Raw genomic sequence first — 144,179 nt, 5'->3', positions numbered from 1 at the left:
TGCGTTCCTGCCATGCCAGACTTGGAACCATTTAATGTTTTCATTGATGACGAACAATAATATTGTCAGGGTTTGCTAATGGCACAAGGGTAGAAAAGTCATAGAACCACAGAATCAACCAGGCTGGAAAAGACCTTTGAGATGGTCAAATCCAACCATTCCCCAGCACTGCCAAGGCCACCCCTAACCCACGGCACTGAGGCCTCGTCTCCACGCTGTGTGAACTCTTGCAGGGACGGTGACTGCAGCCCTGCCCTGGGCAGCCTGTTCCAATGCCTGACATGTTTTAAAACAGCTGAATGGGATGTGTCAACTCTGTGACCAAAGAGCACTGCAGGATGGGGCCATCACCTCCCCTCCCCAGTACTGCATTGGGAGTGATGTTAGTGTCTGCCTAAGCACATGATAATACTCCCTTCCAGCCTTCTAAAACTGTGACATCAGGCTTCTGTGTTTCCCTATTCAAAACGCCCTGTAGGAATGACATTGTGATGATGGTGCTGGTGCTGAAAGAGATGGAGACATTGTTTTAAATATAGCCCAGGAGGATCCTTGCAGGGGCCACTCAGGTGTTACAAATTTACTGCTAAAATAACCCTTGCTCAGCATTTTATCAGGAATATCAATCCTGCCCTGTCTTAACTGGGCTAGGTGCTCATATCCCAACTGAGATACTTAGAGCTGCCTGCCTCTGTAGTCCTGCAGTGCCATGACACAGGTCACTTGTACCTTGCTAAGCCGTATTAGTCATTGTTTTCTTTCCTAGATTCCATTTTCTGTGGGTTTTGCATACCGTTTTAAAAGCATTAATTTCAGTTTTCATACGTTTGCTACTAAAATTGAAAATAGTTTTTTGTGTTGCTTTGAATAAGGACTGAAGACACCATGAACTCTCAACAGTAAGGTGATATTTGCCTCCGTAAGTGCAGTTCTTCTGTATTTCTAAAGCAAATGCAGATAACCTCAAGCAATCTCAGTCTTCCACTGAAATTCAGTTGCAGAGTACTTTTGAATGGTAATATATAGGAAAGCTGTCATCTCATCATTCAAGAGCTGTGGTCCATCACTTTAAACACCACTATGACACTGGCTGAGAAGAAATGTCAATGTTATTATTTTTGTATTTTTAGACTAGATGAGCTCTCTGGCCTCTTCAACCAGCACAAATGTTGTTTCCAGCCTGAATTCCTACAAACACTAATTTGATGGATTGTCCATAAGGACAAAAAAAAGGAAACCCCTAAAATTCTGACACTGCCACGTTGCCTCCACATGCTGGCATTTCCATTGAGCCCATTCTTGGTCTGGGTCAGTGAGGGACTCCAAGGGTCACCATACCTTGTTCATACTTCTGGACAAAGCTTTAGACCACCTTACTTCAGAGAGGGACCAGTGCTGAGGCATTAAATGCCTGAGTCAATGGTCTGGCTCTTGCAGGCATAGGCCTGACACTAGCTCTTATTATATTTTGGACTTACCTACCTAAAACTTGTCCAAATCTAGTCTCTGGCTGAAGTTTCTCCTCCAGGTGAAAACTAGTCTTAATTTTCTCAGAAATTCTTCACTAAAGTATTGTTCCAATGTTAGAATATGGAAAACAGATTTTTTTTACATCCGGTTTTCATGTGAGAATCATTATTTTCTTACAAATTTTATTCTCTTTAGGGGAGGTTTTGGGGTCAGCCAAGGTGAAACATGAGCAACTTGCTCCAATACCAAGTAAGTTGTCCTGATTCCAAAGAAATGCCATTCACTTTGTGGGACCTACTTCATCTCTGGCCATGTCTGTCCCAACCCATGGTGCGGAGATGACATTTGTATAACAAAGCCGGCACACAGGCAACTACTGAGTCCCTAGGTCAAACAAGTTCTGCATATTTTGTGCTGTGTAACTCAGATGAGGATTGAACCTGTGCAATACCAGTGTCTGCTTTGGAAGCTTGCACATGATGCGGATTGGATTTGCTTTATCCTGTCAAAAAAGCAGCAGGAGCCAATCTCTAGGAAATATTAAATCATTAGTGTACTCTTCCTGAAGGATGGCTCCATTACAGACTTACAGTAATACGTTATAATCCTAAACCTAGTGGCTACTTTGGAAATCAGGGAAGAAGTGCCAATATACCACAAATGTGACCTAAAACAGGTATCTCGGGGGGGGGGGTGGGGTGGGGGGTGGTGGTGGTGGTGGTGGTGAGTGTATAAAAAGAAGAAAGAAGTGGCTATTGCAATAATACAATAATACTGTAGTGTCCGTTGTCTCTGTGCTGCTGAAACGGGAATTTCACCCCACTGAAGAGGGAGAAAATTCAGTAGAGCTATTCGCAGGCAAAGATCAATGGAAATCTGAGAGGACCTGGTCTCCAAATGCCTCCATGGAGAGTGGGCATCTCCCTGCCTGAGGGGCAGCTGCTGGAAGTCACCTGCCATGCTGAGGAGGACGGGAAGAGGGGGACAACCCCTCCTGCCTGATGGGAGACCTCCATGTCCAGCTCCTGCCTTCTCCCATTTGGAGATTAAGGCACAACTGATGTGACCCCTTGCATGCATCTGATGAAAACCCTATGGGCCACAAGTACGTTTTCTTTTCAATAATAATTCCCAATTTCAAACTAAAGCTGTGTGAGAGAAGAAGAACAGTTTGATCATGTTGCAGTCCTGTTTAAGCTCAGCTTGTCTTCAGTTCAGTTCAGTCCCAAAACCTCCAATTCCATGGACTCAGGTGGCCAGCTGAATGACATCTTCCTGTGGGTAACCACATCCCTAACATACTTCTATCTCAAATTGGTGGCAGACCCTGAAGCCGCCTCACTTTCTTGTTCTGAGAGTCCTCAAACTTAACTTGAGAGAAATAATGACTTTTCCTGTCCCAGGTACCATTTTGAATTAAATAACCATTGGGAAGATTTTTTTTGTCAGCTTCCTGGACTAAACATGGTGTGAATAGGTTCAGCTTCACATGGAATCACAGCAAGGCACCTCTCTTGGGCCTTTACCAGTATCTAATGAGCTGAAAACTGGAGCATCATTTCTTTTTTAGCTACACAGTTCTGGTATGAATGCCACATAATAGGCAGAGGCTCTTTCCTGTGAGGGTGCTGAGGCACTGGCACAGGGTGCCCAGAGAAGCTGTGGCTGCCCCATCCCTGGCAGTGTTCAAGGCCAGGTTGGACACAGGGGCTTGGAGCAAGCTGCTCTAGTGGAAGGGGTCCCTGCCTGTGGTAGGGGTTGGAGCTGGAGGAGCTTTAAGCGTCCTTCCATCACAAATCAGTCTGGGAGTCTATGAAATGCCACAAATCAATCAGTAACCTTTGAAAAAAAAATGTTTATTGAAGTAATTTCTTTTTAATTAATTTTTTATTCATAGCCAGGTACTATTGCTTCCACCCTCGGCTTCATAGCATAGCATCATACTCAGCACAGGAAGGGAAGCGTGGAGTCTTCCCTTGCCTTATGCTAATTTGGCAGAGTGACATCAGCTTGAGCAAGAGAAAACCAACATCCATAGAGATTTAAAATATGAAAAACTATCACACCAGCTAGCAATTTCTATTGGATTACATAGGGTTTTTTTCCTGTTGGAAGCCTCCATTCTCTGGTTTCCCACGCTGATTGTGTGCCAGCACAGACAATCACTTCACAGCCTCTAATGAATTGAAAAAAATAAAGCTTTGAACCCCAGCTTGGAAGTCTGCAGTGTTGGGAGCTCTGTTTGCCAATATGGACGTGGGGTTGGTATTTTTAACAAAGACTACATGCTTCTCCTGGGGGCTGAGGAGATGAACCCAGACAGCACATCCCACTCCTGCATACCGACTCCAGCAATGACAGGTCCCAGCCAGTGCTCCTGCTCTGAGCTGCTTGTACCAGCTCACCCCCATCCTCTCCCTGCACTAAGCAGGCTGGCCTACAGCCAGAAATGGGGGAGGAGTTTCACATTTGTTTCCAGGGGAAAAAAAAATCAAGCCTGAAATGATAGAGCCTCATAAGCTCTGCTGTAAGAGGGAAACGGTGTCATGAAACTGAACAACTGCACAGATCTGTACATATCGGGACAGCAAAAGCTATGAGGTAAATCCCTGGTTATCTGAGCCTTGGCAGGAGGCAAAAATGATCTCACTCTTAAAGATCAGACAAAGGTATATGGTCAGATCCTCAGCTGGTTTAACAGATGGGGTTGTAACTACATCCACCTCTTTACACCAGCTTTTTTTACAAATCAAGATTTTTTTTCACGGAGAATGTTTTCCGCAGTGCTGCATTTCCCTTATGCAGTTTTGAACAGATTATGGCAATGATTCCTTTTATTAAGCCATTTTTGTTCTAATTGTTTGCCCTTTTCACTTCATGCCATGGATTTGTCAGGGTGTATTCCAATATAATAATGCAGATGCTCTGCAACATCATCGGTTTGTTCATGTAGCAAAGGGCAGTTCTTGAAGGAAATGCAAACATGAGTGTAGCATCAACTTAAAAAATGTCTGAAGCTGATAACAGTTAGTATTTCTTCTGGCTTTTTAAAGGGACCAAACACAGGAAATAAAGGTGTCCAACAAAAGTGCTGACATGGCACTGACTACTGCTCAAGACAGTCAAAACACCATGAGACACTGAAGAGAAAAAATTCTTTGCCCCAGACACAAGCATCCTGGGGCAGAAATGTAAAACCAGTAACTTGGCCAGGCCACTGCAGCAGCTAGCCAGCAGAGAAATACTGAGGGCTTCTGAAGCACCTCCCCCATTGCAAAACATCAAAAGGAGCTCTGTTTTTCTCTCTTTTCTCATATCAACTGTCTGTTGCACTCCTCAAGCTCTCAGCCAGCAGGCTGAGTGCAGTGGTCATGAAGTTATGAACATTTCCCCCTCATCACCCTGACAAACGCCAGTGCTCACTTTAAATGGAGTAACTGAGATCAGGCTGCAAATATCAATAGATGTTGAGAAGATTGTGTTTACATACAGGATACAAGAAATCATCTGGAAAGTGGGAGAGAACCAACCAGAAACAGGCACCACACCATGATATAAACCAGTGATCAGCCACCTGCAAACACATGTACCTGCCCCTGCACCGCGTGGCTCCAAAAAGAGCATCGTTGAACTGGGGCAGCTTCAAAGAAAGGAGATCCAAAGAGGGGAAGCAAATGTGACCAGAGCTTCCCAGCAAGGGATTAGTGAGCAGGGCAGACTCTTCATCTCCAGAAACTGACACCTGGGAAAAGCTTTTTAGAGCCTTGGGTGTCTGGGCCATGCTCAGTGATGCTCCCCAGGTATCCTGGGTTCAGCAGTAGCAGTCATTTTTCTCCTTGTTAGTAGCAGCTGGTGCTGTGCTGGTGCAGGAGACATAGAAGCTGCCAGCGCAGTGGGCTCAGAACAAGGAAGGTACTTTCTACCCTAAGTGGAGTTCAGCTATAGGATTATACGCAGGATATCATGGATATAAAATAATACATAATTATACAGTGAAAATACCCCCATCAGCTGAGTTCTAGGACAAAAGTCCTCTAAGGGGCCATTAAAGCCCAGGTACCCCCTATAGCTTGGGATGTCTTTGAACATCAAAATGCACCAGAGTAAATACCTAGATGCTACTTTACAGCTGCTCTTGGCCATGGCTGGAGACATGCTCCTCATCTGGCTGCTATTTGTTCTCTGGAGCTTGCCTCTCAATCCCACCAGGCTTATCTCCACATCACTGTCAGAGGGGGGGGACTGGCACAAACACAGCACCAATGTACTCCAGTACAGTAATTACTTTATTCCATCTGTAAAGATGTTTATAATGAGCATAAAGACATATTCCTCATTTTCACTGCTCTACCATATTTTCTCTCTCTAAGCAGCTCCAGCATCAAACAAGAAATTCAGAGCTTTGTCATTTTTCTCTCTGAAGCATCCATCAGTAACAAGGCAATCCATGAGCACGGGAAAAAAGATTTGGGACTCACATCCCCTCTTAATGCACGCTGCCTGTGTTTTAGTTTTACATACAGGGGCTATTACAGGTATGTGATTGTGTTCACCTCTGGCGCCTTGTGTTGCTCAGGTTTAGCAGAAGCCCTCACTCGCTCCCCACAAAGCTCTGAAATGGTGACACCAGTTCTCCTAAAACCTCAGATCCACTCTTCTCTTTTTGAAAATGAAAAGTTAAATGAACCTCATCTACCCCCTAGACAACATGGAGCTGGAGAACGAATAAACCAAATGAGCACAGTGAAAGCTAGACATTTTATAAAAGATTAAGGTGAATACTAATTAATCCATCTGACTGGATGAGTCCCATTTGCCTCTACTAAAACCTGGCCCAGATTGCCTGATGGTACCCAGCAGACACAGCAGGCAAGGGCCATTCATCCTACTGTTTCCTGTTTCACATCAGACTTGTACCTGTCTGACAATATATGAGGTAGCATGGATACCATCAAGTAATTTGGGGGCAGAGGTATTAAAAGGTCACATGACATTTGGCAAAAACATAACTTCTACTTTGATCATTTCTCATTCCTTCTTCATCATTTTAAGTGGTGAAAGTGACTTGGAAAAAAGCCCTCTTTGGTGCCTGGTTTGGTTTGCTGCAGTCTTGGTGCTGACAGTGGGTCTTGGCCAAGCTGCAAAGATCACAGCGTGGGTATAATGAGCTGGGTTATCACTTGCACAGTACCAAAGGCCCAAATGCAGGTGGAGAAGGGAGATTCCAATTGGAGCTGGCTCATTCCTGGAATGCTGTGGCTTTCTGAGCCATGAGTGCATGCTGCTCCTCACCTGCATCACCATGCTTCTCATTATGTGCTGAATTAGGCACCACCAAAGTCCATCCCACATCCAGGGAAGGGTATAAATACCCTTGCACTTGGCAGCTCCCTTGTTTGTGCTTTTGTCTTTGCCAACTCTTCTTTCTGCTGGCATAACACTCCATGTTAGCAGAATGGGAAAATTAATAGGAAAGCACTCAGACTGCAAGATGTGCTGAAATGATACTAATCACATATCAGTGCTTATTACAAGTACAAGTCAGTACACCTAACTACTGAATGCCTCCTGAAACCACCCTGGGTTGTTCCAACCCCTTCATCTCTAGCTCTTTGTTCTTCAAAGAGAAAAAAATGACAGACTTGAGTTGAATTACGTGCAGAAGAGGGGCGGTGGGCACCTCAGAGTGAGACAGTGCCTACTGAATTAGCAACTAGTCATGGGAGACCTTCACCTAGCCACTGCTGGGAAGGACTGAACGCACTGCCGCAAATCCAAGAGGTTGAGCTCACAGATGCAGCAGCATTTTGGGATCCTGCAGTGCTTGAGAGCTCAGAACACGTCAGCTTGGGTTTATTCTGCACTGACCATGCTCAGAAAAGATATTTTGTGACTCTGAGGCAGGTAGGGCCTGATGGCCTTGATCTGTCAGCTGGTACCACAATGACCTGATGTATTTGACTTTCCAGTTGCAACCAGCAAAGTGGAAATTGTTGGTGCAGCTCAACAGACCACCATGTGTGGTTTTCAAAAAGAAAAAGTTGTTGACTTCTTGTCTGGTTTTGATGTAATTTCTGAAATGTGCTTGACATCGGGACATCTCAGCTATGGCTATTGTACTTTTAATCCCCACTTCATTTAAATTCAGTCCCCTCTTTAAACCTGACTGTTGCTACCACAACTGTATTTTTTTTTCCTCTAGTCTTGTCATGGCTAGCATATAAAATTCAACTCTATGCCGAGACCTAGAAAGGGGCTATTAGCAGCTTAAATCTTATTTACACACTAATGTGAAGGCATCAGTAGGGCTTATGTGATGCTTAATTTATGTGCCAGCTTTCTGCACAGAAACAACCTGTACTCAGAAGCATAGATTTTAGGACAAAGGAAAGTCTTAAGCTCATAGTTTTTATGACAAATACTGCCTGTGACTCCTGTTTCTTCAGCTTTGGAAGCTCCTGTTTCTTTCCAAATGACAGAAGATGAAGAAAGAGGTCCTGAAAAGAGGTCCTGACCCTCCACCCTTTTATCTGGACAAAATTAGATGCTGCTCTGTGACAAGCCTCCAGAGAATTGCAGTGATGTTCTCAGAGAAAGGCAGCGCCATGATCTGGGCCCCTTGCCTTTCTTTGCTACAGGAAACCAGTGCAGACCAAGATAGACTCTACAACAAAAGTGTTTTGCAGCATGCATCCTCTGTCTAAGGGTGTTTTGCTATTGCATTATTTTATGTTGCTTTGTTAATGTATTAATTGTTTAGAATCCCAAAGGATTTATATTAATAAAGTGACAGCAAATGACATCCAGGTCTCCTGCTGCATTTCTTGGTGCATTTGGTTGCAAGAACAGCAATGCTGAGAAAGGAAACCACATATGAAATAGGTTTGGCCCTATTAGCAAGTGACTGGAGCAGTTCACAGTAATATTTAAAGAAAAGCAGAAGAAGCTATAAAAGATTTCTGTAAAGTAGGTTTTGTCATTTAGATATTTTCAGGGTGAACTGACCTGGTTTCCACAGTTCTTCAGTGAGATAAGCAGACAATTCTCAGTCTTCTTTCTGTAAAGATAGAGGAAAGCTCCGCTCTAAGCTTTAAACAGTGTAATGTAAAATGTGTAATGCATTACACACCCCATTATATTAGTCACCTAACCTGGATTTGTGGCTAGACTTGAACTGACACACAATATCACCAAAAGACTCCAACCAAGATTCTAGACTGTTCATGCTTGGTGGTGTTGAGGCACATAAGGATAGACAGCAGGAGACAGAGGCAAACTAGAGGGTCCATGTTCAAAAACAAAGAGCAGAAAGGAGGAAGAGTAAGTAAAGACTAGAAGCCTTGTCACAAGTCACCAAGAGTCTGGAAACAGGTAGAGAAATCATCACTCTCTGGCCTCTTTCTCCAGCCTACTCCACACCAATCCCCCAGTTGAACAAGACCTGCTTAGACCCACCTTTGTGCTGTTACCAGAATGACTTGTTTCCAGAGACATTGCCTAAAATAAAGTTAACTCATAATCAAGCTCTTCCCCCTCCAAAACTTTCTGAACACTTGGAGTAACTGAAAAATCTATATATCAAAAAAGGTGTTTCTTCTTGTGATTATAAAATGAATGGGTTTTCTGTGTCAGCACAGCTGCACAAAAGATGTTCTACCTTGGTTAACGCCTGTGAAAACTGGTGAAATTCCTCTGCTTTCTTCAGAGTGGTTTTCTGAAGAGACTTGTCAGTGTGGTAGATTGGAGGAAAGCTTAATGAAAAATGCACTGCTTGTGCTTCCTAGCTAGACTCATACTGACATGAGAGATGTTTGGCAATACAGTTCAGTTTCAGTAGTGTGGCCTTGAGAAGAGATAAGAAGAGGCATTATTAACAGTGGTGAAGATAGTAACATCAAGGAAACCAAATCTCTTGTCTAACAGTTTGCCACAAGGTTCTGAATATTTAGTATTTATTTTAAATATGAATGCACCGCTTCAGTTCAAGTTTACCCCCCAAAAAATAATTGCTTTAATCCTCTAGTTTTGAATGTAGATGTCTAATTAGTAGGCCAGCTATAAAAATAAAAGTCATAAAAAAATACAACTAAAAATCACATGTAACAGTTCTGCAGTCTAGAACTCGTGGTTATGTGAAGAAAACCTTAGCAATATTGTTCCAGTCCTATTTGACCAACTGTAATACCTCCACACATGCATGCAGTGGAAATGGTAGATGAATCTGAGTTTTCCTGCATGCATAAAGGTAAAAGATGCTGTTAAGAGGAACTGGTCTTTGCTTGATTAGAGAAGAGAGAAAGATCTTCTTCCTTTGGCAGTAGTGTTGAAACTAAAATTAATATAAAGAGAGTGAGAAAGTGTTACCAAGCGGTGTGCATGGGCAGGCAGGGCTGGACTCCCAGAGCTTTGCTGCGCCACAGCCACCTTCTGACAGCTCCAGCTCTGCTGAGCAAAGGGAACGAGGAGTAAGTGCAATAAACTCGAATTTGAGTTGAGAAATTTGGGTTCACAATGGGGAGCAGACCCGCTGAGAAAGAAGCAGCAATTCCACCTACATCCCTCCCCCCCCAATCTTTCAGAGCACAGCTGAGCTGTCAAGGAAAGAAATTACATGAAAAGGAATCCAACTTGTATTGTGCCCTTCACTGCAACATCTGCTCTGCAACTGAAGGTCTGAGATGGGTGATAAGATAATCAAATTGTTCATCAAAGCTGTTTTGCCATGTATGCTGGATGAGGAAGCACCGTTCCTATTACTTGATTGTACTGGAAAGAGAGGGAGGACGAATTCAGGCACTGAGTAACCTCTAAAAACCACCCAGAGGTACTTGAAGAATAAAGCTCATGGGTTTCAAGCCAAATACACACACCAGGGACAGCCTCTGGTGGGAATTCACGGTATTTTCTGCACCTCCATGCTTGGATAATGCTGCACAAGGTGAGGCAGGGATTGCATCCATCAGGCTGTCATGTACAACGAGGAGAGTTTAATTGTTGACAACATTTATGCCCCTGTGTTTTTCTAGATCTGGCTGACCCACTTTTCTTACTGAAAAATTGGCATTATTGAACCATAGAACCATTTAGGTTGGGAAAGACATTTAAGATCGAGTCCAACCGTTACCCCAGTACTGCCAAGTCCACCACTAAACCACACCCCAAAAGTCACACCTGCATGTCTTTTTTATACCTCCAGGGATGGTGACTCCACCGCTGCCCTGGGCAGACTGTTATCATTCAAATAAATCTGGACAGCAAATGTCTACTGTGAGTGCTGGCAAGGAGGTGACAATAGGCTCATTTGATTGCTGCAGAATTAGAAATAAAACCTAAAATCTATAAACCCCCCTACACTTACAGAAAGACACTGGAGATGGGTTCTTACTGGTCATTTCATAGAGTTTTAAGTCTAGATTTGCACAGAAGCATCTTTGTAAAACAATGAATCATTCATGTACCCATCAGCAGTTTTTCCCCTTTTGATCATCTGCTTCCCCTTGGGCTTGTTCAGTAAAATAAACTGATATTCCACAAGGAAAATAAAAAAAGGGACTTTCTTCTTTACTGAGCAGCTCAAAAGCACACTTGGCAGGCTGTGTGCTGAGACAGGCTGCTGATCCAAACTGAACTGGATGTCTCAGAGCTGTGCAAGATGAAGGCATGGAAGGACGTCCCTGATGAGGTACTCTTCATAAGGAACTGTAACAATAGGACAAGAAGGGGTGATGGGTTCAAACTGAAACAGGGGAAGTTCAGCTTAGATATAAGGAAGAAGTTCTTTAGTGTGAGGCTGGTGAGGTGCTGCAATGGATTGCCCAAATAAATGCTCCATCCCTGGCAGTGTTCAAGGCCAGGCTGGACAGAGCCTTGGGTGACATGTTCTAGTGTGAGGCATCCCTAGATGAGCTTTAAGGTCCTTTCCAACCCAAACCATTCTATGATTCTACGATTCTATGGTTCTATGATTCTATGATCCTATGGTTCTATGATTCTATGATGTGTGCTGTGTCCTACCCTATTTCCTGACTGCAGGATCTGCTCTCACGTTGCTCTGATGCCATAACACCGAGTGAGAAGGCGCCTAGATGTCTCTGGAGTGGCTGGTAGACAAGCACCAGAGTGTATCTCTGAGATTTTGTTCCTGCATTTCTGTTTGAACTGGAAAGAAATTCCTCCCTAAAGGTGGTGTAAATCTGTGGGATGTACAATGCCTAGATCAAGGCTCCTACTTTATACATGAAAGAAACTGGAAAGATAAATTTTCCAAGGGTCTCATCCTTGGACTGAATCTCACACATCTCACAGGTTCTTACAGGCACACACAGGATTTGCAGGATTACGTGGGCTGCTCTTCCTGCAACTGTGAATTTCCTAGAGCTGCAGGCAAGCAGCTGAATGCGTGGCTGGCTCTGTGCTTCTCTTCATGCTCTGAAAGACCAGCTGGGAAAGCATCTACAAGCTTTCATTGTGTGCTTTCATTTTCCCCAGTGGGGAGGAAAAACCCACCAGGACTTGCTAGTGAGGAAAGTGAGGTGGGTTTTTTTATCTTCTTAAAGATTGGCACTCTCTATGCCAATTTACTGGGCTTGCAAGGAACCAGGTAACTGAAATTTAGTGCAAAGTTGTATAAGGGCTATGTTGCATGAGGGATTGAAAAGGGCAGAGAGAGGTTTGGGGTGTTCCTAAGGCTTGTTCACAGGCAACACTGACACTGACTGCTCCACAGATACTGTGTGTGTCTAACCCTATGCATGTTAGCAATTCTACTGACTAAGAACATTTATCCTTATAATTTAAGTATCCACTTTACTGGACTGAGGAATTTAAATGCTTTAGTGAATAATATGCAAAAAAAAAACAAACCCAAACCGAAACCCAACTGTATAAATCTAGGGAGGAAAAAATTAGATAGAAATAGGTCTAAAAGAGGTCAACAGGAATTTTACCACGGGTTTTCTAAGCAGCCAGGATATGGTTTCAAACTGTGAAAACATAAGTAAGGGAAATACCTTCATTTCCCCCTATTTCAGAAAACAAAGCCATTGTGTCAACCTGAACCATGGGGTTCTAAGCAACTTTTTCCTTTCCTAGTCTGGTCTGTTATCACTGTGAGCAGCCTCCACGACTGCTTGCATTCTACATGAACCAAAGTAGCATTCATGGATTTCATAATGATGCACAATTGGCTCTATTAGAGATGTTATTAACCACTCTGCAGCACTCTCAGAAAGATACAGATTGTTTGCAATTAAAGCAGCCTTTATAGATCTTACTCAGACTTCACTGTAGCTAAATCCACCCAAACCAAAAATCTCCTTGCTACGACCTTGACACACAAGAGAAACTTGAACAGAGATGATGGAGAATTGAATCCATGGACTATGGACAAATTAGCATGTGCTGTGTGGAAACGCAAAACCACTATAGAACTGGTGAGGCTGAACTGCAGTCTGAATGCTAGCTCTGTTCAAGAAAAGGTGGCATTCATTTCTTCTAGTCCACTGAAAATGAATTAACCCTAAATTGCATTCTAAATCAGTGCTTCATTATGCATAACGTATACGAAAAAAATCTTTCAGAAAGAGAATGCAAAACAAAGTTTAACACTTTTTAATCACAGCCCTTATCCTCCCACTGCCAGCTTCTCTTCTTTTTCTTTTCATTTTCAATTTATCTGGTGCTTGTGTAGAACTCTGCTCTCTAGAAAGAAGGGACTGAAAGTGCTAATGGCAGTAATTAAACCTAAAGATTGTTGACTGTTACTAGAAATCAGCGTTTAGCTTATTGGCAATTTCTGTACTGATACATCAATATCCGTGAGCTCGTAAGACAGCAACATTCAAGTTTGCTGCAAAAAAAGGAAAACACCAGGACCTGAAGCAGCTTTCTGACTCGTAAATGAGTGATAGGCCAGAAATGCTACACATTTTCCTTGTTACTCACTTTTTGATTATCATAGAATAATAGAATCAACAACAACAACGTTGAAAGACCTTTAAGACGATCAAGTCCAGCCATTGCCCCAGCACTGCCAAGGCCACCACTAACCCATGGCACTGAGGCCTCGTCTCCACGCTATGTGAACACTTGCAGGGACGGTGACTGCAGCCCTGCCCTGGGCAGCCTGTTCCAATGCCTGAGCACCCTCTGGGGCAGGAATTGTTCCTCAGCTCCATCTAAACCTGCCCTGGGGCAGCTTGAGGCCGTTTCCTCTTGTCCCATCCCTTGTTCCTTGGGAGCAGAGCCCAGCCCCTCCTGGCTCCATCCTCCTGTCAGGCAGTCGTAGGGAGCGATCAGGTCCCCCCTGAGCCTTCTCTTCTCCAGACTGAACCCCCCAGGTCCCTCAGCCCTTCCCCATCACACTTGGGCTCCAGGCCCTGCACCAGCTCCAGTGCCCTTCTCTAGCCCCGCTCCAGCACCTCAATGTCTCTGTTATAGAATTGAACACAGGATTCGAGGTGCAGCCTCATCAGTGCCCAGTGCAGAGGCACAATCCCTGCCCTGGCCCTGCTGCCACACTGGTGCTGATCCAGGCCAGGATGCTGGTGGCTTCTTGACTGCCTGGGCACAAGCTGCGCATGTTTGGCTCTGTCAATCAGCACCCCCAGGTCCTTTCCCATGAGCAGTTTCCAGCCACTCTTCCCAAGCCTGGAGTGTTCCATGGGATTGTTGTGGCCCAAGTGCAGGGCCCGGCACTTTGTCTTGTTGAACCTCATCACACTGGCCACAGCCCATGGATCCAGCCTGTCCAGATCCCTCTGCAGAGCCTCCTGCCCTCCAGCAGATCAACGCTCCCGCCCAGCTTGGTGTCATCTGCAAATAAACTAGGAGAGCAGGCTCCATGTGAGCACTAGAACACCCTGCGGTGAGGGGGCGCAGAGGCTCTGGGACCCTCCCTGGTGATGGGACAGAGGTGATGGCTGAGGGACAAGGCAAGGATGCCAGCACAGCACAGCCTCCCTTCGCTCCATTCTCTATTGGCGGCGCTTGTGGTACCCGGCACAGCATCACAGGCTGCATCACAGTCAGGCTTAGTTAACAGACCAAACTGGGTACAATTTTAGGATGTGAGATGAGATGAGTGAGTGAATATAGACAGCAATGGGTCTATAGACATACAGAAATGAGTGTATACAGACACTGTAAGGAAAATGTCACTGAACAGGCATGTGAATTTGCAGGAGCCCCATGAAGTGCTCCAGGCAGACAGAAGGGAGCTGCACACACTCCTACACATTCCACTGTCTCCCACTCCATCCCCAGTTGCAGGCAGGGCTTCTCATTTTCATTCATGGTCCTTTCAGCCCCCTTCACAGTTTAGTAAGTGGCTGAACTGCAGCCAGTTACTTCCAGCATTGTTATGCAGAAATGGCATGCCCAGGATGTGTTTTTATAGATGTTGGTGATTGAACCATAAAAATAAAAGGGAGTGAGCTTAAACAGCCTGTCAGTTTGCACAGTGTGATAGTTGTGATTAATACCCAAACAATGTGCTGTTGCTTCTCACTAGATCTAAGTAGGATAAATCCGTAAGTTTGAAAAAAGAAATCCACTGTCAAAATGCGAACCCCCAAATCCAGCAGCTACTCATCTTCAAGGATGACATTGCTGAATAATAAATGACTTACAGGCACCCAGTGGAAATTCTATTGCAATTATGGGTATGAATGTCACAGCACTGAGACTGGGTGTACTGGTTACCACCAGTTTTGGCCACAGGTACTCAAGTCACGCCCCTGTTGGGGTGGCAGGATCAGGTTCAAAGTGACCCAGGTTAAAAGAGAAGAAAGTTACTGTTCAGCTTGAAGAATTCCCATTTTACAACAGGCATAAGCTCTCGTGCTGGCATGAGGTGGGGAGCAGCACCAGATACTCATCACCAAGATGTTGATTTGACACCTTTCATGAACAAGAGCTTATTTCTTATTAAAGACACTAAACCAGAGCCACATAACACAGTATCATTTGAACCAGTCAACCTGAGGAAGAGTCACTGCCTTGGGCAAGGGAGCTTTGGAAGGCCCACGAGAACAGACACTTGTCAGCAAGGGCAAGAGTGTACACCAACAACTCATGGACAGGGACAGGACAAACGACAAGAAAGGAGATCTGGGGAGTAAACCATTTGCAGTGATGTAGGAAAGACAAAGCAGACAGAAAATAAAAGCGAAGAAAAGTGGGCAGCCTGAAGGGGTTGGAAGTGTTCTTTTTCTCTGGGCTCCTGCTCATCCTGAAGATGTTTATTGTTTTGCTGCTAGAATGCCATTTTCTTCCCTACTTGGCAGCCCAGCAAGAATGTGGCATGTTTAGAGACCTCTTGTCATCATCTCTGTTTCCAGCTTTGTCTCATCAGCAAATTTACATTTTTTTTCTCTTTGCTTGCATTGTTGTGACTGACTTCTTTTTAAAGGAACCAAGTTTTGCCTAGGGGAGCACCGCAGTTTTATCAGTCCCTGCACAGAAGATCTTTCCCTCCTGAGAGGGCTCTAGCTCTTAAGTTCAGCAAGGCTCAGTCTTCCTCTTTGTCTTCCTCTATATTTAGAAAGACTTTTTAAAGTCAGTGTGATGGATGTACCTGCCCCCCTTAACCAAACTGGATAGGTTTGGTACAGGCCTCAAAGGAGAGAAAGGCCCGAGCCATAGCCAGGCCAAGAACTCCACCAGGAAACACACAAAGGGACAGTGACCCAGTGAGCATTGCTGCACGTGAGCTTGGAACGCCAATCATCTGATTAACACTGGATAGCAGGTGGGTTTTCCAAGACTCTTTTATCAAGGAGCAAAGAAAGTTGTAGATACAAGGAGTCTCATGGACTTTTCCAATCACATGCAATTTGATTATGAAACAACCACTTTATCCCATGACTAAATGACAGCCTAAGTGGTCCTGTGGAGAGCTGTGGTGATCTGCCTCCAGCTGAGACTTTCTACTAATGACAGATCTTTAGAAGAGTCCAATTTGAGCTCTCTCTAAATGGCAACTGGACTGCAGGCCCAGTGACCCTCCCCTTGAGGAGGAATCTTTCAAGGCTTGAGATACCTTACTTGAGACCAAGAGATCCTTTCTCGTCCAAGGCAAAGAGACCCCTATTATCCTCGCCATGTGACTGATAGCAGGCTAAATTAGTACTCATGAATCTGTGTAGCTAATTCCACTAGACATAAACCATTGTCCGAGACTAAGATTGGCCCTAGCTGCACCTAAGATCCATAAGTTTAGAAAGCGACCCTGAACCTCGCAACTCAACAGGAGGGTCTCCCTTAGCTTTTTGTGTCTTTGTTCTCCGTGTAAATCACAGAATCACAGACTGGTTTGAGTTGGAAGGGACCTTAAAGATCATCTGGTTCCAACCCCCTGCCACAGGCAGGGACACCCTCATTCTAAATTGATTCTAAGATGGTTTTCCTTTGTGTGTTTCATTCATGTAGTAGGTAATAGAGTAAACCTTTCTATTGAATGTGAAGTCGAACCTTTACAAACCAGTATTAAAGGCAGTTTTGCAAATACCTGTAATGGTGATTCTTTGAGCAATCTACATCACCCATTTGCAGCAGCCAGTCACCACCACCACATGTGGTCCCCATTTGAGCAACAATAACAAGGGACAGCAAAGGACAGAAAAGGTGTTGGGAAAGAAGAAGTAGGAATAAGAGCAGAGCCTGCTTTTGAGGAACCCAATGAGCACCAGTTCCTGAAAGCTGCTCCTTGGCAGAGAAATCAAAACATATTCTAGGACCAGCTGCAAACCCCACCTCAATCAACAGCACTGTATTTAGGAGGTGATTAAAATAATGCTGCTCCACCTGAAGACAGGTTGCATCTCCCTGCAGTATCCTGCAATCATAGTCTAGGAACACTTTAATGTAATTTTGTGTACCCACTTTGTAACAAAATGAGTGTTTTAATGTGGTATGATTCTGGAGACTTAAATTCAGCCCCAGCTCAGAGTAAATACTTCCTGCTTCCACTTCCAGATGGTATTTTTCCCTTCAAATGAACATATAAATAAGGCTATACAACGTGTTTCCCTTAAAGTAGAATTTTGAAGGGAAGAAAAGTGATCCACAGGGGTAGGAAAAAGAATGAGCTTGAAAAACACAAAAGCCATTTGGTACATCCAAAGGATGGGACAGGAAAGAAGGTGGCAGAAAAACGGGACTTCTTCAGGAAATGCCGTGTTCCTCTAAATGACTTTGTGTGTCTAATTAACTTTCAGCTGCATTAATCAGTGCCTACCACTGCCTGAGAACACCTGGTACTACACACCTCCGCAGGAGGTTGTTCTGGGATTTACAGCTTGCTTGGGGCCAGACCTACTCAGGGTGTGACTGGGCTGAAGCAGCTCTTTGCAGTGGCTGCAACAAGGGGAAAAGCTTCTTCGCAGGGTAAGTACATTCTTTTTTGATTTTTTCCCTCTGTCCTCAGTATCTCTTTTGCCCCTGTTTAACTCAGTTCTTCCCCAGCCATTTCTGTGTCTATTATTTATTGACCTTTCTTTCACATCCCCAGAACTTGCTGTTTTAAAACCAAGGCAAGCCTCTAGTAATTGTGGATGATCACCAGCCTACAAGAAACAACATAGTCAGGTCACGGTTTATTACTTTGTGATATATTCCCTAATGTTATGCTAAACATCTGTCTGGGTGTTGGTGCCATGTATTATCACCAGCTCTAACATCCTCCCTCATCTGACTGCCTTAAGCCTCAACTATGGACACAACAGCCCCATGAGGGCTCTGGTAATTTGTTTGATAACATACTAGGATGATTCCATTTATTAGCTTTCAGCAGAAATCTTTGCTGTTGCAATTCTCCGAATAACCAAAGTGGGAGAAAGAATATGTTTTTGGTTTTTTTTTTTTTAAATGAAATTACCTTTCAAGCAAAACCCGTTCAACTCTTTCCCCCTCCTGAAATTACTTGGAAAATATTACATGGCAAAACCAAAGACTTAAGAATCGGGCCATGTGCAGAATACCCACTGTCTGTAGATGTTCAATTTGATCTCCTTCTCTGCAAGCATTGCAGAATGCATTCAGTGCACAGCATGAAGCTGCTGCAAGGAGGATTCAGATCCACATAACCAAGGAGCTTATTTTCCACTTCCTCATTTCATGCAGTGGATGTAAGATGATTACAGGTATGCTCTATCTCCCTTTTGCCAGAAACTTTTCTATTAACAGATGCAACAGACCGATTCCTTCCGTATAAAATGCAATCAGAAATCCCACCACCTCCCTCACTCACAGGAGAGCACCATCCCCTTATCTTTAATCTTTGCTTTTATGAACAAGAGCAGTGCAGCAAATCCCCTTCCTGCTGACACGAAACAGCACTGCATAATAAACTACTGGCAAACGCAGACAGACATGCCTGTTGTGGGTGATAAACTCAATCCAATCTCATGCTGTCACTTAACATGATTTTAAAGAGATCTTTTGCCACACAACTCCAGAATTTGATGCTTCTTCACACTGGGTAACAGAGGGATTTGGACCTTGGTTATCAGAAGGGATTTCCTCATATGAATTGATAAGCACGTGGGTCCATACCCTCTCTCTGGGTACTCAAGTTCTGGAATAGGCCTTGCTCCTCCCAGGTGAAGATGTGCACAGACCCCAACATTATTCCAGCAATAAAATAAAGAGTCTCTGGCACAGCCTAAGGAATAGGCTGCAGATTTTTTCTCTCACAACTAGTACATTATTGCTCCCCATACCCAGCTGTTGAAACACCACCCCTGAAGTCCTCCTAGTGCTAAGGGTTGTACAAAATGCACAGTGAGTTTATTTCCCTTTCACATTGTTTTCAGCACAAAGGCTTTCCTATTCTAATTCTGTCGCTAAGTTACTCCCTTTCTCCATGGTGTGGTTTCAACAGTATTTACTGTAATTTTAAAAGGGACTTCTAAAACTCCAATATATGATTTTCCTGGAGTTCCTAAGATGCGCTCCTACCCATAGCTACCTGTGAAAACAAGCCAGTGTTTCCAGATTTGCCCAAAGCACTCAGACTACTTCCAACTTAACACCACAGGCAACTTTCTAGGGTTGAAAATTAAAACTTCCTGAGACCCCTTTACAGCTTCAGTACAATCTGAGTCAATACTGCATCTGTTGTCAAAACAAAAATGTGCTGTCAAATGTGGACAGTGCAGTTAATAATGTCTGCACAGGTCTCAGACAGTATTTAAGTATTCTAACCCAATCTGGAAGTCAGCTGGTACTTGCTGTCACCAGTTTCACACTAAACATGGCTGTATTAGATAGATACGTAGATTTAGATGAGATCTTAGGAAGAAGTTCTTCCCTGTGAGGTGGTGACAAGACAACAGTCTTTTATTGTTGATGCTAGCAGCAGTTTTAAAGAGGACTGAGTTTATTTTTCTGCATTTGAGCGCGTCATCTACGTAAGCTGGTTACAGCTCCTCAAAACCTTGTTTTAGAGATACCTAACAGAATTCTTCCTCCAGCTCAATCTCCTGCGATCACAGATCACACAGCATCTGTGAGGACAGCCAGGAACTGCTTTCTGAAACATTCAACTCCCCCAAGTGAAAACCCAGACAAAAGCACAAGCTAGAGATAAGCCTTGCCATGCCCCATGTGGACCAAAGCACAGAAAAAGAGAAATGGTAGGTAAGTAAAAAGGGAAGGTGCTTGTTTACAGGATATGCAGTCACTTATATTTAGCAGCTAAATGTTCCATGCCGGTGAAAGGCAAGGAGGGAAGTGAAGCAGCTGTCAGAGAGGTTAACCACCAACTTTAATCTACAGTTTCAGTATTGCTGGGCAGCTCTTTCTGAGAACTATGTTAGAATGCAAACCAGACACATAAACACCCTCATCTTTTGTTAGGTCACCCCGAAGAACAAGAAACAACTAATGCTGCTTTTCCTGTGAGTAAGAGCCACTAAAAATAATGTTTATCTCTTCTTGCCTTGGAGCTCACTTTGTGTCTGATAAACTGATGACCTGATTTTTTTTCCTTTAGGCAAACCAAATACATGAAGACAGATATTCTGTTAGTTTCAGAGCTGGATCAAAACCAATGTAACATAGTTCTTTCAGAATAAATAACACTTTTAGCTTTATAATTTGCCATAAGTTCTTTTCTATGAACAGCCGCAATGCTGGAAATCCAGTGTCCTCTACAAGAAATAGGAGATCTCCTTCTCCTATCTGAAACCAGAAAAAATCCTGACATTTACATCACTCTCCTCTGAGTGACTCAGTTACATACGACTGAGCCATTCAATTCACTGATTTATAAGAAACTTTTCTTTCTAACTCATGTGGCTCTCGGAGACAAACATGCCAGATACACCTCTGGGTTCCTGCAAATGCCATTTGTTGGTCTGAATTGACATGTTATTTTCAACTACTCTGCAAAGCCAACAAAACACCCATGCGATGATCAGAGAAAGTGCTGGGAGGTTTCTGTGCTGTATTTATCTGCTCTATATGAATAAATAGCTACAACACAATTCCCTCTCTTCTGCACATGCAATTATTTGTGGGAGTGAGTGCACATCTAATAGATCTGTGAGATATCACAGGCAGAAATGATAGTACAAAAAGTAATGGTTTAAACTAAGAATTACGCTCGTTAGAGCTAATTGCCTGTGAAGTTTATTTGAATCATGTCTTATGCTAGTTCCAATACTGCAGAGGATTTTACCCATGCTTTGCACTGGTCTATGGACAGCAGTGGAGATAATCCCACTAAGGTAGCATATGCATCTGTCTTTGCAGGTTCTTTTGCTTTCCAACACTGAAGACTGATCACCATCTCCCTCATCCCACTGACCGAGTTTCTCAGTTGCAACTCTTCATTTGACAAGTCATTTAAATAAAATATTCTTGTTTCATCAACAGAGAATGAGGCTGACTACAGCTTCATATAACCAGCATCTTGATTCTGACAGTAATCAAACTCATGCGCAGGGAAGAGCATGCATGAGAGAAAACATTTACTGATGCTTTTCCCAGAGCACTCCTAAGCCCCATCCATTTGCCAGCCAGGGACCAACTAAGGTTTCTACTTCGAGTGCACAGCTATAGAACTAAATGGGGAGAATGCAGATATTAGAAGCTCAGGGACCCTGCTTGGCTCAGCTGCCTGCAATACTGGCATGCCTGTTTGTGTTCATGTGAATTAGACTGACATCACCTCAGGCCTTGTTTTGTGTTCATAAACATAGGAAAAAAAAAAAAAAAGGGAAGAAAAAAGCATCTTATTTCCTTGAGGCCACAGGATACGTGAATTAACTGGGACTGAAGCAAGTACGAAGGGATTGTTTTTGGTGTTCTTAAAAGCTGTGCATCCAGATGCTTTGAAAGCTTAATCTCCAGGATCATGTTCTTAACCTTCATATAATTGAATTTGTTTATGTAAAAGACACACACATGTCCCAAGAATAGGAAAGAAGAACCTGAAGCCTGAATCACGCCTCAAAAAGGATGAGAGTTCTCTCAATCCTACACAATGCGGCTGCCACTGTGGTCAACAGAGGCTTTTCCTTCAGCTTCACCAGGACCTAAATCAGGCTTTGAAAGAAGATAATAGTCTCTATCGAAGAAGTGCCACTGAGGCAGACAACAGTCATACTCCTGACCATGACTGAGGGACGCAGATCCCAGTCTGTCACACCATTAACTGCTTCAGTTTAGTCTCTAGGCTGAGCATTTTCACACTTGTAACTTGTGCTAGTTTTTGACAAGGTTTGAGTTGCTGACTTTAAGCTATAAAAGTTCTCGATCAGTCATAAAGCAGAGATTCCCCAGCCAGGTTCCTTTCCATTTACCCCAAAGTGGAGATGCGCTGGAAACAAAGGGGCTGCAGTAGACCTGCACCACAAACACCTCTGGGTGCCATCATCCTGTGTGTTAACACCGCAGGTACAATACAAATACTTTTTATTATAAAAGGGTGACCTGAGGAATAGAAAGTGGTTAGATGTATTCTGACATAGTTTTTAAAAAAGAATAAAATGGAGAAAAATCAAAAAAGGTGTTCTAAAGTTTTGGTTAATAAAAACAGGAAATGAAAGATGCATTAAGATGCATTCATTTTGTTTTGGTTTAACATTTTCCCTTCCCATTTCTCTCTTGGTAACAAAGAAAAAGACCCAAGCATGTGGAGTAATAAAGGAAAAACTTTAAAACAACAACAACAAAAAATCCCAACCCAACCAAAACCCAACCCCAAAACCCTCAACCAAACCCCAAACCAGAAATACTCCAGAACAAGCACATTTTCAAGGCAAGCATTCTATGTTACTGTATTTTCAGGGAAGCCTGGGGGAGAAAATAGCATATGCTGAAAAGAATTCCTTTTCATGAACTATATGGTAAAAATTACTCTGCAAGAACCCTCTTTCATGGCAACTGATCAGTGGGGTGCAGACAGGGAGGAGGGGGAAGATGTGAGCCTCAGTAGCTTATTAAATACATGGCTTCTCATTTTTAGCATCATGGACTTCAGCTATAGTATTTATGACACCAATGTACAAAAACCCAACAAACCCCAAACAATGGAAAAACCAAATCCTTTTCTACAGGTAATAAAAGTACTGGCTGGTGCAGATCACCAACTTTCAACACTCTTAACAAACTGTCTGTATGGAGTAGCTCTTTGCTCCTACCAATATAACATGTAAAAGGCTGAAGAGGAAACAAAAGTTAAACCAAACCATTTAAAAATACAGTACTGTGACAGATTTTATTTCATTTTTTCTCAGTACTACATGCTTACTACCACTAGGAACAGACATGCCTTTTTTTGCTTTTTTCTTTCTTTAAACCTATATTAAATGTTGACCTAAAGCTTGCTGTGCCTTGGAAATCTGGCTCAGGAGTTACCTGAATGAATTTTTATTTAAATAGATAAGCACTTAGTTTTGAAAATGAGACAAATACAGGTGAACAGGAAAATTAAATTACAAATTCAGTTCATACAAATATCTCTTATTCTAAGCACTAAATTGTGTTACGCTGAGACCTTAAAAAATTCTTAAAATACTTATGAAACATTATTTACAAATTATATAAATAAATCCTAGGTCACTTTTAAATTAACCAATATAACAGAAAAGTCACCTTTTTGTACTGCGTGTACTAAAAATGTTCTTGTTTATTGATCATAACCCAGTTTGCAGTATAAAACGTTTGTTCACTTACATCAAAATGGGTTCAAATAGAAGGAAGGAAGGTATTGGTTTCAAAAGAAAACAAAACAATATTATAAATGCTTAAAATCAATGAGTCTTCGTAATGTTCTTTTCTGCACAGTCTGCAGTCATTTTTAGAAGTCCCTTCTACAGTATTTGTCTTGTGAACAGGTCATCTCAAAATAGCAGAGACATAGTTTTAGCAAAGGGAAAATACTCAGGACATTGCTCACACTTCACAAAGACTTTTCACCAGGAGGGAGAGGACAGAGAATGGAATGTCAGTGCCCAGCACAAGCCTTTACAACATTTAACTTAAAAGGCAGCATTTATAGAACTAATAACAGACTATACACATCCTGCACTAAACAGCAATCAAAAGGACTGGAAAATATACATTTAGGAAAACAAGAGACCAATGGTTTTTCCATTACCTTTGATAAAATTAATGCTTTTCTCTTTGTCTTTTGTTTTAAAACCAGCATCGACACCACCAACAACTACAACTACTTTTTCCATTAACATAACATATGCCAGATAATTACCGCATGTGAAAAATGTACAATAAAAGGAGAGAAACCACTGAATTTCCTATGCAGACACATGAAAATATAAAGCCATACAGATTCCAAAGTGCCATGAATACTAAATTCAAGTGATGATGGTTTATAGCATGTAGGAAAGAAACTAAACGAAACTTGCTCTACGGGTTGCTGAGCCCTTCAGCTGTATCTTCAGTTTCCCCTTTGGCTGCTTTGGTGAGAATTTCCATCCATTTCATCTGCAGTTCTTCATCTTCCGCACTGAAATACAGAGTTTGCTGGGACTGGCAAAGCTTAAAGATATGCTTTACTTCAAACTTCTCACCAGAACCTGGTAAACTGACTTCATATCCAGGCAGAGGAATAGGACGTGGGCTCCGTCCATCCTAAAGAAGAGAACAAATGTAAAAACTCAGCAACAAATGGTACTTAGGAAACGGGAGGAGCGGAGGTCTGCTGTGGAGGAATGACAGATTCCCTCCCAGTGGGATTAATGAAAAGCCTATTTCGAACAGTTCCAAGCTCGCTCTGCAGTACTAAAATGTGGCTGGAGATGCATTACACCGCACTGGGGTTCAGTCACCAGGCACAGCCTCGGGCGCAGCAGCTACACCACAGCTCCCCCGGCACCGGAGCATCCCAGGGTGTGCTGCCAGCTCACACACCACCCCCCTGCCCTGGCCCGTGCCAGCGCCTGCAGAGCCAGCACGCACACACCTCAACCAGCACAATAATGCAGTTCCAGAGCCATGTACGGTCAGTTCCTCAGCCAGGACTGTAGCACACAACACAGAGAAGAGGCTATATTGACTGCTTACCTTCGAACAACAAAAGGCAAAGAGTTACTGGTGCTCTATTCTTATTTAACAAGGTCCCTTTCACAGCAAGAATATGGATCCAGCAGTGGCATGGCTGGGGCTTTTCCTCATACAATTTCACAGACAACTAATGCAAACTGTCTTTTACAAAAAAACCCTTTTGCATTAGGTACAGGCAATTGGACCCAGCTGAGGACAGGTCAGCGTGGTCCCTTTTGAACTTCAAGGGACATTTGTAGGACTGGTTAAAAGGAGACAAATAAGCAGAGTGGGGCACTGAGAGGCATAAATACAACCACCAGGGAAGAGACTGAAATAAAAGAAAATTTCAGCTTTTAAATGAGTTGGTGAATCTTCTCAAAAAGGTCTTGGGTTAATTATGCTGCTTTTCAGAGCGGTCAGGGGAGTTGGAGCTCAGATTCTTGAACATCCCTTCAAGGCTAAATTAACTCAAAGACCTAAGGAGCAATACAGGTATCCAACAGTCAGATCTTGAGCACCAACCAACTCTTCTAAGCTCTCAGGAAAGGTATACTTCAGCAAGGCAAGACTATGGCATCATAGAGCAACTCATTTCAACTGATGCCAGCAAAGGTTCCCAAACTGAGGTATAAACCACACAAGCATCAAGTATCTGTAAGAAGCTGTTGCCTCTTGTAGCAGCTACTTCTGTAGCAGCCTCATACCAAAGCTAACAAGGTATCCCACAAAGAGGTGGCAAAGTTGTTCTTTTGTCACCCCATATGGAATGCAGATGACTTGGTAAATCTGGAAGGGGACCACGGCTCTGAAAATCAATGGCAAACAAAAAAAGAAAAACTTCTTTTTGATAATCCTCAGACCGAAGTAATTCAAGTTTCAGAACTGCTCCCATCAGTGCAAACACATACATTAACCAAAGGGAAGAAACTACACAGTAAAACATGTGTCTACACACTATTAAATCAATACAGGCTTCCTTCTTGCTGTTATGCAAAAACGTCAGATCCCATCTCTTGAAGACCAAGCACTATTCAAGGAGATTCACTGCAGCTTTAGGTCAAACACTGAAGAATTCAGTTCCTATTTGAGCATAAGCAGTTGTCTTACAAGCAGCATACAATCTCTAGATTCTGACACCACAGCCATCAGTATGAACAGAGAGGTCTGCACATGCAGGGGTTCAAACAGACCTGCATACGTGGCAGTGCTAAAGCAAAGCAGCATGGGACTCATGAACACAAAATGCACAAGAGCACATGCAAGCTCAACCATGCCTGCTTCACTGAACTTGGTTTAGGAAAACAGGCACTAGGACTTGCCACATGTAAAGCTGGAGGTTGTCCATGACAATGGAAAATGATATTGTTTGTAGCCAAGAAGTGCAGTGTAAGAGCAAATTGATGTTTGAACTGTACATGTTACACCTACCCAACATGTGCAGACACAGGCAAATTAAGCAGCCTGCCTTTGGTCTTGCTTCCTCCCTTTTCTTAATATGATGCCTTTGCGACTTTCTGTGTACCTGCCTGATCCAAAAGGAAGGGATTTCAATTATCTCTGCACAGCTGCGCTACTGACAGATAAAGGCGAAGCACAGCCCCACACCACACACTCAGACCAGATCTCAGCACCATGAGCATCTCTGGATTCCCTCTATTCCACTGAGTCCTTCCCCTCCTACCTGGAGGCCAGCAAATACAGGGGTTATTCTGCACACACAAGGAATTCAGGACCTACACAGAGAGACAAACTTCACATTCCATTTTAAGAGTACTGGATTTGGCTGGTTTAATTGTGGTGTTTTGTTACTTTTTTTTTATATATTTGTGTATGCAATATACTAGGGTTGTATGGTATCAGTATCCTGTCAAACCAAAACCCCCAGTCCTGAGGAGAGCTTTGCTTTAGCGTTGATTTCATTCCTTTTCCTGAGATAGTGGGTGATACACAAAAATCTACTGGATGTGGAACACTGTCAGTAATCACAAGCATTGTGCACTCATCATGACTCTAAGCAGTGACATATAATGGGTTATTTATCTAGATAATCACAGCAGCATTTATTTATTGCTCTATTATAGCCATTACAGCACACATTGAGGCAGTTCTATTTCATGCCCCCCTCAATACAGACATGCCTCCTGCGCTGCACAACTCTCTGCAGCATATGAGCTCTCTCACACAAATACACTGAACAAGTTACCCACTGATGGACCATCCTCCCCTCCTACTTTTGAGAAGGCTTAGAAAATCCCTGTTCTTTTTATCCAAATACCACTCTACACACTTACGATCTAATTCCAACTTCAGACACATGTGATACAATGTTCACCTTAGAAAAGATATTTTGGAAGGTCTCTAGTCCCTAGCCTGACATCAAACTCACTGAACAGACCATGAAAAACCACTGGATTTAACAGTTAACGATGAGGAACCATCAAATTGACAGCACCATGATGGAGAGGCAGATTTCACAAGGTAGTTAGGAGGGCACCAGAGGTGCTAAAGACAGGCAGGCTTCAGAGATAGCTCAAGGGGAAGCTTTGGGCAGCAGATCCTAACAAGGCCAGCAGTGCCTAAGTATCAGAAACTCCACAGGTCTAGTTTACCTAGATACTGGCAATAGCAAAATCAGGTGTGAGCAACCTGGTCTAGTGCAAGGTGTCCCTGCCCATGGCAGGGGGGTGGAACTGGTCGAGATTTAAGGTCCAGCCTGAACCTGTCTGTGCTTTTGTGATACAATGGTGTGCCAAGATGCAAAGCTCTGCAGGATCCTGAAAAAGGTGAGGCTGAGTTTTGCACAGGTCCAATGAAAGCTTCACCTAAACAGGGTCAACAAACAAGCCCCAAAAATACTTCTCTAAACCCTTCAGCTCAACTTCAAATTCAGCTACTCCCATATTTTCTAGGAGTAAATCACATCTACATGATTAACAAAAGATATTTCTTCAGAAAGCAGTTTTCTCTTTGATCCAACCTGGTGACTATTACATACACTAGCTCTCACTAGTACAGACTTACTCTCCGTATTTCTCCAAAATTCATTGCTTTTCTAGCTATCTGGGACTCCCTAATTCTTCATTTCTTCACCAGGTGTGGGTTAATGCCAGAGCTGTGGTGGCAGCTGCACACTTTACAAGTCCAGTGGGGCAGAAGCTCCAGGTTCTCTCCAAGGCTCCTTCCAGAGCTCTTCGAAAGACAGACCAATGTCTGTAACAACCCTGATCATTAAGCTTGAGGTGGTCTTTGCTTATAAGCAAACTTCTATAATTCTACTCCAACATTTAAAATCCAGCTGCATAAGCTCTGTTTAGTCTGGGGACAGATAAAATTGGTATGATTTCCATACCTAAATAAGCTGTGAATTTTATCCTTACTGCCTTACAGAAGACTTACTTGAACTATGAATGCTCAGCAGATTAATTAATTCTGCTGGAACATGGATCTAAAGCAGAAGAGCAGTTTTCTTGCTATTTTAAAGCCTGTGAGTTGTATTTTCCTCTGCATATCTTCAGTGTGAGGGCTGGGAGTGCAGAAGACAAATGCTGTCAGTGCTTTTACTGCATCAGAAGCTCCAGATTCACTTTGGTTTACTCCTTCCTCCCAGGAAGCAGCTATTCTTTCTGTTGTTTTGAAGAGCAGCACCCCAACTTCCCAACTCCTGCAGCCATGCTTCACTTGGCCTGTGTTTGAAGACCTTTAATACCATTTTTGGCAACATTATTCCCAAGAAGCCCGTATTCTTTGGGCACTGAAACTTTTATGCTTATTTGCAGGCCTGAAGAGGTTTGTGAGATGCTTTGAGATGGTTTTACAAAATAAAACAATGCCTGGGTAAGTAACATTCAAGCACGTGAGTGTTTCCCGCTGACACAGCCACCAGGAAAGAAGCTCTAGAAGATATTTTTCTCAGGATTCTAGTGTATACCCTGTAAACATTAACTTGGGTTAATTATTAACTTGGGTTAATACCAAAGAATGTGATTTGCTTTGTAATTTTTTCCTTCAGGTGGATGCAAATGGAAAAAAGTATACGAGTGGGAATAGTAAGCCCTTAAAGAAGGAATTCATTTTTGTTCCTTATAGTCTCAGCCTACAACTGCTGATTCCTGATAGTAAATCTTGGCTTAGTTATTGATAAATCAACCTTGTCCTGTATGCTTTTTTCCCTGCTTTACTGGGAGATTTATCTCACACCTAAAACAGTTGAGGACACTACCCACTAAATCTGTCATAAAATTAACTATCAGTGTCAAAGGCACCCTTTCCCCATAAGAAATAGGACCTTACTAATAATATCAACAGAGGCTCAAGATCAAATTTGGCAGGACATGGAACAAAAAATGTAGTATCTGAAGCACAGAAGCTCCTACAGCTTTCAACCCTGACTTCTTACAACTGTCAGGAAGGTGTCTGGAGAACTGAGCATCATTCTGCTCTGCATTAAATGCAGCTGATGTATATCCCATGGGTTATAATTTGTACTGTCCTGCAACAATTGATTGGGCACTAGGAGAAATTATCTTCCAAGGTCAAACCATGTAAGAGATGTTTCTTCCTCTCATTTCCTCCTTCCAGTCATCTCTTAGATGACATACATTGCTCCTGAGTGAGGAAGCCCAAAAATTTAAGACTTCTTCCCTCTAATCCCACTCACCTTCCTCAAGCTTGCCTCTGTGTGAGACACTCTGTCTTGATATGTATGGGATATAGGGCTTCTGCTGGTCTGTTGCTGAGACACAGCTTTCACATCACTTGAAAAGTTTTCCAGCAAAGCCATTCTCTTTGCTTTGTTTTTTAAACCTTTTTTCCTTTCTCCAGACTCTGACTCCAGAGAGATCTGAAGATTGGGTTTGATGCATTCATCTCAGTGCTCTGTCTGAAGCCCTTTGCTTCTTCAACTGGTAATTTCAGTCATGCATCTCCTGTTTAGTAGGAGAGAAGCCAGGCAGCCCATTGCCTGCAGGATGAATTGGAAGCTTACCCAGTGTAGGGTGTGAATCCCAGACAAAGCCAAGTGGGCTGTGTCTGGAGCTCCACATTTAAGCTTTGAGATTCTTCAAGCACTATACATAAAATATCACACATGCTTATTTAAAACCAGAGGTGCTCTTGCTGACAAGCAGCAAAACTAGCGCACTTTTAAAGATGTGTTCTTCTTGCTGAATATTTGCTACAGGGTAAGCTTTACTCTGAATACCTGTATAAAATAATGAGTAATATTTAGCTCCCAGACTGTTCCTTGCTACAGCCATTCAAACTGATGCTAACAAAAAATAAACCCTTCACATCATGACTACTTCAGCAGATTAGGCTGAATTTGGACCTGCTTCTTCTTCCATGCCACCTAGGAGATGAAACAAAGCTCTATATAAAAGTGTCAAACACCAAAACCAAACTTGGGTATGGTATTCAGCACTGTCATTCTTTACCTTCAGCACTAAGGAAGCATGACTGATATTTCTATTTTGGATAGTCTGTCTTGGATACAGATATTTCTATCCGTTGACTTTCATCACACACAAATGCTAGTTAGCTTCAACAACACACTTTAAAAAAAAACAGAATCCACTCATTACAGGGATTATTTCAAGTAAAGATAAAATTCCATGATGCTCTGACAAGAAGCTTTACCAAATACAGTCCATTTTTGAGGCCGAACAACATCTACATTTCCAGGAAACCTTCCACCCTCTTAACCTTGAACTAGGTTTAAAAAAAACAGAAAAGCTTGAACCAGTAATTGCAATATTCAGACTGCTTTGCAGCTCTATACATCTTACCAGGCAGGGCTTTCCCTAATAAAACCTTTGAAGACACCTGTCAGAAACCTCTAAAATGCCCAAAACACAACCACATTAACCTTATTTTGTCCTTTTTGGTTAAAAACTTGAGAAGAAAAGCAATGAGCTTAAACATTTGCTCATACCATATCAGCAGTAGCTACAGATAGCAAAGATCTGAAATCTCTGAGGCTTTGTGCCATATATTCTGAATACCATGTTCATTTTTGTTGTTGAAACCAAGCCAAACCCTTTGACCTATTTCCCAGTGTGACATATTTAAACTTAATGCTTTTTTCTTTTTGCTCTGTGTTATCCACGAATGCCATTTTACCTGACTACTCCCTTGCAGATACAGAACAAGAGGTTCAGTCTTGGGGATAGTCACCCACATTTTGTACCAAGTCTTCCCTTTTTCAAGGAACTGGAGGTAGCTGCTGAAGAGGCTGTTTTCAGCTGCCAAGATGCTTTGCTTCTGGAGGAAAGGGAAAAAAAAGAGAAAAAAAAGAGAAAAGAAAAGAGCTGTTTGTTTCTATTGATGCTTATGTGGGCAAAATGCTTCAAGAATTAAGTATAAAGCATACTTAATTTAAGTTGTTCAGAGTCAAATACTACTGTAGGGCAAATGCTGGATAGCATATAAATGAATACAAGCTTAATCATTATTATATACTACTGAGAAACTGCACAATTCCATGTAATAGAGGCAGACGCTGAACTAGTGTTCCCGGAGGACACGAAGTCCAATTCCACCTCCACCAAGTACACGGAGAATGGTGATGAAGATGATGCAGCTACTTTCTTGATTAGCAAAGTAGGCTGGGAGGATGAATTCATACTAATAAAAAAGGTGTATTAACAGATACTGTTGTGCTTGGATGCAGAGAGACAGGAGCCAAATCAGAGCACTAGGGCAAAGGGAGACTGAAAGAGATTTTTGCCTTCTGACAGGAAGAAAAACAGAATTCCTGCTCACATTAGACTTTGCACAGACATCTCCTGGGGATTCCTGGCATCTGATAATAACATCTGTAAAGTGGCAATCTCCTCAGCTGCCATTAAGCTTGTTAAGAAAGTTTAATGTAAACAGGACTGAAAGGAAAAGTCTGTCTCTGATCTTTCTTTTTTATACACCCACTTTCTTACATTTTATCTGCTCCTTTGAAGATTGAGCAGAAGGCTAGAAGCCTCAGCATATGACAGCAAAATTACTCTTTTCCTTGGGTTTTTACAACATTTTGCTATAATTTGCTTTCTAGAGTCAAGCCACAGGTTATATTTCCCTGGTTTGCTTTTTGGGTTTTCAGGTTAACAGAGCTCTTGGCTGGGTTAGCTGCAGGTTTTCATTTTTCAGGCAAACAGCTCTGTTGAAACAGTGCTATAAAGTTTATCAGGAGATACCACAGACTATAGTATGAGCATATTAAGTGCTCATCATCTATAGGCATAGCTTATGTATCTGTATATAATGCAGTATATATCTGAAGTTTTTAATGGATCCAGAATCTCATCAGTGCTCTGCAGACACAGCAGTTCAGGAAAGGGCAATGCACATTTGTAACTCTACCCCACTTGGTACTCCTGAGTTTCTGGAAGTGTTTGAGTACAAAATACCTGAGCAGCAGGATTCACTCTGGTGTAATTTTACCTGCATAGGTATATTTAGTAGCCTGGAAAGAAATATGACATGCTGGGAAGCAGTGGGGCAGGGTCTAAGAAGACTACTTGAGAAAGCATTTACAACAGGAGCTCTGGATATGCACTGGCAGGTTTCCATTTCCTGCTCAGTCTAGCTATATTCCATGTAGTTTGGTTCTCCTAAGGAATATAACAGTCTAGGAGCAGTGTAATGGCTCTGAGGGGTGGCTTCCAGAAAGATGTTTTTCAAGAGAAGATGTTTTTCAGTATAGGCTGCAACTGTTCCCCAGTTCTCCATGCAGTGATCAAAGCAGGATGGTGCACATCACTGTATCAGCGGGAATGATGGTTTGCAATGAAGTTAAATTCTCAGTGTGTCAGTGTCTCTTTCATGAGCCCAATGTCCCTGTGGGTCCACTTCCAATTCAGATGAATGTCCTCTTTTATACACACAGTGATTTCTGGCTATATTTCATAGGTAAAATAAAAACCTTTTTCTTAAGGTGGCCCATGAAAAGCACGGCATGTAATAGTACTCACAGCTCTGCTTTTAGTCTAAAATGGGCAGTTGTTGTGGGTGAGGATAAAACAAAGCAGTTTGCCAACACGTTTCTGTTCTTGTAAAAAATACAGGTAGGATGTGCTGCTACCATGGTGTAAAGCTTAGTGACATCTGTGGCAATTGTGAGCAGTAGTTCACATAGTATATAATTTGTGGAAGTCACATCTTGCAGGAAAGAGTCTGCATTATAGCACATTTGAGAAAGTTTCAGCAAATCCTGATGGTCTTTCAGAAGGATGCCATGCTTTTACGTAAGCAACTAAGGCAAAATTCATTTCAATGAGATTCTGACAGGATGCAAAATAAGGAGTGCAAGTGCAAAAGTAGATGGAGTTAAAAGTGAAAAAAAAAGCCTTATTTTGCCAACAGTTACTGAGTACAACTTAGGATTTGAAATGTACCATAAGAAAAAAGCCAGAAGTTTTTCCTCTTACTCTTTTCACTTTGAAATCTGAAGCTCAGCTGCACCACCTGTCTGCAGCCCCCTGTAATCAGCATCCTCTGATGGACTAGCCATTTGCAAACAGCAGTCAGGCTGCGTCACATTCAATGTAACTTAGAGACTAAAGGGTCAAATACCATGGTGGGGGAAAAAAGATAATCAAACAACTTTATTTCAAACAAGACTCAAGCAGCTGGCACACCCTAAGTTTCTTAGCTAAAATTCTGTACCTCTGCAGCTAGTCTTTTCTTGTGTTCTCCCACTGCTTCCACTCCAGGGCTGCAAGGGCTTGCTGGTAACTGCAGAAAACACTCTTTACACACTCGATTATGACGGCTGTTATCTGCAAGTGGTTTAAACTCAGAGCATTTTGCGCAGATCACCTGCATCAGAAAGATGGTGCTCTATTACGAATCATCGAAACACAAAGAAAGTGATTTGCAGAACGGTTGTCGTTAAAGCAAAATCCAGAAACATAATGTAAGCATAAGAGAGATCAATTGAACATTTACTTTATTTACCTCCATTAATAATTAATGGTTTTGTGATCCCATGCTGTGTACCAATATATCTAACTAAAGAAAACACATGCCTTTTGGGAAATACTTTATGATTAACACCATGCAAGTTTGTTTTTCTTTTCCTATAAGCCTTCAGGAGTCCAAAAGGGCTTAGGCTGACAAAGGAATTTGTGCTTTTGAATGCCAATCATCCAATGGTCTAGGAAGGACTGATTCTGAGAGTAAAGGTGGCTGACACTTCACAAATCAACTTCTTTAATTTGAATGCCATTGACACATCACTAGACATGGCACAACCAACCACTGTTTAACAGCAGATTATTAATAATGCAATTCTTGTTATCTCTCTGGCCATGGGGGAAGCTAATATTTGCAACGCAACATTTTAAACCTCCATAAATGTATTTCGTGATTTTAGTAATCATTAATAAAAAAAACCAAGAAGGTTGAAAATCCTACCCCCAGTGCAAAAAGTGTCTCCTCCACAGCAATTTTATTCCAATTGCTGGAACTGAGGTTTCTTTAAAGATCATAATTACACACTTAGGTGTCTCTCTTCAGCTGAAAATTTTTCTGCAGTTCAAATGAATAATGGCATTTAAGTAACACTATTCTGTCTGTAGTAGTTACATTAGAAACACTGAACTGTACAACTGAAGTCATGGTAGGCAGGTTTCAAGTCACATTTACAGCAATCAATCTCATTTTGGCTGTGGTGATCTGCAGACAAAACTCCCCAGGAATTAAGCTGTCAGTGAATGGAACTGGGGAAGGATGGCCAAGTGCCTTCAGTAATCTGGCTTTGAATCTCCAGGACTGTTTTCTTTATGACTTTTCAAGCAGGACAAAACAACTTTGCACAAGCAATTCTTGACAACTCTGCTTCAGGGGAAGAGGAACCCATCTATCTTTAATATTGTATGTTCACTGTTCATCCTAGAAAGAGCTGCTTTATGAAGTGAGGCTTTCGGGGGGCCATTCTATTTCTGCACAGGAAGTATAGGGGACAGCTCCCTCCCCATATATGGACATCCCCAGGGAGCACTACCTGTCCTGTTATCCACCGAGGCACTATATTTGCCTTTAAACCAGCAAAGACTATGCCCCTTATCCCAGAATTTTGCTCTTTTTTTCCCCAGATTCCAGGGAGTAAAGCAAGTGGAAAGATCTGCTGTCAATGACCTGCCACAAACCAGAACATCTTTTAGTTCCTGCACTGGAAAACATTAACAAATTTCTTCAACAGTCTCAGCAGAAGAATCTAAAGAGCTTAGTGCATCCTGATACTTACTGCCCCACACTGCTTACAGTGGTGCCGCCTTTTAGTGATGGAGTTGAAGCTTTCACTGCAGCTCTTGCAAGCCTGTTTCTCCTTGTCTCGCTTGGATTTGGAAGATTTCCTACAGGAATCACTCTGAAATGAAAAGTGCAATTCTGTGACTTTTTTCTTTTCCATTTAAAGACTGCAAATTAACTCACACCTTTTTAGGAAAGAATTCCCATCAACTCCTGATGGTGTGTGGTGGGTGGATGGCCCAGCCACTGGGTGGTTCTGGGGTGGCATTATGTGATCTCAGTTACTAAAGCCAGCTCACCACGTCCCTCTCTGCCCGCCTGTGCCCATCCTGCCACTGAGTGACTTCATCTCACTGCCCTCTGGTAAGGAGGAAGAGGAACTGGCAACCTGATCTGGTTGAAGATGTCCCTGCTTATTGCAGGGGCACTGGACTGGATGAGCTTTGAAGGTCCCTTCCAACCCAAACTATTCTGTGATTCTATGTGGGCTTCTCAGGAGCAGCTTTCCTTCCAGAACTCACCTCTTCCCCCCGCCACCACAACATGACTTGGTTAAGCGAGGTAAATGCTGTTGACCTAGTGAGTGTGTTGTACTCTTCTGTTCATGGGGAGGAAATGTGAAGTTTTTGGGGAAAATGGCTTGACAAGAAGTGAACAGTGCTGACAGTGGATTCCTGCACCATCTGACTTCAAATGCTGAAATAAGGAGTTTCTTTAGGCTCTCTCCAGGCCCATGATGAAACATAAAGCTACTTAGGACAACATGGACACCGTATAAGGGACCTACTATCAACTGCTCTGGGCAGCAGACACTTTCTAGCATCTGTCTAGATAGCCAAGCAAGTTCAGCCTCTTAAGCTAAGCACCTAAGCTAGTACACAAAGTCACTCAGAGAATCACACAGTGTTTTTGGTTGAAAGGGCCCTTAAAGCTCATCCAGTTCCAACCCCTGCCACGGGCAGGGACCCCTTCCACTAGAGCAGCTTGCTCCAAGCCCCTGTGTCCAACCTGGCCTTGAGCACTGCCAGGGATGGGGCAGCCACAGCTTCTCTGGGCACCCTGTGCCAGCGCCTCAGCACCCTCACAGGGAAGAGCTTCTGCCTAAGAGCTCATCTCAGTCTCGCCTCTGGCAGGTTAAAGCCATTCCCCTTGGCCTGTCGCTACAGGCCCTTGTCCCAATCCCCTCTCCAGGTTTCCTGCAGCCCCTTTAGGCACTGGAGCTGCTCTCAGGTCTCCCCTTCAGGAGCCTTCTCTTCTCCAGGCTGACCCAGCCCAGCTCTCTCAGCCTGGCTCCAGAGCAGAGGTGTAATTAAACTCAATCATACGATTTTCTGATAAACTGAAGACCATGAACATCACAATGTGCAGTTCACAAAAATACAGTTTCACAGAAAACTTCAACCAGACTGCCTGTTTTTTCTCTTTTGTTAAATAAATAAGTATCATTCCTCCTTCCTAATCAGGATGGTTGTGTGCAAGGGAACAGGAAGCCCAGGGCACCTCCAGCCAGGTAGTGTCTGCTTGGAGACACATGCCCCAAGGATGTGTCTGCATCATGTTCCTCTGGCCCAACTCCTTCATGAGAAGAGGTTTGGTAACTTCATCTTTGCTTGCTTGGCACGCTCATTTAACACACTACTGGGAGAAGAAACATTTCTCTAAGTTAAAAGAAAAGAGATATTTTACAGTTTTTCTGAAGATCAACCAGCTGAGGCCAGGCCCTTTGTTACACAGATTCCGGATTCCTTGACAATCCCCCCTTTCCCTCTAAAGTACTAGCACATACTATGTCACAGCTTAAATCCACTTGAGAGAGAACAATTCACTCAACAAATTTCCCCTTCTTCAAAGCTTTTCTTTAACACAGGATGTGGGCATGTGGGGGTGTGAGGAAAGGCAGCAGCAATTAAACTGAGCAGAGGTTGGTGGCACCAGCATTAGGGCAACCTTGACACTCACTCTAAACTCTCACCTCAGTGGTTACAACTAACCTGCAGCAGTCACTAGAACATGTTTTCAGGCCAATTAGGAAAAATAAAATATCAGTTTTAAAAGCTGACACCTCAATCCCATCTTTCAGACTCCCTAGGTACAGAGGAAAGTTCACTGTTTTTCAGCAGAGCTGCTGAAAGCACCCTGGCTTGTAATGGCATTACACACCAAACCCACACTAATTACTTCTAATTGTATTGGCTCTTTTAATTTTCATTGTCCTTTCTATAGCTGCAATAGCAATGTTTCAAACTTGTATACAAATACATAGAATACACTGGAATCCAGCCTGGGAAAGCACAGCCAGAAGGATTTGTTCATTCAGGAAAATCACCACAGCCCCATACACCCACACGCTAACTGCTCAGCAAACCAGAATTCCTGCAAATCTGAGCCTTCCCCCCCAAAAAGCGGAGTGCAGAATTTCACTTTTCTTGTGAAGAACCAGATGTGACCAGTCCCACTGGAATTACACTAACTGAACAATGGCTCGGATGAATCACCAGCACAAATGTTCCTGTCAGGATTGAACAGATTCCTCCAAAGCAGGCATGTATTGCCTTAATAGGCAATTTGAAAAGCTTTTACTGATTAGCAACCTACAGAGTAACTTTGTTATTTATATCATATATATAGGCTAAAGTCAGCCATTTCTCACTCTGATTTTTATACTAATGCTATTAATTGTTTTAGAAGACTGATTTTCCTTCCACTGGCTAGGGATGGGTTCCTCTTCAGTTCTTAGATCAGAGCATTTCCTCACTGATCAACCTATTTTTTCTCTCCTTACTAGAATTTGCATATAGCACAACAAGTCATTTAATTCTGATGGTAACATCATCACTAGTGTTACTGGAATGGCAAGGGAGTAAATGAAGGTACCATTTAGCTTTGTGAGATGTGACTGGAAGATAATGCTGGTAAATGCTAAACAAAACCATTTTTTTTTTTTTGCTTTCAATTGATACCTACATGTGCCTGCACAGGAAAAATACTGAAGTTCCTCTAACATGAACTGAATGTACTGCTTCATGTAGAAATTGGTTAATTTTTTGTACTTCAACAGGAATATCCATCATCACCCACATGCATGTTTCTGTAACACAGGTAAGACTCCAGTTGAACACTTCCTCTAATGGATCTCGTATTTGACTTTCTCCTCAATGTGAAACAGCCTAGACAGTGTTCACTGGCAGAAGTACACAACCCAAATATTTAACAAAGGAAAGACAGCAAAAAGGGTATTATATTGGTCAAGATTTGTTATGAGTTACATATGAGCTTTTCTTTCAGAGCACTGTATTTTAACTTGTGCTGTAGCATACAATAAGCATTTAATACTAACTTCATTAATCAAAAAAGGCACTGTATAAAGAGGCCTTTAGCATTTGATGAATACCAGAAATGTTTCATAACATTTCTCAACATTATGAGAATACAGTGAGAACACAAGAGTTTGAAACACTGCTATTGCAGCTGTAGAAAAGATAATAAAAATGAAAACATATTTTCTTTATTACTTGGCAAATTCCAATGAGCAATTACATAAGAATGACTTACTCAGTATTATATTATTTAACTGTTGACACTGGGAAAGAATTAAGCAGTCCTTAGCTTTCCATCCCTATGAAACCATGGGATCCTGCTGCACAGGCAGCCGCCTAATCCCACCCAGCAGTGGCTCAGGTTGACCTTGCCACATACTCTACCTATCAAAGAGAGGCTTTTGTAGAAAACAAGGACATGCATTGTCATTTACAAACTTTGCTCATCAAAGACAAATGTAGCAGTCACTCGGCATCTGGGTCCTTTATTACACAAGCTACAGTATTTACTGTTGATGTATGTTAAGACAGAAGTACAAAGCTGCCCTATCTTCAACTATCTTAATAATGCACTTGAATCTTTCTTCCTGTACCCAGCTCTGTTTTGAAACTGGTGAACCTGACACGACAAAACGCTTGCATAAAATCAAGTTCAGAGGCAGAATCTACAATAACTTCTTTCAGACTGGGTTGTTTTGACCACTATTGTGCTTTTACCCTACAGCTGTATTTAACTCTCTAAATCTTGAAAGTTTCCTCCAACTTTAAAATTTTGGTGGAAGAAGTGTATAGACCTCAATGAGAGGTACAACTCCTACCTAGACCTAAGTGACTGCAAGGTGAAGGCCTGTGCTTGGCCTGCTCAATGAACCACTGGAGCCTTCATTTGCTTCTGAAAAGGGGGGAGGAAACACTGAAGGGCTGGAAGAAAAAGCACAGTGGGCTCAGGAGACTGTCTGTGGTTTATGACTTGCTTTATATTTCATCCTGTCTGGAACAGGAAGCAGAAATGAGGCCTCGATGCTGTATACACAATACAGACACACTGAGAGACACTTCCATAGACAGATGCATGAGAAACAAAGGCATTTCAAATACTTTCTTCTCATTACCCTTATACTGCTGTGTAGTTTCCATTTACAAATTATGTATTTGGAGACACCTGCAATGGGGCAGAAAATCACCAGAAATCACAGAACCACAGAATAGTTTGTGTTGGAAGGGCCCTTAAAGCTCACCCAGTTCCAACCCCTGCCACGGGCAGGGACCCCTTCCACTAGAGCAGCTTGCTCCAAGCCCCTGTGTCCAACCTGGCCTTGAGCACTGCCAGGGATGGGGCAGCCACAGCTTCTCTGGGCACCCTGTGCCAGCGCCTCAGCACCCTCACAGGGAAGAGCTTCTGCCTAAGAGCTCATCTCAGTCTCCCCTCTGGCAGGTTAAAGCCATTCCCCTTGGCCTGTCCCTACATCCCTTGTCCCAAGCCCCTCTCCAGGTTTCCTGCAGCCCCTTTAGGCACTGGAGCTGCTCTCAGGTCTCCCCTTCAGGAGCCTTCTCTTCTCCAGGCTGCCCAGCCCGGCTCTCTCAGCCTGGCTCCAGAGCAGAGCTGCTCCAGCCCTCGCAGCATCTCCATGGCCTCCTCTGGGCTCTCTCCAACAGCTCCACGTCCCTCCTGTGCTGCTGCCCCAGAGCTGGATCAGGGCTGCAGGGGGGATCTCCCAAAAGCACAGCAGAGGGGCAGGATCCCCTCCCTGAGCTGCTGCTCACGCTCTGGGAGTGCAGCCCAGTACACGGGGGGGGGGGGGGGGGGTGTCTGGGCTCAAGTGCACACTGAAGCTGGGTCATGGGGAGCTTCCTGTCAATCAGCACCCCCAAATGCTCCTCAGGGCTGCTATCAGTCCAGCCTCCACCCAACATGTGCTTGTGCTTGACACTGCCCTGACCTAAGGGCAGGATCCTGCAGTTGACCTTGTTGAACTCCATGAGGTTTGCATGCTGCCACCTCTCCAGCCTGTCCAGGTGCCTTTGGATCCCATCCCTTCCCTCCAAGGTGTCGACCGCACCACATAGCTTGGTGTCTTTGGCAAAGTTGCTGAAGGTGCTCGATCCCACTGTCCATGTTGAACAGCACCGGTCCCAATACCAGCCCCTGAGAAACTCCATCACTGATCTCCACTTGGACATCGAGCTGATAATAACAGCCCTTTCAGTGTGACCAACTTAAGGGGAACAGAGGGCCCCATATGCCTGCCTGATCAGACTCACTGCTGCCTTCCTGAGGCCAGAATGAGGGATGTCACCAGAAAACTCACTCACCTGGTACAGCCTTGTGGCTACTATCCTTTATTAGTCTTCTAGGTGAGCACTGAAGAAATCTCTTCAAGAGGCCTGAGGAGACTCAAGAAGGACTTCAGGGCATTGGGGGGTGACTGGTTCAGGATTCGGGAGCCCAAGTAGTATTCTTGTCCCTCATGCCAGTCACAATGATAACGGTTACCTCAGAAAAATCAGATTAATTAGTTCCTGGCTCCATGACTGGTGTCAGCACTAGAATTTGCTGGTTTTTGACCATGGGTCAGTTTAGGCAGCACCAGGCCTGCCAGTGGCAGATGGGCTATGCCTGTCCTAAAGGGGGAAAAGGATTCTAGCCCAAGAGCTAGCAGGGCTCATAGAGAGGGCTTTAAACTAGGTTTGAAGGGGAAGAGGATAACACCAGGCTCTCTAGAAATGAGCCAAGGGTAGCGTGCTGCTGCTGCAGTCCAGATACATGGGGCAACTTAAATGCATTTATGACAATGCCCGCAGCATGGACAACAAACAGGAGGAACTGGAAGCCATTGTGCTTCCAGGGAAATCATGACATAATCACCATCACAGAAATGTGGTGGGATGTTTCACATGATTGGAGTGCTGCAATGGATGGCTACAGGATCTTCAGAAGGGATAGGGTGGGGTTGCATTGTATGGTAGGGAGTGCATCGACTGCCTTGAACTCAATGTTGTGAGTGAGAAGGCTGAATGTCTGTGGGTGAAGATCGGGGGAAGGCCAACCAAGCTGGTATCCTGGTAGGAGTCTGTTACAGACCACCCAGCCAGGATGAAGCTGTGGATGAAGCGTTCTTCAAACAACTGGGGGAAGTTTCACCATTGCTTGCCCTTGTTCTCGTGGGGGACTTCAACCTACCAGATGTCTGCTGGAAGTACAACACAGAAGAGAAGAAACAATCCATGAGGTTCTTGGAGGGTGTGGAAGATAAATTCCTGACCAAGCTGGCAGTGAGCCAACCAGGGGAGATGCCTGGCTAGGTTTGCTGTTGGCAAACAGAGAAGGACTGGTGGGTGAAGTGATGGTTGGGGGACATCTTGGGCAAAGTGATCACAAAATGACTGAATTTTCAATCCTTGGAGAAGTCCGGAAGACGGTCAGCAAAATCTCCACCTTACACTTCTGGAAGGCTGACTTCAGCCTGTTTATGATGTTGGTTGGCAGAATTCCCTCAAAAGCATTACTGAAGGACAAACGGGTCCAGGAAGGCTGGACACTCTTCAAGAATGAAATCCTTAAGGCGCAGGAGCAGGCGGTATCCATGTGCTGAAAATCAAACTGGTGGTAAAGACCAGCAGGGTTGAACAGGGTGATAGTGCTGGAACTCAGGAAAAGACAGTTTATTACCTGTGGAAGAAGGGACTGTTACCCCATGAAAAGTATAAGGATGTTGTTAGGTTATGTAGACAGAAAGTCAAAGGCACAGATGGAAATAAATATGGCCACTGCCATAAAAGATAATAAAAAGTATTTTTCCAAATATATTAGCAATAACAGGAGGGCCAAGGAAAACCTTCATCCTCTCTGGATTCTAGGGAAAGCTTAGTGACTGAGGATGACGAAAAGGCTGAGATACATAACGCTGCCTTCACCACAGTCTTTAATAGTCACACCAGCCATCCCCAGGGTACTCAGTACCCTGATTTGTATGGCAGAGATGGGGAGCTGACTGAAGTCCCCATAATTGAGGAAGAAATGGTTAGCAACCTCCTGCTCCACTTAGATGTGCACAAGTTTATGGGACCTAATGGTTTCCACCCAAGAGTGCTGAAAGGGCTGGCAGAGGAGCTTTCTAAGCCACCCTCAGTCATCTATCAGCCATCCTGGTCTAGTGGGCAGGTCCCAGAGTACCTTCTACGATAAGGTGACCTGCCTGGTTGATGAGGGAAAGGCTATAAACATTCTGTATTTGGATTTAAGCATCTGACACTGTCTCACACAGTTTGCTCCTGGACAAATGGAGGACATTGCCTATGGCCTGGACAGGAGGATTCTTCACTGGATTGGAAACTGGCTGGATGGCCAAGTCCAAAGAGTGGTGGTGAATGGTGTCACATCTAGTTGGTGACCAGTCACTAGCGGTGCCCCTCAGGGCTCAGTGTTAGGGCCTTTGTTTTTTAATACCTTCACTGATGATCTGGATGAGGGGATCAAGGGCATCCTCTGCATATTTGGAGACGACACCAAGTTGGGTGGGAGCGTTGATCTGCTGGAGGGTAGGGAGCTCTGCAGGGGGATATGGATAGGCTGGACCCATGGGATGAGGTTCAACAAGGTAAAGTGCCAGGCCCTGCACTTGGGCCACAACAACCCCCTGCAATGCTCAAGGCTTGGGAAGAGTGGCTGGAAACCGCCAATAGAGAATGGAGCGAAGGGAGGCTGTGCTGTGCTGGCATCCTTGCCTTGTCCCTCAGCCATCACCTCTGTCCCATCACCAGGGAGGGTCCCAGAGCCTCTGCGCCCCCTCACCGCAGGGTGTTCTAGTGCTCACATGGAGCCTGCTCTCCTAGTTTATTTGCAGATGACACCAAGCTGGGCGGGAGCGTTGATCTGCTGGAGGGCAGGAGGCTCTGCAGAGGGATCTGGACAGGCTGGATCCATGGGCTGTGGCCAGTGTGATGAGGTTCAACAAGACAAAGTGCCGGGCCCTGCACTTGGGCCACAACAATCCCATGGAACACTCCAGGCTTGGGAAGAGTGGCTGGAAACTGCTCATGGGAAAGGACCTGGGGGTGCTGATTGACAGAGCCAAACATGCGCAGCTTGTGCCCAGGCAGTCAAGAAGCCACCAGCATCCTGGCCTGGATCAGCACCAGTGTGGCAGCAGGGCCAGGGCAGGGATTGTGCCCCTGCACACTGGTGAGGCTGCATCTCGAACCCTGTGTCCACTTCTGGGCCCCTCACTACAAGAGAGACACTGAAGTACTGGAGCAGGGAGAGAAGGGCAATGGAGCTGGTGAAGGTTCTGGAGAATAAATACAATGAAGAATGGCTGAAGGACCTGGGGAGGTTTAGTTCTAGGTTGTTTAGAAGAGAGGGCTCAAGGGGACCTTATCACTCTCCACATCTACCTGACAGGAGGTTGTAGTTAGGTGGGGTCAGTCTCTTCTCCAAAGGAACAATGGACAGGAGGAAACAGCCTTAAGCTGTGCCAGGGAAGGTTTAGACTGGAGATTAGGAACAATTTCTTCACCAAAATGGTGACCAGGCATTGGAACAGGCTGCCCAAGAAAGTGTTACCGGCCCTGGAAGTGTTCAAAACCCATGTAGATGAGGCCCTCAGGGATATGGTTTAGTGGTGGTCTTGGCACACCTGGGGTAATGGCTGGACTTGATCTTAAAGGTCTTTTCCAACCTGGCTGATTCTATGATTTTACCAAGCCAATTCCTTATACACTGAGTGGTCTTTCTGTTAAATCTGTGCCTCTCCAGTTTAGAGACAAGGATGTTGTAAGGGACAATGTCAAATGCTTTGTACAAGTCCAGGTAGATGACATCAGTTGCTCTACCTTTACCCACCAACGCCATAGCCACATCATAGAAAGCCACCAAATATCTCAGGCACTATTTGCCCTTAGTGAAGCCATGTTGGCTGTCACCAACCACCCCATTATTGTCCATGTGCCTTAGCACAGCTTCCAGGAGGATCTGCTCTATGATGTTACCAGGCGCTGAGGCGAGACTGACCAGCCTGTATTTCCCCACCTTCTCCTTTTCTCCTTTTTTAAGAATGGGGCTTATATTTCCCCTTTTCCAGTCAGCAGGAACTTCACCCATCTGCCACGACTTCTCAAATATGATGGAAAATGGCTTGGCAAATATATCTGTGGGTTCTGAAGGCACTGCACCTCATCAGGTCCATGCACTTGTGCACCTTCAGGTTTCTTAGATGTTCTCTCTGATCATCTACAGTGGACAGTTTCTTATTCTCCCAGTCCCGGCCTTTGCCTTCTACAACTTGCTTGATGAGGCTTGAGTTCTTGCTGGTGAAAACTGAGGCAAATTCATCGAATACCTCGGCCTTCTCCATGTCCCAGGTCTCCCATTTCCTTCCAGAAGGGGCCCACATTTTCCCTTGTCTTCCTTTTGTCACTAACGTACCAGATAGAGGCGTTTCTTGTTGCCCTTGATGTCCCTGGCCAGATTTCATTTTATCAGGGCTTCTACTTTCCTAACCTAATCTCTGGCTCCCCAACAATTTCTCTGTATTCCTTCCAGGCTATTTGCCCTTGCTTCCACCCTCTATAGGCTTCAGTGAAATGCTGATCATATGTGAGAAATTAAATTATATAGTCTATTTTGTACTTTGTAATACAGCAAAATTGTTTAGCATGTTTCTCTATTTCCCAATGTCATACATGCAATGTTACATGCAAGACAATCTTCCCCTGGCTTGTACCTTCCTCATGCAGGCAGAAGGTTGAGCAAAAGTTGTTCTAGCAGTGCAGTGCAGCAAACAGGGACCACAGTGCAGCAGAGCAAGCAGACTACACTTCCTGCAGCACGTTTCCACTGTCTGGTTGTGCTATCCTGCAACACTAATGAAACCCCTGCAGACTCTTTACCAGATTCAGCAGAACCACAGGAAGGAGATGTTAGTTTGCTGACCACCACCACCACCAAGTGGTTTGCATGTGGAAGTCGTCCAGCATAGAATGTACTCATTCTCATGCCCTCACTGAGATTTTTCTAAAGGGATGTCATCATTAAAGATTAGTTTCTAAAGCTGCAAGTAACATCTGAATCCATTACTCATGCTGATGTTATACATTTGCTACAATACAGCAGAATGAGATCCCAGAATCAACACTACAAAATTTGTGACGTTTTCAGCTGTGTTTTTTGATGAACTCCATTTTTAGTTCTACCTCAGGAATTCTTTATCAAAAATAGGCAACTTATGTATAATCACTTCCTGTATCAGATACACTGCGCAACTGCTTATAATCAACTGCAAAGATCTGTTTTTTAAGATTTTATTACAACTAGAATTAACATTTCCCTAAGAAACTTGAGACTAAAAAGGATTTTTCTGTTTGTTTTTAAATACTCTCAATCAGTAGCTAGCTCATTGGGGCATCTGTAACTCAATGAACAGGGGCACTAATCACAAAACTGACTACAAATAAAAAAAATGCTTAGGGCAAAGATGATGTGTGAACAAACAGTAAACAGCAAGGAGCACGCTAATTATAAACACTTATTTTTAATAAGCCAGAGGTCTGGAGGAGTCTGCTGAGTGGCTCCTTTGTTACTAAAAACATCATGCTAATACTATATATCCTGTGGTATGTCTCCACAGATAAGGGGCTTTTGGGTTATTGCTTCTTCTTTTGGAGATTTTTTTTCAGTAAACTTATCTGACCCTAATGCATTTCCTGAAAATCTGTTGTTCTCAGAAGACATTTTAGAAGGGAGAGATATGAACACTAAAAGATAGACCTTATCAGGACTCAAAACCTCTGGCTTGACTCAGCAGCAGTCACAGGCATTGTACAGAGCAAAATGAAAGAATACCTTTAAAAGCATCTTTTGCTTTTGCAGCAGGCAATCACTTACAGGCCAGAGGTGTATGAAAGTACTATAATCTCCCCCTCTGTATTGGCAGAAACATGTAAAGCACACTATGAAAGAAGCGTTAATCAAAATCCAGTTCTGGAGATGAGATCCCGAGTTACACAATATGACAGCATTAAGCAGGCAGGTTTCCTCGCCTCTCCTTGCCCACCCTCCCACCAGCATTCCCTGGAGTTCCATATCAGAATTTAAAACCAAACAAACACAAACCACAACAGAAAACCCCAACACTACAAAAGTACCAATTGGCTTTCCTCAAGCTGGGTACCCTATAACTAGGTTCACACACAAGTGCAGCATTAATCTGCAACAAGAGGATTTCAGTGCACTGATGCTGCAAACTGTAGCTGTGGGTGTAACATAGCCAAGACGTTAAGGACAACACAGCTGCAGCAACAGACAGCAGAATACACACCAGCACACTGAGGTAGCTCTGGGCTTTTTTTCCTGCTATAGAAGAAAAAGAACGAACCACCCACCCACCCTACTCTACCCAAAGCATCAGCTTCAGATTACTGACCCCTCCAAATGCACCACCACCATCTGCTCCTGGCATCGATTCCACCGAGCTGGTGCTTGCTATCTGAGGGAAACAGAATGACACAGAAGAATTTCAACATCGACATGCCTCCTAAAAGATACTAAACGCTGAAAAAGAAAACATGGCATCATTTGCTTTTAGCCCCTCATCCATTTGCTTGTGAATATACTATAATTGCACATGTTCATAGCCACCCTCCAGTGCTGGGTTGACTACGAAACAGGTGACTTTGCAGATGGCACTGGATTGCCAAGCCTGCTCTTCCCTGCAGCCTGTGCCTAATTCCCCACAAGCACCACAGAACATAAACAGCCATGTTTTGAATTCCATGTCAGCCCTGCAAGCCAAAGGAGCAGGTGCTTTGCATAGTCAGTGCATTCTGAGGAGTAAGAGTATTTACTCCATTCCAACGGAGTTAAAAAGTTAAGCTTTTCTTAAATGCAATACATCTCTCAGTCTCTTACTAAATGCAAACTGGCACATATATGTATTCAATACATATAAAGGGCAAAAAACAAGCTTATGTACATCAAAACCATAGGCTACATCCTAGAAGGAAAACCATCTTATCTGTCATTAATTTACAAGGAGTTTTCTAGTTTACAGGTGATCTCAAAGCATTAGACTCTTTATGATAAATTTTCCTGTTATTCCCACAGATCATTCTTACTCTGCCAATCAGAGAACATCTCCTATATCAAGGTTATCCAAATCTCCAGTGCATTTCTGCCCTTCATTCCCTTTGAAAGAAAAGGGTTTAATCTGTTGTTAGAAACAATCTGAACTGTAAGTAGCCAAATTGAAAAGCTACTCATTCCAACACTTAATTTATCTATTTATATACCAGTACAACCAATTGAATCTGGAGAACAAGCAAATGCATTCCCTGAGACTAGGGCTGTGCCACCCCTGGAGCACTTCCTCAGGAAATGCAACTTAATTAAAGGAAGCATCATGTACTCAACTCTAGCCAATTATTTCTGCCTCCACACAAAACCAGCAACCCGATGGGCTTCACATTATCTATTCTCCAGTCCTGGGGAAAAGGGCTTCCTTCCATGGGAATCCTAACCAATCCAGGTATTTAGCCATCTCTGCCTAGTAAAAGGACATGTGTGTGCTGTGACACAGGACTTGGGAATGGAATGCAAAAAGAGGAAAGAAAATGGGGTCTGAAAGAGATGAAGAAAACTCCCAGCATGTTTAGGGGAAAGAGTAAATATTTCTAGCTGCCCATTCAGATCCTCATGCCCTTTTAATATTTATTTGGAATAATGTGCCAAAAATCAGATACCCTCTACTCTTAACCTGGAAGAGATTTCAAAAGGGTTTCTCTGAACTACCCCAGACCTAAGGGGAGGAACAGAGACAGGGGTGGGAAATCATGATGATTTAACAGGATCTAAAAATCATGATTTAACCAACAAAAGCACACCTACGCCTCAAATCTTTGGGATGGCACTTCCACAGAGCTCAGCTCCCTGTGGCATTTTTCCTTGCCAGCTTTCTAAGAATGCACAAACTGGGTCCTTCCCCCACACAAACCTCCAACTCTTCTAATATCACGCAGTGGTAAAAGAGGTCCTTTTCCTCGAGAACATTTATAGATGGATTTATAAAAACCCTTCACATACCCTCGAAATGCTACAGATGAAAATGGAAAAGAGGGAAATGCGTGCCCTCCTTCTGAAGCAACTAAGCCGCAAAAGGACCCTGAAGATTCCTGACAGGACTTCATTAAATAAAAGGCCACTGCCACAGTCACCCTGCCAGGGCTGCCTGGCAATGACACCAAATATTCACCTCTTCACAGTTGGGAGGTTATTAATTGCTGTGAATTATTGCATAAGCATAATCTTAAGACTCAAATGTCAGATCCCTGCACCTCCAAGAAACCGCATGTCTTCTGGAGGCAAATTACAGGCTGAAGACCAACCCTTAATGCTCGGATGAGCTTACGTAAATCAGCAGGGAAAACAAAAGCATGCTAAGAGTTGCATGCAAAGGCATGTGCTGGTCATGCAGCTAAAATAACTCATAAGCACTGTAATGTATCAAATGTACAGCCAAGGAGAGAAGAGCGATTTGGCTATTTTTCTATGGGCTTATTAGAACCAGAGTCCAATTTCTAGTAGCTGTTACAGATCCAGGCCGGAATCCCTGAGTGTATACCTATTTCTTGAGTCATGAGACCAAAAAAGAGAAGATTACTGTCATTGTTTCTCTAAAGCACGCTGCCCGATATTTCGTAAAGATGACTGAATACCTCTGGTGGATGCTACCCACTGCAGCATATTGCTACCAAGAACACTTTCAGTATTTGTTCAGTTTTCGTTACAGAACTACCTTTATCTCTGTTTAAGCAGCAGCAATTCTGACACATTTACCCATAGCATCAGTTTTCAAAGCTCATTACCCAGATAAGATAACCTCCTAAAAATGCAGCATTCTGGCAGAAAAGAAATTAAGGTGTGTTCTGCATTAATAGCCAGGAGATAAACCAGACTTCTGCTCTACTTGACCGTCATGAAGCAGTAGAGCATAAACATGTGGCTACACCATTTACACAGAAGCAAAATAGAACAGAATTTACAAAGCAAGATTGAACAGGCACGTCTTAACTGGATAGAAAGAAGTGCGCTTACTAGTTTGCTTATTAGCAAGGGGTAATTTTTTTGATCAGAGCATCCTGGTTCTGAAGGCAGCCCTGAGTTAAAAGCAGAGGCATGAATTGATTATTTTCCGTCTTTTAGCCTATTGTTTTTATCTGATGAGTAGTTGATGATCAAGCTAGGCCATATTCTGAAAAAGACTCATTGCTGGCTGCTATCAGCAACAGGATCATTTGCTGATTTGTGACAGAGGTTTGTGATGATCGCCATTGTCAGTCTGACTAATGCTGGGATGAGAGGAATATCTGACATCTCTCCTGAGCCCCCTGGGAAATCAGTTGGATAAAAATCCAGCCTTACTGAGTCACTGAAGGGAGAGGTTTCCAAATGGTTAGGCACCAAAAAAATACATGAGGAAGATAAAATGACCCCCAAGTTTAACTCTGCAGGTGGTTCTTCTCTCCCTGCTCTCCAAGACCCACCATATCTGACCACCAACACACATCACAGTGCAATACACTGCAGATGTAGAGAAACCATTTAAGACTATTCTGCGTATTTAGTTGAAGAGTATCCTTCCTGAAATATATTTATTACCTGTAAGACAGGAACTTAGATGATCTTTAAGGTCCTTTCCAACATTAATCATGCTATGATGCTATGATTTTAAGATCCTTTTAAAAAGCATCAATTTCCTTTCAACTCTTTAAATAATAATAAAAAAGAAGCAATCCCAAAATGTGTCTTTGAGGAGATGGGGAAAAGCAATGAACAAATTCTCCCAGCCGTACAAACATTCTTCCAGACAGCCAACCACTCATAACATGGAAGAATTACACTTGTTATGCTAAATTAGCCACTAGTCTGGAAAAAATGACCAATAGATCTCTTGCACTGAATTACCCTGGGTAATTTATTCCATACCTGCATGGCTAAGTAACTATGGCTGATACGCATTTGAGAGCCGAGAAATGGAGCTGTACTGTAATGTAACATAAAAATTAAGAACAAGACGACACTATTTTAAAATTAACTATGTAAGTCTACTTTAACTGTTGGTAAAACTGATAGCAAAGAAGACTTACAGAGGAATCTGGAAGATGCTCCTCCTCTTGAGAAAAAGAGCTATTGAAAGCTCTAAATGTCTCACTGTTCTGTTTGTGCTTTTCAATTGTTGCTTGAATGACCTGAAATAAAAATTCCAGCAAAGATGACAAGTTTCATAAAAGGAGCCTTGGAAAAATTCTCTCATAGGAAGATGGTTAGGGTTATCATTTCGGTAAAATCCCTTTATGCTTGCATACATTAAATGAAAACTTCAAAACCTTAATAACTATGAATGGTGCTGTTAACACACTACTGCTCAAGTTCAAAACTAAGAGAGCTATGAGACAGTATGTAAATCAGATTGCAAGAATATACAAGGCTAAGCTGATGTCTCAGTCTCTCACTGGGCTTGAGGATGGCAGGAAATGGGGAGCCACTTGAAGTGCCCATGCACCGCCTCTAGACAGTGGGTCAGCAGTGGGAGCCTGCCTGGGTCCGCATTTCTACATAAGCAGCTTCACCAGAGTGGACATCAGCTTTCTCGCACAGCTGCTTTCATGCGGAATCCGAAAAAGATCATTTTAAAAACAGCAGGTGCTGATTGCATGGTGATTTCCACCCATTTCATTATGGTTTTGTATTCACCTGAATCCATTCTCTCTTCTCCTCTTCTGTCCTGTTAAAACAAAAGAAAAATACAGAAAACATCATCATTCTACTTCCAATATTTTCAGTAAATTCAACTCACATCTTCACAGCTTTACATGCATCAAGAGTTTAGCTTTGCTATCCACCATTTTATAAACAATATTAATAATAATTGACCTCAACCACCACCAAAAAAATGCCAAAAAGTTTGAATTACTAATACAGTGGAACCTACAAGCACTATTAAAAGCACTGGTAGCATTCAATGAAGCAAACCGACATAGCAATTTAACACACTCTGACTTAGGACCAACATAATCCTTGCATATGGAAGTTAGGTATCTCTGGTGCTCATCTCCTGGTTTAAAGCTATGTCATACTAGCACAGCCACATCCCCTAGATGGTAAATTTCTACATGGATATTCAGAAACCCTGAAAGACAGAACAAGCACCATACCTGGCCTGTAGTTCCAATGATCTCTTTTTTCCCGTTATTGAAAATGTATGAGCCACGTTTTGCTTTGCAATTTCTTGGACCTGTAAAAAGAACATGTCAGCTTCTTACCAGTCTCCATTGCTTTAAATCAACTTACAAATACAGTCATTCTGTGAAAAACTTGTCAGAAAGGATCACTCAGAATACAGTACAGAGGTACAAAACCCAAAGATTGTTTCCATAATTACTTACTTGTCTTACTACAAAACTTGTGAATCTGTTTCCATAACCCATCCCCTACAGCCATAGGGGAAAAGGTGGCTCCTGTATCAACTAGGTGACAAGACCAGGCTTCCAATCAAAGCAAGGACAGTCACCCTTTTCTAACCCACTTTTGGATAATTACCTCATAATAATCCTCCCCCAAGAGATTCAAAGCTGGATTTTTGAATTTTATTCTATTTCTGCTTACATATGTTGTTATATTTTGGATTAAGGGGGAATCTGATGCTGTTGAGTGTGGAAGCATTAAAGCACTGAAAAGAAGAGATGCAAACCTGCAGTCCTGCAATGTCCATCTTCTCCCGAACACTGAACTTCTGGCCTATCAGCCTCAGTTTTGGCACACAGTATAGCACCATGCTGTTAAACTGTAACAAGGGAAGATTTTTCAATGAAGGGTTTTCATGCATTCTGGCCATTTAGGAGTGGTGTGTTTTACTTTGCAGTTCTCAAGAAGAGATTTAAGGAGTAAGCTAGGTTCACAGATCACTACTTGAGAGAAGTGGACAGACAGAAACATGTCAGCCAGTCGCTTTTGCCTTCTCCCCTCTCTTTGGTACCAATTTGGCTGCTCTGAAGGCAAATGAGAGTAATTCTGTGAGTGCCAGAAAGAGTTGGTTACCTTACATGGCAAGGTGGTCCTCAGGCAGCAGCCTCTGAGAAGGGAGGTGGGAAAACCACCTTTGGGGCCATCAGCAAAGGCACAAGCATGAAAGAAGGAAGGAAATCCTCAAGGAAATAGCATCCAGAAAACTGCTGCTCAGAGGAAGGAGCAGCTGGGTTCAGGTGGTGAATGTTTTTTTTGTATCTGAGAATAGGGAGATGGAAATGTACCATTTCAGAGTACAACTCTGAAAATAAGAAAGCAACAAGAAAAACTCACCAGGAATAAATATCTATCTTGGGCTGTGCCATTCTTTGCAGACAGTTTCTGAATGTGCCCTTCTTTAATGAGCTCATTGGCTGGGTTAACAATATCCTCTTCACCACCAAGTCGCTCATAGACTTCCAAAAGCCTGTGCATCTTTTCCTGCAGGTACAAAGTGAAGTTTTGCTTCTTGTACTACTGCTGATACAATGGCAGTTAGGTCTCCATCAGGAAGTATGGTCATATTCTGCATTTCTAAGCTAAATCTGAAACCACAGCTATATGAGGAATGCTGCAGTCTAACACAGGGGCCTCCATGGCAAAAACGTACCTCTGAAACAGGCAAAGCCAAAATGCTTAAATTATAGTTATAATGTCATTCAGGCATCCTTATGTCTTCATCAAAATTCTCTATGAAGGGATTACTTTTTCCTTTTCAGCAAAGCACTGTTTCCACCTATATTAAGTCATCCAAATATTAAAGTCAAAGCAGCTTTCACAAGTCAAAATAAGAAAGGTGTGTAAATCTTGCTACCAAGTTTTGGAAAAGTTTGGCTTTTAGCCATAAGCTGGACTGATGTGCTCCAAATGGCACTGCCAGCAATTGTTCAGAATGTGAGGACAGAGATCCATGCAATTACACCCAAATATATGCCCAAGCCTGTTTCTAAATCACACTTCTGTCCATCTATAGATTAAGCTGGAATTTCAGGTCTTTACATACACCCTTTGGCTTGAGAATTTTCACCACAAATACACATCACACCAGTTCCTATCCTAATCAGTTCTTCTGACCAATGATTAAAAGAATGAACAACAAAAGAACCCCAACAAAAAAAACCAAACAAAACCTAACCATTAACATAAACTCACTGCAAAACACAATGGATGGTGGCAGGCTCTGGACTAAAAGCAAGTAAGGAAATCACCTAAGCCCAAAAGCAGACTTCTTGCACCAGATGGGAGGATGAGCAAGAGATCCCATTAATTTAAAGACAAACAAAAACCAGTAAACTTATCGAGCTGGTTTTTTTCAAGGGGGAACTAGAACACCAAGAGCAGTTCCGTGAAGTCAAACCTGAAATTCTAACTCAGGTATTTTTCCTTCGAGTCTCTGCTCAGGTAAAACCTGAACTACAGAAGAATTCAATATAATAAGAAGCCCTGATTAGAGGCTTCAAGTTCTTATCAGAAATAAACTGGGGGTGCAGAATTATTGTAGCAGCCTTTTCCAATAGGTTTTTGTGTACTAACAGAAAAAAAGAAAAAAATCCAACACAGAAAGCAACTAGCTGGTGGCTTCATATTCATCCTCTCTGTGGAGATACTGTGCACAGTCCCCAGCAAAGTAGTTATTTAGTGCCTCAAAGTGGGAAAATCTCCATCAAAATATATCCTTATCCAGAGAACAAGCTAAACGCACATAGACATAGATGGTTTCAAAACCGGTTTTCACTGTGACATACTGAAAACACAGACATCAGATGGGTACTTCCCTACAGCAGCCACAGGAAATGTTTCATGGTGTCCCCACCAGCAAGGGGAAGGAAGTGTGTCTCTGATAAGGAAGGGGACATAAAACTAAGACCCACAAGTGGTCAGTGAGTGTTAAGCTGGATACGTAGCATTTCAGATCAATTAATACAAAAGCTCCCAAGGCACCTGGGTGCACAAAAGGGGTAACATCTGTAACTATAAAGTCCATTTACTTTAATAGTAATGCACTTGTTGCTCTGGATACAAAGCACATAAAGCTAACCTTCAGAATCCCGACAGTCTCAGACAAGTAGAGCTTACCAAAGCTACTGACACATACTAAATGCACTAAGGTGAGGCAAAATCAAACCAATCTCCAGTCTGGCAAATTACTGTAGGACCATAAAAACCAGTGAAAATGTGCAAGAACACCTTTTGAACGGATACAATTGGAATACTTTCAACGTATTTAAATTAAAAGCAAATAATGAATTTCATAAAGACCTCCTTTTTCAACCCACTCGGTCATTAGGGAGAAGGGAAGTGGCCCAACAATCCATGGTCAATGAAACAGGATCATTTATGATAAAGAGAACTCAAGATATCCAACTGATGTTTAAAGCCTGACTCACTGTACTGCAAAATTCAACCCCAGCCTGCTTTATTGAGCCTGTTGTAATGGGGGACCATTGGTCCAACCAACTGTTCCAGTCAGATTACAATTCTATTATGCAATTCCTACTCACCATCTTTCGGATGGCTGCGTTCGAGTGGTTTGCTGCTGTAGATATGAGCTCCAGTGACTCTGCAATAAAGGTAGCAACAGTTATGCACTCTCCAAAATACGTCTGTTAAGAACAACTTGGTTTTTTTTCCACCTCTCTGATTAGCAATTTTCCTGCAAAATTCCTGTTGCAAAAGCAAGGACTGTGTATTTTTTCCTTCCATGAAGTAAAAGGAACGCTTTATACACACAATCACTTCTGCATGTTCAGCTGGCCCATGTGCACCCAAGTGTTTAGTATTTCTCTCCTAGAAATCTAAGCAAGCCAAAGCACACAGCGGCAAAAACCGTAAACATCTTCTGGGAATCAACCTACTAAAAGTTAACTTAAGTCTCACTTAAGCCAAGTCTTCACAAACATGTTTCTAAGAGTGTTTTCCCAAAACAGGGCTTCTGTGCTGTAACATGAAGTAACATGAACCCTGTTTCGGCTGAGATCACAGACTCCAAGAAACCAACAGAAGTCCATTTCTCAACAGAGTCTAACCTGCTTTGCTGGCAAGCATATGCATTTAAGGCCATTATTATTTTCTTCCTCTGGGTATTGCAGAGAAGTCCTCCTGTATTTGTCCTTGGCCATACAATGGATTAAATAAAAATGAGATATATTTTACCATTACAAACTCCAATATTTTGTCACTGTTTATTTGACAAACCTCCCTTTATTCCTAGAGCAAACATATTAACCCTTTTTATTCTCTAAGGGCATTCAAAATCACTTTGTGCTATATTTGGGAATAAATTATTCATTCAGATCTCCATTTCAACCATAGCCCTAGTTGAAAGAATCTGAACATGTGAAGAAAAAACTCCAAGATTTTAATTGTGCTTATTAGACAGAGAAGAGTTTGCATGTACTTTCAGCATCTTTCCTATCTGGAGATTCTTCTGGAAGTTTCTTTAAATAGTCCTTTAGGAGAAGCTCATAACGAGGAATTCTTTGCACTGGTTCAAGCATGTGATGTTGTAATGTCAGGTTTCCACACACCTCCTGTTTCTGTAATAGAGAGAAAACAAGCACAGAAGAGTTTGGCTTTGTAAAACAGCTTCTCAAGCTATCATAGAATCACAGACTCATTTAGCCTGGAAAAATATCCTTAAGATATCAAGTCCAACCATTAACCTGGCACTGCCAAGTCCTCAACTAAATCATGTCCCCAAGCACCACATCTACACATCTTTTTAAATACCTCCAGGGATGACTTGTGCTTACAGAGACAGCCTGGGCAGCCTGTTCCAATGCCTGAGCACCCTCTGGGGCAGGAATTGTTCCTCAGCTCCATCTAAACCTGCCCTGGTGCAGCTTCAGGCCGTTTCCTCTTGTCCCATCCCTTGTTCCTTGGGAGCAGAGCCCAGCCCCTCCTGGCTCCATCCTCCTGTCAGGCACTTGTAGGGAGCGATCAGGTCTCCCCTGAGCCTTCTCTTCTCCAGACTGAACCCCCCAGGTCCCTCAGCCCTTCCCCATCACACTTGTGCTCCAGGCCCTGCACCAGCTCCAGTGCCCTTCTCTGGTCCCACTCCAGCACCTCAATGACTCTCTTGTAGTGAAGGGTCCAGAGCTGAACCCAGGATTCGAGCTGTGGCCTCACCAGTGCCCAGTGCAGAGGCACAATCCCTGCCCTGGCCCTGCTGCCGCACTGGTGCTGATCCAGGCCAGGATGCTGGTGGCTTCCTGGCTGCCTGGGCACAAGCTGCTCATGTTCAGCTCCATCAATCAGCACCCCCAGCTCCTTTCCCATGAGCAGTTTCCAGCCGCTCTTCCCAAGCCTGGAGTGTAGCAGGGGGTTGTTGTGGCCTAAGTGCAGGGCCTGGCACTTTGTCTTGTTGAACCTCATCCCACTGGTGACATCCCATGGGTCCAGCCTGTCTGGATCCCCCTGTAGAGCCTCCTGTCCACCAGCAGCTATCAGAGCTGACAGGTTTCATGTGAATCTAGGTGCCATGTCTTGCATTGTCTGCAGACATGCAACAATCCTCTTTCAGATTTTGCATGCTCCTTCCCAAGCTCAGAAAAGCTCTTTCCCTCCATGGCGCTACACAGCATTTTTCCTCCCAAAGAATACGTAAAGTCAGAAATCCCACAGGACTATAGTGCTTGCTAGAGCTTACAGCACAAGCAGCAGACACACTGCTCAGGCATCCCCTCTGGAAAAGGAGCTGCCTCAAATTCTCTTTCTTTTTCTTTCCATTTGACCAAGAAGGGGGTAGGTTTGAAACTGACTACACTAACTACTACCCAACAAGGCACTGATCTGCTCTGCTTGCAGTGGTGGTGTATTGCAGTGTACTTATTCTTCCTGTGTTTCTCATTTCTCCTCTCCTCTTTCAAATAGAAATGTCCGTTCACTTCATAGGGATCTTATGAAAATAAGTTACTTGCTTTAAAGCACACAGGAAATTTCTGTTAGTGATGTAATCCAACCCCTGAATCCCACATCAGTGTGTTAACCACACACATGCTCTTCTCCATAGCAATCATTTTACGTCAGCACACTAATGCCACGTGCTGGTCTGCCCTACTATGAGCAGCCCCTCAACAACCACATGAATTTCAACATGTTTTTCTCAGGGAAATGTGCTCACTTCAGGTATTTGCAATTTCCTCATAAATATTACACCCATCACATGCTGCTGGCTCACCCAATTCCCAAGGAAAAGCCTGCAGTTAATGAGTGTCTGAGAGAAAAGGAAAAGCTATATTTCCAGAAATTCAGATGTAAATTTGCTGTTAAAACTCTCTTGTCACAGTGGAACAGCTTGAACAATATTCCTGTTTATAGGAGATAAAGTGAAATTATTCTCTCTCAGTGTTTTACAGAACCACATTTCCCAGAAAATGCAACCGGGATGGAAAGAATGAGAGATTCCAGGAAGAACTAAAAAGGGCATGGAACTTCACTACTGCATGTTAGTGCTTGATTTATACTTCCAATCCACTTACTACAGCCTTCTCTATTGCCTTTTTACTCCAGCAATACAATGAATCTTAACACTGAACAGCAATAAGGAAGCAGAGGAGGAAGTCACATCAAGGCTTACATCAGTTGTATTCACATGCCAAGTGTATCCCTACCAAAAAAGCCAGCAGTGACAAAATAAACTGTTCAAAATAGGAAAAGTTTAATGCTGTGAGATTTTTTTAAAGTTCACAGAGTTCACACTGCAATTCACTGCCACTAACAGCTTAGGTGGACAGTTTGTTACTGAAGGACCACAACAAACTGCAACTGGTATTCTGAAAAGTAACAGCGACAGGCCAGACGAGTGAACCAAGTATTCCTGGTCAAATCTTTGCCTCCTGTAGGTATGGGCACTGACAGAAGCAAAAGGTGCTTTGATGTTGCCACTAAAATAACCTACAATGAAATCCTGCTGTCGGTTGGGTTCAGAACGGCACCTTTAACATGCACTGCCTGCACACTCACACTGTCTCACAAAGTCTTGCTCAAGCAACAGCAGAAATGGTCATGGTCTCAGGCAGATGGAGACCAGCTCTGCAGACTGACAGCTAACACACATGGCTTATGTTGGCAACTTGGTGGTGAGAAAAGACAGGGTGGGAAGATGCCAAGCTGGGTTCATACAGAACAAGGTTAAGAAAGGGCCATGTGGAGTGAGAGTCTAGTAGGAGAGGAACTTCCCCACTCCCTACTCTTCCAAGCCCTGACCCTCCATGTGGGGCCTCTCTCCCCTATGCTGCTGGGGATTACTTGATTCCCTACAGCTGGCCCAGCCACAATCCTCCCATTGAGGGCAGGCAGCTGCGCTCCCTCCTCAGCTTAACCCACTCCCTGCCAGCTCGCCCTTCCCAAAGGATGGTATCTGCTTTCCCAGCACAGGCAGAGAGATGCTTTCAAGTGTGCTGGAGCCTGCTTTATCCCTTCAGCTGGCCCTGGGCCTGATTGTAGAGAGAGGTTTCAAAGATACACCAGCATCAGCAGAGCTCTTCCCCCCTCCCCACACAGCTTTTTATACAATTAAGAGGAAACACATGAAAACCCATGATAAGCATCTTCCTGCAGAGCTGTGAGCCCCAAGAGCTGCATGCCACTTCCTGAGCCTCACAAAAATCAGACCAGCAGCACACGCTGCTGGCGACACACTTGAACTCAAACACACCCACCTCAGAATGGAAATGTATTTATTAAAAAGCAATTAAAATTAGTGATGAGGAAAAGAAATCAAAAAGCATTTATAAATGGACATGTTCAGTCAGAACTGCTGGGCCAGAAGCAAGGTTTTGTTCTGTGACTTCTGATACTCCTCTTAAATATATGAGCAGAAAAAAAGCTACATAGGTGAAAAATACATGTCAGACAGCAAAAAGAGAAGAAACGACTGGCACTAAAAATGATGTATTCTTAGTATTAGAGCAGTGTTATCTTGTAGCTAAACACTGTGTGTCACATACTGGGAAAAAAATAAGTCACACAAATGACTAAGTATCTCCATGTTATGCCAATTAACCACATACCTGTATGTTCTGAACAACATCTTTGAATGGAGAGGACCTCTGCATACATGTGTTCACCATGTCCATTGCTCTGTCAAAGTTCTTTACATATTCTCCATACATCTTCAGAAAAGGAGCAAGTTTCTGTAGGATATCTCCAAGCCGTGGGTTGGCGTTCCTATGGGAAAGAGGTAAGCACTGAAATCTCTGGAAATCAGTACTATCTTCTGAGAAAAACCACAACTGCAAGACTTTCACAGTTGTCTCCCACATGCACAAGCACTTACACACATATGCAATGAAGATATTTCAGGCTAATTTTAAAGCAATCTATGTCATATCCTAGATGAAAAAGCCAACATTAATCTAGACATACAGATGTTCTGCCCCCAGTGTCACTCTTGTAAGTGAGGATCAAATTCAAACTGACCACACACTGTTAAAAGAGACTTTTATAGATGTCTGTTGTCCAGTGGAAACTTCTGCAGGAAACTTTTACTTTGTTAAAATCATCTGTTCCACCACAGCCAAATATCAGAAGAGGTTTTAATACAGAGAGGTCACTCGGTACAGCTGGGTAGTCCCAGAGACATCTGTCTTCTCCAAATTCACAGCTGGGCAGAGGACAGCCATTTCTCTCCCAGCTTTCTTCTCCTGCTGAACTCTTCAGCTATTGAACAAGCTTCTGCCCTCTCTGACTTCCAGACTCTGCGGTTTCCCTCCCCTTATTGCAGCTGTACCTGTAAGTGCCAAGTCAGGTCCAAGAATGCTGATACTCACTAATTCCCTCTGGTCACTGATGAACTATATGAAGACTGGCCTCAGTCAAGAGAGATGTGAACTCTGGTCTTGTCTTCACCAGTCAGGGTACTTGGAAAGGGGCAGCACTATCTGAAACTTCCACTGCAGGGCACTATGCAGTCAATGTGTCATCTCAAATCAAGTTTCCAACGTCTGCCTTACAATTAACGTTTCCACCTATTGCTGTATTTCTGCCTTATCTACAACTTTATGAGGTTGACAAATTTGAGCCTTTACTACTCAGCGAAAAACAAAAACTCCAAGTTAAAAAAACAAAAAGCCCAATAAAACCTTCAAACCCCCCCCCCCCCCCAAAAAAAAAACAAAGCCAAAGAAACAAAACCAAAGCCAATCCAAAAACTATAACTGCACCTATTCTCTTGAAGAAAGCAGGTATACCAATAATATTTATTATCTCCTAGAACAAAAGGCCAACAAATTCTGGGGTAAAAACTTACACAATGCTGTGGTGCTCAACAACAGAAGTAGTTGTGTAACAACATAAGCAGATTTATAGATATGAAGTCATCCAACTCATCTGCCCAGATTTTCCACTGGTTGACTGCTACAATGCTGATTTTAACATTAAATTTTATATAACCACAACAAAACTCAAAAAACCCACACAAAGTGGTTGTTTCTGGTGACACCTCCAAAATGGCATGCGAGCCTGGGCTATGACATGACAATGCATTTTCCCGCTTTGAGAACTAGGTTCTTTAGCACCTCAGAGTGGGGGTGAAGTACTTTATCTAGGGAGCCAAAACAAGCAATTTCCTTCCTTCCCAATTGTGCAATTTCATAGTACTGCACTAACAGGAGAGTGGCAGTACAGTGAGGAAAACTTTGGACTGAAAAAATTCTCACAATGCACTCCAGATTTTGAGGGCTCAAGTCTACTCCAGAAGTCAGAAATGCTCAAGGGACTCCAGACTAATGTATAGAACAACAAGTGAGCTGCTGCATTAAACAACTGAAAATCTGGAATGAGATGAAGCCTTACAGTTGCTCTGGTTTCTTGAAAATGCATTTTTAAAACAATTGTAATGACAGTTACCCACCATTCTTGTGTAATTCTTGTTTTGAGCTCAGGAAGAAGAAATTGTCCATGGAAACAATAGATGGAAGAAATATTTGAAAAGATGCCTGTGATCACTTCAGATGAAATACCTGCTTCGGACAACTTAGTGCAAAAAACCTGCGTAAGACAACAAGACAGCACCAACATATTTACAAAAACCATCCCTGGACATGCTGGCTTTAGATTGCAGTATTACAAAGCTGAGTGCCTTAGAAGAGAGCTACAACTTTTGACTTCTGGTAGTCATTCCTTGGGGTCTTTCAGGAGGTTCAGAAAACGTAAGCCCACTGCCAAGCAGGGTTAGATTTGTGCCTCTAGGCCATAGTGATAAGGGTAAATCAAAAAGATTGGAGCTAACGAGAAGATTGGGCATCTTGTACTTAGGAGTGCCAGTTGCAAAGGACAACCAGTCCCTGAAGAGCACTTACTCCTATTTCTGTGATGCAAAATAAACTGTGTGATTATTTTGTTTGTCTGTGTACTGAACAACAGGGAAAGACACCCATGATTTCTAAGGTCCTGAAACAGTCTCTGATTATCCAAAGCAAACATTGCAAAGTCTTCCACAGAGTCCTAGAGTCAGAGCGTAGAGGGCTCTGCAAGTTACAGCTTGTAACAAGATTTTTAACAAGGTGACAGTTTTCTTCCTGCCCTGGTTTTAACAAGCCCTCTGTTAGCAATGTGACTCACACCCATTTTTACTCTTTTCCTGCACATTCAGATTTGTTTTTTTAATTTGAGCTAATTATAGAAATGCCTGAACTCTGCAGACTTGCCTTGGTGTTTAAGTGGAAGAAGGTTCAGGCTCATCACATCAGCTTTACCTTATCCCCATGTGTAAACATGATGGAAAACAATTACGAAACACAGTGGGCAAAAAGAACCCCTAATTTCTGTGAGCCTAGGACTTACCAATGTAGCCTGATTTTAGTAAAACTCAAACTTCTTGCACATTACAGAGCAATCACTGATTTCATAATTTCACAGTGCCTCCGGTGTCCCTGTGATTTCCTCTCCACATACGCCCCAGGGAATAACCAAATGTTGATGGTATCTGTATACCATTGGGCTGCTGCTTTCCCATTCTTCTTTCCAACATCCTAATCCTTGGGTTCCAGCTCTGGGATCCCCCTTGCCAAAAGCTCACCTCTGGGACCCAAGGCACGCCGCCTGGCAAGCAGTCCCCATCTCCCACCTCTAAACAGGGGTTTCACACTATTGGGCTACAGGTTAGGGCATGAACAGGAGACATCCTTGCTGCTCACAGTAAAGAAAGCAGAGTTTATCCAAAATCAAATTACCTGGTCCAACAGATGGAGTCTTTTAACATATGCTTCTTCCGTATGGAGCAGTTCATTTGCGATATTGAATAGCTTTTGGGGTTCTGTACACTGAAAGAAAAAGTTACAAATAACACAATCCATCCGCACCTCCAAATCTAAGTTTCATCACCTCTTCTCTTTTCCATTTTCTCAATGGGCCAGATTCCCTGCCAGCAGAGACACCTGAAGTGAAGGATGGTAACACATTTCAGAGTCTGCTCTGCACCCCTCATCAAAGGATCAGTTTGCTCCAGAGACACTTTGAAAGCTATTTCCTGAAAGAGCAATTAGTAACGCAGTCAATGGCTGGTCAGCATATCAATTGAGTTCATTACGATTTCATCCGCTAAACATCTGCTAAATCTGGAAATAAGTCTGTATTTGGTAACTAAGGCATGAGAGTATAAATCAACTGTTCTCCTTTTTGGATTCAGGTCCTGTGACTAAAAAGAAAACTAGAAACCAGACCAGTTTGGGCACAGGTCTCTCTCCCTGGCCAGCACAGCATTATTCTCCCTGCTGTATTTCTGCGATTTTTGCACAGCTTTAAAGACCAGCCAATTCCCTGGAAAGAATTTTCAGGAACAGAACCTGAGTCACTCAGCGAAGTCTTTCATGAAACTCCTTTCAAAAAATTAATGAGAAAGGATTAATTAAAAAACCTGAACGCAGTTATAACGCACTGACATTATTCACAATTTAGCCAAAAGACACAGACTCCTTGTTCGCCAAGTGCTTAAAATACTCAAATTATTAGGACACAGGCTTTAGCATTCTGACACACTCTAGACAGCTTTTTAAGGGTGCAGGTTTTCAATGCCATGCTTATGTATTACCAAGCCAGTCAGAGCTGAGGGTTGGCTGTTCTGTGGTCAGGAATACAAACATCTAAAAGGGGCAGCAAGGATGATCAAAGTAGGGGAATTTTACTGGGCTGGATCCACAAAAAAAAGACAACTGCCATAAAGTTAAGAGAGATGTATAAATGATCAATGGAACAGTGAGCAACAACTGGGTGCAGTTATTCACTATTTATCTGCAGGAAAACTAAAGGGCATCAAAAAACATTACCAAGGTGCTGCTTAAAGACCAAGAGCCACTTCCTCAAGCAATATGTCACTGCAGACAAGCAGGTTCGCAAAAGGACTGAACAAATCCATGGAGCAGAAGTCCAGCTGAAGTCTGTTAAACACACAGGGCTGTCTCCAGTTCAGGAAGCACCTGGGCCTCTCATCAGGAGCAGAGCTTTCCATCCCTAATGCCCATCTCCATGCACTTGCCACCACCTGTGTCAGGCACTTCTAGGCACAGCCCTGAGGGCCACCACCAGATTGCCAGAAAGGGTCAACTGAATGCTCTCTTTGAGCTTCTTCAACAACACCTTCCTGTGTTTCCAAACACAGCCGACAAGAAAATATTAAAGTAACACCCCCACCCCCTTGCCTCCCTTTAGGCAAACTGCAATACAATTGGAAAGACCTCCAGGACTCTTCAAAGCTAGCCAAGAATTCAAACAAACCAGATCCACGGTTACCCTACATGAAATGAGATACCACTTAGCATGAACTACCCACAGTTCCATGATATAAGTAGTAATTATAGAGGGTGAACAGCTTTTCTGGGTTTAAAAGCACATCAGTCTTTTATAACAATCCCTCTCTTCCTAGGCACAAACCTGGAGATGGGCAACCATGCCAGGAATAAAGCTTTGGCACATACTCTGCCTACCCCACTACTCAAATGATTTCAAGCAAATTCAAATACTGTCTTAAGATATCCTAGCAGTGCACAGAACATCCTGCTCCATTCATTTATGTGATATATATTAATATTTAGGAGAAAAGAAAAAAAACAAAACCCCAACATTACAGCTTAGAATGAAATGCATTGCTGGCCATTCGAACTCAGGGCACAGAAAAGAGCTCAAATGAGGCACTGACGGAACAGGCCAGCATGCCAGCCACCAACAGCATCTTTTGAACTTTTTGAATTCAGAATCTGAAAAATCATTTCCAAGCAAACACATTTGTTCTCAGAAGTAAACCTTTACACAGCACAGGCGCTTCCTAACCTCTGCACCTTCACCATCTGCAATTAAGCTTGTATTTCCAAAAAACCTTGCTGACATCTGCTTAAATACTAAGTAGCAGCTAAACAGACTCAGCTTGAGCTCAGTTCTAAAGAGCGACTCTATCTGCAGGCGCTGTCTTTGCTAGGGGCAGCGAGGCATTTCTCAGCCTAATTTGCAACATATTTGCTTTTCAATGGACAAAACGTTTTAAATGAAACAGCAGATAAACGAAGGTGATGCAGTCCCCAGAGCAGGACTGCTTCAACAAAGCCCGAGCCACAGTTCAGTTCATTATGAACGCGGTATTTCACAGTCTGTGCTTCTAAAGGAAAAGTACAACAAATTTGCAAACTCAAATGTAGATTATATCCTGCTCTGCCCAATGCATCTGCTGACATCACAGCTATGGCATGTTCTGACTGTCCTCCACAGTTGCACATCCCAGCTGGACCTCTACTGCAGAGCCTTGTCAAAATTGTTTCGCTGCTGAATTCAGATGAAACATGAGAAAAGGGAAGCAGGAGGTGTTGACACGGACATGACCCAAGCTTCAGTGTGGCTTGAGCCCAGACGCCCCCTCCCCCCTCCCCCCCCGTGTGCTGGGCTGCACCCCCAGAGCGTGAGCAGCAGCTCAGGGAGGGGATCCTGCCCCTCTGCTGTGCTCTGGGGAGAACCCCCTGCAGCCCTGATCCAGCTCTGGGGCAGCAGCACAGGAGGGACGTGGAGCTGTTGGAGAGAGCCCAGAGGAGGCCATGGAGATGCTGCGAGGGCTGGAGCAGCTCTGCTCTGGAGCCAGGCTGAGAGAGCTGGGCTGGGGCAGCCTGGAGAAGAGAAGGCTCCTGAAGGGGAGACCTTACTGTGTCCTTTCAGTACTTAAAAGGGGCCTATAAGGAAGATGGGGAGAGGCTTTTCAGCAGGGCCTGTTGTGACAGGACGAGGGGTGATGGTTTTGAATTAAAATTGGGGAGATTAAGGCTGGACGTGAGGAAAAAATTGTTTACAATGAGGGTGGTAAAATCCTGGCACAGGTTGCTCAGAGAGGTGGTGGATGCTCTATCCCTGGACATATTCAAGGCCAGGCTGGATGTGGTTCTGGGCAACCTGATCTAGTTGAAGATGTTCAAGACCAGGTTGGATGAGGCCTTGGGTGATATGATTTAGCGTGAGGTGTCCCTGCCCATGGCAGGGGGGTTGGAACTGGATGATCTTAAGGTCCTTTCCAACACTAACTATTCTATGATTCTGTGTCCCTGCTCATTGCAGGGGGGTTGGACTGGATGAGCTTTGAGGGTCCCTTTCAACCCAAACTATTCTGTGATCCTATTCTACGACTTCACACCACAGAAAACTCACTCCAGTGCTCAAAGCAACATGATGCTCTTTCACTTCTTTGTGGAAGGTTCAAAAGCTCATTTCCAGCTGTTCCTGTCCAAAACACATTTTGAAGAGAAAGGACCTTCTTTCCAAGGTCAGATACACATCAATGGTGGGAATGCATCTGAAATATCCCAGTCACAGACACAGATTAGGCCATGGCACATGCTGAGTTGACTTGTGCAGTCAAGTGCCCTCAAGTGCATTGCTGCTTCCTGCAATCCTACTCACCTACTCCACTGAGCACACCCAGGCCACAGAGCGCTGGATGCAGAGACTGACCCATCTGTCCTGAAAGCAAACTGGAAATGAACATTTAAAGTAAAAAACAAAGGTTTGATAGGAGAAAACTTGAACAATACCCTGCAGCAACCAGTGCTCATACAACTGGTTGTGCACAATCCCATACAGTATTTAGTTAGCACCTCTGTCACAAGGGCCTTCCGAAGAATCCTGCAGGAAAGCTGCTGGGACACAGCTCAGGCTAAAATCACATACAGTTATGCTTCAAAACCCCACCAGCCACACCTACAGAGAACACAGAAAGTCCAAGAAAGATGACAGACAACTTCCTACTTGAAAATGCTGAAAACAAGACAGAAAAGTTGTCCTGTGCTTGGTGATCATCTTTTGCATTGAGATCTCATTTTCCTTAGGATATTTTAAGAAAAGATGATGAGAACATATCTGATTTTTCTTAGCCAGCATTATGACTAGTTAAAACATTGACTTACGAAATTTTTTCTCAGCGTGGAGATACTACATGGAGATAATCCCACCCAAAGGTCTGACTTGCAGGACTGGAGGACAACTTTTCCGGCAAAAACAGGAGTCAAACTCCAGCCACGTCCAGGCAGAACGCAAGCATGTGTCAGGGACTGTGTAAGGCCCACATGGGACTTCATTACTACTATTTCACACAGCAGGAAGCAGGACAGATGGAGGAAGGCATTTTTTGGTAATTACTAATGAGCACATACTATTCTTAGTGCAAAATATCTAAATAAAAAGATATGAAGAAGTGTTAGCCCTCTCCACAGCATTACTCTGTTGCTCCCAGGCAGTCAGCAGAAGCCTTGGGTATGTGACTATAGAGCATGACAGCCCCTCAGTCTCACTTTCATGCCTGTTTTTTTTTGGTTTTGTAACCATCAAGGCTAACATGCCCCAGTTTTCAGAGCTCCTGACATTTTCTGAGACATCATCAAAACTAATAAGCTCCCTTTGTTCATTTTCATTTTGACAAGAGATAACTGGGAAGCTTAGTAAGTCACTCCTGAGCTTTTAAACCATATTCCAATAATTTTGAGCTAATAGTGAGACCAGTTAAACTGTGCTGCAGACTCCCACAGGAAGCCACATCACATTGCAAAGTTAAATAAAACAATACGAGTCCTACATCAGGCAGCATTGCCTCACCAGCCATGGGATGTGTGAAAGCTTGGGTGGTGGATGGAGAGAGACCTGAAGCAGAAAATTAGTGGAGAGAAGCAAAACTCCTACTTATGTTTTTCTCCTACTTATGTTTATTCATGAGCTTCCCTTAGCTTGACATACTAAGAGTTACTGAGACATCACTAAATCAGTCTGCAGCTGTACTTCTTATGCAACTTCCTCCAACTATAACAAAGCTTTCTGGAAACCTGCAGACATAAGCAGCCCTTGGTTACCCCTGTTGTGCAGTTGCAGAGCCTGGTACTAGGGATAGCACAGGGGACACAGGAAAAAGATGCTGGCTCCCTATACAAAGCTTTCTAGGGGAAGCTGGGGTCTCCCCGGCCTTCAAGCCAGCTGCTGGCGCTGACCGCACTCTTCTCTTGCTTCAGGCAGGACAGGCACCTTGTTTTCTGGAAAATTCCCAGTTTTGTCAAGGGTGATGTGAACTTCAGCCTAAGAATAACCACAGAACAAGTCAACTTCGAATCACAATGGCTCTCCTTGCTAGAAGCTATGGCCCTTTACCTTAAGCCTTGGTCCATAGTGCCCCAAATATGCAGCAGAATTGAAGGCGAGAGCAGGAGGATGATGTGCACATGTGCATTGGCTTCACATGCTGCATCCCCAGAAGAGAGCAGAACCCTTACACAGCAGAAGAGTCACCAGGCCTCTAAGCCTTCCCCCTCCACTTGACTGCAAACCCAAGCTAACAGCATCAAAACTGCCTTTTGGAAGGTGAAATGAAATCCAAATACAAGGGCGAACCTGAGATGCATCATCTAAATGCACTTCACGAAGGAAAGTAACACAAGAAAACAAAACAGAAAGATCATCCTCTAGAGAGATCTCTTTTATAAATTCACCAAGCATCCTGCAGAGAATTATGGTCTCATAACTCTGTGTTTTATCAGCATTATTTCATACTATACAGATACTTAACCCAAGGAACAAGACTTAAAGAACAGCCATCAAAACTGATGTATCACAAGACACTGGCATTTGCCAGCAAGTCACTCCTTAAACACATGGCAAAGTCTTCTGCTTAGCTTGCCACAGCTGGTTTGATACTGCATTCCTAGTCCAAACAGTAAATTTAATTACCATATTAAAGATATTTTTTGTTTAATTCAATACATTATTTTCTTGCAGGCGTGTTACCACTAAAAAACCAATCTTTTAAATAAGATTTCAGTTGCACACATGCACACATATTATGAATATAAAATAATTACAGTATCTCACAGTGTGTGTGTATAAACACACAAATGAGGAAAATCAACAGCAGCAGGCAAGAAGCCATGCACTGTGATGGTGATGCTGCCCATATAAGACGTAAAGAAGTGTTCACTGCAGACTACTGAGGAGACAGAGGATGTCAATGGCTGTGTTAGATGTGTTGATAGATCATAGAATCACAGAGTGGTTTGTGTTGGAAGGGACCTTAAAGCTCCTCCAGCTCCAACCCCTGCCATGGGCAGGGACACCTTCCACTAGAGCAGCTTGCTCCAAGCCCCTGTGGTCCAACCTGGCCTTGAACACTGCCAGGGATGGGGCAGCCACAGCTTCTCTGGGCACCCTGTGCCAGTGTCCCACCACCCTCATGTATCCACCACTCCCATGATTTTACAGGTGCAGATGTGGATAACACAAACAAGATACTGCATTAGCAATAAATGCTAATAGCAAGACATGAATTGGAGTCTTCATCTCTAAGATGCTTCCTGCAGATGCCCACTTTAAACTCCTGCACACAAGATAAAAGACAGAGATCTCCTTTAGCAGTACAGACCCTGCAGTCCTACTGGATCCCCTAACTTGATGCCATGGATGTACTCCTGTGCAAGTCCCAAGCAACCTGCAGCACAGCCTTCCATGCCCAGGTAGCTCCATCCAGCACAGGCAGTCCAAGGCAAGGGCATGCTCCCTGGCTCTCATGGATGTGGGACAGGCTGAGGGGTACCTCCTCCTGCATTTGCACCAGCTGCCAGGGACTGCAGACTCAGAGACAGGCAAACGAGATAACATCCTCCCCATCTACCGCATACATGCATCCAACTTTCATCATGTCACTGCCTGATTTGACCCAGCAGCTACTGCATGAGTTTCAACTGCCACATTTCCAAGGGAACAAGCTCTTGACACACACAAATCGGGATATACTTGACGATTTCAAAAGAACTACTCAATTGGCACAAACTGAGGTGCCGATGCTGCAGTGCATTAGTTGCTGGTGCTCACCATATACTTTGAAGAACAAAAATCCATTATACTAACTTTACTGTCATGATGGGGGGGAAAAAGGAAAAAATCCAAACATCTCCAAACACCAACTAAAAACCCCGCCAAAAAAAAAAAGTGGAATATTTTGCAGACATTTTGCTCAAAGCACCTTCTGTTTTCTTTTTCAGAAAAAAAACTAACCCATCCTATCATCACTATTTCTAAAAATAACTGTTTTGATAAACAGATAATGAAAGGAATCTGTTATTACTCTTAGGCAGATGCAGCAAATGCACAACAGCCTGGACTACATTAGTCTAGATTCAAAGACCATCTCTTCTAGCTACCGTTTCCTGAAGAGTAATTTGATATATCCACCTCAAAACACTTCTTTGCACTCAAAAAGTAATCACACCAATAGAAGCACAGTCTTTGTTTAAAAAAGAAATCACTGTTGGAAGAGATTCCAACATGCACGTCCTTGTAGGATGCAAGGCTATGACCCTGCAAGATGCACTATCCAATTTGCCCTCTGCAGATCATGAAGCCCCACTGAAAACATGATCTAGCAGCTAGAAGCTGCTAGACACAAAAAAGATCACCGACAAAAGCACTTCAATTTTAACACCTTACCTCTGGTTGTGATGTATTCTTTTATATGAAACCTTTTAAATCAAGACTAGGAACCTTTCTATCTAGGTCAAGAGCAAGTTATGGCCTGCATCAAGCAGGAAATCTTGATGACTGTTATGATCCTTTGACATAAACCCCAAACAACATATGAAAGTGACGCAAGGGACTACTTCAGCAACGAACCAAATTACCTTACCTTGTTTATATCCAAATACTCTAACTTTGGCACTTCTACCGTCTCTTGCTCCTCGCTGCTTCCTTCATCAATGTCACTGTCCTCCTCCTGTGCGGAGTCTCTCTTTTGCTCCGCAGAGGAAGGTTTGGTGCCCTTTTTGTCAGATTCCGTCTCCCCTGGATTCCCAGCCATGCTAGGCTTTTTCTGCTCTGTACCTTCTTCACTGGGGAAGGTTTCCCCTGCCACGCTACAAGAAGGACTGTCAATGCCACTGTCTCTGTTGGGAATTTTACCATTACCGTTCAGTTCTGCAGTTGAGTCTTTATTGCTAAGCTCTGCAGACGGCTCTTTGCTCACAGTCACAGCAGCACAGTCTTCACAGCTTTTGTTATCCCCTATGCTTAGCTCTTTTATTTTCATGATGTCTGTGTTGGTCAGATCTGCGCTGCATGGGACATCTGGCTCGTTTTCATCTGGTTCACTTTTCTCATTTGAAGAACTGCTAGAAGCCATCATGTCACAGTCACACGAGCTTGGCTGTTTGGATGAGTCCAGGCCAGGGTCCATCTTAAGTGCTAAATTGAGCTGGTTTCTTTGAAGAATATGTACAGGTTGCCTGCAGGCAAAGAGAAAGCACCACAGCCATTCATAATAACATCCAGAGGTTTCAAGAGTGCCCCAAAACAGGGAGAGCCTGATTATTATTTGATTCAAGTTGTATTTCTTGCACCCCTCTGACAATCCTAGGAGGCAAGTGTGTGCACATTGCCATAATGATATTCACCCAACAATTCCCAGTAAAAATACACCACCCCTAGCCGTGAGTTTTACTGAAATGGTACCACTAGAACCCTGGGCCTTCAATACTCCCAACGGTGCCTTAAAGAACAGTCTGGCTTGCTTTGGTCTTTGGAGAGTTTTCATGTATTTGTAAACAAGCTGGGTTTACAGCAAAATACATATATTTTATCATTTAATGCCCCTTATATATAAAGTTTCAGAGGAAACGCTGTTCTACAGGATGTTGTTCCACAGTACACTGTGATTTAACTCTCCCCTGCCTCGAAGAAGCAAGCTAACAACATGTCTGGTGTTTACTGAATCTTAGGCAGAAAACTCAATTACTTTATATCATAGTGATCAAGTTCCTATGATCAAAACCCAATCCTGACATCAAAGCAATGTACTGAAAGCTGACTCTTGACCTCTTGTTTCTCATAGAACACTTACCAAACTCAGCAGGTCTTAAGCTCCTTAAGAACAACTATGTGTTACAAACTGAGAGTTGCTGTAATATATGGTTTTATAAAAACAAACAAATAAACAAAAGCAACTCATTGTGTAGTCAGTCAAGTTTTGCACTTCCAGTAGAAAACATCTTGAGAGGAGTTTCTACATGATAATTACAATTGATGTTTTCTATGGTTAAATTCCAAGTTAAAAATGCAAAAAAGGGAGATTAGAGCAGATCTCCAAAGCCATATTTACCTAATACTTTCAAATCTCTCAATGAGTGTGTTGACTCCTGCTGATATGGGTATTTCTTCTTCTCCAGGTGCTAAGCTCCTTGACGACTTGGGGTCAGCTGGCAAAGGCCGAGAAGGTGCAGGAGGAATTCTTTCCTGCCCAGGTTTGAGATGGACAGGCTTAGGAGGTACTAATAAAAGACAGAGGAAAAAGTGGGAGGATAAATCTCCATCTTCTTCATCTTAAACTGGGAACAAAATCCAAGCACTCAGTGTAGATCGAGGCTATCCATTCTTTCCCCATCCTTTATAAATGGCACAGGCGCAGTCCTGAAGTATTTCTTAGCCAAAGCAAGCTGCCGTACACTAAAGAGAAACGACAGGCTTCTATTTTGTGTTTCTCCTATTGTGTCCTGATAACAGCCCAGCAGCTCACAGAACTTCACCGCTTCCTTGTTATGAAACAGGATGCACAGCTCACCCTTCGGTTTTGCAAATATGCTCACCATCGAAATCCCCTCCCAGACTTTTCAGAACTCAGGCACTCTGTTGAACCTCTTATACTGGAAAACAATAACCAAAAGCAACCCAAACCAAACCACCAAAACTCATCCCAGCGTGGATTTCAGTGCCTTGTGTTTGCTTGGTCACAAGCACCACAGGCAGAACATAGCAGTTTTTCTTCCTTTCCTTCTCCCTCCCCCATCGTCTGCGGTGCTTCTTCACTTCCTCTTTTGGTTCTACATTCAGTTCTGTATGATATAAATAAAGCACAGGTTGTATAACATACACATTCTGTTTAACGACTCAGCAGGAGGTGAGGGTACAACATTTAATGCAGCATTTTAAAAACATGTCATTTTAAAATATTTATACAGATCTTGCATTGCTTGCAGAGTACATGGGTTTGAAAATACGCAAGCAGTAACCCCTGGCAACAGGTTCACGTGCTGCTGTAGCTTCACAGTGAAAGCAGCCTCACATGGGCAGACCTGACATCACAAGGTAGGAAAACCAACTGCATGAATACTCCCAAAACACACGCTACATGGGTAGGTAAAGCCAAGCATCCCCTCCAGTGCAGACCATCCACAGTTAATACAGTAAAGGAGGAAACTCTAAATGTGTGTTTTGTTTCAAGAACAATTTATTTCAGGTATTTCCAATTTTTAAATGGTCCAGATGGCAGAACAGCATAATGTGATTAACATTGTAATGGAGTTTTAATTAGCAACTGCTCTGAATATAATTTCAGAGTTACTTTCTGTAGGAGGATAAATGGAGGCCTATGTACCCAAAAAGCCAACTGCTGTTGTCCCTACCCTGCAGAAGGCTCTGCATCTGTTCTGAGCTCCAGCACCAGTCCAGATGTCTTCCCTGCTCCAGCAGATCAGGAGCTGCCATGGATGGTCATTGTCTGAAATCTGTGATAAAGGACTGCTCAAAGAGTGTTTTTGCTCCAAGTAAAGGTCTGCTTTAAACTACCTACATTACTGAATTTATTTCAGTACCAAATGAGACACTTCCTATAAAAAGGTCTTATTAACCCCGTCTCCAAAACCAGCCGGAATTCCTGTCTTAAAATAAAGGTGTTAATAGTTCAATTTTGAAACCACCACCATAAAACCTTATACAGGAATAACAGCTGAGCAGGAAAAGGAAATAATCTTGTGTATGAATGGAATGGTGGAGCCCTATGCTTGAGTCACTGGGTTTTCACTCACACACTGCATGAGCAGTGAGAGCCCAGCCACACTTCCTTGTAAAAACAAAACCAAACCTAAAAAAAGTATCCATGCAGCCATCTGGCTCATCTAGCCAGCAAAGCAAGCTCTAGGCTCTTTACAGAAGGGGCATAACAGCAGCAGGCAGACAGGACAGAACCTGCCTCACATCCCCTGTCATGCCCTTCATAGTTTCAGACTGGTCCACAACACCCAGAAGTTCACTGCCAAAGCATTTACACTAATGGCAATGGGTGTCACTGCTGTCCAGGAGAACATTTTATGTCTTTCCTGCTAGTGGACTTCACCTGAGTCACCCAAGACAGCACACTCCACACTGGACAAAAAGTAAGGAGGAAAACACTTCTATTAGCTCTGAATTTTTATTTAATGAAATAATTTTGAGCACTGAGGCAAAGCCTATCAAGCATGACTTATGAAGCAAAATTCAACCACACAAGATATCTACTGCAGAGCTGGCACAAAAAGCCTACATTCAGAATTTACACATCCCAACACACACTTTTAAACTCAAAACCATTTTAGACTGCTACAAAAGAGTGAATGAAAGACTTGCACACTAAAAGCAAACCACATCAGATGAGCTCATCAGTACTAAATGCAGTCAGCCCTGGAAAAAAAGTAGGTGCTGTTTTAGGTGGGGATCCAGGACCCAGTGTGGGAGCCCAGGAAGCCCTCCTGCCCATGCTCTGAAGCCACCTTCCACACATCAGCCCATGCAGGAACCAAAGCTGCTATTTTCTTGCTGCAGGTCCCAGCCTCAAAACAGCACAGCCTTGGATGCGGCTTCCAGTGCCTGTTCTACACACAGACAAGTAAACTGGTGGAGAAAGGAAGCAAGCCAGCTGCATGGAAGAGATATTAGTATTATGTAGCACACTTCAGGTGGTGCCTGAAGGCTGAAGCCATGCGCTGGAATGGTATTTCCCCAGTCCTTCTTCATTCCTGGAGACAATGAAGGCCAGGTTGGATGTGTTTCTGAACAACCTGATCTAGTTGAAGATGTCCCTGCCCATGGCAGGGGGCTGGACTAGATGAGCTTTGAAGGTCCCTTCCAACCAAAACCATTCTATGATTTTCTGATAGCAGTCTACAGCTATTTGGAGGAGGCAGAAACCAAGACACAAAAGCTCTGTTGCAGAAGAAGCAAGTGAAACAATGAGAAGAAGAGGGACAGAATTAAAAAAAGACAAGGTTAAATACGTGGGAGAAGGTACAGCCTGGGGCTGTAAAACAGCAGAGAATTAGGCCCCTTTCCTCACTGCCAAACCAGCATCTTGACTTTTGCATTACTTCAGCCCCCTGGCCATGAATTTCTCTCCCAAGTGCCTCCTCTACAGTAATGCGCATTTATCGGTGACTTGACGGTGGCATTCCCATCAATCAACTCAGTGGTGGTGGGTCTGTCATGACTCACTGAGAAAGCTGGGAGGACCTAATACAGAGAAATTCAAGTGGTGACTTACTTGCAAATTCACTTGCTTAAGTTATGGTCCCCTGACAAGAAAAGGCCTTAAAAAACATACATGATGAAGCAGATTATGAAGGGTTATTCCCTCACAAGTGAACACACTCGTAAGAAGAATAAGCAACCCAAAGGCACAACCTTGGGTGGGGGTAGAGAGCTGCTCTACTCAGGTGATGCCAGCATGGAAACAGGCCTTAATGAGGCATCCATACAGCTCTAGAGAGAAAGCCCTGGGAAGAAAGGTTGTTGCATAAAAATACCAACAAAAAACAGGAGAAATAGCAATCCCAGGCACAGCTACAGGTTGGGCAGAGAAGTGCTTCAGAGCAGCCCAGCAGAGAAGGACTTAAGAGTGTTGGCTGATGAGAAACTGAACACGAGCCAGCTTCAGTGTGCGCGTGAGCCCAGAAGCCAACCATGTGCCGGGCTGCATCAAAAGGAGTGTGACCAGCAGGTCAAAGGAGGTGATCCTGCCCCTCTACTCTGCTCTTGTGAGACCTCACCTGGAGCATTGTGTGCAGTTCTGGTGTCCTCAGCATAAAAAAGACATGGAACTGTTGGAACAAGTCCAGAGGAGACCACGAGGATGATCAGGGGGCTGGAGCACCTCTGTATGAAGATAGGCTGAGAAGGTTGGGGCTGTTCAGCCTGGAGAAGAGAAGCTGCATGGAGACCTCAGAGCAGCTCCCAGTACCTGAAGGGGGCCTATAAGGATACTGGAGAGGGACTCCTCATCAGGGACTGTAGTGATAGGACAAGAGGGAATGGGTTTAAACTGAAATAGGGGAAATTCAGGTTAAATACAAGGAAGAAGTTCTTCACTGAACTAGCACAGGTTACCCAAAGAAGTGGTAAATGCTCCATCCCTGGCAGTGTTCAAGGCCAGGTTGGACAGAGCCTTGGGTGACATGGTCTAGGGTGAGGCATCCCTGCCCATTGTCCTTTCCTCATAGAACCCTAATTATTCTATGATTGTATAATTCTATTGCTGCAAGGCAATGTACACAGACACTGAGAAGAAGTAAGGATGGTTTACAGGAAAAATGTCAACTTCAATACAGTTAATTCAATAAAAGCCAACTTTTTTATTATTATTAGCATTATTATTTTGACAATTTCATTTTTCTGGAGAGGCATTAAGTGTTTTAAGTGTTCTCATTTGTTTACTGGGTATACAACTCATACAGTAACAGGAGATCAACAAACTCTACAGGGAAGTAAAGCCTTTTCAAAGTCAATAAAAGTTAACAGAAAAAAAAATTGTACCATCTTCCCTTCCTTGTAAAGCATCATATGTCCTGTCCTCTCCTGTCAGATGTAAGCTAACTGCAGATACTTTTGAAAAGTAGCTTTGTTATAAAGAAGTGAAAAAATAAATTATTACTTAGAGTTGATGACAAAGAAGTGTCTTTCGGGAAGATGACTGGCACATCCATGACCAAGACTTGTAACGTGGATTTGTCACTTTGGTTAACCTGGTTCAGTGTCAGACACCAGTATGTGGTACGATTTTCCAGAATTCGGTACTACATGACAGTCTCTCATGGGAGTTTTCACTAGGAATCCTGTTTCTTCTTCCACAACTTTTACAGCAGTGACCAAAATATCTTTTCTTCTCATGTGACAAAGACCAACTATCACATGGACATGCTTCTTATATAATATTTGGTTTATGAACTCAGAACATCCTTTGGGATCACTCTCCTTTGTTCCAAACACCTCGAACTATATGCTTTCTGCATCTATAATTCCCTTAAGGCAAGCACCCATTTTATACAGTATTTTAACCAATACAAGAGTGTGGTGGCAGGGGAGGCACTTGACCAACTGACATGACAAAGTAAGACCACATGTCATTTCACTGATGGAGAAACATGAAAAAAATTATCCTCTTTCAAGAAATTTACTGCAGTCTTTTTTTAGCATTCCCAAGTTTTAGGGAAGAAAAGCTGGGGAGAACAGAAGACCTGCCTGCAGACAAGATAGATTATCTTCCTGATTTCTCTTCTACCATGCTTTGGGATTGCCATCTACTTGGCTATGAGTCTGGCAGGTCTGCGCTATCACCACAGCACACATGCTACCCTTGCATGTGACTGATTTAGCTTCTATTCCTCATTTTCAAAATGCATTTGTTCCATTTAGATATTTCCTGCTGCTATGCACAGTTCTGACAGTAAATGGAAAACAGAGCAATTTTTAACAATAAGCTATTCTTACCTAAATACTTAAAAATTATTAAAGAATGGAAATGATATTGCTAAATTAAACTTACACTTTACAGTTGCATGAGGTATAACAACAACACAGGAAATATAAATCGACCAGCTAAGTAATCTGTTACTCCCGAATCAATTTCTTCTTGAAGATTTCCCTAAGAGGTTATCTAACATAGGAAAAAATGAAGGTAATCAAACACTACCAGCTGCACTTGAACCTTCCAACACAAAAATAATGATTTTGCTGTGACCTAAAATAAAACCAATTCATTTTAAAAATACGACACTTCAAGTGCAATGGAAGCTTGTACAGTTGCTAGAAGGACAAAGCCACTTGCCTTGGGGTTTCTGCAGAGGATGCATTTTGGCCAGTGGAGTTTTGGTTTTGGGCTTCCTTCCAGTTTGATGGAGACATTGCGCCGGGCTGATGTGCTGCAGTTCCCCACATGCTTCCAACACCGGATTTGAGTCAATGTGACATTTGATTTGAAAAGGAGAGCAAGGGCAACCTGAAGGAAGGAGGAGAAAAAAGTATTTATTTTGTTCTATTAATCCTGAAGAAAAATTGTGCTACTTTTAGAAGCATATCAGTCATCTGATCTCCTGAGGAAAGGGAGGGGAATAGGAGAAGGGTGAGCTTCCAGGTTATTACAACCAATATATCCAGCCTTAACAATCATCTAGCTGATGATAATCAAATTGGCTGACTGATAAGACAGATAGAGTTTTGGTAATCAAATCCCCAGTTAATTAATTACTTCTTTAGTAAGGACACACAAAATAAAAGAGTAAATATAGAATATAAAAAACATTTCAAAAGGATTTCTCCAACCAAACAGAAACACAAGTGCCTCCACATAGAATATCATGTTATTTAGGAACATACAACTAAGTTATGGTGAATTACAAACATGTCTGCGTGAGGAGAATGGTATAATAACCATTCCTTCAAGATATGTAATCATTCAATCTGCACTTTACTGCTATTGATTATTTCTTCTTTAATAAAATACTAATATTCTTTCAAAAGGCTCTGTTTTGGAAGATGACATTAAGATATAATGCAGTGGCAAAATAGAGAAAGAAGTGATTAATATGTTTGTTTGTGTTTTAATTTAACATTCTTGATTCATTTGTGTGGCAAATGTGGAAATAAACCCATATATCCACTTTCACACAGTGGATGCTGCATTGTTTTATTTGGTTTGGGATTTTCTGGATTTGTGGCAAGCCTACAGCTTTTCTAGTATGTCATAAGAAGGTAAAAAAAGAGTGTAAAAAGGACTGTGGTTTAAAACTGCTGCAATGGAACACAGTAATAAATATGCTTCCAGCAGTATTGAGAAATGCAAAACATACCAAATGTACAAATTTGAATGCTAATTCATGAAAAAATGGCAAACATTCTTTCCATATTCCCATTTTAAAGCAGACTAGCTGAAATAACCTGCATCCTCTAGAAAGGATTCGTCTAAATGTGAAACACCAATGTTTGCCCTCCTGTGATGTGTTCAAGAACATGGCATTAGCTTCACAAATGCAACCTACTCTTGGCAAGGTTTATATGAAGATCAAAAAACTGAACTGACAAGTAGTACCTCCATCCGCATCAGCTAAATTATCCTGAGTTTATACTAATAGTATTAAATAAGGATGTGACCTTCCGAATAAAACCTCTGAGCCATCCAGCCAGCCTGGGGAGATGAGTTGAAGGCTTAAAATGCACAAACTCCCACAGAGATACACATTTTTGTTTTTTTAACAGTACAGTCAATTTTGCTGACAAAAATCAAGTCAGTTGGCACAAGTGTATTTACTGATGTCTGCCACCCAAATATACAACCCTGGAACCCCTCGGTATGGCTGACAGGTGCTGCTGTTGAAGCTTCATTAGCATTTCTAGCACAAAATCTGCTTTTCAGCAGATTTGAGACCAGCTATTATAATATCCTTCCAGCTGAAACCAGGAATTTATAAGTACTAGGCTTTATTCAAAATAATCTCACTTATCAGGGAAAGGTAGTGAAAATGGAAGCAGATTATTAGAGCAGATTAATAGATTATTGCAAACACATCATCATAGGAAGAGCTTATGCAGATGCCTCAGCTCTGAGTATCAAGATATCCCTCTGACAGCAACAACAAGAGCAGTGCTGCAGCAGGATGACTTTTCAGGGGAACGACCAAGACTTTCTCCTTATTAACAGTAGCTCAACACAGCTAGAAATTAAAATCGAGCTTAAGGGAAAAGCTCTAATTCAAGAAAATGAAAAGGGCAGAAAAGAGAGCTCAGTGTTTAAGCAGGTATTCACCAGTGCCTGGGTCTGGAAGACAAGCTGGCAATGCTGTATATTCCTAAAAATTACTTTAACGATCCAGATCTTCAGTGGACAAATCTCTGTACCTCCAACAGCTATAGGAGAGATCAGAAGTCATCTCTAACCATGCTATGCTGTTTGACCACGGATGCATTGTCTCTGTCCTCGGGTTCCACAACCCAGGGGTATCTTCAGCTGGGCATCCTAAACTGAGCCCAGCTACTCTTATGCTGACTTGGGTTAAGGTACTGGTTGCCCTAACATTCCCTGTTCGTCTTCAACCAATGCCACAAAAAGGACTATATGGTTGGTACCATTTTGTAAAGTTTCAAAAGGAATTGAAATCCAGTTCTTTTCTTTTTCCTACCAAGATTCACTGTTGAGAAAGCAGGTCCGACCATCTTTCTTAGTGATAAAAATAAGAGCTTGTGCTTGCTTGCTTGCTTTCAAGTGCATGGCACCACCAGACACCTCTTTTATCTCTGTAGTAAAAGCTCTTACAACCTGCTTACACTACTGAGAAGTAGAGCACTTTGATGCATATTTGATGAATCCACATAGAAGTTTTTCTCTTCTACTGCATAAACTTATCAAACAATCAAGGCATGAAACCCTCCAGAAGTATGCACTCAACAAACACATCCATCTTGCCCAAAACAAGCTCTGAACTTGGTGCCTAATGCTCAAGGACTAGTGGTCAGAGGCATCTGCAGTTAAATACTTAGCAAAGCCTTATGCTACTTCCCATTAAACAAGACCTGATACTAATGGGAAAAAAAAACACACCCCAACCCCACCCCCCAAAAACAAAATCCACAAAAAAACCCCAACCAACAACCCAAAAACAAATCAACAACAAAAAAAAAATCACCACCAAAACAAAACATCTAAAACCTCAGTATTTTGTCTCATCTTACACATTGCATATCCACGTTACTGCTGAAAATATATCACTGCTCACCTACTGCCCACACCCAATCTATGCATTTATTGATGCAAAGAATACGTGGGCACAGAGAAGAAAATGAAATTGGTAAGTAGTTGGAAAGAAGAGGAACTTGGAAAGCCACCAAATGTGTCCTTAAATACCAAATGTAGTGTTGGCTCTAAATCAAGACAAATATGCATGGGTGAAACCACAGAAGTGGCTTTCATTCTTTTTTATTCAATTGAAGCCAGGCTGGCTCTCTCTATTCATCTCTGATGGGGCCCCAGGGGGTGCTTTTTGCACACAAGACAAAAATCCACTTTCCTTACATGTTTTTTCAAGTGCTTTATTATTTGTGAGAACAAGATTTACTGGATTATTTCACAGGGAATTCTCTGAAAGCAAAACCCACTGTCTGCTGGGCACACTCCAGGGTGCTCCTGGGAATGGAGGAGAGGGAAAACATAAACAAGATCCAGGCATAGCCCACAGAGCCACCCCCAAATGTCTGTGGCTCTCCCAGACACTTCCAGAGGCGATGGGACCCCCATCAACTGCCTTCCTGTGCTTACCTGCAGGACCCAAGGTAGAAATCACCTCCTCTTTGCAGTCCGATCCAGTGCTGGATTGTGCGAACCTTCCCTAGACCAGATTAGCCATAATTACCATGGAAGCACTTGGGATGTGCACTGGTATGGGCAAATTGATAAAAAGTGATTATTTCTGTCCAAACCTTATAAAAAGCTACTGCCAATAGACTGTTATTCCCAGAGACCCTGGCTGATGCTGACTTCACATCTGATCCCTGGTTATCTGTGACAGCTCCAGACAGAAAGTCACCACCTGCCCAGACATGGACATGCCAGCACCTCCAAGCACACACATCTGGCAGCGCTTTAACAGCCTGAGCAAGCACTTCCAAACATCTTACACTTTGCTGTGAAACTCGCCTTTGCTAAGTGCAGTCCTTGTGTCTCTAATGTGTTTTAGCATATATACTCACATGAGTAACACTGCTTACAATTTCTCTGTCCAAAACCAATCCAAGCAGAAAATGGAAAAGACAGTGTTTTCCAGAGATATGCTTTTGCACTATTAATAAAATAGTATGTATTTAAGGCTCTAGTGGAAGGTGTCCCTGCCCATGGCTGGGGTTGGAACTGTATGAGCTTTAAGGTCCCTTCCAACCCAAACCACTCTGAGAGTCCATGATAACGTTTTTCTATTGGACTAAGATAAAATATAAGGATCTGGGGTGTTCCACTGAATGTAACAGTAAAGAGACCAGTAGAACCCAAGATGCTGAATGTCAGGCTTTCTCAGGCTTTTTTCCCCACGCACAAGCCAGATTCAGATCTTATGCCTGGCACCTAGGCCCCAGTTAGCAGCCTTCAAAAATAACCCCAGTTTAAAATAAAAAATACCTTTGAGGCCTATGACAGCAGCAAGAACCTGTAATGTTAAGACAAGCTATCTGTATGGCACATCCTATGTTTGCTGCTGCGACAGAAGGAGCTCTCACCCAGCTCTCTTTTAGAGGAAGAGAGTTCTGCAGTGTTCTGCTGTCAAAAGGAAGTAAGCTCATATCTCATCTGGCAAGCCCACCTCCTACCCCTCCATGAGGTATGGAGAATGTGCAAGGAGTAAGGAGTAATGGGGAGGATAAATACTGGACCAACAGAAAAAGGCTCTGCAGACTAGACATGCTGGAAAGACATTGATAAACAACACCTACTTGTGAAGTTTGCTTTCACCAAGAATTAGTATCGCTGGGGGATTTCTCCTCCCATCTAGAGTGATGGAGGGAAGGTTTAGATTGGATATTAGGAAGAATTTCTTCACCAAGAAGGTGCTCAGGCATTGGAACAGGCTGCCCAGGGAAGTCATCACCATCCCTGCAAGTGTTCACACAGTGTGTAGATGAGGCCCTCAGTGCCATGGGGTAGTGGTGGCCTTGGCAGTGCTGGGGAACAGTTGGACTGGATGAGCTTAGAGGTCTTTCCAAAACAGTTGATTCTGTGATTCCATGGATATGACTTTGAATGCCCGCTCAAGGGAGGTTTGTCCAGGGGCAATTCTCAAGCCCTCTGCCATACCCAAATCTGGACCCCAGGAGAGGGAAGGCTCTGCCCAGGGCTTCCAGCTCCCCACAGGCAGCGTGACCCTAAGCCATGGAGCCCCTGCTCCTCCTTGGGCAACTTTCCCTGCCATCTGGAGGGAAGAGAAAACACTGAGTCACCAACCAGTGGAAGGGCTTTCCTACTCCTGCCATCACTGCTATCACCCACTGCTGTGACCCACAGCTCTGGGAGCTTCCAGTTTCCTAATTCTTTGCTGATTTAGGCTCTCTGCTACATCAGCGAAGTCAACAGCTCCAAAAGGCTGTGTAATGCGACCCAAGTCCCATTCTAAGCATGGGAAGACATTAGAATTCTCTAAGCATCTAAAGTGCATCTTCAAGCATCTGAAAGTGAAACTGGCTGTTGGATCCACAAATGCATCCAGTAATGCTGTCTCCATTTCTAATGCTGTTCCATAATATGCATCACACACATTAAAGGGATAAGCAATCATAACCAGTCTGATTAAAAACTTGCCTGCAGGAAAACGCACAAATGGACTACAATCTGTGTAATGGTAAAAGACATTTTTGCAGCTAACAGGAATCTGGACAACTAAACATGTTGACCAGATTTTAAAATAACAACAAACCCCTCAGCTGTTGACAGGTAGAGCTATTTCAAAAGCTGTTCCTTGCCTAACCATCTTAACAGTCATCTTATCAGGAATGTAGCTCTTCTCAAAGTCTGGCTATAAACCAAGCATATACCATGTACCTCTAATCTCTGTCAACAGGCTTCATTATGTCCAGCTCAAGCATTCCTGTCTTTTCAACTGAAACATCCACTTGAGAGTTCCCTAATGCTGTCACTGACAGTGAAGTTCTCTCTTCCTTCATCTCTTCCTCCTTAGTAAAAGCCTTTCAGGAGGGAAAGCCTGTTCTTGCAGCAGAAACCTACTTCCGTAGAAAGCAAAGGGCTTCAAGGTCACAGCTGATGTCTGTATTCAAAGAAAAAAACAAACTGCTAAGAGGAACTCTGACACAAAATAAAAGGTGCTGATTATGCCTTCCTTGTGTCAGCAGGAATATGGTGAGTAGTATAATGCTCTGTCCTTCATGCTCAGGCTGTTCTGCAGACACATCTAAGTAAGGACATCTTTCAAGAAGCTACAGAACTCACTACACTGTAGGGAAACCCAGTGCCCACAGCCTCACCTGTCATATACTGCAATGAAATTATCCCATGGAGCCAGCTCTAGCAATGGCAAAAAGCCATCAATCATGCTTGTTACAATCAGTTATAAACCACTCAACACTATTCCCAGTGGTCCAGGACCAAAAGCTCTGGAACCTCTGTTTTTCCTCATCTCTCCAATTCCACGATGCCCTGCACTGGACTAGCGCCTAACCCCCTCCTGCTGAACAAAACAGGGGCAAAGCCTTTCCCATCCTGCCACCAGGCATACAGGTTGCCCAGAGAAGCAGCCCATCCCTGGCAGTGTTCAAGGCCAGGTTGGACACAGGGGCTTGGAGCAAACTGCTCTAGTGGAAGGTGTCCCTGCCTGTGGCAGGGTTTGAAGCTGGATGAGCTTTAAGGTCCCTTCCAACCAAATCAGTCTGTGGTTCCATACCCTTCTTTTCCCTCTTATGCTGCTTCATTAACGCCAGTGTTTTCCTCCAATCCACTTAAAAACCTCACCTCTTCCTCGTGCCCATGGCCTGTAAACCCCCTGAGGAGTGTAAAGCAGCGCATGCCGGGGCTGCACACATGCCCTCCTGTCAAACCCACCTCAATGACAGTGACAGTGTAACCATGTTACTTCACCTGACAACTATTTTTCTGTCATTCCAAAATGTCAACTTCAATAAAAAGAATGACGCCTTTAAGAAACAAGACAGAACCAGGAAAACATCTATGTTCAAAAGCAAGTGAGAATCCAGCACGGACTGTAAGTCTAGATCAAAAGAGAGATGTATTACTTACTTGTGTTTGAGCAGAGACCCCCACTTTTTTTCTCATTTGCTCAAGCTGTAAGACAACTAAAAATAAGGGTGACCAGCTCACGCTGCAGCTCTCATTTCATGGCTTAAAATGCCATGCTCACAGGAACTGACCCCCCCATCCCACTTCCGACCATCAGTGTGGTTGGGTGACTCAAAGAACAGAAATGTGGCAAAAGCAGGCGGAGGAGCTTTACTGAGAACAAGTTGCAGGAGACTGCAGCGAGTCTGCAGAAAAACGTTCTCTAGTTTTATGTTTCACACATGTCTGAAATGCAACATATAGGATGTGGATGGCTTGGAAGCTCGAATCTCTCTGAAGCAGAAAAGAAATGTGGATCTCTTTAGAAAGCCTTCTGCTTGGTCTAGCATTATATGCAAGAACAGCCAGTAACAGCAGTAACATGGCACAGAAAGAAAACAAACCAGAAAATGTCACTTCTCAGCACTCAAACTCTCAGGCTGCTTCCCAGCCCCTCTGGGGAATGAAGGGCTCTGGTACAACCATATGTAACCTCCCAGAAGGGTTAGCCTGGGTTATCTAGATAGCTTTCTGAAGGTAAAGGCGCTAAGTCTCTATGAAACAGCCACAGAAGTGACAATAAATGCAATTCAGGAGGCTGGTTAAAAGGTTTCCATCAGAAGGCCTGAAAATTTTCCACGCTTCCCTCCTCTTCCTGCTCTCCCAGCAGAATCCGACCATGGGAAACCATCGAGGAAGAAACAAAATGTAGAGTTTTCAACTGAAACGCTTCATTTCAGGGCAAGCACCATTCCTTGGGAGCTGCAGGAGGGCAACTGGTCTGTGTCATCGCGAGAGGTCCACACAGCCTGCAAAGCACCCCAGGTTGTTTAGTCTGAGGAGGCCTGAGAGGAACCTGGTAAATTCAGTTTAACACACATCCAACACCACAGAAGTATCTCTGGAAAGAAAAAAGAGATCTTTCACAGAAAGAACCAAATAGCTAAAATAAACAGATCTGTGCATACAAAGCACTAGGAGCAGCTTCCGCAGACCTGCAGTAGCAGGACTTGGGATTTTGAGATTTACTGTACTTTTATCCTGTTCTACTTTTAAATGCCTTCACTGAGGATGTGTCTTTTAACAGACATTTCCATAGCGTCCCAAGGGGCACTACTAAACATCACTGCCATAGTATCTTCCATAAACTTACATCAAGACTTCACACCTTTAACTTGCTTTTAACGCAAGTTCCTGCATGCTAGTCCAAGTAATCCAAGGCTACACTTTACAGGCACCAGCACATACCTTATGCCGCTCATCATCTGATTCAGAACTTACATACTGTTGAGAAACCAGTTTTTGGCTCTTTTTCTGCTCTTCTCAAAACCAGACCAAAGGCCTGTCATACCACTAAGCAGTGCTCCTAGAAGTGAGCTCCCCACATACAGCCATGCCGCACTCCCATGTGGGAGAGCCACAAGTGGAGCTAGCTGCACAGTCTTCATTGAAATTAAGGGTATTTGTCTGACCACTGACTACTTCACTATTGCCTGTAGAGGGGAATGAGATTTCACTGGTCATTCAGGTGGAGACTGGGCTGAGAACAGCCCTGAGGAGAAGGACTTGGGGGTGCTGACTGAAAAGAAGCTCCCTGTGACCCGGCTTCAGTGTGCGCTTGAGCCCAGAACCCCCCCGTGTGCTGGGCTGCACCCCCAGAGCGTGAGCAGCAACTCAGGGAGGGGATCCTGCCCCTCTGCTGTGCTCTGGGGAGAACCCCCCTGCAGCCCTGATCCAGCTCTGGGGCAGCAGCACAGGAGGGACGTGGAGCTGTTGGAGAGAGCCCAGAGGAGGCCATGGAGATGCTGCGAGGGCTGGAGCAGCTCTGCTCTGGAGCCAGGCTGAGAGAGCTGGGCTGGGGCAGCCTGGAGAAGAGAAGGCTCCTGAAGGGGAGACCTGAGAGCAGCTCCAGTGCCTAAAGGGGCTGCAGGAAACCTGGAGAGGGGCTTGGGACAAGGGATGTAGGGACAGGCCAAGGGGAATGGCTTTAACCTGCCCGAGGGGAGACTGAGATGAGCTCTTAGGCAGAAGCTTTTCCCTGTGAGGGTGCTGAGGCGCTGGCACAGGGTGCCCAGAGAAGCTGTGGCTGCCCCATCCCTGGCAGTGTTCAAGGCCAGGTTGGACACAGGGGCTTGGAGCAAGCTGCTCTAGTGGAAGGTGTCCCTGCCCGTGGCAGGGGTTGGAGCTGGATGAGCTTTAAGGTCCCTTCCAACCCAAACCAGTCTGGGATTCTGGTATTCATAACTCTTTCTAGCGCTTCTCTGTTTTTACACACTCATTTCAGTGCTGTGTCTGTATCTATTATTACAATCTCTTTTTCATTGCTCTATCCAGAACAACATCTAACCCAGATCTTGTGCAATGCCATTCAAACCCTCCTCTGCCTCTGGGACATTTCACACCTAATTGTGCGGCCAGGCATTACTCCACAGCTATTACAAAGAATTCATCACAGAATTTTAATGATTTCTTTAATCTAATTTTATTTCACTTAAAGAATTAGCTTTTCCACAGACATATATTAGCCTTCTCCTCACAACAGCCAAGCATACTCCTTGTCCCACTCAACACTGCCTGGACAGGGTACTACAGCACAGTTCTCATTTTCTATCCTGCATGTAAATTAACAAACCTCACTCCCCAGACCCTTTTGTCCAGCAAGAACTACTGGTGGTACTGTTAGCTCAACACAGAAGGCAGGACTGCATCTGTCAGCATGAGCTCTCTTGCCTCCCAGGACTGCTGGTTGTAGTTTGGTCACCAGGGCTTCTCCCTTAGGTATGGGTTAGCTGGCAAACTGCTATTAAAAATGGGCTACAGAATTTATTTTTAAGTATTTGCTCTAAATTTATAAGTATGTATGTCTATAAAATTTATATACATTTATACAATATAAAATAGTCAGGAGAGGATCTCTGAGCCATGGAAATTATGAGCTTCACATCTAAGTATGTATTAGAGCACAACATAGATGTGTAAACCAAATTCCTTTATACTTACTATGTGACAATGTAAAGAAAAGACAAGCATGTCTTAGAAACCCTGCTGCTAGAAAGTCATTACACACAACTTCACACTGGGGCACAGGGAAAAAAAACCCAGACAACAAACCTAAGCAGTACTCGCTTCTTGGTTTAGGCTTTTCATGGTGCTCTGACTACAGCTGGCCACCACACCAACCACAGCAACACAAAGCAAGGACTCTTGAAAGACTGTTCAGATATTCCACAATCCCACCAGAGTGGGAATGACAGCATTTGCTGAGGTGTGATCAACTCCGCTTGCTGCCAACAGAGAAAATTCAAACTACTTTTCCAGGAGAAAAAAAAGGCAGAATCTAGCATTAACTGCACGGAAGGTCATTTTCCCTAGCCAAAAAAGTATGTATTATTATTTTCTAGCAGGCTGCCAAGCCAATTGTCACTAGATACAAGGGAAAAGGAAAAGAACAGAAGCTGAAAGGGAGGTAGGACCAGCTCCCAACCCCAGTGATTCCAAAGGGGCTGCAGAAGCAGAAGTAGCAACCAGAAAAAAACATACTGAGAACGAAAATACACTCACTTAAATGGAAAACAAGAAAGAAACCAGAGTCAAACACCACATAACGCACTCTCCACCAGAATAACACCACGCACACTAAAGCTCAAAACAGAAACATTTTCTTTTTTTGCATGAAACAGGATATGCTGCTGCAGCCAACAGTCACTTACCCGTGTTTCCTCAGGTTATGAGTGACACTAAAGAACCTGCTCCTTTTAAAGCAAACCAAGTCCTCTGTACCATCCACATGGACACTGAGGTCAGGACTGGCTGCACTGCACAGCCTCTAAAAACCCTTCAGTGGCCAATAAACCTCTAGGTGAGTTTAATTCAAACTTTGCTGGAGTATGGGTGGGGGGTGATGAACTTTATGTTTGTTTGGGGGGCTTTTTTTTTAAGTAGTCATGTGCTCTCTGGTATGATACTGAACTACAGTCAATGACCCGACTGATGCCACTGTTAAAATCCATACTTCACCACATATCCAAGTGGCAATCCTCAAGCTCCTTCTTTCATTTTGTGACAAACCTGAACCAAAGTAATTGCTTTTTGGGGTTTGGTTGGTTTTTTTTTTGTTTATTTTGTTTTGTTGGGTTTTGGGGGTGTTGCTTATTTTTTGTTTTGCTTATATTTATTATTCCAGATAATACCAGTCTGCCCTTAGCAATTATTTCCACAGCGCCTGACACAGATGCCCACCAGCAACCTTTGCAGTACAGCAGCATTTCTATCACATCTCAGAACTTGGACACATCTTACTAGATCTGGTCCCAAACTTTGGCAATATAATTTAAAGCCTCCAATGACATTCAAGGCAGAGGGCAAAGGAAACACTTCCAGTTTTAAAAAAAATATGTTTAATGTCTCACTCTAGTGCTGGAGACTGTTCAGGGGTAAGTAAATCCTTGAATTTACCTATAGTTTTCTTAGCATTTACATGCAGCCTGCTTTCCATGTAGGCACAGAGTAAACACTGAGGGATACTGAACATCAAGTCTCCATAACTGGAAGGCAGAGTTATGAACTTTCATGATTTAACAAAATAAAAGGGACAAGCTATGAAAAACTCATTTTTCTGGAGGAAGCATTTAGCTGATTTTTCCCCGAAATGGCACCATTGAATTACTCTAGCCTAAAATAATAAGCACAGTAACTTTCCATGACACCAGGATCAAACGTAAGGGAAAAAAAAAACAACCCTGAGACTCCTCCATCTAGTAAGGAAGGCAGGTGGTATGTATAAACACTGTGGCATAAAGAAAAGGAGAAGCAGCCTGGGGCAGATGTCAGCCAGTGCGACACTGTGGGTGAGAGAGCCCTGCTTACGGCACACTGCAGGAGATCCAGCCATCAAGTGGGGCTGCCAAATGACGTTCCTCTACAACAGAAAGGTGGGCAGGAAGAGAAGAGCAGCCAGGCTCATGTCCTTGGTGCATACAGGTCCTATTTTGCCATTCTGAAGTGCAAAGCAACTTGTTTAACTTCAAATTTCAGACTTAACTCCTGCAGCAGGCAAGACTGCTACCAGAAGTCCAGCTGAAGTTGTTGCAGGTGCCTAATTTAGCAGATAGAGGGAGAACTGGATTTTCATTCATATATTTCATTATCTTTATAATGAGACCCAGCATTCAGTAGCTCATCAACCTTGGTTTGCTTCTGTTTTCTCTTTGGCAGAAAGATTCACTGAAGATGGCAGATAATAAACCCTCATTTACTCCTGATTTTTTACTACAAAAAAAATTTAGTGGGATTATATAGTATTGGGCAGACAACAGAGGACACTGACTCACAGGCTGAGTCTCTCATACCACCACCACAGGGTCCTGCAGCAGAGCACCAGTGTTTCAACTTACCTTTCCCTCCCTGTTACTCTCCACAATTCAAACTGGCTTCTCATCACATCCTTATCTTGTTACTAATTCAGTTTAACTCTGGTCTCTGGATTCAGCCTGAATGTTTCTTGCACAACACTGAGATGCTCACCTAGGGACTACCTCTGGTCCCCCACAAAACTGTCCTTGATTCCTATAGTGTCCTCAGATAGGAGCTGAAAGGTCACTGAGGGCAAAGTGCAGTATGTGGCTGCAAACTATACTTTTTCACCACGGATTTTCCAAGTTAAAGCCACCATTCGTCTATCTGACACCCTCAAGAGCCCTCACTGATGCCTGCAACCTGGCCTCTCCTCTGAGAAGATGCACACGCTGGACCCCTGCTGACAGGAAGCAAGCAGAATCGCCATTCAGTGGTCTTGAGATTTCCCCTTAGATGAGCACAGTTTGTTTGGGTCTTGGTCTTTTTCTCTTGACAGGTAACAGGTTTTTCATTATGATGAAAGCGTCCTGATTTATAATTACACTGATTATGCAAATCAAAGAACATATTTCAAGCTAATAATACTCCAGGGACTTCACATCTCTACTTCCGTCACACAGGAATCATCACGCCAGAGCAATCCATTACGGTAAAAATCTAGAGAGTCTATACCAGTTAGACACTAACAAATGATCCCAACCAAAGCCATTTCATTTGTTCCTTTTGGACTACCTGCATCTGGTGATTTTACTGTCTTGGGGAATCTCTCCCAATCTCTTTGTTCTCAAAGAGGAAGATAGCAGATGTGCAATTCCCAGAATTGTTTATATTGTGGGAAGGGAGAGGGAGAATAAAAAATAAATTAAAAAATGAGGGAAAAGTGTTATGCTGCCCACCTTTCAGTCATTTAAAAGACTATCCTACCCAAAGGTGAGAAACAACCAGATGCTTGTCTCCATAAGCCAGATTCCAGCCTTTATTTAAAACTGTGTCACAAAAATAGGCTTTATGTGCTTCATTTCTCCTTCTACTAGAAGAGTATTGATTGGTTTTGCTAATGACCAAAGCACCCTGCAAGACTCTCACACTGCTCAGCTGATGTGCTTGTGGATCTTCTTAATAGCACACATTATTACTGTAAGTAAACTCTCATTTAACCAGCAAGGAGAATAAAAATTATCCTTTGCTTAAGATTCAGTGACAATAGATGACCTCCAACAGTGTCCCAAACGACTGGTTTTCTTTTTTCATCTTGAATAATTTTATTAGTTTTAGTAAAACAGTAGTTAGCCTCTGCTCATTTCAAAGTCTATTTTGGTACTAAATAAAAAGTAGGTAAAACTCAGCTCAGATTTTTTTCTTTGCAGGAGAGGACCAGCTTTCCTCTGTCACCACAACATGCTGTTACCTCATAGTGTAGAAGCTGAACTGTCTTCACTTCATTATTGAAAAGCATAATGAGTATTTTTACACTGATGCACTATTTTGGTAGCAGAGCTGCACATTGCAAAACACAGAACAATTTCACAATAGTGCATTCCCAGTAGTTCACAATAATCATTAAAGGAGAATATATTTAATCTCTTAGTGCTTCTTGGTAACTTTCTGCTTGAAAATTGAATTTACAGAAAATGACCAAGCTGCAGAGTCTTTGAGGGTGGAAGGGTCTTTCTGGAGATCATTCAGACCAACCCCTCTACTCAAAGTAGTAGGGTCACACAGAGCAGGTTGTTTAGGACCTGGTTTGACTATCTCCAAGGATGGACACAAGGGGTTTGAGCAACCTGGTCTAGTGGAAGGTGTCCCTGCTCACTGCAAGCGACTGGAACTGGATGAGCTTTAAGATCCCTTCCAACCCAAACCAGTCTGTGACTCTGTGATAATGGTATGACATCTATGAGAATTATTCTATTTACTACAGCAGCAACCACAGTTTAGAGCAGCTGTGCAGAAATGAGAGGCTAAAAACAAGAGCATCATTACTGCTGAGCCACTGCTTCATGACTGTACTTGTGAAAAAGCAATACCACTTTGGCTACTGCAAAGCCATTGCAATGGAAGCCTCAGAGTGGTCCAGCCACCAGGAACCTAGACACCACTCTCTAGAGGCACTGAGCAGCCTACAACAATGACCAAAGGTCCATGCCACACTGCAAAGGCTTCACAGCTAAATAGAAAACACAGTTCCTACCATCATTTGTGCAGCCTCAGGCTCTGTAGACTGCATCCTCGCAGCAGGTACAAGTCTGTCAGGTTATTCCAGGTGCTCCTGATGTTGAAACCCATGTTGCTTCCAACTCCAAGGGGATATACAAGCATATTCTATACTTTCCAGATGGAGGAACCATGAACAAAGCATTAGTTCCCTCGCACTAACATCTCCTTCACCTAGACCAATGCTTCTTCATTCTGTGACCCACAACTCTCTAAGGGCTGAAGTGAGAGCAAGAAAAAGAACCTGGAAAGGTTAAAGGTGGTCCACACAAACAACAAGCAGATAAATAAATTTGAAGAGACTGAAAACCACTGAACTGGCTCCAGTATGTTGGATCCCAGAACGGAGACAGGATGGTATAAAGCACCCTTTATATTTTTTTCAGCCTGGCAAGCTCCAAAGAGAGTAACACCATCTCAAAGGCCTATAACACAGACTACAGAAAACAGCTTCAGTAAAAGGAACTATTATTAGTTTTCCCAACAAAACTCCAGCTAATTTGTTACATCTGTAGCAACTATTTCATCTCTCCTGTTATCTTTAAATGCACTTTCATCAAATCAAGAACTACAAGGTGTGAAAACAAGAACATTTTGTAAGCACCCAGGTGATTCTTTGGGACAACAGTTATAAATCACAAATAATAAAATCCTTACGACTGACAACTATACCTTCATTCTAAAGAAATAAACATATATACTTCATCTCAAAAAATGCATGACAACTCTGCCAGTAATGATTTTAAAGACATTCTGAAGAAATCTGAAGCTCAAGATGAACAGGCAACAATTTCAGAATCGGATCATTATCCCAAAATATGTATTTAAATTAATACCCTGAAAATATATTTTATATATATATAATAAAATATATTTATATATATTTTTTTTCTCTCTCTTAGATGATATTTTTCAATCCTGACATAGGCTAAGAAAGAGTTTAGTCCATCATTACATGCAATGCGATTGGCAACTAGCATTTTCAAATATAAATGTACAGTTAAGAAGGATAATAATCAACCATGCTACTTACACAGGACATACCTGAGTATTTGTGTCTAAAATTTTATTGTATAAAATGCATTTACTGTCTGGCAATTGCTGTTTCACTAATTGCTGGTTTTCATGAAACTTCAATGTCATTATTTGATACTGTCCTTATATGGATAGAAAATACTCAATGCATACAAAGTACGCTTGCTGGCAAAGCTGCGTTGTTAAGGATAAAAGATAACTGGAAATAATGGAGGGATTTAAAAATAAACCTGATTACAGAAATTTAGAATCTATTAAGAAAAATGCAAAGAATTTTCATTATAAGAAAAAGAGTAGAAAAGATCATTACAAGATTACTTCAGATAATTAATGATTCTTACAATGTGTTTATAATTCTGAGCTCTTACAGTCATTGACAATGAAAGTATGATTTATTTATATGATCACAATTGTATCAGTTCCTCAGAATGAGCTACAGATAACTGGGTTTTGTTTGGTTTGAGCTTTTTTACATCTATTATTATCACATATTGGCTTCAGCTGGCCTGAACTGCTGTCAATGTCACATCACAAGAAGATGAGTAAGACACCTTCTAAAGCAGTATCTTTAAATCTAAAGTGAGGACCTGAGTTAGCATCATTAATAAACAATGACATGGTAATACCAGTAGATCTCCAAATTCCTTAGTACACATTCTGCCTCCTTGGGAACACACTGCTTGGTGCCACTCAGAGTGATCGACTCTGATCTCCAGGTTCCCTCAGCTAAAGGCCTGCTCTCAAAACGAAACAACTCTGGTCAGGTTTCATTATGGATGACCGCAGAGGAAAAACATTAACCATCAAGCAAGTAACTGTTAAGAGGTGGTTTTCAACTTAAAAGCTCATTTGCACTAATGATCATGAAGGAGCCTGTATTTTGTTCACTGCAAGATGCATGCTTGCTGATAAAACAACCAAAATAAAACCACAGACAAATGGAAAAAAATTCTAGCTAATCTCTCCAATTTTCTGGTCATGGATCCAAGTGTATTTCTTCTTTCTCACTGTGATGCACCTTCTTCACCCAGTTAGATATGGGAATGCAACATCTACAGCCTTATTTTCCTAACCAGCTATCTAGGAAAACCATTCCTTGACTGAACGGATGCTTCTTTCTCTCCACAAAGCAGCCAGTTTTAGATTCTTAGATGCACAAAAAGGCAACATCCTTTTTTGCAGGTTTATGTTAAGAAGGCATAGAGCATAAGATCTACAGCTGAGGAATACTACCTTAATCTTCCATTTCCTGAAACAAGGAGATGCATTTGACAGAAGCATGACTGGCTTAAGTGTAACAAACATAAAGTGTGTTAATGATTGGTTAGTTTTGCATTGACAAGTAGGATTTAGTGGATACCCAATACATGTACAGAATTCTGAGATTACTAAAACATGTAATTTAAAAACATTCAATGATACCTGTATGCAAGAGTGCATAGCATACACAAAGCACGTACAGTTTTCAAAGTAAGTGACCCAACCAGAGACGTTCCCCAAATATTTCAGTTCACTGATCTAATCTGACAATGGAATTACAACAGTTAGATTACAGTTAAATCAAATAATTCCTTATAGCCATGAAAACTCTATAAACTTTTTCATATCAATGAAAAATCAATTTATCACATAGTCTAAAATCTACTCTGGTGTTCCTCATTCTTCTAAACAGTAAGATATATCTTATTTCAAAACATTTTCAGAATTACAAATATAAAATCTAGAGCCATAACAACACACTATTTTCTTTGAACACAGAACTAAAATTATAATCACATTTAACAGCATAAAAATCCAATCCACTCAGCAATCTGTTCGAAATATAGATGATCATGTTAAATTAAATCACTAGGCCTTGGCATTTAAAAAAATAATAAAAAAATCAACACTTGAAAGGCAGATTGCAGGATTCATAATGACTGCATTTGAAGTGTCAAAGACTACCAAATCACATAGTTTTGGTGCTCAAAGAGGATGCAAACAAGTCTATTAAGAGTCACCACCATCTGGGAATCAGGGACTGGGAATCATGGAGGCGGAGTCCCTGCTCTCCCCAAGGAAATACACCACATGGCAAGACTATCATTACAGTTGTTATTTACACCACACCATAGATGTTCAGTGACATTTTACAGACAGATTAAAGACTAAAAAGCCTTGCCCTCGGGCATCAAATTCTGCTAGGACAGAACAAAGCCATATGAGCAGAACTCGTGTAAGCCTTTCTGAGCAAGCCTGTGCACATTGCACTCCATTTCTCCAGCATATCTGCAGCAACAAGCACAGAAGAGACAGTTGGGACACTTATTCCTACCTTGTGCAACACAGAGAGCTTGGGCTGTGCTGCAGAGGGAAGAACTCCAAAGAGAAAGCATTTGGCCGTGTGGCTCTCCCTGTCATTTGGGGCAGCAGTAATGGCAGGAAGAACAGGGAGCAAAGAGGTCAAGAAATTTACTTCAGCTTGAATTGAAAGTGAATTTCCTCCCCATGTCTAATTTTAACTTGTTTGATGAAGGAAGGTGATCACAAAGTTGAGAATTCTCTGCAATAAGCAGATGATGCACTGGAAACACTCGGATGCTACAATGACAGGCGTGATGTCAAACATAATTGAGAGTTATAACAGGCTGTGAAACTGAGGAGAAGGAAGGTCAACCTGTGACTAACGGAAGAGCATGAACAGGTAAGAACCAGCAATAACATGAAACACTCTGCTCTTGCTTAATCTTCCTTGATGGCCTTCGTCTTTTCTTGCAAGATGACTGTAGAAATCAGTTAGTCTGCTGATGGGTGGCACTTCACACTGTTTCACAGAGATGCAGACAGTCACCCCAGCACGGTACTAGCTCTCCACCAGTAAAAATAACTTTTTCATTCCCTTTTCATTAGGTAAAAACTCATATTCTACCCAACATTGCATCGTAAGATGGGTATCAGCAATAAACACTCCAGAAGTTGGCAAGCAATGGCAAGAAATTAGCACCAAGAAAAACAAACATCTTCCTTTCCCCTCTGCCATCAGCTCCAGGTAGGAGAATGCAGCATGAGCAGAGCTCAGGATAACAGCATCCCGAGTTTCTGCAGCTAAGCAAATGCCTGCCTCCTCCTCCTCAGACCTGCCAGGATGGCCTGTGTGATCACAGAGAACAAGAAACTTCAAACTGACACATTTTATCTCAAAACTGGGGCAGGCAACAGCTTGCACATTAACCACTGAGGATGTGAGCTGATCAATGGTAACTTACTGTTCCACCCTAATTTGATGGCAAACAGCTACATTCCTGGATTCCCTTAACTGTTTCAAATCCATTAACATTTTCAGTCTACCTGAGAACAGATCCAAGGTCTAACAGCACAAAAGGATTCTGTATCTGGCACTGCAGAAGCCACATTTTGTCCTGTTTTCTCAGTTGACTCAGAGGTTAAATTGGCAGCAACGGGTGGAAATAACTCCTGGAGGTTTCTCAAACATTCTGGTTTCCACTAAATTGAGATTTTCTCTGAAGAACTGAACAGAGGGAAGTCTCATTAAGGAAAAGTATAATTCCTTACAGCAGCACTCATCCGCAGTCAAAAGAGGCTCAACACTTTGCTATTTCTAAATCCACTTTACTTTGTAGGTACTTGGATAAGGGAGCAGATCAGATTAAGCAAGACAACCTGGGTAACAATATGGCTTGAAAGAAAGGCATTCCTAAATAATTCAGGCTCCAAACTTTGGCTGTGAGACTATAAAGGGTATGGAGAAATTGGTTTAAAGGTCTTGCATGTGCCACACAACCATTCACATGCATTTCTTAGATGAAAAAACTTTTTAAGTTGTTGCCATGTTAGAAAGTAAGAGAACTCATTCACTGAGTGAAGCAGTACAACGTGGCATTTATGAGGTCAAACCCTGGTTTTGTATGCGCATTGCCTCCTTTCTCACAATCAGAAGAAATCTGTGCGATTGCAACTTATTTCTGTTGTGACTGTAGCTTAAATGATGTGTGCGCATACATACAAAGACACAGACACAACTGTCCCCCTAGTCTGACACTACAAAACGCCCAACCTTGTTCCAACACAGGGTTTACTGCCACACAGCTCCGACAGCCAAGTTCCCACACTGCCAACACTTCTTGTGTAGCACAAACCCCTGAACACAAAAACTGAAATCAGTGACAATTTAGGAGGACTGCAAGATTAAGGCCAGGTTTTAATTTGCCTGGGTTTGTTTGTTTATTTTTACAGAAGTACACGACAGAATTTTCTTTTATCTTTAAATATGGAGGAAGAAACAGGCTGGTATTCATATTCACTAAGGGTAATCATCTCAGAAAGCTAAGCTCGTATTTCTGCACAGTGCTTTCAAAAGTATGCAGACAAATTGCACCAGATGGTATCCGTGCCATTCACAGTGCCATATTTTGCAGAAGCTATTGATTCTTGCTTTTGTGCTTAACAATGCTTTAAAACAATCGCTGATTTTGTCTGCATAATTAACATCCAAAGTCCAGTTCTTCACTGAAGAATCAGAGCAAGTTTGAGTACCAGAGAATCATAGAATCGCAGACTGGTTTCAGCTGGAAGGGTCCTTAAAGCTCATCCAGCTCCAACCCCTGCCACGGGCAGGGACCCCTTCCACTAGAGCAGCTTGCTCCAAGCCCCTGTGTCCAACCTGGCCTTGAACACTGCCAGGGATGGGGCAGCCACAGCTTCTCGGGGCACCCTGTGCCAGCGCCTCAGCACCCTCACAGGGAAGAGCTTCTGCCTAGGAGCTCATCTCAGTCTCCCCTCTGGCAGGTTAAAGCCATTCCCCTTGGCCTGTCCCTACAGGCCCGTGTCCAAAGCCCCTCTCCAGGTTTCCTGCAGCCCCTTTAGGCACTGGAGCTGCTCTAAGAAGCAGCTCCCTTCAGGAGCCTTCTCTTCTCCAGGCTGCCCCAGCCCAGCTCTCTCAGCCTGGCTCCAGAGCAGAGCTGCTCCAGCCCTCGCAGCATTTCCATCCCCCCCCAGGGAATGCAGCTATTCATTAGCAGACAGTCCCCACTGGGTCAAGGATGGCTTGAATTTTACCACACTGAAGATGATGTAATTACCAAGCTTGAAAGCAATGTAATCTATACCACCAAAGAAAGTATTAATAGTCGTACAACCAGTGAAGAATAAACAATAAAGCAGTATTTCACCATTGCATGAAACAACAATACTGATTTCCAAAACCCAACTGCCTATATTACGCATAGCTGTGCTGAGAAACAACTCAGTATGAAGGGAGGACATAGCGGGACAACTCATTATGAAGGGAGCTGAATAATCCAGGGCTTAATGAAACTGTATGAAATTTGGCATTCTGAGGTGGCTATCATTAGTCCACTCACTTAGATCAGTCTAATTCTTATGATTAAATGATAAGTAATAACAAATAGTAATAAGTAAACCTTTGGCAAAGGTATTGTAAATTTGTCTCTCTAAAAGATACATCTGAATTCTTCTCATTTTGATTATGACTTACAGTATTATTGGGAGCTACTTTACATGTAGCAATGGATCTGTCCATATCCATCAGAGGAATTTTTCTCCCACCATTAGGTGTAATGTCTTCTTTCTGCCTCCACAATGAAGTGATTTGATATTATGTATGTTGATAAGTCCATGACATGTAAAACTTGTGTTCTGGGTTCTCATTTTCCTTTTCTCTGCTTTTCCCAGTGGAGCTCCAAACACACCATACGAGCACATGCCGCAGGTAATGGGAACAGGGTACAATGGTAGCTGACATTCCTTTCAGCAGGACAACTCTTTATTTGCATAGCCCAATTATCTTTTTGCCCATGGAACTGTGGGCTTTGATCCATACACACAATACAAATTATGTAAGGATGGAAATATTATCCACTTTAAATGTAGGCTCTCAATCAGTTATTCTGACGAATTCATGAAAACCATGAGCAACACCAGGGAGACAACACAACATAGTAAAAATTTTTTTTAAATGGAGCTGAAGTCAAAGAGAGCGCATTACACTGGTTTTCCTCTGCTTGCTCTATTCAGTAATTAAGCCAACAGGTAAACCAATGTCGGACATCACTTTTAAGCAGAAAATGTCTGTAGAAAGTTCCTGACATGCACAGCTCAATTTGCTTCATCACTTTTCTTCAGACCTTTCCAATTATTTTTTGTCTTTAAGGTCAAAGCAACTTTCTCCCCACCACTCACCTGCCAGAACCCTGACTTCAGCACACCACACTGCTGCCTGACCCACTGAGCTCAGCCCTTCTCTCTGGGCATGCTTCATACTGGCAGCACATACACAGCCTGAAAGGCTTGCACATCCCCCTAGATTTAATAAAGTGGCTTAGAAATAAACCTATTTCACAATAATTTAATAAACAGATTCCCATACTGTTTGAGAGAGCTCTCCAATCAGTTTCCAAATACGTAAGGATGAGGGAAAACTGCAGGATTTTCCCTACTTTGAAATGTTCTCTTAGTCTTCTCTCACCCTACATCAGCATAGAAACACATATTCACCCAAACTGCTGTGTTCTGGGCACACAACATGGGGCAAGTGCAGGAGTAAGTGAGGATGTATTGGGTAGATAATTTAGCTATCAACTGAACACTTTAGGGCGCCAGATTGTCAGATTCTATTTCAACTTTTTTAATAATAGTAAAGGGTTAATGACATGTTGCCATTGAAATACCCTGCTCAGAACAGGCACAAGAGGCTGCTGCTCAGCAAATGCACATTCTAGAAATTACTGTTTCACGTAAATAACAGAACAAGCTTTCAAATCAAGGTTACAGATATTCTCTTAAAGCTACATTTGAATTTTGTGAATATTCTTTCTCAGTGACAAGGATGGCACCATTTAATTGAACCAGCAATGTCTTGATCTATCCATGCTAAAAACCATTGCCAAAGAAAACCATTAGGAAAGTAGGAAGCCAGGACAGTTCTATTTTACATAGTAAAGTATATGCTATCTGTTTTTAACATTAACAATGCATGTAATTCCACTCCCCTGGAAATATAAGAAACCAGGAGAACGTACCATGTTAATGGGAATGCTTGCCTCTTTCCTTAACATTTTCAAGTTACCTCACTAACCACGCATGCAGAAGTGAGGGTGCTCAGCGTTTATACCTATACTAAAGGTGCTTTTAATTTCCTATGAACACTGCTGATAATAGTGTAGGTTGAGCAATTCTCAACAATGCCAAGCAAAAAGCCAATTCATTCCAAAATAAAGACAAACCTCTCCTGAAGCAGACAAGAAACCAATCAGAAAAAAACAAGCCCAGTGACAAGAAAAAAAAAATTAATTACAGAGTATGTTTTTCACTGAATGACAGTTTACAAATTCAACCATCATGACCAAAGGCATGAAATACATCTATTTCCAAAACCTATTTCTTCTGGAAACATGTCCACTTTTTTCTACAGCAGCGTTTCAGAGTCCCTTACTCATTCCCACTCTACTCTTCCCAGGTAAACACAGGCATTAACCATAAAAGAAAAGAAGTCCTATTAACAGCATTTCAGTAAGTAAGCTTTATTCAGTGGATTCTTCTCCAAACCATCAACACCCAGCCCTTCTCACAACACTATTACAAATTCCGTGCTGATCCAGTTTCTTTACTTCTCCAGCCACATTAGCATGGCTGGGCTTGAATGAAAGTCTGCCTAAGAACTGTTGCATCCGGTGCAGCTGCAGGCAAGCATGATCAGACCAAGCTTCCATCCAGGGCATGTCTGGCCCAGTGCAGAGAAAGGACATAACAGACCAGACCTGACTCCTGCAGACCTTACCCAGGATGCTAAATAACAGTTTTTCAAGCCTGAGTGTCAACATGGCCAGACACATGAGTTAGAGGGACTGCTCACAGGACCACAGTTACAACACGCACCATGCAAACGGTCACTCAGCTTTCAAAGCCAGGACTATCCATATCGTTGAGAAGGGGTTTATGGGTCAAAGGCCTGCAGAAAGTCAGTTAAGACGCTGAATTTTGTAAGCATTTCCTCAGAAAAAAATGCAAATTACCCATATTTAATCTTCAAAACATCCATTGTTACTAGGAAGTCAACTCCAACTAGGGCTGTAGGAGCTGATGAAAGTCCTAGAAAGCCCATTTAGAGACCCATTGCACACCTCACCTCTTGCAAAGCAACAGAAATGCAACTAAGAACACAAACTCAACAGAAAGTAAAATCAGAAACTCAAAATCTAATGTTAATACTAGACAGAAGATATTCTCTAGTCTCTCTTACCAGCACAAAGCCCATCAGCTGCCAGAAACATTCAGTCTTTCTCCAGTCTCAGTCCTCCATGACCTAAATATTCACTGATTCTGTGCATTTAACTCTTGAAAGGTCTGGTCCTGAAGCGCTTTGTATTTCTCCATCCAGGATGCTCAGAAGGAACACAAGAGCACTATGCTTGTGCTCTATGGAAGGGAAACTCAACACCTCGCGGGATCAGCCTTGGAGCTCCATTAGTCCTCTGTGTGTCACATCTATTTCCATGCCAGTATATTAAGTTAATGGCAACTGGCATTCATTCTGCTACTCACAGCAATATTTCCAAAAAGAGGACATTTTAACAAACCAGACCAAATATCCAATAGCAGAAAGAAATGGTTTACCCAGTGCAAAAGGACAGAATTAACACAGGTGCAAGATACAGATGGTGGGACTAATGGTGCAGGTTTTTTACTGCACTTAAGCTCCTCCAAGTGGATTCCTCCCACTCTGCTCCCTCAACCAGACATCACATGATTCTTGGTTAGAAGGGTTTTGTCAGGTCAATAAATAGACCCCCACCTCTGCATTGATTCAGCTCATCCCATACACAGGGAAGGGGTGTGAAAGCAGACTGTGCTTGGATGGAAGCCAACAAAACCACAGGCTGCACAAAGTGGAACTGGACTCCGTGACATCTCCCACTGTAGGACAACAGGTAAAGCTGCTATTCTGGCGGGACCCTGGAACAATATGGTCTACAGCAACTCAACTGGCTACTAAGCAGAAGCACCGTGTCACAATTATTTTTATCTAACAGCATGTAAAAAACAAAACCCCTTGCTCTGCAATAAAAGACTTTCACTGGCTAAAAGAAGTATCCAAAACCTGATATTTTTCATTCTTCTTAAAAAAAAAAAAAAAAGTCACCTTTACAAGCAAAACAACCACAGTTTCATTTTCCCACCTTCTCAGACTGTGGCATTTTGGCTAGTTGTTCAATAAATCTAACCCAAGATTAACCCCAGTTAAAACCAGCTTGTCTTTGACAACCAAAGAGGTTGAAACCTTCAGTCTTTTCAACAAGGTGTTTTGTCCAGACCTCTATCATTCTTGTGACAAGGGTTTTTTAATGACACATTTGCATTTAAAGGGAAAATGAAACTTAATAGATCCCACGCCTAAATGAAAATGCTCAATTTTGGTTTCCTTTTGGAACCTGCAAATGCAAAAGCTTTTCTGAAGGGGGAAGAGGGGCAAAGAACAACAGCTCTATAAAAGCAGGATTCAGTTTTTAAAATTAATTGTTAATTTATCAACCATGGTGAATCCTTCACTTTTTTGCAAGAGGGAAACACCCTGTAAGTTGAAAAGAATTTTTGGACCTCAGATGCAGTTCTTCATGGCAGTGCATAGGCCAACACTCCCCCTGTACTGGGAAAGGCTAGGAAGACCAGTTACAGTGCAACTTAGTGCCACTTTCTGACACAGAGCAAAACCAAGTTGTTCCTAATAAAGTACTACAAATGAACATGACCCTATTCTGTAGGACTGAAATCAAGTTTTTCCTTTCCTCACTTAGAAATGGAGAAAATTAGCAGGGGAAAAAAAGAAATATGAATGCTTTGATTTCAGGTGATTGTAGGTGAGCTTTTCAATCACTGTTGCTACCATGAGATGAAGTAAAAAGCATAATTTCAATCTCCAGGACTCTTAAGTACCAAGAACGCTGTATTGCCATCTTCACTGCCCATGTGTCTTATCCCCATTGCAATTTTATACATCTACAGGGATTTCTTTTGGCTTAGATTTTGTTACAGCACAAGGCTTGGCTCAAACCTTGGAAATAAGATGGGGGTTTGTTTTGTTGTTTGTGCTTGTCTTTTTCCAAGTTCACGACTTTCAAGTTTTGACTCTAGCATTTACAGTATGTTTCCTAACTTTTAATGATCTTGAAAGCCTTGAAGGTATGTAACCACAAAAAAATGTATAATGTAACTTCATCAGATTCTTCCTTCTTGTTCCCAGCACTGATTTAGCTCGTTCTTTTGATCCTCTGGCTCAAACAGAATCTCTTCTCCAATACTCAAGATGAATTTCCAAAGGACTGGATTTTCTGCACAGTTGCTATATTCAAAATGATAACATCAGGTAACATTAAGGAGAAGGGAACTAGGTTCTGTGATGTAGACATGTGGTTCTTCAAAGGACATAATCCTACCCAGCTCTAGATAATTCCTGTTAAACATTACTTGGAGCTTCAGCCCCAGCATTAGACAGAACTCAACATTTTTCCAAATTAAAAGAAGTTATACTATTCATGTAACAGCAAGTAAGACATCAAGCTGATAGCAGTGAAAAGAAAAATACCCAGTTCTTCATTTTGTCACGTCAAGCAGGGTTATAAGACACAGACAAAAGTCACCATCAATAGTTTGGGTTGGAAAGGACCTTAAAATCATCCAGTCCTTGCATGGGCAGGGACGCCTCACCCTAGACCATGTTGCCCAAGGCTCTGTCCAAGCAGGCCTTGAACAGTGCCAGGGATGGAGCATTTACCACTTCTTTGGGCAACCTGTGCCAGTGCTTCACCACCCTCACAGTAAAGAACTTCTTCCTTATATCTAACCCGAACTTCCCCTGTTTCAGTTTGAACCCATCACCCCTTGTTCTATCGCTACAGTCGTTGATGAAGAGTCCCTCTCTGGCATGTTGTATTTGCTTTCCAGTTGTCTCAATACCACAACTGCACAAGGGCAACTAAGTCTGTATGTTCTCAGAAAACGTCACAGACACTGCACTTTTCCAGATTTACATACGCACAAGCAACAACTGCAATGATTTCTACTTCCATTCACCCAAATTACAGTGGCCTTTTCCATCAATAAGTATGATAGCTTAGAAGTATGTGATTACCCACCTCTACTGACGTTGAAATGTCACCTCCACAGAGCATCTACTGCTACTTGTTATTCTATATACATTATAAATTACACAGGTTGCTGTCACAAGTAGGAAACAAACACCTTCCCTTCCATCCTACAAACCCTGCTGAGAGGAGGCAGAAGGTGGCACTAGGGAGAGATCTCCAGATAAGGTGTCTACTCCCCAAAGTAAATACCTAGAAGATTCCGAAGTTGGGTCATGCTGAAATACTAACCACAAAGTAGGCACCTATCTAACTCCATTCAGATGCCTGCAGCTGTGGGAGTGGAGACCAGAAGCCAGATGCTCTCCAAGCATCACTCCCCAACACAGCCCCTTAAGTGTGCTGCAGTCTTAAGTGTTTGCAGTGTGCTGCAGCCGCTGCCCATCCCGCACACCCTAACTTGATGCGCCTTTGACTCCTTTCTGAACGGTGCCAGTGCTGCAGAAGAGCTTGAAGGGCCCTGTACAGTCCAACCCTTGGCAGGCTGGAAAAAAACTCTGAAATTTGAGTGCCTCAGCCCAAGAGGGGACCTGAACACCAACCTCACTTTGCTCTGGGCAGCGTGTATTTAGTAAGTCCCAGCAAGTGGAAGGGTTAGCCAAACCCTCCACTCTCTTCCTACCTGGGAAGTGCATTCAGGGTCCCTTAGCAGAGAAGTGTGGAAGAACTGATTGTTTCTTCACCACCATCTGACTCTTCTCTTCCTGTCCTCCAGCTTGCCCCAAACTCCAATTAAGATGATCTTACACCTTAGCTCATACATAACTTTCAGATATCCCCAGGCTCCACATCCCACATGGGAATGCCACAAGAACATGGGAAGCCCTGGGACCATGACAGAGCTCAGCAGAAGTTTTCAGGGCTGCAACACTGTAATTGTGGGAAAGGTAGATCCTTAACTTCTGCTGGAGCTGCTCATGTCCTTGTTCAGATCCCACCTTAGTTGTAGCGCAAATTATATACATTGAACTGTGCTTAATCAAAGAAAACCCTGCAAACATACATTCTTTCCAGGGCTGGATAGCATTAAAAGTCCCATACCAACACAGGCTGTAAGTTACCCCCTCAACTGTCTCAGAGAATGCATTAATAACACTGATTTAAAAAACAAGAGAACAGAGAAAGGGTGGAGAAAAATCTGATCCAGGTCCCTGTGTTGTCATGGTGACTTCACAGCCATTATGCACTTCAGACACATTTAGATGAAAGCTACATTTTTACTTCTTCCCAACCAAATAATGCAAGGAAGGAAAAACAAAACTCCTGCCAGCATGTCAGAAGGCAGTTAAATGGCAATCCAACCCTCTGATCAGGCAGCACCCCTGAAATATTTCAATCAATATTATTATTGCACTGTGATTCCTGGACTCAGACAACATGGAAACAGACAGGAGCAGAAAATTAAAAACCAGTGAGCTGACCACTCAATTGATGGTACCAGATGAAACAGTTCTGAGCACGCTTGGATCAGACAGGTTTCTGCTTTCAGAATATTTTAAAAAATAATAACTCACATCATTTCATTCTTCCCCATTTGCAGAGACTATTTGCAAGCAATCGGTTTTCTTTAACCAAGTGCTACTGGTTCCACATACTACTCGTATCACACACAGCAATCAAATAGCTTCAGCTTGCTCAAATATAATAAAATCCTCTAAACACTTCCACCCAAATGCTGCACAAATACAGATTTTAGAAAGCCCACACCGCAGAGATCATAGAATCATTCCAGCTCATTATGGCAGGAAACACAGCAAACATTTTACTACCAGCCCCTGAATTGCTCACACCGAGCATGCACTTCCAAATGCTGCTCAACATTCCCACTTAATACACCAATAAAACGTAAACGCATCATGTAGTCAAAGAGCAGGAATCTGTTAAGACACCATTTTCTAAACGATACCTGAAAAGACATTAAAGACTCCATGAGAAAGCAAGATTCCCAGCAGATCACACACGCGAGCTTACCAGCAGCCCGCCAGCAACGCCTACCCAGCCATCTGCCCCTTCTTCCCCACAAGCTGCTGCAGGAAATCACTGGATTCGCTTCACAGGATCCTTCTGATAATCTCCACCCTCCAAGTTAATCAATTAATGTAGCAAGACTGGGTTTGCCTTACTAAGCAATGTACAGACACTAGGTCACCTGAAGGTTGTCCGTTCTTTTCTGCTATAGGGCCTCCCAGATAACAACTGCCCATCCAAATTCAGCTTTTTTTTTAGTCATTCAAAGCTGTAGGAATACACTCAGCCCTTGACAATGCCAGCTTGCATGATGAAAGAGCAAAAGTAGTTTTGAGGCTGCAGAATGCCTTCCCTGGGTTTCCATGGAAATACATGTGGGAAGGGGAGGGGGCTTCACTGATAGCAATGCTGCTGCTTGGTGAAATGCTTTAACGCCAGGCTGCATGGGACTGTGCACCAGGAGAATAAAATGTGTTTTACTACTAACACTACAATGCACTTACTTTCATTTTCACCAGACTCCATACCGCTGAAAAGCATGAAACTGCTAAGGGATGCTGGGGGGATGCTGTTTGAAACAAGTGTGGTGTAAGAGCCTCCAAGGAGGGGATGAAGAACTGGAACTTCATTTACATATTAGAATTTGCACAGATGGGAATTAATGCTCAATTCCAATTAAAAATTGGTTGAGAAAGATGAACCTGTTGCAGAGCTGAGGCTGTAGCAAGGATGATTAGTTTCAGGAAGGCTCAAATTGGAGCATCAGCTTATTAAGATGCAGGGCAGCATTTCTGTTACGCACAATTATCAGGCAGAGTATGAAACAGATCACCCCAATGATTTTGCTGTTGTTTGCAGAAATGAGAACAGCCCATCAGCAAAAGCAGGGCAGGCACTGCAACTGCCTGCTCCAGGCTGCTGCCCCAGTGAGATCCCAACTTCATCCACCGCCATGTTCCTCTCCCTGGGTTTGTCAGCATTCCCATTAAACGTCAATTAAACTAAGACATGGTAGGCTGAAGCCTACAACCAAAATCCTGGCCAGGATGGCCAATACAATTTCATCAAAGTGATTATATGTGCTACAAATCTAATTTGTATCAATTCAAGAGCTGCTAGGTAATGACATTAATGTAGTGCTTCTGACCAAGTGCAAAACTCACTGTCCAATATTTGCCACAAAGCAACAGCAACTCCATAGACATCAGTTTACCATTAATTACGAATGCATTTAACTTTTGTATGTGAAGAAGTCCCCGTGCACCATCTGAATACATAGGAACTGCTAAAGGTTTTTTTTATAACAGCTCTTGAACAGCGTTCCACCTTGGCACATTAGCCAGACGTCCTCACTGCTTGGAGGACACCGAGAAGCCTGCATCACCCAGCAGACCATTTTGGGTCTGTAAGCACAGCAGCTACGGGCAAACCCCTCCAAATTCCATGACATGTTCACTTATTTCCAGTGGGCTTGCTTAAAAAGCTAAGTCAGGAAGAAAGGAACCGAGTTGTGAGTCACACAAAAGGACAGCGCTGAGGTGAGGACACCACAACAGTCACAAGCCAGCTGGGCACTAGGTAGCAAAAGACTCACTGCAGAAACCCTGTAAGTGACTGCTCCCACGCCTGCCCCAGACCCAGAGCCTTCTCCCTGGAACTCCCTCCTCATCCCCCCAGAGACATCACTGTGATCCCAGCACCACTCGAGATGTGCCTGATACCTCCCACCAAGTAGGACAGGGAAGAACTGGTGAGAGAAATAGCCTAAGCTGGGTCCCTTTCTGACTAATATAGCTTTTGCAAGAGCATCTTTCCTTTGAGAGATGGGAAAAAAATTCATAAAATGAAAAATTTTTTTTCCCAACATCATCTCACAGCAGGAAGATGAAGTAATATTACATCTACACATATACCATCCCTAGAAGACATACGGCTGGTACAGGAGGGGAGAAACCCCAGCAGGAATGTAGTCCACTTTCCTGCAAAGCAAGGAGCATACAGCCTTATCCACATATTTGTGTTTTCCTCTGCAGCCAAACAGGATCTAAACATTTCTTTACCAGGCCACAAATCAAGAAGTGTAATACGAATAAACCAAAATCTTACTTATAGCATCACAATAAAAGTAAGTTTTGCTGACGACATGGTACTCAGCTCACGTGGTGTGAATTTCTGTACTCCTGCAGCTGCCCCCACCATCACAGCTTGTCCTGGGTTCAGCAGTAGCAGTCATTTTTCTCCTTCTTGGTAGCCTGTGCAGTGCAGTGTTTTGACTTTCGGCTCGGGAACAGAGCTGATAACAATGATGTTTTGGTTTGGTCAAGGACTTTGTGAGCCTCATGCTCTGCCAGGGAGGAGGGGAAGCCAGGAGGAAGCAGAGACAGGACACCTGACCCAAGCTAGCCAAAGAGGTATTCCATACCACAGCACGTCATGCCCAGGATGGAACTGGGAGTTAGCTGGAAGGGCTGGGAGTCTGCAGGGTTGGAGAAGGTATGAGTCAGTGCTTGGTGAGGCTGGGGGGGTGAGTTATCGGTCAGCTGGTGGTGAGGTGATGTATTCTCTTCCCTTGTTATTTCCTTTATCATTGTTATTATTGGTGGTAGCAGGAGTGATTTGTGTTATGCCTTAGTTACTAAACTGTTCTTATCTCAACCGGTGGGAGTTGCATTCTTTTTGATTCTCCTCTCCGTCCCTCCGGGAGTAGAGGGAGGGAAAGAAGGGGGGGAGTGAGTGAACGAACCCTCTGCGGGTTTTAAATCACGACACAGCTTTATAACCACTAAGTTTCACTTAAAGAGAATCCCAATTCCTATGCAAACTGAAGGGAGAGCAGAGCTAAATCAGCCAATGCAAACACAGCAAAACACTGTGCTCGCACTGGCAAAAAACTGCTACAAACAAGTAATGGGGAAGGGTTAAAATGCTGAAAAATCCAGAGAGCCAGACACCAGAGTAGCCCAAGGGCTGCAGGGTGAGCGGAGGAGCAGGGGGGCACACCTGGCCTGGCCTGCTCCTAGGCACATCCCCTGAGCCCAGCACCAGCTTCTCACTGTGCATGGGTCAGCGTGGGTGGGGGCCTGATCTGGAGCAGTTCATGCATCCATTGCCCAGTTGGTGGCTGCCAATCTGACTGCTTTGCCCACTTGTCTCCTCCTTTCCAGAAACCTGCCTATTTGGTTAATAACTTTTGGGGAAAAATAAAAGGAAAAATTAAAAAACAAAACAACCTTTCTGGAGCCCTTTGTCCCTTTTATCAGCCTGCTCAGAAACGAGCCCCCGGTCACTGAGCACCAGGGGACAGGGAGAAAACTGCATAACTGGCACTTCTGCAGGAAACCAGGTTAAAAAGCCACAGTGTTGACTACCAAGGAAGTTCAGCAGGATCAGTGGAATCCACACGGGAGCAGCTCAGATGTACTGTTCTTTCCTTTAAAAGTTAGCCTGCTAGGGAGAGACAAAGGCAGCAATCGAAGCACAGTACAAGGCCAAGAAATTGCAGGAATAGCATATATTGTTTATCAGAAGTCAAGGAACATGTATAGGTATGTACCCATTGAAACATATATAAAAATCACACATATCCATCTGTCTGGAAAGGATAGTCAGCAGGTTTCTTCAGAGACTTCCTGAACAAATAAAAAAGCATTCCTGGTTTAGACTTTCTAACACCTAAGCAGCAATTGACTCTTACCAGCCTACACCCCTGGGATTAAGTGGCTAATACCAACATAGAACCACAGAATCATAGAACAGTTTGGGTTGGAAAGGACCGTAAGATCATCCAGTTCCAACCCCCCTGCCACGGGCAGGGACACCTCACACTAAACCATGCCACTCAAGGCTTCGCCCAACCTGGCCTTGAATACCGCCAGGGATGGAGCATTCACAACATACAGATCATACCTGCATCTCCTGGTAACAAGGCAAGATACCAGATGTGCAAAGCTGAGGGAAAAAAAACCCAACAGATTTTAGTCTTTTATTGAAGAAGACTAAATGGAATAAAAATGACAAGTGAATGGCTATTTATTATTGTGTGATCCTCCTGCAATCTTCTTGACGTTTTTTATTATAACTGCTCACATGCAAAGAACTGAAGAATTAATCTCTCATTTGCTGGTAGTTTATAGATTTATTGACAACCTCTTGATGGAAGAAGAGGTTATTAAAAAAAAATGAAAAAAAGAAGAAGGAAAAAAAAGAAAAAAGAAAAAAGGCCATTGTTAAACACTTCAAATTGTGCACACAGCAAAACAGGGAACAAGGAGGCACCTGCTGTTTGTTTACTCTTTATTTAATACTGGCAACTACTTTCACCTGCAAATGAAGCAAAGGAAAACCCTGTCAGCTTGCCTAACGGCAACGCTGTGTACGTAATGCTGACTCCTGAAGCGCTGTGTATTAGTAGTATCAGTAGCTGCATGCAGAAAAAGGAAAATAAAAAAATCTCAACCCCCACCAGAAGATGCCACAAAGCACCCATCCAGCAGCACCCATCCAGTAGCACTGTGCAACAGAGGCATTGTTTTAGTGGAATAACAGCATCTGAATAACCATCAAAAACTCTACAATTATCAAGTTGCCCGAGAGCTACACAAGCACACCGGGTAAATACATTATAGCTCCCCAAGTTGAACAACTACAACTGAAACAGCCAGCTCATGAAAATGAAGCTATACAGAGGTACACACAGGGACTGTCTGGGGTTTGCAAGGTGTATTTTACCATTTCCTCCTATGCAGAGCTGTCTGTGTGGGCAGACAGACACCCGACGAGGCTTTCTGCGAGCCATGCAGGTTTTACACACATTCTAACCCAGTCCAAGTCACCATAAAGGAAGCTGAAGTGATTTTTTCAGAAGATCACTTTACTACAAGGGCACCGCAACTTTAAATGATGATTGCTCCAACCCGCTTGGAGTTTCCTTGGTGGCATTAAGCCAGAAATGGGTGTTTATCACTGTTCAGTGGAAAGATAAGGTTTTGAAAACCTAATAGATTTTGAGAAAATTAAACTAGCTTTGCTGCCAGTCACCTGTGCTGCCAAAATACGTTCCTTTTTGACCATAGCAGCTTGGCTGTTTTAGGCATAAACAACCTAAACAGAAAATTTTGCCCTGGTCATACAGATTTCTGCAACCTATTTTAGACACTTCTGTAGGAAAAAAAAAAAGCGAAAGGTTTAAATCACTTGCAGGGTAAAACTGGTGTCAAAAGACTTAAGTCTCAAATAGCTTCAGCTACTGAAGTTTGCTAATTATTCTTCTTAAAAAAATACATACATTCTGCAATAAAACTAGGTGAATGGGTCTTTATAAGATATCTTTGATACAACCATTTCACTCCACATGTTCGATAAAAGTATTAAATTTCATTGTACTAGTAATAGATTATTATTTTCGTTAACATCAACAACAGACAGGCAATGCTGAGGATTACCTGAAGCAGCAAACCCTGAAGACAGACTTTAAGCCCAGGGCTGCATGTCACCAGGGTGCTCTACTCTAAAACCATGCCAGGGACTGTCAGGAGAAAATCAAGACCCGACCAGTGAGAGTGAGAAAAAGGGGGAACATGGTCAGTCCGGCAAGTCCAATTAAACGAAACCTATTAAAAACAAATCTGAAAGGTGTGAAGTGCCTTAACCATTCTCATTTTCTGTCCATGGTCAGCACATGCTTTAAAAGTAGATAAAACTTACTTGTATGAAGTCACTGATTCGAGCTTTTTAATTTCTTCCAAAACATTTAAATCAGAGAAACAAAACTGGAAAGCAGAAACAATAAAATGTGACGTGTATTTATTCACAGCTGTCTCTGCAATTTCCAATTCGGTTTTTATCAAGACAAAACCCTATGGTCTCACTTCCTCCAGTTTCCAGCAAAATTCATTATTAAAACACAGAGCTTTAAATAGACCATGACTTCACACAAAAAACAAAGATAGCCTTTGTCCAGGGGAACCAGTTGTGTACTTTGAACGGTGCATAACACTAAACAGCTTCAGCAAGAGCAGGAGCCAGGCCAATTCTTTTTAAATTTTTGATACATATAATTCTTACTTTTTATATACATATATACCTACATGCGTACATATGTTTTATATAAATATATATACACACACACATTCACCTTGACAATCATTCCCTCTAACTATAAACTCTCAAAGCAGTAGTTTGCTGCTGTTATACTAACTTTTCATAATTTTATGCATCGTCTGTTTAAGAACAACAGGAATGAAAACTTATTCACAAATAATACATCAATGAACAACTTTATTCCAAAAATTCCCATCTCTGCTGCCACAGCAGGCAGTGCAAGAGAGCAACATACTGTTAGTGCTCAGGTCTGTAAAGGTCCGATATCATCCTGATATCAGAAAAAGTTCAGCAGTAAAGACAGCCAGGAAAATGCCCAAAAGTACTTATTTTGCCAAATCCTAAAATGGGCATTTAAGGCATGGATCCTTCCCAAAAGGGCAAACTGCAAAGAGACACCTTCAGTAGCATTTTCTAAAGCTACTTTTATCCATTCTCCTGCCAAAGCCCAGACACAGTTGGTCCTCCAGAATCTCACGGCATCTCATCCTCTCCATGAAATAAATAAACAAAGATAAACCCACACCTCCAAACCACAGCAGTTGTCTCCGTTGACCCTCTCCTAAGTGACCATGGTCATGGTCTCCTCCATGTAGCTCTAAAGGTGGACACACAATTTAGAGGTGCTTTGAGGAGTGCAGGAGGAAAGTGGGAAGAGAAACAGCAGTGAAGAGAATCAGTCTTTGCAACTAGCTGAGGATGTGGATACATTTGATGTAGGTAACCTTTTCAGAAGATTTGGGATAAGGAATGCCAGTCCTTGCTCTTGGTGAGAGCACTTCGATAGCAGCTTGTTCCAGCGTCTAACTTTAATTTTATAATTACTACAAAAGCACTTAACAATCCCCAAAGAAAGCAGAGCCCACAGAGGCAGGCACTGTACAAATACTTACCAAAACAAGACTTTGTTCACAGTCTAAACAAAGAATGCTTGAAAATGAATGGAAAAAGAAGAAAAAAGGAATGTTACCAAGGTTTCCCAGCAAGAGGAGCACTGGAGCAGACTCCTGGCCAGTGGTCATCCTGCCCAGCTCCCATGCCAGGGCTGCCTCTCCCCCCTCACAGCTAACAAGTTGCTAGTATTGGTTCAGAGGAAAAAAAGCCTCTGTTTTCTCATTCGCCAAAGTAAATGAATGAAGTTCAAGTATTCTGGATGCATACACCTCCTCCCTGCTCCATGGGAGAGGCAGGGAAATTCTTGTGGGATTCCCCTGCTAACATACTGGTAGAACATCACAGGTGCTGCAGAAAGCAAATCCATACATTAGCCATGGCCCAGTGCAAACAGATTATGCAATTCTGTGCGGGGGAATGGGGAGAGGACACCCCACTCCACCCCCCAAAGTCCCACTAAAAAAATAATAATAAAAAAAAAGGAACACACAGAGAATAGACACAATGCAAAAAAGTTGGGTTTTTTTGCAAGAAATACTAAATAGAACACATTATTCTACCACACAGATTTTCTGCACTGGGCAGCAAGTGTATTTGCAAAGAAGTTGTTCCCTTTAAAGACTGAAATCAGTGCTTCCAAGAAGAACTTCAAGTTTTTCAAAGAACGTGCTTCCTCTTTGTGCTGTAGTGAAGCAGGGTCATTCCACAGCTGCCATTACAAGGTTTAATGTTTGAAAGGTCTTGTCCTCTATCAAAAATTGCTTTTAAAGGTATTGGTTGGCCCATGGTAAAAGGCAGGTAGGCCCATACATAAATTTATATCAAAGTAAATTTATGCAGAACAGAAACTGTATTTCTATAAGGACCTATATGCAAATATGGAATGCTACAGAGACCAATTCTCATCCATATGCCAAAATACAACAGTCTTAGTCAAAGGAATTGAAAAGTTTAACTGAATTAATTTAGTTGAGTCAGCAGCTACTTTTCATGAGTAAAGGTGACAGAGCCCAATATTACAATGAGGGTGGTAAAATCCTAGCACAGGTTTTCCAGAGACATGGTGGTCATTCAAGGCCAGGCTACATGTAGTTCTGGGCAGTCTTACCTAGTTGAAGATGTCCCTGCTCAACGCAGGGGGATTTGACTAGATGAGATTTGAAAGCCCCTTCCAACCCAGACCATTCTGTAAGTCTATGATAATAGGAGAGTCTTCTCCCCTACACTGGTTTCCAGCTCAGTACAAGCACCTCCTGCCAGAGGAGTTAGAGCACTGCACTGTCTCCCTCCAATTAAATATACAACTGGACTCAGAGCTCTGCTGCTTTCTCTTACTTCGTTTCCAAATCGATTCAGAAACAACAGAAATGGTGTTAGACAAATTACTCTGCAGAAATTTGCACAGCAACAGAGACCATGATTAGATTTGCAATTTTAGTATGGACTATCACTCCACTTTCTGATTTATAAAAAAAGATTTTGCATGTAAGGCTTTATTCTGCAGCTTTTGCAATTATCTGTACATGTATGCTTTCATGTAAAACAAAGCAAAGGTCTTTTTAGGTTTGGTTTTTTTTTTTTTTTTTTTTGCTGTAAAGAAAAAGGCTACAATTCACTCAATTGCTTGTTTCTCTATCAGGCTCAAGAGGTACAAATGACCTGGTTTCCTTGCCAGTAACCTGCAGCAGTGCACTTGCCTAGCATGGCAATCAGTGCAGCCTGCTCCACCACGGGAGAAGTTAAAACTGTAGGGACACAAATAAAATAATAAATAGAAAAAATCTGGCCATTCCTATTAATGTCTGCACTGCATCGATCAAAAATCAGCGCCTGCACACTCAACTCAAGCCTGTCATTTCTAAAGCCTTCATCTTGGATTTCAGAATATGTTCAATCATATTCTAAAGCCTTCATCTTGGATTTCAGAATATGCTCAATCATAATTAATCAGACTTACTGATTTATTATGCAAAAGACTTTACCAAAAAAAAGAAAAAACAAAACAAAAAAAAACTAACCCCAAAGCACTTCATTAAGTAACCTTTCTATTGACATGAAATAATACATCTATTACAGAAATCCAATCACCTCCTGGCTAAGATTTAGCAGGTTTTTGCTTAAGGGAACCAAAGAAATACGAATCAATGGACTGAGTGCTTCAACCTCTGAGCCAGCTGCCACTCTGCAGCATCCCGAGTTGCTGGGCATTTCTGTTCTGAGGACCATGGCTCCATGACCAGAGCCCAGCCTGAGATGCTTTGGAGCCAGCACAAGCTCAGTATTTGCAGGAAAAGGATTTACTTTGTTCTCTTATTTTTCAAATAGCCATGAAACTACATCCTGGCTTGAGGAATAAAGTACCAGGCCCTCCTGTCTTGTACAAACTTGCCTCTTTTATGGTACCCAGGGCTTCTATTTTGAATGTTGTTCTTTTAAGCACAGTCTCTTGCATGGGTTTAAATGTTTGGCACAAGAGAGTCAAAAGAGTTCTTTGTTCTAGCTTACTGCCAAGAGGTTTCAATTTGTGCTTATTATCATTTGTTTCGTCCATACTAATGACACGGTTTAGACAAACATTTGGCAATGCACTCTTGGCTCAAGAAACTCATTTTCTCAAGGAAATATCTTTCAATACTGCTAAATGAATATGAAAAAGGTGAAAAGGCGAGAAACTATTATACTGATTACAGAACACAACACATCTTGGATCTGTCGGAATAAAGGGAAAAAAGAAGTTGGACACACCTGAGTGCAGTGAGGAAAGGCAAAACACCATATTCAAGAAATCCCTGGGTTCCCCACAGCGGGAAGATGTGCCAGAATCACACAAACCACCCAAGCCCCAGGTGATCTTCACCAGCACTAACCCAAGCTGCACTGAAGCTCCTTATGATTGCTGCACTCTTCTCCAACCTGTAAAACATGATTTTCTGCACAAGTAAGCTCAAATTCACATTAAGCCAAATATTTTGTTACCCTTCAAACTTTACAGCCTTCTGTCTGCCTTCAGGATCTGTTCAGATCCTCCTTAATCAAAAAGAAAATGAAGTTTTCTCCACTATCTTCTGTTCCCTTCAGTAGAACACCTTGAGATTCTGGATTTTCTTTTTTTTTTTTTTTTAAAGAAACAAGTAGTTATGTTGACGTTAGGGAGGACAAGGGGCTTTATCTCTTGCAGCAAACTGGGCAGAATGGATGGAGCCCCTAGACTGCTATTACTAGTTCCCCTAACACACTGTGATGGGGCTCCTCCAGAGCCCCACAAACAATAACTGCATCTCAGGCAGCAGTAATCTGCTGTAATTTATTAATTTGAGCTTCAGCAGATGTTTAATAAGGGCTGAGGTTGATCATCAATGAATCTGTCATGGTCCCTTAACTTTGCCTCTAATCAGGGATTCATAAACTCGCATCACCTAATTTCAAACCTCCTTTGAACACAGTTTAAAAGTGCAGCTTGTCTAGGAACTACTGCTTTACCTTTTTAGTGTAATTCTTTTGTGGGGTTTTGAAACAAAACTGAGGAGTAACAAAAGAGTTGACCATAACAATTCTAAGAAAAGAAAAATAAGATTGAAAATTAAAAACAAAATATTTGGGTAATAGATGGAAAGGGAAGAGGAAGAGCTGCAAGGAACATGACAAATGCATAGTATGCCCTGTAAACTATTTCATCCCTCCTTAGCTCTTGTGCCATCAGACATGCAATTCCTCTATTTTAATACACTGCCCAGGTATGAAGGGTGGAGGAAGCAAAAATGAAAGAGAGGTGAGGATTTAAATTAGAAAGGAATTATGTAATTCAATTTTGCCAACCCTCCAAACAAACTTCAGTGTTTCTCCTGACATTTAAGGGCTTTCCATGTTGTGTTTGGCACTGTCCACCTCTCACCTAAATGGAGCTAACCTGATAGTCAGGTCTTGTAGCATCACATGCAGACAGACCACAGAGCTTTACAACTAACCCATTCTGAACTTTATTTCCAAACTAATCCCAGACCGATCCTCTGATGGAACGGGACAACATCTGAACTTCTGTCCGGGCTAAAGACAATGCACATTACCTGAAAAACGTAGAACTGTGTACTTGCAAAAGTCAGCTTAAATCCTAGAACCATAAATAAAATACCAGCAAAGCAGTTGCCAGGATTACCACTTTTTTTATACTAATTCAGTGAAAGTGTACATGGTGTTTAAAGCACATCTTGATTTTGAGTTCTGGAGTTGTATTTTAGGGACCGTAGAGATAGGACAAGGGGTAACCAGTTAAAACTTAAACAAGGGAAGTTCAGATTGGATATAAGGAAGAAATTCTTTCCTGTTAGGGTCGTGAGGCACTGAAACGGGTTGCCCAGGGAGGCTGTGAATGCTCCATCCCTGGCGGTGCTCAAGGCCAGGTTGGACAAAGCCTTGGGTGACATGGTCTAGTGTGGGGTGTCCCTGCTCACGGCAGGGGGGTTGGAACTAGATGATCTTTAGGTCCTTTCCAACCCTAACTATTCTGTGATTCCATGATTGTTCATTTACATTGAATTCTACAAACCTGAACCTTAACTAAAGGAATTGCTAGGCTGACAGCCAACACTGCCACCCATGGACACTCCTTCAGCTCCAGCAGCTCCTAACCTAGGGCTGAGAAGCAGCTCTCCAGAAGACACCCATCCTGCTGCTCCAGCCTCCTCTCAGGAGGAGCCTACAGCTCCACATGTCCAGTATTTCTCCTCGTTTTTTTCTTCTCTACAATCATTTAGGAAAAAACTTATTGCTAGGCCAGGTCACTATTCAGGAGCAATTCTACAAGCCTCCTCTGTATTCCCTTCAAGTTAAGGAAGTGGAAACCTACAGGGTGGGCCACAGAGCATCAATCTGCAGCTCCTTAAAACCCACAGCTGTGAACAGACAGACAACATAATCTTTCCAGTCATGAGCCTGAAACAAATTCCTGATCAAGGGTCCAGTAATGAAAATGACCCATCCCTGTTTTTCCCCAGATTAATGTTAGGACAGATTTCAAACACAGGTGGAATTGCCAGCATCTAAACTGCAATGTCACTAACTAACTGATTATGGATTTTACCAGGAGAACATTTCCCAGATCCTGGGACTACACCCCGATGTGTCAGATTGCAAATGCCACTGTTAAAGGTCTGTATGCACTGTGGCTCCTTTAATTATCACAAGCAGCATCAAGAGCAACAAGAATGTCAAGTGTCTCCAAGAAAGTCACTTGAACCACTAATGCCAAGTCATAGCCACATAAAGCGAAAGTGCTTCCTGGGACCAAGGGTCTCAAAGCAGACCTTTTGCTGAGCAATGCAAACCAGCTACTCAACAAACTAAAAAAGAAATACAAAGAAGTTACTTGGAAAGCAAGTAAGGCACAACCACATGTTGATGTTTTTCAGTGGAAGAAGTAATATAGTTTGTGTGCTAGGTGCTCAAGTTGTGTTATTTCAAAGACAGTATCAGTAAGATGTTAGGTTAATCTTAAAGCTTTTGATTAAAACATCACTGAGGTACATTGCTTCCAAAAATTGCAGTGTAACTGATCACACGGCTTAGGCACAGCACCTTAGTAATATCTTAAGCAGAGGGTAAAGAAAAAGATGTGAAGAGGTGCAACAAAACAAGTTAGTTGGCGGGAGGGAGATTACTTCATATAAATGTATGTATTCTACCCATGAACCACCCATCAGCCCTTTTTACACATCTATAAGCTTCCTAGATACTACACGGTTGGAACTGGAACAGCCAAGTACGATGCATCTCTAACTATGAGCTGCTTCTCAGGATGAGCAGCAGTGAGACAGTTACACATTACAAAGCTCTTGCTGAAGTAACTACAGTTTGAGCATGGAGATGTGGATGTGCACCCTTCCGGGATCTGTCCAAAGGGACAGAACCCCACTTCTCCCAGCACTTGTTCACTCCAAGTTCAGTATCTGATGGCATGAGTCCAGGTTGACAAAAAACATCTCCCAAGACCTTTTGCAACATACTATTTTATTGACTTTAAAAAAAATAAATACTGCTACAGCTCATTTGTCTACTCTGTTTTCTATATGCACAAAAATACATACAGGAGATGTATGCTAACACCACAGTTTTAATCCTCTGACTCATCACACGTGTTGTAAAGGGAGTTCAGCTCTGCACTGGTACAAAACAGAACAACCTTCCCTTGGTTTTACAGTACAGCTTGGCTTGCATGGACAGGTCTGTGCTCAAGAACATTCTGCGTTGACAAAGCTGTGTGTAAACCATTTACCTATTTGCAATTACTGTCAATATTGTGGTGTAGCCTGCAAAGACACCAGAACTCCATTACACAAAAGGATGACAAAAAACACTTCCCTTCCAATAAGCTTAAGTGTAAGAATACAACCTTAAGAATGTCTTTCCTCCCACCATTAACCTCTCTTGAAGAAGAGTAACATGTCTAGTAACAGCGCATCAGAACATGATGATGACTCTGGGTTTATCTGCAGTTTTGTTCAAAACCTTTATTTAAAAAAAAAAAAAGTCTCCCTTCAATTTTTGTTTTCTTTTGAGCACACTGGAGAAGGCCAAGTACAGCATATAAACAGTTCTAATACACACAACTGAAAACTTACATTTTGGAAATAAAATGTTCTGAATTTTACGATTTTTCTGAATCAACCATGGAATTTTAAATGCAAGAGCATTCATCTTTTCATAGAATCATAGAATCACAGAATAGTTAGGGCTGGAAAGGACCTTAAGATCATCGAGTTCCAACCCCCCTGACATGGGCAGGGACACCTTACGCTAAATCGTATCACCCAAGGCCTCATCCAACTTGGTCTTGAACACTGCCAGGGATGGAGCATTCACAACCTCCCTGGGCAACCTTATTCCAGTGCCTCACCACCCTTACAGGAAAGAATTTCCTCCTTATACCCAATCTAAACTTCCCCTGTTTAAGTTTTAACCCGCTACCCCTTGTCCTCTCACTACAGTCTGTAATGAAGAGTCCCTTCCCAGCATCCCTATAGGGCCCCTTCAGATACTTCAAGGCTGCTATGAGGTCTCCACGCAGCCTTCTCTTCTCCAGGTTGAACAGCCCCAACTTCCTCACCCTGTCTTCATACGGGAGGTGCTCCAGTCCCATGATCATCCTCGTGGCCTTCTCTGGACTTGTTCCAACAGTTCCATGTCCTTTTTATGCTGAGGACACCAGAACTGCACACAATACTCCAGGTGAGGTCTCACGAGAGCAGAGCAGAGGGGCAGGATCACCTCCTTCAACCTGCTGGTCACGCTCCTTTTGATGTGGCCCAGGATACGGTTGGCTTTCTGAGCTGTGAGTGCCCACTGCCGGTTCATGTTCATGTCTCATTTTCTCATCAACCAACACCAAGTCCTTCTCTGCAGGGCTGCTCTGAATCTCTTCTCTGCCCAACCTGTAGCTGTGCCTGGGATTGCTCCCACCCAGGTGTAGGACCTTGCACTTGGCATCGTTAAACTCCATGAGGTTGGCATCAGCCCACCTCACAAGCGTGTCGAGGTCCCTCTGGATGCCATTCCTTCCCTCCAGGGTATCAACTGAACCACACAGCTTGGTGTCATCTGCAAACTTGCTGAGGGTGCACTCAATCCCACTGTCCATGTCAGCGACGAAGATGTTAAACAAGACCGGTCCCAACATTGATCCCTGAGAGACGCCACTCGTTACTGATCTCCAGCCGGACACTGAGCCATTGACCACAACTCTGTGTGCGGCCATCCAGCCAGTTCTTTATCCACCGAGTGGTCCATCTATCAAATTGATGTCTCTCCAATTCAGAGACAAGGATGTCGTTCATCTTTAAGCATCAAGTGTCATCTGGTGGATTGACACAGAATTGCACTGAAAGTAACCTTTCCTCTGAGCAAATCTTACTGGAAAAGTAAAACTAAACAAACTAAGCTGAGATAATATTTACGTAGGACCTCAGAAATGCAAAGAGCAGAAGTACAAACCTCCATCAGGTGTACAGGTTTAGAAGAGGATCAGCTATAAGCCTCTCATAACACATCTAGAGATCTGATGGCCTCACCTCAAATTTGAGAAACTCAGGTTACTTGTGACTTACTGTCCAAAAGCTACCAAAAAGCATTCAGAAAGCTACTAAAAAGCTGTACGTTTCCAGCACAGACATCAAGAAAACCTTAGTCAAATTACTTTTGCCCTAATCAATGCCAACAAGCACGTTGCAATGTTTTAAATAAAAGAGCAAATATTAAACTAGAAAACAAACTTCCTATTTTTCTTCTGTGCCTTCTCAACACACATTCTGCTCTCTAAGCCAAGATTCACTACCTCTGAGAAAAACAACAAAAATACATCACTGAAGAGAAGTAAGAGACCGAGCCAGAAAGAGAAGAGTGACTACAACAACCTCCTAATGGAGCTAAAGAGAAAGAAAAAATAAGAAAGAAAAGTAAAAGCTTTTGCCAGGATCACCACCAGAAAATTAACTTCTATCAGTTTTAATGCTTCAACTATGAAAGCAACTACCCCCTCCCCCCCCCAAATGTATTACTTTAAAGACACTGATTTTTAAATATGTAATTTGGCAAACCTGGTAAGTAAATGGGGCAGATGCCTTTGGGAAACACTCAGAAGATTTTAGAAAGAAGAATGTCAATCAAGTTCTAAGGTAGAAAATCAACAGTATCTTCCTGAACTTTTAAACAATTTCATCTGTGGAAGATCACAGCTATCAATGGAATGGAAATGACTTTTAACTGTTTGAAACCACTGAAAATCTGACGGCTGGAGAAGGCAAACCAGGCAGCACAACTCGGCTCTGCTTCTCAAGGTCTACGCAAATTAGACTTCATCAAGTTCAAGTATTAATCCAAAATTAACTTGATAAGCAAAGTACACTTTTTGCATACAGAATCAATACGCTCGTGATGCTCCTTTCATGTGTGGGATCAAAGGTTTGGGCAAAAAGCACTAAGAAGACCCAACTGGAGAACAGCCCCACCAAGCTGGCTGTCCAACCCTGCTGTGCTTGCTTGCCATGGGGCTGATGATGAATATGTCACCGACCCCACTTCAGTCCTGACCAGAGAGATCCTTTAAAGCCAGTCTCCCTGTATGCCTTACCCTACTGAGTTTTGGCTTGTAGCTCTGCAGCATGGGAGCATACGACCTGGATACCATTCAGAAGAAACAGAAGAGGCATTTAGTGAGTGCATCTAGCACCCAACAGCAGCTAACGCATTCAACCCACAGGGCCTACCTAGAGCTGGCCTAATTAATGTAAAAGACCACCAAACACACAGGGCAGATGTAGGGTCCTCAGCACTGTCTTCCTTCTGTAGATCCACTTTTCTAGGCCACATTTATTGCTGATGCAGACAGAGCTGACTTAAACTATTTTTCCTTTCTTTGATACTTTTAACCTAAATAAAACCTACTACTAAACATTAAGAACTAAGAATACATCTTAATATGGACTATACCAACTGGAACTGCTTCCCACTCCTGAACCAGGAACAGAAATACTCCAAACATTGTTTATATGCCTCACCTACTAACCAAATCAAGTCCTTCCCCAAACCTGACACAAGAGAGAAGCCAACCACTGCAGCATTTTTTAAAATGAAGCGCAGGCTGTTCAGGAGGAGGCAAGAGCAAGCTTCTCAGCAGGGATTTCTAACAGGCAGTACCCACTGGAAAAATATTTGTGAGGGACTGCTCACCTGTGTATCCCAAGTTGCAGCTGCCACTGATAGATGCCGATGCCACAGAGAGCCAGCTGGTCCATCTGGCTGCAAGGGAGACCATGTGTTCACGCACTCCAGTTCAAGTTGGAACTTCAAAGGTTACTCAAAACACCAACAGACCAGTTCACAGAAAGAGCTGCCTGGCTGGTAATAAGCTAGCCTAGATCTGAACCAAGCTTTTGGGCAGCCTTAAATAACCTAATCCTCTTTTTTTTTTTTCTTTCCATACTCCAAATGAAGTCCTCAACTGCCCCAGATGAGCTAACAAAGAGACAAAAAGCTTCAACAGATTAGAGGTAACAAAGCAACAGATTAGAGGAAACAATCTTCTCAACTTCCTCAACAGCTGCCAAGTCCAGCTGAGCTGACAAAGACCAAAAAGCATTACCTCAATGCTCAAAGGCAGCTGATTCAGTGTCAGATTAAATTGCAGGTACTGTATACTAACTTCTAAAGGTTCAGTTGTTTAAATTATACAGTGTAAATCAGTACTGGAAACAGGGTAAGTTTCTGGTTCTCCTGATTAAAAACTTTCAAGCAACTGAGTGTAAACATGGTCTGCCTAATTGCAGGAAAGCTGAAAGAAGTCACTTAAGCAGCACCTCACCTTCCAGTAACCTCCCAGCTCCATGCCCAGTTGCTTCTGCATGACATCTAAAAATACTTAAGGCAAGTAAGGAGACTAAAATATTAAAACAAACAAAAAAATGAATAATGGGTATACTGCCCACGCATGTACCCCTGGTGCTCCAAGGTCCTTGCTATTAGTCCTAGGAGGATAAAAACCTCTTAACTCTGCATGTATGATAAGAGGAGCCCTCCTCCACGAACTGCAGTGCAGCAATGATGCCAGAATCAAGTTGTGTTACAGCTCAAGGCACCAACATGTCTTAACACAGTGCCAAATAAAGCCACTTCAGTGCAGTGTCTTCATATCCCATTAGGGATTGCAAACCCTATGTTTAGGGGCATGGAAAGAAACTGAGAAAGAAACTCTCGTAAATCACGAGAATTAGCACGGTTATATCTAGAATTTCCTACAACACCCACTTTTTCCAGGGGAGATCTGTGGTCTTCTGAGGACTCAATTAAATGCCAGTTTATTCACTACAAACAGACATAACTCTGCCACTGCACCAGCTGCCAGCTAAAGAAATCTTCTCCTGACATACATCTTACAGATTCTTTAAATATACATCTTTATAGCGTTGCCTTTAACGTTGGTGCCAAGTATGCTGTCTGCCAGCACAGTAATAACTCAGGCTTGCAACAGTGGGGAGCAAGAGGGTGAAGCATTACTAAAAATATTAACAATTAGGAGTTTCCTGCAACACCAGCAGAGCACTGGTGAACTGCTGCAGAAATGCACAGGATGCTTTTCTTCTCTTTGCCATGCTTGTCTTCTTGATTAGGCAGTATAAGACACCAAGACAAGCTCTGCTACCACTGTGACTCCCTGTAAGACACCAAGAACTGCTGCAGAGCCAACAGTTTATAGTATTCCCCACAGAAAAAGATCATTGCAAAGCTCTTTTCTTTGACAGAACCAAAACCCTCTCACTTTTTAGCATCCAGGCTCTGATATTTCCCACTGCCTTCATTAGGTATATATGCAACCCCCTGCGCCACTGATCCTAAAACATCTCATATTCACCACAGGAATGACAGACACCTTTGACTGCTGCAAACTGCCCTAATCTCCCAAGTGCAAAACAATCTAGCCTTTCTAGATGTACCCATGTTCTTCATAAGCAGAACTGCAAATGGAGTCTCGTTGACTCATTTCTATCAGAATGAACTCACACTCATCTCACAAATGGGAAAATGAAGGGGAAAATAAAAGTTTTCTTCCTACTTTTATTTTCCCATTGGAACAGAGGGGTGTAACAGACAGCAAACATTTGTCCCTGTCATTTCGCGCTCTTACTGACCGAAGTCTGTCATGCCACCTAAATGATAAAACCCGTATCAAGCCTGTAATTAGTAGAAAAGATAGTAGAAAACAACTTATAATAGACTGGGGTTTTCCTAAAGATATTGATATGGTGAGGAAAATCTTTAATTGTTAAATAGCCTAGATCTTAAATGCTGATGTTATTTTATAATCTGTATCCTAAAACACTTTTTAAAATAATCTAAGTCTTACCCAGCATTTGAACTTAAAGGAGGGAAAACTTGCACCATGACTTCCAGGGAACTCCGAGTTTGGTTCAGGTTTCTGAGCATACTTAACGACCTAAACGTGAGCAAAATACCACTTGTCTTACAAAGCTGGATGTAATTGCAAGAAAATATACTGACTCCTTTTGAACTCAGAAGAATCTTTGTTTTTCCTGACAAGACACTGGTAAATATTTTATCTCCTGCTGTACAGGGTCTGCTTAGTATTGCAGGCTGCCTAAAGAACTAAAAATGTTTTGAAATGTCATCCCACTAAGCATGACTGTGCAGAGAGTAGAAAGCATAAAAAGAAACAATAATCCTGGCTACATGACGTAAGAGTATGGTGCACCCTAGCTAACAAACACAGCAAGCCCGCTTTTAACAGTGCGTTAGCCAACCAGAATGCAGAAGATAACATTCCTTTCCTAGTGGCAAATCCATCCAGGGATCTGACAACATATAATGCAAACTAAAATTGAGCTCATATTGCCAAGGATCTGCTGTTTGCCTCAGCTGGGACAGAGGTACTTAATCATGTGTACAACAGATGATGTTATTTTCAAAGGCCTTCTTAAAAAAAAGCCAAGCCCCCCCCCCCCCCCCCCCCCCCCAAAAAAAAACCAAACAAACAGTACTTGTAATATAGATTTTGCTGTCTTCCCAGTCAACAGACCCTTAACTACTCTGACCATATCTCAGCCTACTTCACACATTCAGCCCCAGAGAGCCAGGTCCTGACTGCCTCCAAGATGACTTAGCAGAAGACAGCTTATGGAGCACTGCTGGAGACTAGCAAACAGAAACTATTCAAATTTAATCAGAAATGGTTATTTTTACATGATCAGTATGACAGAAGTTGAGGGTAGGAAGAAACTGGGTTTGCATTAACCTTCTGTAATAGTTACAGTGCTGGGAATGGATTCAGAAGCAAGTCTGACTGATGGAGCACGAACCTGCTGGTTTAGACCAAATACATAGAAGACAATTGTCAGCACTGAAAAACAGCCCAGAAGTCATATTGCTGACTGCTCTCAAGAAGGGATTGTGCTGCAATTAATACAGCAAAGAAAAAATAAAATAAAACCAAAACCAAACTACAAAACGAAACCCAAACCAAAAACCACTTGGGATTTCATTTCAATAGTCAACAAAAACTGTAAATGTATTTAACTAGATTTTAGCCCTTACATTCAGACTATGTAGAGAAGAGACGGGCCTGTACAGGGTAGGCCTGAAGAGAGAGCAGCAACACTGCCCTGTTTAGACAAGCTCCAGATACAAGATCAGATATGTCGGTATCTTTATTTAACATGCTATGTATTTCAGCCAGGGCACAGCACCAAATCTGTCATTATCTAACTTCTACAAACACTTCTAAGCACTCTAAAATTCTGCTTGTAAAAATCCACAGCTGAGTCTATGCTACAAACCATACATAAATCAGACTTTATCATGACTGCCATTAAATAGGCACAAAAATAACAACGCAGAAAAAATGCAGACTTCCAGTTTTTGTTGGGTTTTGTGTTGGGTTTTTTGTTTACGCAAACTAGCTCAAATCCTGCAATTGTGAATCCAGCAGGGAGCTCTGAAAAATACATTTAACAGATTTTAAAAGGAGAAAAAAAAACCCAGACACTACAGTTTCAATCAATAGCAGCAAGTTTAAATGAAGACCCTCCGCACCATTTTGAACAGGGCAGCTGGGCACAGGCAGTGGGGACAAATTCAGGGTCAGTTAAGAGTCAGATAAAGGCATGGAATGCTTCTTCATCACTGAAAACCAAATTCAATAAAAGTCAGAGCCAAAGCAGGAAATAGTAACAACCTACATGCAGCTTTCTGCATGTTCCTAACATGAAAAAACAAACCTATTTTCTAAATGCAGTCCTTATGAAGATCTTGCAAATTACATTTCTTTTATTCTGCGCATAATATTCAGCACTAATTACACATTCATTCAACACATTTCCATAAGTCTATTAACCAGCCATAACACTACCTAAAAAACATATAATAAAGAAGCATCATTTTAAGCAGAACTCTGCACGTAATTTTAACAGCAACTTGAACATCACCACCAGCATTTCCAGGCCAGGCTCCCCTTTTGGATAAGCATTTTCCAAACAGATTCCCTGTCTCTAGGCATCTCCAGGCATGCACTATGGCTGATTGACTATAGTCCTGTACTGTTTATCCACTGACATTATAAGACATCCAAGAAGAATCAATACCCATGCAAAGCCCTTCCTGCTCAGGCAGCTCCAACACAGCTTTATCTTGCTCCATCTTCTGTTAATCCCTTTAAGCGTGACCTCCCCTCAAGATGTTGCAGCAGAAGTGTCACGGATAAAAATGTAAAATTCCTTTGGGACATGTCTTTTAACATCAAAGTTGACAAAAAAATAAAAAACAAAGTACTCTGCATACTCAGCTTCTAAGCAAAATAAATGACAGTATTCTCTTCCATCATTATGGCAGACTGAAAAGTACTAACTTTACAGTCTGCCATATGCCTTTTCAGCAAGGGGACACCACTGCAATCATGCACATTAACTTAAAAAGACCAAAAACCACCACCAGATTTTCAAGTCTTAAAAAAACCCAAACAAAACTGAAATGGAAGTTATAGAATTAAGCTGCGCTTTAACTGTGCTCCCTTTGAAAATCCTACCCAAAATCTTAAAAAGAGAAACTTCAATTATATGCCACGAAAAAAAAAAATTTTTGAGGGTTTCACTGCAAATGATGATTTTGCAGTATTTTTAGAAACTAAAGCACGTGATATTTAAACATTTTTAATATATTTCAAAAGGGGGATTGATAGGAGCTATAAATCAAGTTGGGGTTGCTGAGCCTGGAAAAGAGAAGCTGTGTGGAGACCTCATAGCAGCCTTCCAGTATCTGAAGGGGGCCTACAAGGATGCTGGAGAGGGACTCTTCAGGAGGGGCTGTAGCAATAGGACAAGGGGTGATGGGTTCAAATTGAAACAGGGGAAGTTTAGGTTAGATATAAGGAAGAAGTTCTTTACTGTGAGGGTGGTAAGACACTGGCACAGGGTGCCCAAGGAAGTTGTGAATGCTCCATCCCTGGCAATGTTCAAGGCCAGGCTGGACAGAGTCTTTGGTGACATGGTTTAGTGGGAGGTTTCCCTGCCCATGGCTGGGGGGTTGGAACTATATGATCTTAAGGCCCTTTCCAACCCTAACTATTCTATTGAGTCTATGATTGTATGAATTTACTAATCAAATAAACATTAGATGAAGACTCATCTTCTTTACCCCCCACTACATAGTAAAATAAAAGAAAAAGGCAGTTTTCAGTGTGTAGTTCCTCACAGACAGGGCACCTGAGGGATTTCCTATAGGGATGCACAGTTCTACGGAATGACAACAATGATCAATCTTGGTATTTGTCATACCACCACATCCAGAATTCTGCAAACTACACCCAGAGTACACTGTCTCAAAAGTCTGATTTAATACACAAGATCATTTTCTTTTACCATCACAAGATAGAGAAACATAAATTAGAGGGGTGGGGGTGGGAGACAGGGAAACAGCAGCACAGTATCAAAACTGCATGGACATGATCTAGCTAAACCTCAAGGTTTTGGATTTAAAAATCTAAAAAACAAAACATCTTGGAAAGAGATGTCATCAGGAATATCCTGAAGGTACCAGAGATTTCAGTCGAGGTAAAATATCAAGAACACTGAGAAATGGATAAAAGCAAGTGGGAGGCCAATGCTGAGCCTCCTCCGTAGCATTCAAAGGTTCCACAGTCATCCTGAAGCAGGACAAACAGGTAACAGGACTCAGCAGCAGTCTGAGGCTCATCCAATGAAGCTAATGGAATAAATCAGGAAACAGAAAACAGGATAATCTAAAGCATTTGGCAGATCTGGAATATAGTCTTAGCAGCTAATACCTGTGTGGCTGGGAGACTCAAGGAATGTAGATGCAAAAGTAGATATAGTGGAAATCAAATGTCCAGTTTAAGGCATTTAAGAGCATTTCACCAAGCCATTCCCAAATTAGACACCCTTATGGGTCTTGGGTTTCCAACTGTCCACTAAACAGAACTCAAGAAATCACCCTATGGAGGCTCTGCTGCCATAATAATCATTAAGCAAGATCCTGCTCAATTTTCAACAGTGGTCTTGCTTGAAACCTAATTCAACAAGGATGGAGGAGAGAAAAGGGAACATCAAAATAGTGCACACTGTACCCCAAATGGAGCAACTTATCTGCAGGTTTCTTACTGTTTTGGGAGTGTCAGCTTAAATGCAAAATGCAACTTTTGGAACTAGATGATATTAAGGTCCTTTGCAACCCTAACTATTCTCTATTTGCCCATGTACACGGTAGCAGGGATGAACAGCACCTATCTCCCCAACTAAGTTGTCAAAATCCAGTGGTTTAACACTTTGAACACACAAGTAAAAAAACGACACCACTCTGTACATATCTTCTTAACAACTAGAAATGAACTTTTTTTTTTTTTTATAAGACCTACTAAAACCCCTAAATCTGTTACCAGACAGAAGAAAATGTCTATTTTGGTGGACGCCACAAGTTCTGACAGCTTATGAACTCTCCTTACGACACAATCCCATTTTTAAACAGCTGGGGGAAAAAGAGGGAAGAAAACTGAAAATAAAAGTACCTCTTGCTGCCAGCTATTCTATAACCATTTACTACAAAGATTTTCATGGCTGAAGCAGTGGCTGTGGGCAGGGGCAGAGCTTGAACCCTGCACTAAATGAACACAGCAGCTCCTTTACCCTCAAAATTCATTTCCACAGTTTCTTTGTCCTAAAAAGAGGATTAGCAATTTTTAAAATAACTTTGGGGACTTTCATGTTCTGGGAAATAAATAAAAAAATAAAATTAAAAAAAATTAGACTTTCAAGTTAATAAGAAGAGCATCTGTTCTGCATTCCCAGTGAAGCAACTTTTTTGACTGCACAACCATTAAAGTCAAGGAGCCGTAACTCAGACCAACAACCCAATTGCAGAAACTCCAGACAGTATGGATGAGGCAGGCTTTTTCAAGAACTTAATTTCTTGACTGCGTAATAATACCAGGGTGGTTCTTCTCCTCAACCTTGATATTTCGCTCTGTATTTTTACAGCCGAGAAACTAGCTGCAAGAATTTCAATAGTCATTAGTGGAACAGATCCAGGAGGGCTCAGCAGGCAGCCGCTGTTCATTCCTTCATGGGAAGCTTCACTCCCAGTGCACACCTCCCGCAGCCGGTGGGAGCAATGCAGGAGGTGGCACACCTGGTTGCAGCAGGAAACTGGAACCGCTGAGATCTCCCTGCAGGCAAATTCACCCACCCCCAACCCAGCCTTTGCAGCTATCCAACAAACAGGGGAAAAAAAAATAATAGAAAAACCATATATGCTACTCCAGTGCAAGGGGTAATAGTTCCAACATGTAGCTATACACTGTTACAGCCTGGGGCCTAGACCTTTAATCAGTGTAAGTTATTATACATTCAGCCATGGCTCCAGCAGAACCATGTCAACCAGCAGTACAAATTTAGCTGCAGGGGCACAATCCCTTCATCTCAGGAACTTAAGAGGAAATACAGTGCCCAGTTTGCTTATGTGGCCAGCTCTCCCATACAAGTACATACTCTCCTGTGCTCCTGCCGTCAGCTGCAGTGTTCAGCCCAAGGGCCTGGCCGCTGCCACAGGACTCCCTGCACAGCCCCAACCCAAGATGGGAGAGATGAGCTTGGGAGAGGATGCTGCATCACTGGCCACATCTCTCTGCTAAGATCCCCCATGAGAAACCGCCCACAAAGGGTGTAAGAACTGAGTTCAGGGTCATCTTCCCCCTTTCTCAGAGTGCAGCCAGCACAGGGCATGCTGCTGGACAACAGCAGTAAAGTCTAGAGAAAAAAATAACACACATGAGGGTAAAATCTGGTGGTATTTTCACCCACTGGTTTTAGGGGACATAACTCCCTCCTTTGCCTTAATGAGTCAGCTCTCTGTTGCTCTGTACCTCGGAGAACCTTTCATTTATTTCTGCAGCGTCCACAGGTTAATTTCAAACTGCGTTTTGTATGGGTTTCCTCTTTTACAACTTCAGATTTCTTAATCAATTTTGACTTTAAACCCCTCTTCCTTCAAAATGTCTTCTTACACCCCTTGCAATGGTTTTTGCACTGTACTCTCCACTTTTTCCTTCCTTTCCATCTTACTCTTTCCTTCTACTACTCCATTCACTTTTTCCTTCCTTTCCATCTTGCTCTTTCCTTCTACTACTCCATTCACTTCAGTTTTTACACAAAAATATTTTTTTCAGCATTTTGAAGACATAAGTGAAATTCAAATCACAAGCATAGGGCCAGTGGCAGGATATCTCTGTGGTATCTCTGCAAATCTCATTCTGAAATACATCAATGTTTGTGGAGTGACAACTGATACACGCTGAACAGGTAAAATCCCATTTGGAGGCTTCTTCAGGCTTCCTATCCCCATTCCTTCCCCACCCCCAATGTTTGGTACAGTAACTTTCACCCTGTACCAAGCTCAAGGCCCATAAGGACTGCTAAAGTAGAAGAATCTCATGAATGTAAATATTTGCTCAGGGTAGAGTTACCAAGAGAGAATTTCTTCTCAGAGCCTGCAAGCTGAAAAAGAAAGAATAAAAAGAGGCCAAAAGTTTAAGAAAACAGAAGCCCAGTTTTAAATTCATTCATTATAGTCAGACACCTGCCTGCTTTTCAGAAGTCTAAAGTAAACAGAAGAAAACTCTGACATCCAAGCAATATTCAGATGCCTCCCTGCCTTCAAAAAAATACTTGGCTCTTTGGACTTTTAGAAATCACATTCTTTAACATGAAGGCTGGTAGCCTCCCAGAATTTCCAACCAGACAGCCACAATGATGTGTACAGCTGTGCATGCTCATGCGTACACTGTACCCAAACGCTCTGTTCAAAGGACAGAGGTTGGACTTCCAACAACAGGCTAACAAATAACCAGACTCCAAAGTGTCAGTGGTTTAGCCTTTCACATTAATTCACCAGCTCAATGAATCATAGAATAGTTAGGGTTGGAAAGGACCTTAAGATCATCCAGTTCCAACCCCCCTGACATGGGCAGGGACACCTCACACTAAACCATGCCACTCAAGGCTCTGTCCAACCAGGCCTTGAACACTGACAGGGATAGAGTATTCACAACTTCCTTAGGCAACCCATTCCAGTGCCTCACCACCCTAACAGGAAAGAATTTCTTCCTTGTATCCAATCTAAACTTCCCTGTTTCAGTTTTAACCCGCTACCCCTTGTCCTGTCACTACAGTCCCTAATGAAGAATCTCTCCCCAGCATCCCTATAGGCCCCCTTCAGATACTGGAAGGCTGCTCTGAGGTCTCCACGCAGCCTTCTCCAGGCTGAACAGCCTCAACTTTCTCAGCCTATCTTGATACAGGAGGTGCTCCAGCCCCTGATCATCCTCGTGGACCCCTCTAGACTTGTTCCAACAGTTCCATGTCCTTTTTATGTTGAGGACACCAGAACTGCACACAATGCTCCAGGTGAGGTCTCACAAGAGCAGAGTAGAGGGGCAGGATCACCTCCTTCAACCTGCTGGTCACGCTCCTTTGGATGCAGCCCAGGATACGGTTGGCTTTCTGAGCTGTGAGCACACGCTGCCGGCTCATGTTAAGTTTTGCATCGACCAACACCCTCAAGTCCTTCTCCATAGGGCTGCTCTGAATCTCTTCTCTGCCCAACCTACAGGTGTGCCTGGGATTGCACCAACCCATGTGTAGGACCTTACACTTGTTAAACTTCATGAGGTTGGCATCAGCCCACCTCACAAGCGTGTCAAGGTCCCTCTGGATGCCATTCCTTCCCTCCAGCGTATCCACCGAACCACACAGCTTGGTGTCATCGGCAAACTTGCTGTGGGTGCACTCAATCCCACTGTCCATGTCAGCGACAAAGATGTTGTCCGTGTCACTGACAAAGATGTTGAACAAGACCGGTCCCAACACCTATCCCTGAGGGAGACCACTCATTACTGTCTCCAGCTGGACATTGAACCATTGACCATAACTCTTTGCGTGCGGCCATCCAGCCAGTTCTTTATCCATCGAGTGGTCCATCCATCAAATTGATGTCTCTCCAATTTAGAGACAAGAATGTTGTGTGGGACAGTGTCAAATGCTTTGCACAAGTTCAGGTAGATGACATCAACTGCTCTGCCCCTGTCCATCAGTTCTGTAGCCCCATCATAGAAGGCCACCAATTTGGTCAGGCAGGATTTCCCCTTAGTGAAGCCATGCTGTCTGTTACCAACCACCTCATTGTTTTTCATGTGCCTTAGCATGCCTTCCAGGAGAATCTGCTCCAAGATTTTGCCAGGCACAGAGGTGAGACTGACTGCTCTGTAATTCCCCGGGTCATCCATTTTCCCCTTCTTGAAAATGGGGGTTGTATTTCCCTGTTTCCAGTCATTGGTAACTTCACCTGACTGCCATGATTTTTCAAATATGATGGCCAGTTGCTTAGGAACTTCATTAGCCAGCTCCTTCAGGACCCATGGATGGATTTCATCAGGTCCCATGGACTTGTGCATGTTAAGGTTTTTAAGATGGTCTCGAACCAGATCCTTTCCTACAGTGGGCCCAAGGTCTTCATTCTCACAGTCCCTGTGTCTGCCTTCCAAGACTCGGGTGGTGTGGTCAGAGCACTTGCCAGTGAAGACCAAGGCAAAGAAGTCACTGAGAACCTCAGCCTTCTCCCTAAATTAACTTCGACCACAGTCGAAGACTGTCAAAGAGCCATGGGTTTTTAGAGTTCAGAACTGTCATCATTTAGGCCCAGCCAGTAACTCAGAACCACAAAGCCACTCGCTTACTCTCTCCTTTGTCCGCCCACCGCTCATGGGAGGATGGGGAGGAGAACTGAAAGAATGTAAATCCCACACGTTGAGATAAGAACAGTCCAGTAACTAAGGTATAATACAAAACCACTACTACTATCACCAAGAATAATGATAAGGAAAATAACAAGGGGAGAGAATATAGAACTAAAAGGGGAAAAGAAAACAATAAAACAGTGATCTGGGTCTTCCAGGTAACTCCCCCCAGCTTCTATGCTGGGCATGATGTGCTGTGGTATGGAATACCCCTTTGGCTAGTTTGGGTTGGGTGTCCTGTCTCTGCTTTCCCCCAGCTTCCCATGCCCCTCCTCACTGGCAGAGCATGAGACTGAAAAGTCCTTGATCAGGGTAAGCGCTACTGAGCAACAACTAAAACATCAGTGTGTTATCAGCGCTGTTCTCAGACTGAAGTTGAGAACACAGCACTACACCTGCTACTAAGGAGAAAAATAACTGTTACAGCCGAACTCAGAACACTTATCTATCCCTTATTCTATAGCATTCATGTCATGCTCAGATCCCACATTTTTCAATAAACCATTGCTTTTTGTCTCATATATATATATATATATATATACATATATATGTATGTATACACATACACAAAGGGAGAGGTATCATTCCTTAGTCCATAGACCATCCCTATAACGTTCTCTGAATTCATCCAGTCCATGTTGTCAGGGTCCACCTGTTGTAACAGTCTCTCAGGGCATGAGAGACAGTGTGTAGTGTTGGACTGTTGCCTGCTGATGACACCGCTGAACTCGGTCTGGTCACTGCTGAGCTCATCTGGTTTCATCAAGGTTCTGTGGTGGGGTGATGATCTGAGGGAAGTCAGGGTCTGTCAATGGTGACCTGAGGACAGTTCCGTTGCTGCTGGCTTTCCAATGATTTTATTCTCTATTGATGATCATGACAGCACGTATCTTGTTTTCAAAACCCAGAGTGGCAGAGATAGGCATCAAGTTAAGGGGCTACAGAAGTGTTATATAGCAGGCAATAGCATACAATTAAGTTCATTGGCTGTTTTCCCCAAAAATTAAATCCCCTTGAGGTACACACCAGACTTCCCCATCTTCCCGCATTACCCACCAAGTAGATCCAAGTCCCTCAGCAAAAGCAATCCCACAAGTGGGTTTGCCTTTACCTGAAGCAGGAATAATTGAGACTGTTTTCCCAACAAATTCTTTATGCACACCACAGGAACTTTATCCTCATCTACAGTATGCAAAAGTTGTGACTAGACTGGGCCAGCCCTGTTGACAGATCTCCTCGTGTTGACCAACCAAGTGGCTTTTGGTAAATGTGTATCCCAATGCTTGAAAGTCCTACCACCCATTTCTCTCAGTGTAGTTTTTAACAGCCCATTGTACCATTCGATTTTCCCAGAGGCTGGTGCATGGTAGGGGATGTGATAAACCCACTCAATACCATGCTCTTCGGCCCAAGTGTCTATAAGGTTGTTCCAGAAATGAGTCCCATTCTCCGACTCTGTTCTTTATGGGGTGCCATGTTGCCACAAGACTTGTTTCTCAAGGCCCAGGATAGGATTCAGAGTAGTGGCATGGGGCACAGTGTGTATTTCCAGCCATCCAGTGCTTGCTTCCACCATGGTAAGCACATGGCGCTTGCCTTGGTGGGTCGGTGGGAGTATGATATAGTCAACCTGTCAGGCCTCTCCATATTTGTACTTCAGCCATCGCCCTCCACACCAGAGAGGCTTTAACCATCTGGCTTGCTTAACTGCAGCACGTTCCACGTTTCTGCTTTGACAGCCTGAAGTGTCATGGCCACCCCGGACTAAAAATAATTCACCCTTATGTTGCCAATCTAAATCCATCTGAGCCACTTCAATCTTAGCAGCTTGATCCACATGTTGGTGGTTCTGATGTTCCTTGGTGTCCCGACTCTTGGATACATGAGCATCTACATGGCGTATCTCCAGCACCAGGTTCTGCACCCAGGCAGTGATTATCTTGCCACAGTGCAGCAGCCCAGATGGGTTTACCTGTGTGCTGCCAGTTGCTCTGCTTCCATTGCTACAACCACCCCCATAGGGCATTTGCCACCATCCATGAGTCAGTATAGGGATAAAGTACTGGCCATTTTTCTCATTCAGCAATGTTCAAGGCCAGCTGGGTGTCTTTCACCTCAGCAAACTGACTCAATTCACCCTCTCCTTCAACAGTTTCTGCAACTTGTTGTAGGGGACTCCATACAGCCACCTTCTATCACCAGTGCTTTGCCACATCATGGCAGGACCCATCAGTAAACAAGGCATATTGCTTTTCACTGTCTGGGAGTTTGTTGTACAGTGGGGCCTCCTCAGCATGTCACCTCCCCCTCTGGTGACATTCTAAGTCTTTGCCTTCAGATCAGTCCATGATCACTTCCAAGATTCCTAGACGACTGGGATTTCCTACTTAAGCTCGTAGTGTGATCAGTGCAGACCACTTATTCCATGTAGCATCAGCTGCATGATCATAGAATCATAGAATAGTTAGGGTTGGAAAGGACCTTAAAATCATCTAGTTCCAACCCCCTGCCATGGGCAGGGACACCTCACACTAAACCATGCCACTCAAGGCTCTGTCCAACCTGGCCTTGAATACCACCAGGGATGGAGCATTCACAACCTCCCTGGGCAAGCCATTCCAGTGCCTCACTGGAATTACTGAGGCATTCCAGTGCCTCAGTAAAGAATTTCTTCCTTATATCCAATCTAAACTTCCCCTGTTTAAGTTTTAACGCATTATCCCTTGTCCTGTCACTACAGTCCCTAAGGAATAGTCCCTCTCCAGCATCCCTATAGACCCCCATCAGATACTGGAAGGCTGCTATGAGGTTTTCATGCAGCTTTCTTTTCTCAATGCTGAACAGCCCCAACTTTCTCAGCCTACCTTCACACGGCAGGTACGCCAGTCCCCTGATCATCCTCATGGCCCTCCTCTGGACTTGTTCCACCAGTTCCATGTCCTTTTTATGTTGAGGATACCAGAACTGCACACAATATTCCATGTGAGGTCTCACAAGAGCAGAGAAGAGGAGCAGGATCACCTCCTTTGACCTGCTGGTCACGCTCCTTTTGATGCAGCCCAGGATACAGGCTGTTATCATCAATGCCAGTGATATCATCATTGACAGTTGTTTTCCTTTTCAAGTCACGCATCCATTCAACCAGAAGTGGGGTGGGTTTTCCATCCCACTTTCTCCTGTCTTCTCCATGATCCCTCAAGTAAAACCATAGGGTGGCCCATGGTGTGTACCTCTTATATCTTTGGGTCAGGTGTCCTGTCTCTGCTTCCTCCCAGCTTCTTGTGCCTCTTTTCACTGGCAGAGCATGAGAGACTAAGAAGTCCTTGATCAGGGTAAGCACTACTGAGCAATAACTAAACCATCAGTGTCTTATCAGCATTGTTCTCAGACTAAAGTTGAAAACACAGCACTGCACCAGCTACTAAGAAGGAGAAAAATAACTGTTACAGCCAAACCCTGGACAAGAACCAAAACAGTAACCATATTAAGAGGAGAACACAGACAAAGGGAGAAATGTATCCTGATGATAACTGAAGGGTTATTCAGGTAGCCCAGCTCTGAGGTAGAAACCTTGAGCCTCTGTTATTGGAGCTTCTGAAGATGGCTGATGAAATCACCTCTCTGAACCCACCAAGGACCCTGCAGGGAATCCTGCAAGAGAGGACTGAGGTTATACTACGTAAACAACCTCCTCTCCCCAGCCTTCCAGCCCAGCTCCCCACCAAGCCCTCCCACAGCAGTCACATCACTTTCTGTCCCACACCAGGGTCTTAAGCCTAGCTAAACAATAAGAGAAGAGCAACCCAGAAAACAAGGAAGTGGGTAATATCAATAAACTCTGAAATACAATTGCATTTCACATAAAGGTGAAAATAGCAAAGAAAGTCAGCAACACCAGAGGAAAGAGCAGGAAGAACAGCATTCTGAGAACAGTATGAAGGCAACACGCTTGAAATAGCACCATTTAAACTCAGTAACTTAACCCTGAGAAGACAGGTCACAACTGCACACCTTGGTATTGCTCATAGACATACATGGTGACTACTGCCAGAAAAAGCAGTGGCCATATCAATGAGGAAACAGAGGTGCACGTCAGGCTGTCATTCCATTTAGCACTGCAGGAGAAGACACCATGAGCTAGCACTTCTCTGTGCTGGCCAGGACAGTATTTGCCCGGTATCAAGGTATAGCAAGCATGCAGTACTTCAGTACCAAAAACTCCTAATGACAGCTAAAACAGATAAACAGTGAAAAGCTACAAAGTGTGAAATCAAATTCAAAGACCCATAAAATTTTAAGATAGTGCCAAGCATTAGATGTAAATATAGTTATACTAAATCTTGCTTTTAGGAGCTGGCTGGGGAACAGGAGGGGGGAGATAGTGGGAGGGGCAAAAAGTTCCACTGGAAGCACTTTCCAGTGTACCTCCACTATTGTTCCACCGACAAAGGCCTTCTCAAATTTCACTACTCATAACCTCCAAACCAGCTGAAGTGCCGTGCTTGTGACTGACTGCCTTCCAATTACTGTATGCTCCACTGAACACAACATTGATCTGCAAACATCTCTTCCCAATTTCACATAAATTTTCATGGTGGAGGTCTGGGGTCCTGTGCCTGGGGGACTGGGCTCCGTACTCAGTGAGTTCATAGGAGCTAGTAGAGGACAAGAAAATTAAGAAACCTGAGAGCTGGTGGTGAGCACACAGTGTGACCTGAGAGCTGCCGCATCATGGAAGAAACTAGCTCAGGACCTCAGTGATACTCCCTCATATTTTCTCTCTCTCGTTTGTACCTTAGTCCACCTCATCTCAGGCTATCCCAAATTCTCTGTTTCCGCATCCAAAAAATATACAAAGATGTTGGTTTTGGTTGGGGTTTTTTGTTTGTTTTTTTTTTTTAACTTGAAAGAAACTTCCAATTCGTTCAGAGAATCTGGAACAAGAGACTTTTTACCAATGGTATCAATATTCATCATTATGTAAAAATGATAAACCAATGGCTGTCAGGAAACGTTCACTTTCACATTAAACTTTGGCAGCACCAACACAAACAAATACCGCAGTAGTTATTGCTACTTTTAATCTGCCACACTATTTACTCAAACAAGTTAATATCTAGACAATCAGCTCAGACCTCTAACACAGTATCTGTATCCAGTCCTGAGAGCTACTTTGTTTTTATCACTCACCTTTTTTAAATGGTTTCGAATTCTGGAAGTTTTCAGTATTTAGTAAATGAAAAATATTTTAAATGGTTACAAAATAGCTCGAAGAAGAAAATTAATCTTACTCAGAAGCATCTTATAGGTGCATACCTTTAGTAGAAACCAGTGTATAGTCTTAGCAGAAACAAAGCATTAACTACATCATTGTTGCATTTGCACTCTCTGAGCTTTCAATCCTCACACAGCCCACTAGGTCCCACTCACTAACCACAGCAGGATCATCTGCACCAATATTATTGATGTCTGACAACCTCAACAAGACCCCTAGAACAAAAAAAGGTAGAAACAATTTGGGAAAAAAACATGTAATCATTATTATTGAGCTAGGTCAGCAGGAAAGCTCCACTCAGGAACATCCAGTGCACACTGAGGCAGATGCTTTACAGACACACAAGAAGACAAAGCTGTTCCAAAGACCTCTTACAGAAGTTAGTTCATTTTTCATCTGAAACCAGTGGGAAGCACGTGGCTTTTACATAGCATGTCAGAGGGCAGCAGTCCCCATATCATCCCATCTCACAGTTTGAGAACAAGACTTCCCCAAAACCAAACCCATAGCAACCTAATCAGGGAGTTCAGAGCAGAAAACCCTTGGGATGCTTTGAAAAACTCAACCACAAAGCCTGTCCTGAAAACATGCAATGCAAACAATGCACAAATAAAAAATTATCACCTTGGATTCTGACTTCTGAAGTCTTTCCCTCAGAGTGGCCCAGGGTTTTGACAACCTGCTTCCACTGCTACTGACCCAAGACAGTCTTCCTCATTCTGGATCACACTATGGAAGCCCATCCCACACAGAAAGCAAGCCATGAGGACCATCACCACTCCATTTATGATTCCATTCTTTTTGTTGGTTTGAACATATCATCCTCTCTTGCATCCCTGAGACACTTCAAATAAGCTTCCAAATCCCAATCTCCTCATACATTACCACCTCAATCAATGTTTGGAGCCTCAGAGATATCCATAGGAACTCTGCAGGTCAGTATTTGCCATGGCATACTACGCTCGACTAGATTTCCTTGATGAAAGGCAACCAAGTATCAACTTTTTCTTCCCTGTCTCTGTGGAAGATACCTATTAACAGCTTGCATCTGCACATTTGGCAGCTCCTTTGGGAAGAAAGTCCCGACTTCATTTTCATCAAGAGTTTTAGACATAATTTAAATGCAAAGAGCTGCACCAAAAGGGACTGGACAACGGCAATTCCAGCTCCATTCAAGAACTGAGTCAGGACTACACAAGCAGAACACATCTGATCAAAGTCACAGGAGCAAGCAAGCTTAAGTCTCTACAGCATTCCATGAGATCACCAGAGTCCAGGTGCTGTAACTCTGAGCACAGAAATAACTCATGGAAGACAACCACAATCAACAAAACTACATATTCACACATACCGTGGAATATCTATAGTACCTATCCACAAGGATCTGACGTGAGAGTCCCAGCTCCTTTTAACAGGTTGCTAACACAGGTATTTCAGCTCCTGCAGTGTCCAACCCATGTGGGAGGACCCATCTCCAAATTTAATGTACTGAAGATTGATACCTGTGTAGCTCAGGAGGTGCCAGAAGTCAGACTGGCTGAATATTCCTGGACCCAGTGCAGATGGGGAACCTCAACAGGCCTGCAGCTCGCTGGAATCTTGATCTGCCTTTACCTACCTCAGAAGTGGGCCAAAAACTTTCAGTTTTTTGAGTATTTATTTCTTCAAAGGAAGGAATTCCTTTAAACTTAACTTCATTGTTATCATTTTTCTCTAGTTTTACTAAAGAAGTAGATATACAATATAAAGAACTAGGTCATAAATGCGCTAAATCAAGAACAAACCCAGCTTGCTTGTTTCATGGTATGATTATAGACACAGCTCTGCTACTTTGTATAACTGAAGTATTGTAACAGCACTGTGAAAACCAGCTTTATATTAAATATATATTTGTTATAAACCATACATAAATAATTTTATCAATATCCCATTTACATTCTGCACACTTCTCTGCTTGGGCAACAAACCCAATTCTGGTCATTAACAATTGCCAGCAGTCTCTTCACTGCTTGCTGCTGCTGCAGATCAGGCACTGCAAGAAGCGGTTAGTCCCAGACTCTTGTAAACTGTAGAGCCATTTTCCTTTGTGTTAAAATTCCCTAAAGCTTGCAAGGGAGCTAAGGTAGAGTATATCCCTTTAACACATTTTAACCACTCAATATTTGGAATGGAAAATGTGACTTAGGTACTGAGGTTTAAAAAACAGCTACAATGTATGCAGCCAATTTTCTAAACATGAATCTCATAAGGGTTTTCAGGGTGGGTTTTTTTTCCTTTTTTTTTTTTTTGCACGAGAATGTAAGGCTTACAAGAGGCAGCCAGCTAAATGCAACGGACCATTATGGCTCAGAGGTTTCCAATTTGCAACTAGAAATGGTTTACACTACAAGTACTAACAGCTCCAAAAGGTATTAAAAAGGCAAGAGTGGAGAAAAACTCAGCATAAGTGCCTAAATATGGATTGGCAGAAAATAAATTCAATCTATGCAGTTAATGCTAGTCTCACTAAAGTAAGCACGTAACAAAACTGGTTTTATGTGGCTTTAGGAGAACTAAAAATATATTTACACATACAGCACTATTATTTGCACATATAGTACTATTACACATATAGTACTATATTTACTCAAACATGCAACCTCTGAGCATTGTCAGCCACGCAGGGACAAGGCTGCTCGGTGCCTGCAGACATCCACCAGGTTTGAAGGGAAACACCGCAGGAGTACTTCACCTCCACCTAGCAGGACCGGGGCAGCAGCACTTGCCAGTCCCAGCTTCAAAGCTCGGGCCTGAAGAGGGGCTGGTCGGGCCCCCACAGACAATGGGTTCGCCTCAGACGCACAGCAGCCCGCGGCGGAGGGCGGGGAGGGGAGAACAAAATCAACACCAAGAAAAGTTCAGCGTGCCTCCGGACCTGTCCAGGCTGCTCCGGGGCAGGCCGGACCTCCGCCCCGGGGCAGTCCGACCCCCGCGTTCCTGGGTGCCGCCGCTCCGGGCCAGGCTCAGCACCCGGCGAGGGGAGCGAGCAGAGGAAGGCCCCACCGCCGAGGCAGCGCCCGCCGGCCGGGCAGGGCATGGCAGCGACCGGTGTGGGCGCACTGCTCGACAGGGCAGCGCTGCCCCTCCAGGCCTTGCACACCTGGAGCGGAGCCGGCCCAGGGAGCGGCCTCTTCCGCGCCCACCAGGGTGACCCCGCAGACTTCACCCCACCGAGACCCCCCCCCCCCGCCCCACTCCCCAGCCCGGGCTCCCGCGGCCCCTGCCCGCCCCAGCCTCCGCTGAGGAAAAGACCTGGCGGGCAAGCCCGGGGCGCCCACGGAAACCTCTGCCCAAGGGTGCTGGGGCAGATCCCCGGGCGGGCAGCGGGGCCCGGCACGGAGGGCGCAGCCTTACCCTCCGGCTCCATGTGCTCCCGCCGCCGCGCTCAGGCGCTCCCTAAGCTGCTGCGAGTCGGGCCGGGCGGCGAGCCGGGCAGAGCGGTTACAAAGGCGGCCGCCGGGAGAGGGGGGTGGGCTTCCTCTCCCTCCCACTGCAGCTGCAAAGCGCCATGAGGCGCCGCGAGCGGGACAAGGCGCCCCCAAAGGCGGTGGAGGCGGGAGCCGCCCGCCTCGGGCCGGCCCAGTGAGACCGGCCGCGGGGGCCACGCTGGCTGCCGGGATAATACGTGCCGCTCCCGGCCCAAGAGGAGAAGCCCGCCCGACCCTGCAGCTCGGTACGGCCGGAAGGCGGGGGCCGCGCTGCAGGCCTCGGTGGCGCGGAAGACCCCCGGCCCCCGCCTCCTTCCCGCCCAGGGCACCGGGCGCCTGCGGTGCGAGGAGCGCCCACCCGCCTGCGCGGCCCCGCGGGCAGCGCTGCTGAAAGCTCCCGCTGAAGCGAGCTAGTCCCGAGCGGGCGGAGGCCGCGTCCCGCTCCCTTCAGGGGAGCCCTTTGGGCTCTGCCGGGACCCGGGCCGCAGCCCTCGCGCACATCGGAGCTCCGAGGCTCCCTGGTTCCTTGCTCAGTTTGTCCCCAAGGCAAAGTCCAAAATCGTGGCAAAGGCAAAAGAAGGGGAGGTCTCCGGGCTCCCGCAGCAGCAGCTGCTGCCTTTGGAGCCGAAAGCTCGGTGCAGCTGCTGGATCCGGCTGGGAACGGCGTGTCCTGCAGGCACTGTCCGAGCAACGCAGACGCGAGCCCTGGTGTTTCGTCCCCTCAGACACAGACAACCTGTGCCCTCTCCCAGAAACCCACGCCAACACACAGGGCACTTACCTTCAGGGAAAAAGAAAACCCCAAAGCCCAGTAACTTCAGAAGTTAACTACACTGGACTTCAGTCTACTTTTTATTACCCAGTAATTGGTCATTGCACGTTATCTTTCCCCTGAAATGTCCAACTTTGATGTAGGCCCCCTTATGGA

The 144,179-nt window shown here is 43.2% G+C and overlaps 1 protein-coding gene across 9 annotated transcripts; it reads right to left on the bottom strand.

Annotated features, from left to right (window-relative positions):
* Nucleotides 1-23,175: 23,175 nt before the first annotated feature.
* On the bottom strand, nt 23,176-143,473 carry FGD3 (FYVE, RhoGEF and PH domain containing 3). 9 transcript variants are annotated; one of them, XM_057413762.1, is made up of 20 exons: nt 143,178-143,473; nt 77,942-78,112; nt 72,194-72,362; nt 70,727-71,321; nt 62,775-62,864; nt 61,454-61,590; nt 59,613-59,769; nt 55,997-56,135; nt 55,101-55,159; nt 52,894-53,040; nt 52,286-52,378; nt 51,750-51,829; nt 51,289-51,319; nt 50,682-50,783; nt 46,964-47,026; nt 35,222-35,344; nt 33,640-33,792; nt 31,102-31,242; nt 24,902-25,002; nt 24,343-24,570 (listed from the first exon to the last, which is right to left on the bottom strand). In XM_057413762.1, the coding sequence occupies exons 1-20, from the start codon at nt 143,188-143,190 to the stop codon at nt 24,492-24,494; spliced, it is 2,643 nt and encodes an 880-aa protein (XP_057269745.1). In that variant the 5' UTR covers nt 143,191-143,473; the 3' UTR covers nt 24,343-24,491. The 9 variants fall into 9 exon arrangements, 8 of the variants coding, with proteins under 8 accessions (XP_057269744.1, XP_057269743.1, XP_057269749.1 ...); XM_057413764.1 differs by lacking the exon at nt 24,902-25,002 and adding an exon at nt 26,413-26,506 and having other exon boundaries at nt 24,385-24,570; nt 143,178-143,472; XR_008972710.1 differs by lacking the exon at nt 24,902-25,002 and adding an exon at nt 26,413-26,510 and having other exon boundaries at nt 24,432-24,570; nt 143,178-143,471.
* Nucleotides 143,474-144,179: the final 706 nt, after the last annotated feature.

This window comes from Pezoporus wallicus, unplaced genomic scaffold (genome assembly GCF_028554395.1).
Source record: "Pezoporus wallicus isolate ANWC-B61680 ecotype Strahan unplaced genomic scaffold, APGP_CSIRO_Pwel_v1 contig_8649, whole genome shotgun sequence".
NCBI lineage: Eukaryota > Metazoa > Chordata > Aves > Psittaciformes > Psittacidae > Pezoporus > Pezoporus wallicus.
Note: the sequence above shows the minus strand (reverse complement) of the source record. Positions and strands in the feature narration are given on the sequence as shown.

Bases quoted from the DNA above. Each gene is read 5' to 3' on its own strand.
- FGD3 (XM_057413760.1), bottom strand. The intron at 33,793-35,221 runs GTAAGTATCAGG...TTTCTGATGCAG, and splicing joins ACTGTAAGCAGTGTGGGGCA to GTGATCTGCGCAAAATGCTC. The intron at 31,243-33,639 runs GTACAGAATTTT...CCTTTCCTCCAG, and splicing joins AGAAAAGACTAGCTGCAGAG to AAGCAAAGCATCTTGGCAGC.